This window comes from Mastigoproctus giganteus, chromosome 5 (assembly GCF_048544385.1).
Source record: "Mastigoproctus giganteus isolate SK-2022 chromosome 5, ASM4854438v1, whole genome shotgun sequence".
In the NCBI taxonomy this organism is placed as follows: domain Eukaryota; kingdom Metazoa; phylum Arthropoda; class Arachnida; order Uropygi; family Thelyphonidae; genus Mastigoproctus; species Mastigoproctus giganteus.
In genome coordinates this window covers 227,262,948-227,407,126 of record NC_143579.1, presented here as the reverse complement: position 1 = coordinate 227,407,126, position 144,179 = coordinate 227,262,948, and the positions used below count along the sequence as shown (strand labels likewise).

The 144,179-nt window shown below is 35.4% G+C and overlaps 3 protein-coding genes across 3 annotated transcripts in view; all 3 read right to left on the bottom strand.

Moving 5' to 3' along the window:
- The window catches only part of LOC150086189 (uncharacterized), a 12,171-nt gene extending 1,122 nt beyond the window's left edge, over positions 1-11,049 (bottom strand). The window contains exons 1-9 of the mRNA XM_090374824.1: positions 10,992-11,049; positions 10,619-10,775; positions 10,092-10,355; positions 7,048-9,878; positions 6,557-6,737; positions 4,164-4,321; positions 2,532-2,700; positions 2,216-2,391; positions 1,740-1,963 (exon numbers count right to left, since the gene is read on the bottom strand). Coding sequence (XP_090230950.1) covers positions 1,740-1,963; positions 2,216-2,391; positions 2,532-2,700; positions 4,164-4,321; positions 6,557-6,737; positions 7,048-9,878; positions 10,092-10,355; positions 10,619-10,775; positions 10,992-11,033 — 4,202 coding nt within the window. The 5' untranslated portion in view covers positions 11,034-11,049. The remainder of the gene's footprint in view (positions 1-1,739; positions 1,964-2,215; positions 2,392-2,531; positions 2,701-4,163; positions 4,322-6,556; positions 6,738-7,047; positions 9,879-10,091; positions 10,356-10,618; positions 10,776-10,991) is intronic.
- Positions 11,050-13,933: 2,884 nt separating this feature from the next.
- LOC150086188 (vitellogenin-like) lies at positions 13,934-33,909 on the bottom strand. Its single transcript, XM_090374823.1, has 15 exons — positions 33,858-33,909; positions 31,855-31,914; positions 31,291-31,448; positions 28,735-28,959; positions 28,398-28,550; positions 28,071-28,266; positions 23,573-23,819; positions 21,608-21,773; positions 21,299-21,478; positions 17,722-17,868; positions 17,293-17,440; positions 16,911-17,191; positions 14,585-14,713; positions 14,326-14,463; positions 13,934-14,176 (listed from the first exon to the last, which is right to left on the bottom strand). The coding sequence occupies exons 1-15, from the start codon at positions 33,907-33,909 to the stop codon at positions 13,934-13,936; spliced, it is 2,523 nt and encodes an 840-aa protein (XP_090230949.1).
- A 48,680-nt stretch (positions 33,910-82,589) lies between these two features.
- On the bottom strand, positions 82,590-143,740 carry LOC150086187 (histone H2A deubiquitinase MYSM1-like). Its single transcript, XM_090373770.1, has 11 exons — positions 143,688-143,740; positions 133,388-133,463; positions 127,563-127,633; positions 113,582-113,681; positions 111,286-111,384; positions 105,163-105,998; positions 97,789-97,955; positions 90,231-90,382; positions 89,932-90,118; positions 89,349-89,794; positions 82,590-83,865 (listed from the first exon to the last, which is right to left on the bottom strand). Exons 1-11 carry the CDS (start codon positions 143,738-143,740, stop codon positions 83,707-83,709), a joined length of 2,346 nt encoding a protein of 781 aa, XP_090229896.1. The 3' UTR covers positions 82,590-83,706.
- Positions 143,741-144,179: the final 439 nt, after the last annotated feature.

Genomic DNA, 144,179 nt, shown 5'->3' with positions numbered 1-144,179 from the left:
GAGTCGAGAGACTCTGTTAGAGATGAGTCATTAATTGACCTAAGTGCCCTCTTTTGAATGAAATCTAGAAGCCTGAGAGAGAGGTTTTGGAGGCACCGCCCCGGATGTGGGAACAATATTCCATGGAGGGCGGATTTGCGATTTGTACAGAGTGAACAGCTGATTGGAAGAAAAGTGATGCCAAGAGCGAAAGAGAAAACCCAGTTTTTTAGGTGGAGAGGATGCAATAGCGAGAGCGCAGTGGCACGCGCTCTTTGAGTGTACCGGGGTTCAAGCCCGTGACTACTAAATACGATAAACATTTGCATTGACGTTGGATGAAGGAAACGCCAACATTAAACCAAGAACGTCAGGCCTGGTCAGCCAGCTTGTAAAAATTTGGCTGAGCATATCAATATGGAAGAAAACGACAAGCGTTCCATCCATGTCGCTGACCCCTAACCGGTACAAACAGCGCGGATAAATTTATTTTTTTTAGAAAGCAATATTTGTAATGTGCTTATGACAAGAGAGAGAGAAAGAGATTAGAAGTTAGAGTAATTCCCTTCTCTTCTTCTTAGGATTTATTCCGTTATTACAACGGTTCTCCTCAACCTAACGTCGAAAAGTCATTCCTTTATTCTTTTTTTCCATTTTCTTCCCTATCTCCCTCCACCAGTCCTCTTCTATTCATAGCTGCTCTCACACCCTCTATTCTATCCACGTCCTTGGTCTTCCTCTCTTTGAGTAATTTCCAATAGAGATATATGATCTCGCCTAGACATCAGTGTAATCGAAGTAGAAGGATAGGAGTAGCATCGTAGCATAGGAGTAGAAGAATTCTGTTTGCGAGATATAAGACAGGACTGAGTTTTAGAAGGAATGAAACCAACTAAGTTATCATTGAAGAATTACCTGGAGATATATATATATATATATATATATATATATATATATATATATCGCTAAGAAACCAAGAATACCACAAACATTAAAAGCAAAAAATCCAAAAACAGTGTGACATAACACAAAAGTCGGAAAATAAGCAAGGTACAAACTCTAAAATCCTGATTTTTGAATAGCAAAGATGCTCAAAAATGCACTCCGTGAACCAAGATACATTACCCCAAATCAAATCATTTATCAGTTTATTTCTGGTTACTTGAGTCCTTTGTTGTCTTATAATTATTGTTACTTAGAAATTCGAGGCTAATTTTTAGCCGCGTAAAGCGCCCATTTTTCCTTCACCATGACCCATCCGTGTTTAATGACTCGATTCAGTGGATAGTTTTTTCTCCCTGAAACTCGCATGAAAGCATGGCGGTTTGTTTTCCCGGAAACTCAGGTTTTTCATCCAGCAAACAGAAAATCGACCTCAGAACACTCACAATTTACAGACAGTATACACGGGCAATATGTACCTGGTAGCTGATGCTCCTAAAACTACTACAACAAAAATGTCCGTTCGCATGTAATAACTCGACTCCCAGTGGATTGATTTTCATTAAATTTTTTATCTTCTAGAATAATTTTCTGAGCTTTCCCAAATTTGGTTATAATAGGACCAATAGAAATCCGGCGATTATTATTTATTTTATTTTTTTAAATAAAAACAGTCTTTGCTTTTTGCTGAAGAAAAAAAAAAAGGCAAATTTATGACACTCAAACAATCGAAAAAATAAAGAAAAATTTTTTTTTTTTTTGCCAGTAATAATTGATATCATCATAAAACTAATCGAGGAACATAGATATATACTTACGGTAAATCCCTCACACGGGACTGCACGAACTTCTTTATTCTGGCGATTTGTATTTTTACTTCACGATAGTACCATTGATACTCCCCAGAAATTTTACGAATAAATGGAGTCAAGTAATCTTTAATTTTGTAGTAAGCATCCTTGATAAACTCGGAAATTTTCTCATAAGGTATCACAATTGTTATGAATTCTTTAAATTTTTCGGGCAAACTAGCCAAATATTCCTATAAAAATTAAAAGAAAAAATCATAATTAATAAAATGAGGAAATTATGGTTTATTGAGAAATTCATTTTATAAACTGGACATAAAGCAAAGCACTTTGATCATAATATAATTATTAATTAAGTATACTTTTTTCGAAACTTTTTTGTGGTAACTTCCAAAGTTTGTGGTAATTTCCGAAGTTACCACAAACCTTTACGAAACATTTCGTCATTTTAAATGCCCTCCATTTTTCTCTAATGGAAGAATTACCTGTGCTTCTTCCAGAGCATCTGGTTCCCACTTCACATCAAAAGCAAACTGGGCACCCGATTGGTCAAGTACAGCAGACAGATCCCTGGTTTGGCCACCTTTTTCGTAACTATAAGCATTGGCAGACAGAATATGTGGACCAGTGGTAGTAATTTCAAATTTCTTGTATGGTTCGTCTGAAAGACACAAAACAGAATTAATATCCATTAAAGCAGTACAGTTGATTTTGGTGTATCAGTGTACACCTAAATTCAATTTCATTAATTCCTCATTTCGACTTAATTGATATTAAATCCATTGTCATTTTGGGTCTTACCTCTCTTGTCATGGATGGTAAGCTCTGCTGATGGTTTGCTAACGTCCAAGTAGAATTTTCCTGCCCACTTTTCACTGTTTAACATGAACGCCGAGTCTACTTCAATATCTCCGCTGGATGCGATTTCGTAGCTGTTCAGAAAGGTCACTGCAGTTTGTGGATTGCGGTACTAATTGAACAAAGAACAAAATATACTGGTTATACATGCATTTTCAGCCAAATAATGCACAGAAAAATTATTGCAGTGAAATTTTAATTATTATATCTATGCAAACAAAAACGTCAAAATACTACATACATTATCCAACCATTACCCTTAATATCCAGACACCTTGTATATATATCAATAAATGTCCTCAATATTTTCCATCATTCCGCCTTCAAAGCGGTGACCAGTTCAGCTCTGTTTTTCAAGCAGTCTCTCCTCACACGTATCTGAAATTCCGTTCGTCCCAAAGGGTCTCTATAGGATTGAGCTAAACTTCTAGGCTGGCTAGTCCAGCTTGTCGACGCTTATGACCAGTATGTTATGAGCGTCGACAAGCTGCGATAAGTATGACATGGAGCATTGTCCTATTGATACAGGTACGGGTCTTCCCAACGTGCTGCTATAACGCATTGTTGTCCAGAATGTTTAGACAGATCTCAGCTTTCATGGTTTTGTTCAAAACAACCAATGGTCCCAGGCTAAACCATAGAAAACAACCCCCAGACCATCACGATGCCTCCGCCAAACTTCATTGTCAGGACAGTACAATCCTGCAGGGCTTTCTCCGAGTATCCTCCGCATCTAGACACGACCGTCAGACTGGTAGACCATGACTTGTCACCCCCAAAAGGCAGCTTTCCATTGGTCTATTGTCCAAGCACAATTGACCTTACACCAAACTAGGCGAAGTCTGGCATTATTTGGGGATGATTAGTGGCTTGTGGACGACTGTACGATCGTGGTAACCCATATCATGCAGCGTCCTGAGAACTGTACTGTTACTAACATCACCAATCTTCTCACCAAGGGCCTGTAGGTCCTGGGACAACGTTGATCTGCGTTCCAAGTAGATAATTCTTTACGGTGCTCTCCTGTCACTTTTTGGCAGCTTTGGAAGGTGGAAGTTTTCAGGTCGTTTTGAGGGATTTGAACATTAGTCCGCTTCCATTTACAGATCATATCACCAATCGTCGATTTAAGGTCTTCAGTGTTGGTGAAATGTCACATATAAATCGATTGCTTGTGTGGCACCCGATTATCATTTCGCGCTGAAAGTCTGGCAACTGTCGATAGTGGTCGATATCATCCACAGTTCTACTGCTCCTCAAAGTCCTACGAGCATATTTATAGTTGTGTCTGACATGTGATGCTTGAGCAAGACGAGACCAACTATAACAAAGGCTTGACGTAGCTGAGTGGCCAGGAGCGAGAGTGCAGTAGTACGCGCTCTTTGAGTGTACCGGGATTCAAGCTCGTGACTGCTAAATACGATTAACGTTTGTATTGATGATTTATTATACACTCCACTGACCTGGTGCTCGTGCCGGAGTATAAACAAGAACATTAAAGGGGTGTCTGAATATTAATGGTAGGGCAGTGTACATCCGTATGCTTATATATTTTTGTTTAACGTTTCATCTTACCCAGATATTGATGTCTTTGTCAGCAGTTGACAGCTCAGCCAAAAAGAAACTGTCCCTTTGGTAAGATCGCGTCTGATAACGGAGAATATGGCCAACTGTAATGTGATCTTCGTGCAATCCTACATGAGCGCTCAGCATTACCTCCAAGTCTCTGCGATCTATATCATGAAACAGAGGGATGTTATATTTATATCGGGAAACAAAGAGGTGCATACAGGGTGTTTCAAAAATGATGGTCACTAATTTAAAGGTGAACGGTACAATACAAAATAGGCAAAAAAGTCCCAGTGTTCGGGCCGCAAATGAACCGTTTTCGAGATAATGCAGATTTTCTGTTAAGATCCGCCACTGACTATGGGAGCACTAATTTAGCAAAAAACTGTGAATCCTCTGCTAAGGGTGGTTTTATTAAACATAAGGTAATACATTTTTAATTTTTGGTTTCAACACCACAGGATTTTACAGATGTTACATGTTACAGGATGTTACAACAGGTGTTCAAAATGCTGTCCTTACATCCGTTCGCAGCTTTGTAGTCTTCTCTGCATTGAGTTGCGAATCCTTTCAGGCATTCCTGGGTCATTTCTGATTTTCTGAAAGGCTCCTTCAACCCGACACTGCAATTCCTCAACTTTGTTAATGTCAGAAGTGTACACCAAGTTTTTTACATGACCTCAGATACAAAAATCCATAGAATTTAGGTCTGGTGATCTGGGAGGACACATTACAGGCCCACGTCTACCTATTCACTGTTGACCATACCTTCTAGTTAGATACCGAGTCATAACTCGAGCAAAATGTGCCGGTACACCATCATGCATAAACCACATGTTCTGGCGTTGCTGAAGTGAAACACTATCATCATCAAGGAGGTCTGGAAGAACATTCTGCAGGAACTGAAGGTACAGCTCTTCTGTTTGGCAGAAAGTGTGGTCCAATTAGACTGTCTCCTAGTAGTCCTGCCCAGACATTCAACGACAAACGTTGCTTATATCGTGACTCGTGAATTGCATTAGGATTTTCGTCGGACCAAACGTGACAGTTATGAAAATTAAAAATACCATCACGAGTAAAACCAGCTTCGTCAGTGAACACAATGTTGTTTAAAAATTGGGGGTTCAAGACACACTGTTGTTGCATCCACTGGTAGAAGTTAACTTTGGGAGGGTAGTCTGTATTACTGAGACTTTGTACACTCTGGATATCGTAGGGGCGATGTAAAATTCGCAACACACTGCTATGACTCAGTACACGCTCTTGCAGAGCAACCCTCCTTGTCGAAATTCCTGGATTTTCTATTCTTTCTAACAGTCTGCGCGGGAAGCACAGTGGTATCATCACCATCCTCCCCACATCGGGTAAAAAAGGCCCGAGTTCGAATCCCATCGATGGCGCGAGGAACTTTAATGGGCTTTTTTCACTCCGTGGCTGAGTTAGTCTGGCTCAGGCGTAGATAGCAAGTTTTTTTGTCCAGCAAAACAGACAAATCGACCATAGAACACACGCAATTAACAGACATATGACACATAGCACGGCAGATGATTTAATTAATCGGGTGGCCTAAAAATAATATTTTTTTTTTTTTTTAGTATTCTTTCTAACACCCTCTCTCAACATCCGGTGTTATGCTTCTGGGCCTACCTGCTCGTACTCCATGTGCGAAGCGCCCATGTTTCCCAAGGCATTGATGTACCCTGATGAATGTGCGCTTGTTGGGCTGCCTTCGACGGGGAAATGCTTCTTGATACAAACGTGCAGCCTCGAATGCACTGCCGTTGGCCTTACCATGCATGAAGTGCATATCCGCATACTCCTCGTTGCTGTAACCCCTTTCCATGTTGACTATTCGTTGACAAGTACTAGTATGCCTGCTACGTCTCAGAGCATTGAGAGAGGGGAAAGGGAGAGAATGAGCATAACCTGACCTAAACAAATAAGTCAGTTGTGGATCCCAACTCTGTACAGTTCACCTTGTCAGTGGTGGATTCCAACTAGAAATGTGCAATATCGCGAAAACGATTCACTTAAAGACCCATGTTTACTAGGCTTTTTGTGCATATTGTAGTCTGTACAGTTCACCTTTAAATTATTGATCATCACTTTTGAAACACCCTGTATAGATAGTAATTAAAAGAAAGAAGACGTGGATTGTGTGTCACCCATGAATTATAAAATTGCAAGGTTGGGTTAATTATAATCAAGAAAAAAAAAAAAAATTCGCTTCAATCTTCATATAAACAATCTTTCAGGAAGATAGTTTTCATCAGCATAATGTCCATTTTATAATTTTTGGTGGCACGGCATTCAAGTCTTGTTTTCCTTCGCGATTTGTACAAGAACATTTTCTTATATAAATAATAAGCAGTAAGCAAAGTGAAATTCATAACACTCACCTTCCTTATAAAGATTGAACACCAATGATTTGTTTCTGGGATCCATATTCGAAGCTTCTACGTACCACTCGGCAGTTATCTTGTCCTCGGGATTCTTGGAGTAATCCAATTCCACCTTGGCTACAACTGGTCGAGCAACGTGACCTTGTTTCGTTTCAAGAAGAATGTTCAGCGTCATAGGCTAAAATAGAATAACAGCATAATAATGTCAGTTATTATATTACTTAATTTTTTTTATTTTGTCATCCAGTGTTTAAATATATTACTGTGTTTGCTTATTCTGGTTATTATTTTTATTATTTTTTAATAATGAAGACCCCCATGGCCTCTTTAAAATTTAGACAGCCATAGCTCCGTAGCCTTTTAGAATCGGACCCACGTTGATTACATCCTGAACTCATGCACATTACGAATGATTCGATTTATGTAACCAAATTATAGCTTTAACACTAAGATTTGTTATACAAAAAAAAAAATTTAAAGAACCTTACCCTTTTAAGATCCTTATGGGACAATGCCACTTCAGCTTCTACCTTGCGAGCAGTTCTGGTATCATGGTCCTTGTATGTGAGATCCACTTGATACCGTCTGTGTGGCTCTTTCTTTGCATCAGGAAGCACTTCTAGGTGAGCAGCAGCTATCTCTCCAGATTGGCTAAAAGCTCCTTTGGCTTCGATGTCTCGAGATGGCAAGTATACGCTAGCATCAATATTACCTTCTTTGTCCCTCTTGTCAACGGCTAATTCATAGCCAACCTTCTTGCCACTTGATTCCACCAGAAGTTTATGTTGAATAATTCCCTTCTCTTTCTTAGCGAAACATACAAAAGCAGCGTCGACATCTGGATGTTTTCTAACAGCAATTTTGAATTGTTTATGCCATTTTGCAGAATAAAAGCTACCATCATTCTTGTAGTAACCTTCCAGAAGTACGCAACTCTCCGGATGTTTTTCTTTGCAGAGACTCAGTATTGAACGAATTTCTCGCCTGTCGGTATACCATTGAAGCGTTGCCCCAATAGGCTCAAAAGGGCCGCGCGCCAGTGCAGTGTATAGCTCTTCACCTGATGACTGTGTATCTTTTTCTAACTGTATGAAAAATACTTCAGATCCTCGATATTGTATTTCAGCATTATGGGAGAAACCTTTATCCCTTTTCAAAAGATTAGCTCTCAAGTGGACGATATCAGCCGAACTTTTCTGTGCCCCAGCTTCGTATTTCGTGCTGTAAGTGTCCCTCGTTGCTTTTGCATATGCAGCAATTACTGGAGTTAGAGAAGTATCGATGATAACCTTGGCATCAAACTTCCTTGGGTCTTCGTAAATCACCTTACCACTCAAATCAAGCTTCTTTTCATTATTAACTTCCACTTCTGATCGAACAATGTACTTTCCGGGTTGAAGGTCGTACAGTCCTTCCATCTTTACAATTCTCATCTTTTGCAACGGTGTTCTCATCTGGTATTTGAGACTGTAGCCGTAACGCCCACTTTCTAATAGCGTCGAAATTTCTGCCTTCTTACCTGATGCTGTGGCTGCATCTGCTTCTAGTTTCAGACTGCCTGAACCGTACTGACAGAAGATGGAAGCTTGTTGCGATTTCCAGTCAGGATGTGGTGTTGTAAGGGAAGCTTTACCTTTTATAGTTCCCGAAGACCAAGCAGAATGATGCGAATAATCAGAATTGAAGCTGTATGTTTTGATAGGTGAGAGATGCAGGCGTGCTTCTGTAACGTAGGAACTCATTGAGCTCGAAGTGTCGTAAATGTAGTTGATATAGACTTCCTTACCATCCAAGTCACGACGTTCTGAAGTCAAACTTACACCTCCCCCTATTTCCAAACCAGAGGACTTCCTCTGGTATTTCCCGTTAGCTTCAGCACGTAAGACCTCCTTGTTGCTAACTTTATATTTGAGATTTGATTTCAGTTTTCCATTCTCAATTTCATGGTAAATCTGGATAGTAATGGGATCCATCCTCTTGCGGGATACTTTAATTTGAATATCATGTGGGCCTGATTTTAGTTTGTCTTGAAGGTTGCATTTAACATCAACATCATAAGCATCAGTATATTGCATTCTTGCCTCCACGCTGTGTTTTTTATCGGTCCAAGAAGATGTAGTTTCCAGGAGAGCATACACTGCTGCCTTACGAGTTGGATCTCTGTTAGCATCCCAGGCCAATTCTCCCTCTATAATTTTCCTTGGTTTCTTTGATAAACTCAAAGATCCAATAATGCGTTTATCGGAATTTTCTTTACATCGTATATCTACTTTAGCACCTTTTGTATAATCACTGTTGTCAAGTTCTACTTTCCCTTCGAAAGACGGCAGATCAACATTGATTTCGCTTCTTCCACTAGCAGCTAACTTCGCACTAACAATATAACTAGGACGGTCTCCATATTTGGTACTGCTAAATACATCAACCGCACTTCTGGTAGCCTTTAGAACTGCTTTCTGTTGTACTGGATATTTTATTAAAGAGGATTTTAAGGTTGTCTGGAATTCGTGATGTCTCTGTTGGTCCTTATCTTTAATATTATAACTGTAGTCCATTGAAGCATATTTGTCCTTTTGCCATTGAACACTGCTTTTTCCGACATACTGGTTTGGCATATGCTCTTCTATTTGATCGCTATATTTTATCATTCTTCCAGGATACTCCATCTGGGCGTGTAAATCCATCTTCAAAGGTTGTCTTGAAATAACATTGTACTTGCCACTAGCCGCCATTAGTTTCCCTCTGAGGCTGCTTACTTCACCTTCAAACTCAATCACAGGACAACTAGTAAATCGCCAGCCAGTTTTCAACTGAAATTCCCATTCCACTTGATGAGAGGGTGCAACAATTTTCACTTTGCTTTCCCCTGTTGATATAGACTCTTTGTCCGTTTTGAATTGGTATGTTGTAAATTGGTGGACTTGAATGTAGTGTTTGCGATCGTCAAGGTTTTCTCCATACTTGAACATCATGCTGTTTTCTAACATTTCTTCAGGTTTCATCTGTATATTCCATACAAGTTGGTAATTGGCCCAAGGATACCACGACGTTTTGAATTCTGTTAACGTTGCAATTTTTCTTACCCTATCGTTGCTCAGATCTTGGTATTTTGAGGTAAACTGAATGGTATGTCTGTCACCTTTACCGCTTTCTTTTTGATACTGAGATGTAAAATCAGTTGTCAGCATTCTTCCTTGTTTTTCAACCATCAAGTGGAAGCGAGACGTCAGTATTGGCATTTTTATTGCCATATCTCCACTAACTCTCCACGATGAGTCTCTAGACAAGTTTCCTGCAGGACCATCTTTTATTACACTCCCTATTGAAAAAGAAATCGAAAATGTAATAAAGTATTGATCATGGTATATGATTAATACATATCAATACCTTAAGCAAAATGCCACTAAGAACAAGAAACTTTTTTTTTTTCTGTGTCCTATAAAAATGTCCATAAAAATTGCTAAGTGCACAGCTCTATGAAGCGGTAATTCTACTGACTAAATCTAAAAATATATTCGAACCTCTTTATTACCTTTGATATAGGCTGGACTATCTGCTGGTTTATTGGACTGGAGATCTATAGTGATCACTTCCTTTTTCTCTTTGGTCTGAGTGATAATTCCGGTGAAACGCAGAGGATCCATGTCTGGTAACTGAAGTTCGATAGAAGGTGCATAACTCTTCTTTGGACCACGCTCTCTTGCTTCTAAACTAGCGGTTACTGCGTAATGGGCAGATTTGTCCACGGTTGCTTCCAGTTTGCCTCTAGTAAGCTGCTCTCGAGAGAAATATAAAGCTACATAGAAATAAATAAATTTTAGTATGTAACTCATGCATTCATCTCAATTCTATAGCCTCTACTTTAAGTTTACTAAAATCTGTTATATATAATCTTGTTACGTTTACTGTAATATATAATCTTTAATTTTAATTCTATCGAATTATTTCTTATATACAGTATTAAATTAATTTTAACTTAATTATTAACTTATTTATTATTATAACTTGGTTATAATTTTAATAAGTACAAATCCAGAATTTTGCAAATGTAAAACATACCACTTGCTTGTACTTCTTTGAAGGGCGATTGAAAATCGATGCTTAGCGTTTTGTCTTTATCAGTTGCTAGAGTTGACCGAACAAACAATGAATATTTGCGAGTTACTTGTGAGTTAGGAGTGTCCAGATAAAATCGATACACCTTTTCGGACTGGGACTGAAAATAAAACAATGAATTGATTAACATTTTAGAAAATTGGTTTGTGTTATGTGCAGATGGGAATCGTTTCAGGCTAGTACGTTTTACATTAATTTTGTATATTTTAATGAAAATTAAATATTATATATGAAAAAAAATTTAGCTATGAAGTTAATTATATATTTTTTTACGAGAAAAACGGTAAATGACTAATAATGTGGTAAAATTACTTACCTGGGATTCTGGAAGTTCCAAAGAAACTTCATATCCTTTCATTGGCCGATCAGTTTTTTTCAAGATATATTCGAATTCGAATGGCCCATTGAATGGGAAGTATGGCCTACTATATTCAATAATAGGAGTTGGGACTCTGAGTTTTCCACAAAATTCTATACCCAAAGGTTTATTGAAGGATTTGGTGCAATATTCGTGTTCTTCGCTAGATGAAGCTTTAATTTCTTTCTCCCTACCATCACGATAAACTTCATAGAGATCGTATCTAAAAATGAATAAATATATAACATTTAAAGGGCCTAAAACATTGCAAAGAAATAAAAAACTAAAACTTAATAAAATAAAAATGAATCTGTAAAACCTGATTCATATATATGACTGCTTCCTACATATAAGGATTAAAATAAAACGGATTTTTAGATATAGCTTGTTATATTTAGGTAGGAAATAAGTGCCATTTAAACTGAGGTAGGTGAGACAAACAAGTCCCGCCATCGATTCTATAAAGAAGTGCCCATGTTTACCGATAGATGTCAGGAGTGTTCTCGTAATGTGTTAGCACCTAGTTTTTTTCGAACGCGAGACAATTTATGTGATTTTTTTTTTTTTTTTTTGTAGTTGTTGGCGCATCAGCTTCTGTGGCCATAATGCACCTCTCAAGGTTTTTGCAGTACTTTGATCCAAGCCCGAGGCGGGATTCGAACCCGCGACCTTTCGGTTGCCAGGCAGGCACTTTACCCACCCGGCTAGCCCGGTCGGCTTATGAAATGGGAATCGTTTTAGGCTAGTACGCTTCTGGTTACTATTCGTGGTAAAAGGTAAGTACATGTATAATGTTTGTATATATTATTACATAGCTTATTTATTTCTTTACCATATGCTATAAACAGATTTTTATGAATATTACTTAACAGTGTAGCTAGAAGGAAAATTTAAAGAAAACCAGGAGGCTGCAAATATGACCTGGGCGTGCTTTATTAGTCTTCTTTTAAAAAGGAAATTTATTCTTAGAAAGGTATTTTCTCTATTTTTTTTTTTTTTTCACAATTCATAAATTCGATGCTTTCATTAGAGACTTACTTTACGCTAAATACTTCGATCCTCTCTTCTGGTAGATCAAGTCGAGCATGGTACAAGCGGCCATTCTTAATTTCTGCTTTAAGCCTGACATCCGTGGAGGTGTACAGAGTTCCAACAATTTTGAGGGCTGGTTTATCATCGGACGTAATACCAACAACAGCACTGATTTCTACATTAGCACTGAAAATGGATTGATCATAGAATTAGTACAAGTACCTAAATTATCAAGAAACATAATTATAATAAAACGATACCATAAAAACAAGATACAAACTCAAGTTGTTTACTAAATTTAATTAGTATTTTCCTAATTATGTTTCCAGACTGCGTATTTGTGTAGTCATGCAGGTTCAATCTCAACATTCCCGCCAACAGTTATAATTTCAGTTCCTACGGTGAATAAACAGAAAAACCGACCACCAACAAAAGACCCTATTTATCTGTAAGAACAAGATTAATAGGGGCTAGATGTAGTCATTCTCAATGTACCACTCACTCTCTGAAGGAAAGACTAATAATGATTCATTTATTCCAGCATATTATGTGAGCATTCATTCATAATCTGCCGATTTCATTTTCCGAATTAATTGTAATCATGCGGGAAAAAAAATAGTTATCGCCCGCACACTTGTTTCTTTTTGGGCACGCACACACGCATATCAGCGAAAAAGTATCTTAAATGATAAATTTTGAAGGTAAATTATGTACACTGTTCTCTAAAAATACTAGAATATCAGCAGTATTGAAGAAAATGAATTTTTATTAAAGGAAGTTATAACGTATGGGTCCATTTTTGACCTGAATGACATTAAAATTCCTAGCATCATTGACGGGATTTGAACGAAGATCTACATGGTCGGAGGACGGTGATTATATCACTTTGCTACCCGCTAGAAGGAACTGAATAAATCAGCAACTATTCATGGAAGATATTCGCCTAGCTTACAATAGCCACCTATTTGAATCTGGTGCCATTTCTCTTTCAGTATAGTCGCCATTGCTTCAGTCAGTGCATAAGACGTACTGGCCTCGTCCTAATCCAGCGTTCCTGCTTACTCCATAGGCGTTCTTGTGCGATTGAGTTGAGGATTGTCAGGCCAATTGTGAAACTTCGTTTTCCTCAAATCAAGCGTGTGTGTGTGCAAACTTGGCTTCATGGGATGGAGTAATATCTTTCTGGTACACAAAAGGCCCGGTGCCATAGAAGTGGCAGAGTGTAAGTGTAGGTAGTACAGGGCTGGCCAAATGTTAATATATGGCTTAGCATTGACGGTTTTTATCGCTCCAACTAACGGTAGTTGTCCAAAACACGAGAAGCAGACCATGATGTTCCTTGTGTCTAAATTTCGCTGTTTGGACTTGTTCCTTTATATAAAAAATATTTCTTTTCGTTGTTCCTCAATCCATGAACGTTGGACAAACCAAGCCCTGAAACTTAACTACCCTCTTATAGGTTGTTTAGTCGTTCAGATTTCCTTGCCCTACCGGATCTTGGTTTAACTCTTATATCATCCTTGGCCTTCCATCTTTCCATCTTCAAAAGTATGAAACAGTCTGCTGGAGCACATACTGACAAATTACAAGGGCTTGTCAACAGCAATTATATCTTTTTGGAACACTGTAAGCTCCTTGCCTCTGCTCATACTGGTTGCAAGTGATGTTTCTAGAGTTTTCTGTATAGTGATACTTATTTCTTATTTGCATACACTCTTACTACTTTCAAAGAGGTGTCCAAAAAGTGCTTAGAGGTTACTGTATTTAAAATTAGTCTACCATTTCAGTACTTCATAAATCGTAATACAGTGTATATCAGATTAATTTGATACAATGTACACATCAAATTGATTTCATTCTTAATTTAGCTAAATCAGCTGTAGTTTGTTTTTCATGGTAAAGTACCTGGGTTGAAGTTGTCCATCAATATCGCAGTTTCTTGGAGAAGACATTAATTTCCTGAGATCCATCTTTCCTTCCATTTTCAAGCCAACTGTAGCACTTCCATTGATGTTAACTGTGTATGCTCTCCCAGTTACACTAGGCACGACCAGAGTGCTGTCCACGAACATGAAGCTATGAGATAAATCCATCTTATGCGGGCGGGCCATCTGTATGAATAAAGAGAAGAGGGATTACCAGAAAATTAATTATTCTTTTAAACAATAAAAATAAATTATTAGTAATATTAATAATGAATTTAAATGCTTTGTTACAAATAAAGATAAAAGCATTAATCCAATGTAGAGTTGCATCTTACCTCTGAAAGTATAGAAACTAAATCGATTGCCTTTTCTAAGCTCAAATCCTCTATTTTAGGAAGGTTAAACCACGCGATTTCTTCGCCAAGGAATCGGAAGTTGACGGATCCATTAGACTCAGTGGAACTTCTGCTTTTCTAGAAATGAAAAATATATTAAAATTGAAATGTGTAGTTTATTTTGTTTCTCTGTACTTTCAGCAAATCTGGACATTAACAAAATTTGCACATTTTTAACGTATGAAATAAATGTACCAACCTTTCGCTTATATATGTTGTCTCCTATTAGAGATTCCCACAACTCTCCAGCTGGAGTGTCACCAAAGTATCCATCTCGTCCAAATAATTTTTCCATGATTTCTTCCATGCCTTCCAGTCTAGCCCCAGCCTATAATGCCAATTCGTTTTATTAGCATGTCTATTAGTTATTGTATTTTACAAATTCCAGTGAATTTTTTCGTTAAGCTAAATTTTAATGAATCTCAATAAAAACATTAATTAATTATTATTAAATTCGTTTAATTTAACATAATACTTTAATATATTAGTTGATAAGAACTGTGGTTTTGAGCACAAATTACGGCTTCACCCTGCGTTGATACTTTGATATTTTCTCATTTTTGTTTCAGCCGCTTCAAGGGAAGGGTCAAGGAAATTTAAGTAATTATTGAATCTTTACGGTGGCTTCACAGTAAAAGTTTACAGCTTTTTGTGTTTTCTTGAATGATTAAATTACTTAAATGAGAATATAAGGATATCTTATTGTAATATTTGTATCATTGCAGTATTTGTTTACGAGGTACATTATTGGGCAGAAAATCAGAAACCATTATTCGATATCTATTTGGGCTCCTTTTGTCAGAATTACACTCAGATTCCACTAGGTGTTTGAGGGAGTCCAGCCCCAGATTTCACCATTTTGCTATCAAGACACTACTGTATTGTGTTCGGTAGAGAGCTGAGAAGCGAAAGTGCCCTTTCCAATGTATCCTAGACATTCTCGATTTGATTCAGATCTGGAGAATTAGGCGGCCAGAGTAGATGTTGGAAATCTTGGGAATGTTCCTCGAACCATTAAGGTACAGTTTGGCATGGTAGATAGTTGCTTTGTCTTCTTGAAAGAATCCATCTCAATCCGAATAAAAATGAAGCATTGCAGGGTGAAGTTGGCCCGATACGATAGAAAAATATTAATCGGAGGCAACACCCTTCTAATGGTATTAGTGGACCCAGTCCGTACCAACAGAACATACTGCATATAACAGAACTCCAGCCGCCTGAACGTTGGACAGGGGACAGTCTGATGCTTGGCTTTATGAGGTTCACGCCACACTTTCACCCTACTATTAGTGCAAAAAATAAAAAAATAAATTATAAATCTTTCAATTTTTTACAGAAAGAAGTGGCATGTTTATAGGCACACGGCTGCAAAATCATAGATTCTACAACTCCCTCCGCATGGTTGGGTTAAAAATATATTTTTTTGCCAAAATTTAATTTTTCAGTTATTTGCTGCACACTGGATCTTCTATTCTGAAGCACAATTTTGATTTAAATTCCTGTGGTCCCTTCCTTAGAGTACCGACTTTTTGTCGCATTTCTTCCTTTTAGATTTGCGTTCTCCTTTTTTATGTATTATGTTCATAAAATACATATTGCATTATATGAACATATTATGTTTAAATAATATATATTGTATTATGTATTATTTTATGTTCTCCTTGATTAAATATTTGCTGATGTAGTTGATGCTGACGCCATTGAAAAAAAGTGTCTAATTTTTTTGGCCAGTGAATGTAGTGAACATCTTTAAAATATAAATAAATTATTATATATTATTAGTATTGGTATTAGTGCAGGCTAATTGATGCATGGAAGCAAGATTATACAGCATCAGTCATAAAAAATTACCCATTTACCAATTAATAAAAAATTACCCATGTACTGTTTAACGTACTGTTAAATAATTAAAAATTAAACACTTAAAATACTGTTTTAAGTATTTTATTACAAAATTAAATAAAATTTAATATATTAATATTATTACTATAATAAATACAACTCATATACCACATGAAATAAATAATATAGTTTATTAAGCTAATCGCCTAAACCACTATACAATTTAAGGTGACGTTTCAGGCATCTTACCGATACCCATCATCAGACCATGCTGTTGGGGGACAGAAAAACATAAAGGGTTACAATTGACTATATTTCAATAACAATTACATAATTCCAATAAGTTAACTGATTGTGAATTGCTGGTCTATATAATCAAAAATCGGTATAATCGGTATAATCAATTAACTTATTGGAATTATGTAATTGTAATTGCAAATATTGGTAATTGTTATTGTAATATATAGTCAATTTCAGCCCTTTATATTTTTCTGTTCACCTAACAGCATGGTCTGATGATGGGTATCGGTAAGATGCCTGAAACCTCACTCACCTTAAATTGTATAGCGGTTGGCGATTAACTTAATAAACTGTAATATTTATTTCACGTGGCATATGAGTGGTATAACTATTGCCGTGATACTTGTATATACGGTATAATAAAATATTTGGAGAGTACAAACCTCAAATAAGTTAACACTGTAACCAAACTGATGTGAACTGATATTCATGTACAGGGATCTTGGAATAGGAGATTCAGCACTACGAATGATATTGCTCTCAAATTCAGCACCCATATTGATACGCTCTGAAAAGATGGACCAATCAATGTTCCTTGAACCGAAAATATCGACGCCAAATTTTTTCTCTAGCTCATCATCAGAAAGGATTTCTCGTAATGCTTGCTTCATAGGGGAGGATGATTCTTGAAGATTGGTCAAGTAAGTCCATACAAAGTGGCCAACTGGAAAACAGTTGAGTCAAAATTTAATACGATGGTAAAACGTGCAAAATATCTTTTTAATATTTTATATATATTTTTGATTAGAAATTATTTCAACCAACCTTGTTCATCTTGTTCTTCTGTAAGGCGTCTTTTCACTTTTTGGATAATGTCACTGTCAGCACAATCCATGAGTCTAGTGAAAGCTTCAATCCTAAGTTCTGTGTCTTCATCAGCTTTGGCATATACATCCCATGAGTGTGGCTTTGTCTGCAATCATATGAAATAACCATAACAATATTTTTATTGGTTATTTTGGTATATAAAATTGTAAACAAAGGGAAAAAAATAAATTTCCAGTAAATTTATTGTTATTATTATTTCTAAATTTCTTTATTCAAGTTAATATAACTAATTTAATAATTCAGCAATTAATTACTACGTAGAAACGAGCTTGAAATTTTAATTTAAAGATAAACAATTCAAGTTCAATGAAAATTAAAGTTATAAATGGGTTCTTGTAGAACACAGAAGCAATTCTGATTTCTTACCACAGAACAATCCATACGACGTAATGACTGAATTGCAGCTACACGGACATCAGTTGGATTATTTGGTAGTGTCGCGCATTTCTTTATGGTACTTATTGCGCTTCCTGCCTGCCCCATGTTTCCAAATGCTTTAAGAACTGAAATGATCTGAAATGTAATATTCTTAATTAATTATGCTATTTAATACATGATATTTCAAAAGTAAAGTGATTTTATTTGCATATAATACATACGTAGGGAAAGAATGTAGCTATTTTAACAGAAATTACCACATCTAAAGATTAGCTACAGTATTTATACTGACGTGTACTTTACATAACGCCCTCGTGGGTAGCACGGTTGGAAGGATCGCCTTCCTCCCCACACCAGGTGGAAAATACCTGAGATCAAGGCCCGTCGATGACATGAGGAATTTTTATGGATGTTTTTCACAACGTGGCTGATTTAGCTAGTCTCGGGCAAGGGTAGCATGGTTTTTTCTCCCGTAATCTCGGGTTTTTCGTCCAGCAAAACAGAAAATCGACCACAGAACACACACAAATTACAAACAATATACACGGAGCAATATGGCCTTAGTCGCTGATGCTCCTAAAACCCAACTACAAAATAAACAACAACTTTACATAAATTGTTGTGTTGTTTCTTTACTATTTTATTTTTTCTGCCCATCATTGCATTAATAGAAATTAAAGATTAGTAGCTAGGATTCCATTCGTAGAGCTTCTGTCCAAGGATCGTTCAAATGAAATGACTTTTAGAATAAGCAGTTCGGAGATGTATCTGGTTAAAAGTAAGCGCCTGTGACCGATCCAATGGAATCACAGAGAGACATACTCTAGAACTCCGTTGGATGCTGGTAAAATTCTTAAATTGATATTGAGGATAAACATTCACACAGTAAACTGTTTGGCCCGTTTGTCTTTATGACCTCCGTAACTGCTCTGTTGTTTTGCTCTGGTGATGGACATTGACTATGATACCATGAGGAATTCACTGCTTCGATATTGTTGGACACATTTGGACGTTTCGATGTACACAGCATGTAAACTAAAACCAGTTTACACTTGGCTTTGAGTATCCTCAGTTGTATTTAAACATCCATTCCAGAGGGCGTTGTTATCTGTGTGTGAGTACAACCATTTCGTTTCGTGCACCTCCCAAATTTTTGTTCCAAAAGATTGTTTTATTTTTACGGTTAAGAAGAGTTATAATTGAGAACGCTACCCCGCACTCCAAGTAAAATTATAGATTTCAACTTACTAAAAGCCTCAGGGTTAATTTCATGATTTACGGGGGAAAAAAGTTTAAAAAAGATGTTCTGTTTATAATCCAGTACGTCCACCAGCTCAAAGGAGCTTTCAACTAATAATTTTTACAGTGAATACAATAATTAACCGTATTTAGCAAGAGAGTGGTTATTAATAGGCACTGCTCTACTTGGACTAATGTCATAAGTCGAGTTATCCAGGATTCAGTGCTGGGCCCATTGTAGTTTTTCTACATTTATTAATGATATTGATGAAGGTATATCAGGCTTAATGTCTACGTTTTCAGATGATGCAAAGGTTGGCAGGATTAATGACGGTAATGAAGGTAAGCTACTGCAGAATATTCTAGAAAATTTAGGCCGATGGGTTGAGAAATGGCCGTTGAAGTTTAATATTGACAAATACAAGGCACTGCATATGGGCAGCAGTAAACCCAGAGTATCGTATCAACTGTGTTGATACATTACTCTGGGATCAAGCGGAAAATGAAAAGGATCTGGAGTAATTGTGCAGTCTGACACGAGGCTCTCTGAACAGTGTAGACAGGCTGCTGGGACAGCTTATGGAGTTTTGTCAATGATATACTGGAACGTTGCTAGCAGGGATAGGGCGGTGATTGTCCCTTTGTACAAGACCATGGTTAGTCTGAATCTTGAATACTGCATACAGATCTGTAGGCCTCGTTTCAGGAAGGATGTAAATCTGCTGGAACAGATGCAAATAAAGGCAGCGAAATTGGTGAATGGCCTCAGTTCCGCAAATTGCAACGTCTGGAAACTAGGCACCTCCTAGGTATTGGTGTTGGTATGGGTGTTTAAGGGCACAAGGGCAGCTGAGGCCAAAATGTGCCAGTTCCTATATCATCATTCTATAATTATATAATAATTTAGTACAGTTTTGCATCAGAGGAATTCATAAAAGTGTATTTGTTTAAGGAAGGTATACAGTTAAACTAGATTAGCATTGTTTGCAATGCTGTGGATAAGCGATAGAGGTTCTTGCAATCGTGACTGACAGTGGAAAGTATTTTTTCTGAATTGGGAAAAGTGCGTACATTCTAAAAAAGTATATGTTTGACTGTTAGCGGTGATATACAATGCATACATCGAGGCGGGATGTCCCTGGTGAGAAGAAACATATGGGTTAGGTGAGTATGTCCTATCCTTAGTCTTGACAGTACAACTTCCTGTCTGTTTTGTCTGGAGCTGGAATTCCATAATGCTGGTTCCTCTTTGATTTGGAGCAATTTGTTATTCCTTTGCGACTTCCATATTTCTGACCACTGTAATGTACAGACTTTTTTTTATATGTTTCAAATAATCCACGTATGGTACTTGGTAATGTGATGGTATTGTACTGTTTGGATGTTTGGCTGCCTGGTCTGCTCTTTCATTACTCGTGATACCAGAATGCCCTGGGAACCTCGGAGGTGATCTAATGGATCTAAGGCTTTAATGGATTGAGCAAGCTCAATGCTGATGTCATTCTTCCTCTTGCTCAGACTACACACATGAGGGAAGATAAATTCAAGTTGAAGAAGGATAATTGCAGGATAGATGTGCGGAAGTTTGCATTCAGCCAGGAGGCTGTTGTTTGTTGTAACAAACTTCCATCTGTTGTGGAAAGTTCTTGAATAAATTCAAGGAAGTCAATATTTTGTCTAGTTCTTCAATAGTTTGGCTAGTTCTAGGAAGAACTAGACAAACTATTGAAGGGAATAAACAGTTGCTGTGGGATTTTTTTTCTTATGACTGATTCTTTATAAGCTTGCTTTCTTTCATCATTTGCCACCACCATTGCTAATACTAGCCGCAGGGCGTGAACCACGGTTAGCACAAACGCGTTTGCTGCTACACTCTTGCGCGAACCATTTGGCTTCTTAAAGTATTCTTTAATCCAGAAATCTTTTATTCCTAATGTACCGAAATTTGCTCTTCTCACTAAAATCGAAGCACAGAATTTCGTAACTTTTAGTAAAACATTATGTTCAGTCATTTGTACAAAGCCACTTTATCGAAGTGGTCAAACGCCAGATTATGGTAATACACCTATTTGAGTTGACAGTGATTTAAGTCCACTTGACTGCTAAATGCAGTAATGTTTTCACAAACCCCTGTGGCCCTACTTGTTTGCTGAGGATTATAAACAGGAAATTTGTAATTTTATGATGCAGTTTTAAGAAAAAGTACTTGATAGGAGAGACTTTATAATCTTATAAAATAAAAATATGGAAAATATAGTTCGTACATGGAACAGGGAAAATGGTAAACTATATATATATATAATATGCAAAGTTATTCGTTACTTACCTTTTCTTTTTCCCGAGAATTTGATGGGCTGCATCCTTTTAGACACTTCTCCAATTCAACAATAGCGGTTTGAACAGCGGATGCCTTTTCGCAGTTGGGACGGATGCTACAGAATTTGTGCACCATGGAAGAAATTCCTAGTAAACCTTGACGACCGATAACTTCATCCTTTAACAACGGCTGCAAGTAATTAAAAGGTAAATTAATACAATTATTTCCCTATATTTATTATCTTCGCTTATAAGTGTCTGAAGGAATGCAAAAATAATAAGATTTTTCTATTAAATTAACTGTTCTCACAATACTTACAACAACTGCTTCAACAGCTTCTTCTGATGGATGAGGTATGAAAGCTAACATGGTAAGCCATGTGTATACCCTGAGTTTCGAAACTTCGTCTGATTTGATGAGTTTCACCATTAATTCCATGCTACCTTTGGTGCCAGCTGCCGCCGCCGCATCCATGTACATGTCTCTGGAAATAGAAATAAAAAAATAAAATAAAATAAAAAGATTTTTAGAATGTTATTTTGTGTTAACAGAAGAAGAAAGTAGATAGGCCTTGAGATATATATATTATTGTTATTGGATTTTAGGAGCATTGGTGACTAAGACCATATTGCTTGTATATACTGTCTGTAAATTGCGTGTGTTGTATGGTCGATTTTCCGTTTTGCTTGACGAAAAACTCGAGTTTCCGGGAGTAAAAACCATGCTACCCTCGCCTGACTACCTTAGCCACGTTGTGAAAAAGGCCCATAGAAATTCCTCTCGTCATCGACGGGACTGGAACCCAGGACTTTTACACCCGGTGTGGGGAGGAAGGCGTTTCTACCAACTATACTACCCACGAGGACAATGAAAGTAGAAAATACGTGATTATTTCAGATTATCCGTAAACTGGTTAGACTGCTAATATTATTTTTCATGTTTACGAAGGTAAAAAAATGCATTATAATCCATGACGTTCCAAAGAAATTCTGGTCCTATGTTTCCATTTGTGACTGAAACCAGAAGAAATTGCAAGTAATGTTCCTGAATTGCAATATTTTGAATTTTTTCAAATGGGAATTTTCTTATGTTAAGAAAAATTCAGCTGATCTGTCCAAACTGTTGATGCCAGGAAATATTTTTCATAAATGAAAAGTTCCGTCTATTAATAAATACTGACAACAGAAACAAGCTCTTTTGTGACTGAAGACCGCGAAATGTTAACAGAAATTTATCGATTATAACCAATAAGTTAGAATCAAGGACGTTGTTGTTGTTCGGTTTTAGGAGCATTGGCGACTAAGGCCACGTAGCTCTGTGTATATTATCTGTAAATTGCGTGTGTTGTGCCTGAGATCGATTTTCTGTTTGCTGGACGGAAGAACAGGGTGAAAAAATCATGCTACCCTGAGACCGACGAATTCAGCCACATTGTTAAAAAGACCCATAAAAATTCCTCCTGTCATCGACGGGATTCGAACTCGGGTCTTTTCCACCCGGTGTGGGGAAGACGGTGATCCTACCAACTGTGCTATCCACGAAAGCCAGAATCAAGGAAGCCATTAAAATTCGGTGCAGTATTTATAAATTTAAATTTTATGTTTATACTCCGGGATGACCAAATGATCAGAGGAGTTCACAAGATAGAGAGAATTAAGGTTTTAATATGTTTTGAAAATAAAAGCTTAATGTAATTACCAAATATAATTCTTATAAACATCCAAAAGTGGTTTTTCATTTTCATTAAAAATTTGATTTTACCATCCTTGCAGAACTTTCATTCTACTCTGCATTTAAAAAATTCTGATCATTGACAGAGTACAAAATGAAATTCGGACATTCGCTGAGATCCTTAGATACCCGTTGTTAACTTAAACCTAAGGTTACTAAGGGTTAGCGTTAGTTTTAAATGTCAATCACCCAAAGAAGCGAACTTATTTCGCATTTGCCAAAAACAAAAACAAAAAAAAAAAAAAAAACAACCTCTCTCATATTGTTCTCCATAATCAAAAAGCGTCTCTATCCAATTATAATGTGAATTTTTCCAAACTTTCTGTCTCGGCCACCCTTACAGACAACTTATTCCAGTATTCCACAACACGCTGTTCAATGGTAAACTTCTTAAGCTCAAGTCTGCTATTATTTAATTTAATAAAAGATGGAAAGTTTTAATTCAATTAAAGATGTTCCATTCACATTCACTAAATATTTGGTTTAAAATCTTAAAACTATCAATTCATTTCATTTAAAATCCCTATACTTCCGTTGTTAGAGTAAACTTACAGGGCTTTAGGAGAAGCACAGTATTTTCCATCTTTTAAGTTCGTATAGACTCGAGCTACTTCTGCTCCAGGAAGACCTTGGATGATGTAAACCAATCTATGAAAATATCTTGCAGTGTCTTGCTTAACTCTATCTTGAATCTTTGGGCATAATTCTTGGAGTAAACTAGCCACATCGGATTCTTTGCTTTCGACCGGAGACTTTGGTGCATGAGCATACAAGAGTGTAGTGTGCTGGCCCATTGGATCTAAATAAAAAGCAAAAATAATAATATCCGAAGGTTGTTTAATAAGTTTTGTATAAGCCTATTTACAGTTACCAAATTTTTATCTGACACACTCAGTGGTAGAAAAATTGTCAAAAAGGTGGAACAAAGACGTTGCGTGGTTTACCATATTAAAAATTAAAATAATAATAAAACAGCTTATAGTACATGAGACATAAGATGAAGAATTTTTATTGTGAAAATCCCCATACTACATATTAATAACTAGGCTACCAAAACAGTAATATGGCTTCAGGCTTTCCTCAATGTAAGATGTAGATCTTACAAATATAATAGAAATAATTGTTTTGCTAAAATAAAATCCAGTAAGGGCGATGGAACGGGAGTATTAGGTTTAAGGATAGTAAGTATTAAAGTTGAATATTTAGTTTTAATGTAAATAAGGTTTGAAGAAAACACTGGATTTGGGGGATGGGAAAGTATGACGTTTATGTTAAATAGTGGCTAAATGGAAACAAGTAATTTTGAGTAATATAGAGAGCAAACAGAGACAGCGGTCAGCACTAGAGAAGGGGTGTCATTTGAGAAAAGGCATGAAAGGGTTACTGAGGGCAAGAACAATAGGACATTGAAATGGGATTGCGAAGAGTCTCTTTTGATCTAAGCCACCGTTAGAAAGTAAACAGGAAGTTAGTGGACGTCCAGTGTTCGCGTCAAAAGAAAACGGCGTCAGGCTGGCTGATATTTTGGCAAGTTGGTCATATTTAGCAGGGAAGGTGTGAACACGAAACAGAGTGTTTTGGAGGTGACCGGCAAACATGAAAAGGTCATACTGCCGTGTGAAAAAAAAAATAAATAAGAAAATTCTAGAGAATGGATGGTTTGTGCGCTAGGGAGACTGCTGTGGTGAGATGTTTTAGCAAACAGGAAGGAATGAAAAATTAAACAGAATGGGGATTGGTTACGAGTCCTTGGAGGAGGCGTTCCAAACTTGAGGGAAAAAGAAAAGTTCAGGAGGAGTAATTGAGCAAGTGTCCACTCTGTATCTGACTTCTCTGTGGTCTAAGAGGAGAAGGTAGGGAGTTTCTTTGTTGAAGTGGAAGAAGTAGATTTTTTGGTGGTCACAGTTCACATCTCGTGGTAGCAAGGTGAAGAAGAAAAAGAAGAAAAAAACGTGCAAGAAAGAAAGCCTTGTACGGCATCGGATTGCAGTGATAGGCCTTCACGGCCTATCACTGCAATCCTTGCATGTTTACCTTAATCTTAGGTTTAAGATTAAGGTAAACATGCAAGAAAGAAAGCCTGGTCCGGCATCGGAGGGCAGTGATAGGGTGATAGGCATCCTTAGCAACGAAATCGCAAGATGTACCTCCAAAGTTTTGTCGTGTAAGAGACTACACTTGTGTTTAGGGCTCGGCCCGTTGAGAAGTGGCCAATTGTGCAGATATGTGAGCCAAGAAGAGAAAGAAAGCCTTGTCCGGAAGAAAGCCTGTCTACCGCGAAGGAAAGCCTGAACGCAAGGAAATTGGAAGTAGCGGCTATTTTGGAACGTAAGTCTGTTCCTGTTTTTTTATTGAACCCCGAACTCATGGACTCATAATCTGAATTCTGTAAGAAATTGATTGATAGTTCTTTCTAACGAAATTTAAATTTGGAATAGCAAGTTAGTTACTAAGGTTGAGATAATTTGTTATGATGATTATGAAATAATGTAAGGGTGGTACAGTGGTAATAAAAAGAAAGTAATAGTATAAAGGAATTAGTAAAGAAATTATATTTATAGGGGTAGCACTGTAAGGATATGTTACCTATATCATTAAATTAGGCCAGGTGCCAACACAAGATAACATACCAGATGAGATGTAAAGAAAGAAATTTTATTAATAGAGAAACCTCATGAGTAAAGAGGGATGACTAAGATGATAACTAGAGAGTAATTAAGGTAGAACGAGGGATTTATAGTGAACATTACTGAGGTAAGAGGATACCAGTTGTAATACATAAGGAGAAATAAGGGTTGAAATGAGTTTTAAAAAATAAATAAATTTTCTGTTTATACTCCGGGACGACCAAACGGTCAGAGGAGTTCACAAGATAGACCGAATACAAGAAGCAGCACCGTATTTAGCTGTCACGGGCTTGAAGTCCGGTCACTCAAGGCACGTGTATTTTTACTGATGTAAGTGATAAAAGTTGGTAATGTAAGAGAATAATTGAGTAATCATCGAGGATTCATATTAAGTAAGATACAACTGATGTTAATAATTTGTAAATTGAGAATAGTTGATGAGAGAGAGGTAGTGTATTGTACTGTAGTATGGTTCAAATATATGGAAATTGGTATGCATGTATATATGTAATTTGTTTTTTTTTATGTTAATGCTGTATATAATGTTCATTAAAGTTTTGTAAATTTATTGAAAAAAAAAATAAACAAAGACAAGTAGTAACTTACTAATCCCCCCCCCCCACAGTATGTCTTGAAGATGAAATGTAATATTGTCTTAAAACGTGGCCTAGTCATTAAGGGTATCTATTGAGATTTTCTTAATAAAAATTCTTAATCCTATTTTTCACATGGTATAAGAGCGTTTACTTTATTATTTTAATCTTTATCCGAACTTTGTTACAAAGATAGGTAGCAAGAAGTTATCAGAAAATCAGAACAAACGGTCTTTATTTAATGCGGAATATCAGCATGCACTAGTACGAATAACGCTGATAGTAGTGAAAGACAACTTTTTGGAACTTGACACATCTGTGTCATGGCGTTATTTGTGATTCAAAAAGGTAGCTGATATATCCTCTTGAGGAACATCTCTTCATGTCTGGGTTAACTGTTCGTAGTATTGTTCGGGATCATTAAAGGCATGGATGTGTTTTGTCAGAAGGAGACAAATCAGGGTCAATGCAAACCAAGGAACCTACTTGCAAAGAAACTTCAGTCAAGATTATTGGCTTGAACAGATCACTGTACAGTATTAGTGTTATAATAAAGAGCTGAATGTTGGAGAAATACCTGAAGGATAGGCCTAAGTAAACATTCAATGTATCATCAATTTATAAGATTAATTTGAACAAAACAAAATACCAGTGGTGAATAGACATAATAAAAGACATCATTATGGAACTAGACCACACTTTATCTTAGCTAAAAGGCCGAAAAGCGATTATGGAACTAGACTGCAATTCCAAGAGATTCGTGATGGATAAAAAATATCGTGATACCTTCGATTCTTCGGTCTGCTCCGACTTCAAACCAGAAAATCTAGCGCCGGATTGACCCTGAAACTGCTAGCAGTGAAATAGCTAGTGTCCTCACCACTTAAATTATTGTTCAAAAGTGTTGGAGACCCAGTAAAATTTGAATACAATCCTATCTCTTCTGATAGCCTATTAACAGAGCTTCTTGATACTGGATGTCCCTAAGATGAACATAATCTTTAATCCAGCTCAGAGAACCAAATGTCGTGTCAGCTGTGAGTATCTACTGACAAGTGGTACCACCATCGACCAACTATCCTATGATTCTGATATGCAGATTTTCAGACAGTTCCGCTAGCACTTTTATTAGGCTATGGAACAATTTTTTTGACATTGAATGTATTTTAAATGAATTACATTATTGACATTTCAAAAATCCAATTTAATCAATATCATTTTAAGTTAGTGCAAAAGTGTACTTACTCTCAGCGGATACCACCACCCAGACAGCATCGTTTAAAAGCTTGTTGGCTTCTCCTCGGTGGGTGGGCAGGTACGCTGGTGTTACAATAGTAACAACCCAGTTATGAAGTATAACTTCACAATATGAGAGATGCCTGATGGTGTGGAGTGATATAGACTATAAAATATTTAAGGGCAAAGGCCTCATGCTACAGGGTACCTACCCACCCACCGAGGAGAAGCCACCAAGCTTTGAAACGGTGCCGTCTGGGTGGTGGTATCCGCTGAGAATAAGTAACAGTAATCTACTCCACTGGTGAAGTGTTACTCATTAGAGGTAGTACAATACCATGGCAACTCGTTGTGAAGGTATTCACAATATGAGATATAACCAAAACGATGCCAATTTAATTAATTAATTTAACTACTTTAGTAGATGGCTACGTTAAAATTATCCTTTTTGCACTAACCTATGTGTAAAAATAAAATATATAAGGCCTTTGCCCTTAGATATTTTATAGTCTATAATTTTAAGTTAATTAAACATGTTTCCTGAACTGTAGTATTTCGATATAATGATGCTCGGGATATAATTCAAAGACTTACATGAGAATCTATCTCTATTGGGGCCTCCCTTTTGGAATGTTAATATAATTTCACCCTGAGAGTTAGCTTGCATTTCTCCTCTACTCATAAGCGTTAAACTGCCCCTATCTTTACACCATAACTTCTGTGGAATTCCTGTTCGGAGAGTCTGTTCGCACGTGTACTCCTCAGATAAAATGGTCGGTGTTTGAATAGGCTAAAAGCAAAGAAAAAAATGAACTTTTTAAGATTTTGGTTCATAATATGCCTGTAAAATCTAACCAACTTAATGACGATCATACTCAAATTAGCAGTACCATAGAGCCAAGATGAACAGGTATAACTTACTGAGTACGGCGAGGTATAGAGAGCACCAGGTATGGCTGTAGTACCCCCATGTCGGTGGCTGCAGGATTGCAGATTTTTGCTCTTGCTGTAAATCAGATACTGGCCCTGTCTCCCTAACGAGTATTCGGTGTCACAGATACCCATTATATCAGTCTAGTAAAGAAAAACCATAAATGATTTCAATTGTTTATTTAATAAATTTAATAAAATTTTAATAAATATTATTAAAATTTTAATAAATACAGTAATAAAATACAAAAATTTAATAAATACAGTATTATGTATTAGCTTAAAGTTATAATTTAAAAGTTTTGAATGTATGAAACATAACTCTTACCTCTCTTACTTGGGAAGAATACTCAACATTTTCAGGAACAGCAATTTGAAGAGTTGAGAGAATAGCTCGCTTAATATTTACTGCTTCATGGGAATCCTTAGGGTGTGGACACACCTCCGAAATCTTTCCGTCGTCCATTGAAAATGGAAGTTCATACCTCTCTAGGTTATGTATAATTCGAGATGGATAACCTGCTTCTGCGGTGTCGTAAGAGACGTCTCGCACCTGAGTGATAAAGGAGAGTAAATGCCATTTATTCTAATTACTCATGAAAAGTTGTATATTATTATTATATAACATACCAGGTATATTCAAAGAGTTTCCGGAATTTTACAATTAGGCCAGTTGGGCGTTCTAATCTAATCACCTTCAAAGTATCTTCCTTCTACACCCATCAACACTCGTGCCCTATCGGTCTACCCAAGCTGTCATGGTGCAGGATCCAGCCATTCTTCCATTTTTTAGGGTCGTCTTCGCCTCGAATTCTCAAACGTGTCAAAACCCTCAGCGTAGGTAGTAAGTAGCAGTAATACTTCACCCCCTAGTCCCAAATTTGATGCGCTATGCCCTTATCGTCGAAAAAAACGATCAGCATGACGTTGGATTTTGTTGCATGAGACTTCTTGGGGCGTGGGGACATTTTTGTGTGCCATTGGGATGATTCCACCTTGGAATCATCCCAATGGGATCGTAGATGAGCATCCAACTCTTATCCCAAGTGACCACTCTTCTTAGGAAGTTCGGATACTTTAGATCTTTCGAACTAATCACCTGCGATGGCTTTTCTGTAGTCCATTTGATCGCCCAACAGCAAACATTTCTTTCTTTATGACGTCGAAGGGCATTACGAAACACTGGAAGATGAACCACTGCGAGGTTCATCTTCCAGTGTTTCCTGTCCGTTTTAAACCGATTAAACCACTCGTAAACTGCTGTTTTCTCCAAAGCATCATCTCCATAAACTTTATGTAGTACTTTTCTCAAATTTAAAAAAGAACTTGATGTTAGCACGTTGTTGAAATTGCGACATTCCTCAATCAGTCAGCTGTGACGTGCGAGTGAAGTGGTTGAGCCAGTTCCCACTTGGCATGTGTGCACACCAAGTTCAACGCCAACACCCTTCAAAACCTTACGGCCGTAGCACAAACCATTTAAATACCAGCGTGAGATTCCGGGAACTTTTTGAATGTACTACCTATGTACTTTATAGAAAAACATGCAATTTTTTGTACCACCATTTTTTATAAGCATCACTCTAAAAGTAATGCCTGTTGGGTCACAACTTGAAAAATTTATTTTATATGCAAAAATTAGTTCATATCACTACACTTAACTAAAACTTTCTGTATTTTCCAGACTTCTAAGTGCTCCTTCAGCCAGACAAACAGATGAAAGTCGCTGGTTGAGAAATCAGGACTACGTAGTTTAGTCAGTGTATTAACGTTCACATTACCCATGGGTGGACGGGCATATTGTCGTGGAGGAAACAAATGCCTTTGAGCAGAAGACAATTGCTTCTTAGAGAGTTTTTAGACTATTTTAACCAGCATCAATTGTAGGCCTTATTACACGCTCTTAAAAAACTCAAAAGGTGCGTCAAGAATTTGTCTCCTTTCTGTATAGGAACGTTTGCTCTTGATACCTGATCCCATCAATGGTTACGATGCGATTCAAAGCGTTATCCCTTTCCTTCTAAAATGGTTCATCAGAAACAAAGAAAGGTGAACCAGTGTTGCCTTTTGTTCTGGCAGCAGTTGTTTGAACACGCACGTACATGAACTTTATAGGCTGTTATACAGCTTTAACAAGTTTTATGGATTATGGTATCGCACTACCAACATTAATTCACTTTCTGTTATTCTTCTGTTGCACTGTATGAGTTCATCAGCACGAGCAGTTTTCACGTTAATCGTCGTTGTTGGCAAAGATTTGTATGTTTCAATCTCCACGCGTTCGTGACCTCCCTTTTGATGATTTGCACCACTGAAAACGTCGACAAGGGAGGTTCATTATACGTTGAATTTCAAACCCTGTCACACCTTGGAAAGAAAGTGTGAAAGGATTTGAAATTCAATGTATAATGAACCTTTCTTGTCGACATTTTTAGTGGTGCAAATCATTAAAAGGGAAGTCACGAACGCGTGGAGAATGAAGCATATAAATTTAATTTGTATGCTTCATAAAATTTAATGTTTTGTGTGTTCTATCCGTGTGTGTGTGTCCGTTCGCATGTAATAATCGATTGTTAGTGGATAGATTTTCGTAAAATTTTATATTTGTTCCTTTTAGAAAGATTTGCGTGCCTTTTCAAAATTTCATTAAAATGGGACCAATTATTATTTCTTTTGTTTTTTATATTACATCAGCTATTCATATACCGTGTATTTTAGTTGAAGCACTAGATGTTTGTTGCCAAGCGCCGGTTAGAGGAATAACATTTACTAATTTGTTATGATACAATAGACATTTTCTTTTTAATCGAATCTTATATAATAGGTTTCCAACTACCGATTTAGATAGAACAGAGTAATATTTTCAAAATAACTGATTTCATACCTCAAGCGCCAACTCGCAATCATCCAAAACTTTGAAAATTGCTGTGCCGGACATGCGTATTGCTTCATTGTAATATCCATGTCTTGCTGAGATAGAATTTGAAAGTTCAAATCTATATTCGTAAGCCATTCCTTTCCTGAAGCCATACTTACCGGGACCTAAAATAATAACAAAATTAAGGAAATTAAAAATTTATAGTGATGTGTAGATAGCTTTAAGTCTACTAATTTGGAATGTTTGCCCACATTGAAAGATATGTTGGTATTCTACTACAAAAAAAAAAAAAAAAAAAAAAAAATATATATATATATACAGGTGACAGCATGACGTCACAAATTTGTCCTTATATTCCCACAGCGCATCGGGACCCTGTCTTTTCAATTAAAAGGAAAAAAATTGCAACCATAGCTGACAGTGATGTTATACTGTCTCCTGTTAAGCCTAATATGCTACTTTTGGCCCAAGGACATTTCTAAAATAGAATTAAAGTGGAATTTAATTTCTCGTTTTAAACATTCCTTTATATGTCTTCATTAAAATATATATATTTTGAATTCTACTCACCGACGGCGCAATGCTGGGAACATTTGGAATCATCCCAGTCTACCCCTCCTCGCACTGGGCCTAAAACAAAATAAATATTGTTACAAATTTAAATCAAAAATAATTTATTACAAATGTTATAATGTCATTTGTGATGTAATTTAGGATAGCTTTATTAGATTTTTTAAGATCAATTTCTTCATGAACAATTCTTAGAACGTACTTGAATATTTAACTAGATTTAACCTTTTAAAATCCGATACTCTAAATATTTGTACAATTTTTGTGGAGTTAAAAAGAAAGCTGATATTTTTATATAAACTTACTGATAGAATGTTTATTCAAAACAACTGATCTTAAACTGCCTAACAAGATGAATGATAGTAGATGCCTTTAACTACACTTAGGAAAAGAGATAAATTGTGATACTACTTATCATTATATTGGCAGAATATGTTATTATCTTACAAGTTCTCTGAAAGTGGTGTTGATGAAGGCAACGAAGCTGTCGTATTGGTGATGGGCTTCAAATGGAGAGGCTAAAGATAAAAAAAAAGGTTTCCTGGTGTATTCAACTGGGGCTTGAAAGGTATCAGTTATTCCTGTAGTTTCTTCGGTGATGAGGAAAATAAATTACTCTCTCTCCTACACACGTTTCAAAGTGTCCCACAAATCCTCAGTTGGGTTCCAATCTACTGTCAGGAGGATCGGAGGTGACTGAATGGTGAATTCAGTATAATAAAGTATGGATAGTTTCATTTTCATTTTTCAAGATGATACGGATTGAATTTGGCGTAGGTTTAAAGTATCCCATAATTACTGGATAAGAGATTGGTGATTCGACCTGACAGTTCTACATAAAGCTCTACTGTTCCTCCCCTGTACTGTTCTCTTTTTGTCACAGGTATACCTGGAAACGGATACACCGACTCCTGTGTGCACGGGTAGTCAATGACGAGAGGAACTTTTGTGGGCTTATTGCACTTCACTGAGTTAGTCGGTCTCGGGCATAGATGGCAAGATTCTTAGCATTACCCCCGGAAACGCAGGTTTTCGTCCAGAAAAACTGGCAAATCGACCAGAGAATACATGCAATTTATAGATATAATACACATGGACAGATAAGACAGCTTTTGGGGGGGCCCTAATATGGTAGTTTTTTTGTTTTTTGGCCCTGACCGCTTCTTATAATTCTAGACATTATAGCCATGGTCAATCTTGTGATTTCCATAGTTTTTTCTGTTGTGGCCCCAGCTTCTGGCGCACCCAATAATAAATCCTTTTTGAAAGTATTTTAGATTGTTCTTAACATCTAGTTGGTCATTAAAAAAACATTACCACTTCTCTACTGGATACTCAATTTCAAGCAATCATGGAAAATTGATATTTTCAGAAAGCTTTATCTTTTCAGTGGCTCCTAATACGAAACCTTTTTTTTTTTTTTTTTTTTTTTTACTGCGTTGAAATATCTCTCTGCAGTCCTTTAATATTATAATGGTCTATTACGCAATCTCCCGTTCTGAGATCATCAGATTTTTGCAGTTGGGTTACTTAAGCACGTACTAACTCCTTGCAAATCACAAAGCTGTCCTCCGGTCGAATATTTTTCATATATGGCAGTGTGGCAGATGTGTCCCCCACAACCACTCAGACTTAAAATTGGCCAAATAGAAACTGCTATTTTATACGGAAACTTGGTTAAGCATTGCTGAATTTAACTGATTTTCATAAAATTTCTCAACACATCTATTTATAATGTTACAACATAAAAATAATTAAAAGTAATTACAAAAACGCCCTTGAAATAACAAATTTGTAAACTGTTTAAATAAATGAATCTCCAATCCTTCTAACCATTAAATATTGGATAGCAGTTACCGTTATAATTTCTTTACTCCATATTTGAGATCAGTTATATCTAGTTAAATGTTTCGAAGTATCTCAAACTTCGCTGTTCTCTTGATAATATCTGATTTTGTTTTCGATTATTCTATAGCTTTTGGCAATACAGAAATTGCACATACCTGCTGATGCAGCTCCCAGAAGACACACTAACACTAATATTCCCAGCTCCATGGCGATGCTGAGCTCGTAAGTGCTTCTTGTGTTTCTACAGCTTATATAGCTGCCCAAGCAGACAAAGGACCAAGTCCATATTTACGAAGTTCAGTCCTGTTCAGTCTTCCTGACCACAGCATTAAGCGATTTGCTGAATTGGCGGTAGATTTTTTTTTTTTTACCCGTCTCAATTGCAGCTGAAAAATGACGTCAGGCATTTATTATCGTCTTAATAAACTGGGAGAAATATCACTTTGCTGAATCAGCTTGATATATCGCCCGCTTCATCCTTTCTCGCTTAAGAGCAACACAAGGAAAAGATTGCATTCAGTAAAAAGAATGCTGAATGAGAGAGAGAGAGAGAGAGAGAGAGAGAGAGAGAGAGAGAGAGAGAGATAATTAGCGTACATGTCAAAATATTCTTTGTTTCGTGCCCTTGCAGTTTGCGCAGTGGATATAACCACCGTTTCCACACACCAGGTGGTAAAGAAATGGGTTTGAATCCCTTGAATGATGCTAGGAATTTTTAAGGGCCTTTTTCACAATGTGGCTGAGTTAGTCATGCTCAGGAGAGGAGAGCATGGCTTTTTCTAGCAGAAACTCTTGTTTTTCATCCAGCAAACAGCATATTGACCACAGAACAGACGCAATATATTATATACGGCGCATTATGGTTGGTCTAAGTGGCTGATGCGCCTATAGCCCTACAACAACCAATCCGATTAAAACACTTAAAAATTACATATGCATTAAGGGACACCAAGGGCTATCATATCTATCCATGTGTATTATGTCCATATACATATTGTGTGTTTTCTCTGGTCAGCTTGCCGTGATTGGACGTTCCTACTTATGGCTACGATAAAAGATTATTTCATTACCGGCTATTTCATGGTATACTCCTTCAAAGCCGTAATGTACTTTTGTTCTGCGATTCTACCATCGGTAGAAGCACTTCTGGAATCCTTGTTTTTAATTTCTTGCAGTGCGTCTTTTGATATTTGTCGAAAACCCAGAACGTCAATAAAACTCTTCGTTTTGAGTTAAAATTTTAGTATTGGAAACCAGAAGAAATCGCAAGGAATCTGAAGTACTGAGAGTGAGAAACGAAGACCATGTTGGTTTTGGCCAGCAATTGTACAGATAGTAGTGTGAATGGTGCATTTGGTGATTAGGTTTATCATAAGGTAGCAGCCAAACCTCAGCGCGTCATTTTCCTGAACGTTCGAGTTTGACAGCTTGAGAGCCTTCTGCGAATGCGGTGCAATCCCTTTGTAAAAGTGCTAATTGATATTTTGACAGCTGTGAATCGCATTCTTTTAAATCCGTCATCTTAGTAAAGCACAGCTAAGTCATAAAAGATACTCAACACGACCTTATCTTACACGGAAGAGCGTAAAATAACATCGAAGAATTGTATATGAGAGAGAAGTTGGCGTCAAACTGCTTATGCTGAATGGCAGAACTTTTGCCATAATTTAATACGTTGAACAATTTCTCTGTAGCAAGAGAGAAATCGTTCAACGTATAATTTTTAAACCACCTTGAAACCTAATATTGAATACTAAATGTGGGTTCTGTTACTGTCTCCCAAGTGCGCCACCGACCTGTGGGAAAATTCTGTTGAAAAATGAACTAAAATCAAGCAATAAATTCATCCGAGACTGAGTTCTGAAAAGTTTATGTTATCTTTCAGGTCATGAAGACTTGCTTATTTTGTTTAGTTTTATTTTTACTTTTTCAACTGGTTATTTTGTATATATTTATTTTGGAGGATTGTAGCTAACTCGGCCAGGTGTTAAAAGGAAAACCCATAAAAATAATTTTATACCATTTTGTATCTGACATAATATTTTATAAAAAATTTTAATGTCATAAGACGAAGATGAGAGGAATTCTCTCTTATGTGGGGGCTGGCACTACCCACTATACTCCCTCTCCCTTTCTGAAAATTGGGTCTGTGGAAAGCGCTGCCTTTTACAGCCGGAGCATTTGATCCAGATTCTTCTATTCTCTGGAACAACCTTCTTCCGCATGCATTTCCTGAATAGTACAACCAGCAGAAGTTTAGGTGGATTGATCACGTTTGAACAAATTTGAAGGAAAGGAAAAAATGAAAGTTTTTTTATTTTTTATTATTATTATTTTTTTGTTTTGCTGGTGCTGTGTGATTTTGACCACCTAGAATTATGTTGCCAATACTGCATGATTAAAAGCATTGTAGATTTACAACAGCCTTTCTTTTTTGGGTGGGGTAGGAACACCAAATAAACAAGTGGAATATTGTGACTATATGTAGTTTCATCACATAACGAAGAAAGAAACCAGCAGGAACTTTGGACTCTACTTGGCGATAAAGGGTTAACGATCAGATATAGTTTGTGTATGACTATCTGAAATACAAAGTTACGTCACTTAGATGAGTTCGAATGCGTGATCCTTTTTATATGACCAGCAATAAAGCAATTTAACCTGGTGAAACGCTTTTCATTCGCTAAGTTTGTTGTTGTTGTTGTTGTTGTAGTAACGTTTTAGGAGCATCAGCGACTTAAGGCCATATTGCTCTGTATATACCCTGTAAATTGCGTGTGTTCTGTGGTCAATTTTTTGTTTTCTGGACAAAAAATGCGAGTTTCCGGAGAAAAAACCATGCTTCCCTCATCTGAGACCGACTACCTTAGCCACGTTGTGAAAGAACCCCATAAAAATTCCTCACGTCATCGATGGGACTCGCACTGGGGTCTTTTTGCACCGTGTATGCTACTCACGAGGTCTCGTTGAGTAAGAATCATCATATAGAAGATTCAGGATAAATTAAAAACGTTATTAATAAAAAGTATCTCATAAAAAATGAAATCCCATTTTTTGTAGAATATGTGCATACAATGCGGGTTCTAAATCATGATCAGCAACCCCATCATGATTAGGAAAGCAGTAGATTTGCATAAGATTCTATTTTTAGACTTATACTAAAGGGTGCACAGCTCTGAAAATTTCTTAAAAAGAGGAGATTTTGGCTATATCATCATGATGAAACGTTCATAACAAACGTGCACTATCGTATTAAGTCACTGGGCACTTGATGTTATTAATTGCGAAATCTTAATGCATTTATTATTATTTAACGTATTACGTGCATTTATTAATAACCCGTGGTAGTTAATAACATATTAATTAACTAATTTTTATGCATTTTAGTTCTATCCCATTTTTGGATATAATTACCTTTATTCAGATGAAAGAATAGAGCTCCCAGTCCGCCTCTGTGAACTGTAACACCCATTCTAACCGTCTTTCTCAGAGGAGAAACTATACAATGGGATTAGTCTTCGCGGTTAACACAGTAACTCACCAACTTCCGTACACAACGGGTGGAAAGGGGGCCGAGTTCGAATTCCATCAGTGACGCTAAGAACTTTTATGGGTTTTTTTCACTCTGTGGCTGAATTAGTTTGTCAGGTGAGGATAACAAGGTGTTTTCTCCCGGAAACTCCGGTTTTTCATCCAGTTAAACCGGAAACCGAGCAGCAAACACACTCAGATTGCAAGCATAACACACAATTACATGACATTTTTCTTCGGTGACCCTGATGTATATGACAGATGTTAGAATGGGGGTAGAGCAGTAATTATAATAACCATAGACAGACATAATCGCTACACCTAGCGGAAAAGACCTGAGTTGGAATTTCGTCAGTACCGCGAGGAATTTTTGTTTTTTTTGTTTTTTTTTTCTATAACCTGGCAGAGACTCGGTCTCACAAGATGATTGCAGTTATCTTTCCTTCCCAGAAATTCGGTTTTTTCCCCCGATAAACTGAAAACTGATCGAATAACACGCCCAATTACATAGTATATTGATCCCTCATAACTTTAGTTGCTTTGGTGCTTCATACACCAAACATAACGTGATCCAACTATCATGAATCTGATAATTAGCATTAGTAGAGGCCCATGATGAAAGCAAGCTTATACAGTATCAGCCAAAAAAAAAAAAAAAAAAAAAAACCCTTCCCATTTCACTGATCCATTCATTCCAAATGTTTGTCTAGTTCTGCCTTGAATCTGTTTAAGCTATCGACTTCTACGACACCATTAGCATTAGCATTAGCATTAGCATTAGTAGAGGCATTTGATGCAAGAAAGCAAGCTTATGCAGCATCAGCCAGAAAAAAAAAAAAAAAAGTAACATAAATAAATAAAGAATAACCACTTCCACTTCACCCCTCTGTTCGTTCGAAATACCTGTCCAGCTGAGCCTTAAACTTATTTAGGCTATCAACTTCCACGACAAGGGATGGAAGTATGTTCCACCTACCAACCACCCGCTGGCTAAAGGCAAATTTCCGCACATCTATCCTACATCTGTCTTTCCTCAATTTGAATTTATGCCCTCTCAGGTGATTATTCTGAGCAAGAGGAAGAATCCCATCAGCATTGAGCATGCTCAAACCATTCAAGGCTTTGTCTATCAGATCACACCTCTATCAGATCACCTCGCTGGTGCCTAGTTTCCAGACACTGCAATTCGCAAAACTTAAGCCTTTCTTCGTAAGAGCACCCCTTTGTCCCATTCACCAATCTTGTTGCCCTTCTCTGTACTCGTTCCAGCAGCTCTACATCCTTCTTGAAATGAGGCCTCCAGGCCTGTATACAGTACTCTAGGTGTGGCCTGACCATTGCCTTATACAAGGGAATAATCACCTCCTTATCCCTGCTAGAAAAATTCCTATATATCATTGACAATACACCATGAGCTACTCTTGCAGCCCGTCTGCACTGCTCAGAGAACTTCATATCTGCCTGCACAACCACCCCCAGGTCCTTTTCATTCTCTACCACTGTCAGTGTAGTACCACAGAGTTGATACGTTGCTCTGGGGTTGCTGTTTCCCATATGTAGTACTTTACATTTGTCAATGTTAAACTTCATTTGCCACCTCTCAGCCCATCTGCTCAACCTTTCCAAATCCTGTTGCAGCAGCATAGTGTCAGTAGTGTCCTTGACAACCCTGCCAACCTTCGTATCGTCTGCAAACTTGGACATTAAGCCTGATATACCATCATCAATATCATTTATAAATACAGAAAACAATAAAGGACCCAATACTGAACCCTGAGGGACTCCACTAATAACATTAGTCCACGATGAGCAGTGTCCATTGATTACCACTCTCTGTCTTCTCCCCCTCAACCACCCCTTTATCCATAGCAGCAATTTGCCTCCAATGCCACACTGCTCCAATTTGTGCAGCAGTCTTCCATGTGCAACAGTATCAAAAGCCTTTCTAAGATCCAAGTATATAATATCAAAGTTATTCCCTGCATCCAGTTCCTTTGTGACTGCATCATAATATCCAATCAAATTGGTCAGGAAAGACTTCCCCTTAACAAAACCATGCTGTGTCCTAGCTATAACTGAAGTCTTGTCTAGATGATCCTGCAGTGCTTCTTTAACCAGTGCCTCCATTAATTTTCCGGGAACAGATGTTAAACTCACAGGTCTATAATTACTTGTGTCAGCCTTTGATCCTCCTTTGTGAATTGGGGTCACATTTGCACATCTCCAGTCCATGGGTACCTCCCCTGAGTCCAAGGAAGCTCTCATAATTATGGCTAAGGGTTTGCTTACTTCCTTTGCTGCCTCCTTTAATATAACTGGATAGATCCCATCCACCCCAGGTGCCTTTCTTGTGTTTATCTTCAACAATTTCTCCTCCACTTTGCTCTCAGTTATTACAAGATTCTCTAGCTTACTGCTAGAGTTTAATACACCTCTGGCATTCCCCTCGCTGAATAACTCCTCATGTGTGAATGTCGATGCAAAATATTCATTTAGTTTGTTAGCTACCTGAGCAGGGTCATCAACAGTTGACCCATCGATATCAAGTGGACCAATCTGATTCATCCCCTTCCTTCTAGAGTTTACATAAGTAAAGAACTCTTTGCTGTTTTTCTTCGCATCCCTTGCCAAGGATCTCTCGTAATCTGCCTTCGCCTGCCTAACCTCCTTTGTAACTTGGTTACGGATCAACTTCTATCTATCATAGGCGTCTGTGTCACGTGTTAATTTGTATGTATCCCATGCATTTTTCTTCTCTGCCATATGCCTCATTAGTTCATCTGACATCCATTTAGGCCTAAACCTTGAACAATATTTCTTAGTTGGTATGTAAAGCCTAGTAGCTTCCAAGATAAGTTCTTTGAATGCTTCCCATTTTGAATTTGCTGTTGGCAATATCATCAGTTGATCCCACTGTATAGAATTTAAATACTGTCTCAGTCCATTGTAGTCGCCTTTACGAAAGCAATACTCCTTCCCTTTACCCCTAATGGTAGTTACCTCTTTGAGTAACTCCCACTTCAGAACACTGTGATCACTGCCACCTAGTGGTTCATTTATCTGCAGATTCTTAATGCATGAAGAATCACTACTGATAATCAAATCAAGAGTATTACTCCCTCTAGTTGCCTCCCGAACATGCTGATGTAGAAAACAATCATCCAATAAATCCACAAAAGCCTTGCTACTGTGTGAGTGACCAGCCCCCAAATTCCAGTCAATATCTGGGAAATTAAAATCCCCCATTATAAGACAGATGGAAGTTTGTTCCAGCAATCAACTAACTGCTGGCTAAAGGCAAACTTCCGCACATCTATTCTACAACTGTCTATTCTCAGTTTGAATCTATGCCCCTTCAGGTTTGCAATCTGAGCAAGAGGAAGAATCCCATCAACATTGAGCCTGCTCAATCCATTCAAGGCCTTATACACCTCAGTCAGATCGCCTCGCAGGTGCCTAGTCTCCAGAAGCTGCAATTTGCAGAACTTAAGCCTTTCTTCATAAGAGCACCCCCCTTGTTCCCTTCACCAGTCTTGTTGCCCTTCTCTGTACTCGTTCTAGCAACTCTACATCCTTCCTAAAATGAGGCTTGCAGATCCGTACACAGTACTCAAGATGTGGCCTGATCATTGCTTTATACAAAGGGATAATCACCTCCTTATCCCTGCTCGAAAATTCCTGTATATCATTGACAAGACCCCATGACCTACTCTGGCAGTCAGTCTGCACTGTTCAGAAAACTTCATATCTGACTGCACAAATTACTCCCAGGTCTCTTTCATTCTCCACTACCCTGAGTGTAAACACCACCCAGTTGGTACATTTCTTTGGGGTTACTGCTACCCATATGCAGTACTTTGCATTTGTCAATGTTAAACTTCAGTTGCTACTTCTCAGCCCATCTAACCAACTTGTTGCAGCAGCATACTGTCATTACTGTTATTAACAACCCTACCAACCTTTGTGTCATCTGCAAACTTTGACATTAAACTTGACATACCTTCATCAATATCTTTGATAAATATACAAAACAACAACGGGCCCAACACAGAACCCTGAGGGACACCCCTAATAACATTAGTCCACGTAGAGCAGTACCCATTGATTACCACTCTCTGTCTTCTTCCACTCAGCCATCCTTTTATCTGTTGTAGGAACTTGCCCTCAATGCCATACTGCTGCTATTTGTACAGTACTCTTCCATGGGCAACAGTATCAAAAGCTTTCCTGAAATCCAAGTATATGATATCAAAATTATTTTTTGCATCCAGTTCCATTGTGGCGACATCATAGTATCCAATCAAATAGGTCAGACAAGACTTCCCCTTGACAAACCCATGCTGTGTCTGAATTATTACTGCTGTCTTGTCTAGGATGGATTATTTGGAATTTTGGGGTTTTACGATTTGTACTTGAATCGTTAAACTGAGGTAACGATTCATTAAGCGTGGTTTTCTGTGTAGTTAATTATTTGGAAGGCGGATTTTTTTATGATTGTTCACTCCAGTCGAAGCTCTATATAACTATCCCCCAGGGGAATGAAAAAACGGTAGTTATATCAAAGCGATTGTTCATGAAATAGCATTAGGTTAAAGAGAAATTGGTCGGAACCAACCACATAGAACGTTAAAAAGAGAGTCTCTATAAAGAGCTTGAACTGTATTATGTTAATGAATCGATAGACACTACAATATTATGTCATCTGGTCGATTAAGTAATATATTCGTAACCAGGTGGGCAGGAGCGGCAGTGCATAGCACACGCTTCTTGATTAGACCGGGGTTCGAGCCCGTGACCACCAAATACGATGGATGCGGAAAGGTCAGGGAATGACCACCGCATATCCCCGGAGCAATATGGCCTTAGTTGATAATGCTCCTAAAAACCAAATAACAACAACAACAAGTAATATATTGAAATGGTGCAATTTAAAGAAGTTGAACTACCTCAATGCCAAATACTTAAACAATATATGGCTACGTTTCGGGAACTCACTCTTTCCGGTCTTCAGGCCTGTAAACGTGATATTGAAGTGAAGTTTCAACAATATAGACCATTGATGGCGAACCTTTTTGAAGAGTGGGTCAATTATTTTTATTTCTTTTTTAAATACTAGCCCGTGAGTCATGAGTTAGTGGCCTCAATTAGAAAGGGGGAGGGGGCAAAAAGGGTGCCAATTATTTGGAAACATCAAACATTTTGTTAAGAGATAAAGTTGACAGTTGAATCTTTTTGGTTCTCACTTTTGAAATAATCCGAAAAAGGTTTGTTTCCTTTTTGATTTATAACTTTAACTTTTGCAAGGGAAGAGCTAAAAAAAAAAAAAAAGTAAATATTGAAGCTTGATTTGATACCTTGTACCGTGCCAGGTGACATCATGACCAGTATTGCTTCTGCACAAAGTATTTGGATGAGCAAGGAATAAAAGAAAATGCTTTTATTTTGGAATATTCTTCATTAATAATTAACATAGTTATAGATACGGTATGTGTAATAAAGTTGATTAAAAGTATATTTAATGCGAAATTTGTTGTTGCTTACTTTCAGACAGTTTCTTAATATTAGGTACATACTTCGTGTTCATTACTTTAATACATTTTGCAGGCAATTCATTTCCAAGTTTATTCCTGTTGGAAGATTTAACAAAATTCATTGAGGAAAACAATTTTTCACATGAATATGTGGACCCGAACATTGTGAGAAGAGCGTTAGCCAGTTTCCTCATACATGTAAAATTGTTCAGTAAAGAATACCATGCGTTTAATATAATATTTTCAACTTTTAGTGTGGGATCTTCATTAGGCCTATCTGTATTACTTTCTGAAATTTTTCCTTCTACTTCGAAAATAAAGTTTTCAAATTTATTTTTCCACACTATGCTGCTTTGGATTCAATTAATTCCATTTCTAAGTTAGTGATACCTAGCCACATAAAATCGTTTAGCTGCATTGTATTGTACTCTGCTTTATGTGGGCATAAAATAAAGCGAAATGTATTTTCCAAACTTTTAAATTGATTATATCTCTCATGGAAAGCTTGTTTTATTTCTTGCAAAATGGTTAAATATTTTTTAATTGCATTTTCTTGAATGTCAAAAATATTTTCAAAATCTTTAGTATTTTAAAAATGTTTTTGTAATTGAGGAAAATATTTCATGGTGCTCATTTCCAAATCTTTAGTAAAGATGTCAAGTTTTTTCATAAATATTTTGATATTTTCAAACATCATTAATGCAATTTGTGCACGTCCCTGAAGTTTTTTATTCAGTTCGTTGAAATGCTGAGTGATATCACATAAGAACATTGGCTAAATGATTTAATCTATATTTGAAAATTCGCCATAAATATTGTTTTTTTTTTCATTCAAAAAGAGCTTTATTTCGTCTAATAAAATGACAAACCGATTAAGAACTTGGCTGCAACTGAGCCATCGAACATTGTTGTATGTCAAAATCCCGGAATATTGGCACTCAATTTCCTCTAATAATTGTGCAAATTCTCGCTTATTAAGACCTCTTGCGTTTATAAAGTTAATAACTTTAATTACAACTGGCATTACATTAGAAAATGTTTTTAAACCTTGCTTCGCACATAGAACTTGCTGGTGTATTATACAATGAAATTCTATCAGAGAATGTCTAATATTTTGCTTAAGCTGCTGAATAAAACCAATGTTTTTTTCCCACCATATTGGGAGCACCATCTGTTGTTACAGAAACAATTTTTTGTAGGTCAATTTGCATTTTTTTAAATGCATTATCAAATTCTTTAAAAATATCAAGGCCAGTACACCTTCCTTTCAATGTTATTAGTTTTATTAACTCTTCTTTCATTATATTGCCTGCATTATATCGAGCAAAAACTGCTAGTTGTGCATAACCATTTACATCAGTACTCTCATCTAAAGCAATAGAATACATTTCTACAGACTTTAAGTCATTATGTATTTGAGAAGAATATTTCTTTCTAATTCTATTACTCGATCTTTAATAGTATTGCAACTTATTGGTAACTCATTTATACGCTTTATAATCAAGTCTTTTTATTTAAAATCTGAAAACAGAGTAGCACTACATTCTAAAAATGCTTGTTTTACAAATTCTCCTTCTGAAAGAGGTTTCCTATGGCGAGCAATGCAATGGGCTACTTGAAAACTAGCAGCTGTAATGTTATTTTTCGGAGTCAAAAAAGTTTTTAAAACACTTGTTTGTGAATCATTCTGTTTTTTCTTTTGTAAAAAATATTCTCTCCTTTCTTTGTCTGTTGAGAAGCCGAGATTTGAATGCAACTTTTCAAAATGTCTGTTTTTCGTTACAAATAACACAGAGTTGTTTTATTCTTTTCAATCACACCATATTTACCAAACCATTCTGTTTGATATGGTCTGGAGCTTGTAATGTTAGTTTTCATTTTTTTAACCACTGACATAGTTCAGGGCTATGCCTGCAAAAAATATGTATAATATATATATATTTTTATAACCTACATGTATATTATATATGTAGGATGCAATAATTTTAGATGAACTTTTATAAACAGGCTCACTTAATATACTTACATCGGTTATGTAGATGAGAAAATTTGACAACAGAAAAATTAAGTTTAATCAATTTATTATTAACATTTCTAGACGTGTACGTCAAGTCTGCCTCTTAGTCCAATACTGCAAGAGTGCGAGCTGGTAACTTTGTACTAGCACGATACATCTCCGTTCTTCAATGCAACGACAAATCGTGCCAAGTTTATGTCACAATGTAATGATTCACCCACACGTGTAGTTTAATACAATAGAACACTGTTTGCCGACGCGCGATGTCCACATTCCACTTGGATTTTTGTTATTTTTTATTTATATATATTTTTATAAATCTGACATTACATATTTATATTTTATAACTGTTTAATATTTTCGATTATATTTTCTCTCTGTTATAATTAAAAAAAAGTAGGCCAATATTACAATAAACGTGTGGGTTACTTACAAAGCCTTCGTGGGTCAGATACTGACCCATGTGTCATAGGTTCGCCACCACGGATATAGACGATTATAAACCCCACATAAGTAGGCTTAATAATATCGTAACACCGAACGAAATCACAAGCACAAAATTACATCAAATTAAACCAAAAGAATCACCTTTAACGAAAAAATTAAATCTTTTATGCAAACCCACCGCCAACGAACCACACATCTCTCTCTCTCTCAAACACCACATGTAAACCTTCACTTATTAATTTAAGCAACAGAACCCTTTCAACCTCCGAACAAAACCTTTTGAAAAAAAGGCCTCAATTTTTTACCTGCCTCACCTCAATTCCAACCTTAAACTTTTTAGCAATCCTTCATCACAGCCTCAAAAAAATACCTGTTCAGGAAGTCAGAGACCGCATCAGCATAAAATCCACTCCAACAAGTCTGAAGACAGAAAACAGTGAGGTTCCGAAACGTAGGTCATAAATTAAGTGTTTGGCCTTTAAAATGTATCATTTCAATAATGAATTTCTTAATCTACCACGTGATATAATAGTGTAGTGTCTATCTATTCATTAACATAATAATGTTTACTTAATGTTTTAGAACTTTTAGACTGTCCTTTTTAAATATTGACAGAGCAATTTTCATTCATCATGTGCCACTCAAAAGAAAAGTAAGCGGTCCAGAAGTCGGTGGTCGTTCAAAATGCTTACACAGATCAGTGCCACTGCTGCTGTTGTTGGGTTTTGGGGGCATCAGCGATTTAGACCTTATAGCATGTGTTCTGTGTTGGATTTGCCTGTTTGATGAACGAAAAACCCAACTTTCCGAAGGATGGGGGGGGGGGGAAGAAAATGTCACCTTCGCCTTAGAGTGACTAACACAGCAACTTTTGTGAAAAAGGAAAAAGGATGGAAAAGACATCGATTCGATGTCTTTTCCCTCTAGTGTGGAGAGGACGATGCTAGCATCAACTGCTCTACCAGAAAGGGTACATCTGCGAGGGGAGGAGGGTCACACTGTGGCTGAGTTAGTCGGTCTCAGGCGAGGGTAGCATGGTTTTACCCCCGGAAACTCGGGTTTTTCGTCCAGCAAACAGAAAATCGACTCAGAACATAAGCAATTTACAGAAAATATATACGGAGCAATATGGCCTTAGTTGCCGATGTTCCTAAAACCCTACAACAACAACCGGGGGGTTGAAAAGTTATGGCCTGAGTATGAAAGGATAGTGGTACAGTGTTAAAAATTTTTGTACTTAATATATAACATTTCAAATAGTAAACCACTAGGTTTCATATAGTTTCAGTAATGTCTTTTTTTAATTATAGGTCCTGAAGTCAACAAAGATGTGTGAATGAGGAAAGATGGACAAAATCAGGCACCGTGCATTCATCCAGTATTCGAGGAAAAAGGGAATAACGCCAAAGGCAATTCATAAGGATGTTCTACCTATTCGCTGGTTAAGAAGCAGGCAGCAGAATTTAAACGAGGAAGGGAGAATCTAGAATATGAACCACGCTGTGGAAGATCTGTAATATCCATCACTCCAGAAATTGTTGGCAGCGTGCATGACCTGATGATGAGTGATCGATGGTGACAGTTCAGTACTTTGCAAGCATCTTGGGCATCTCAGTGTACCACACAATAACAGAGGTTTTCGCTATGAAAGTGTATCAGCACGATGGATTCCAATGCTGTTTTCATCAGATCAAAAACGCACAAGAGTTTCCAAGTCAAGTGAATATTTGTATCGTTTTCCAGCAGATCTACCAAATTCCCTTGCTGGGTTGTGACCGTAGATGAGATATAGGTCCATCACTTTCAGCCAGACACATAGGTGCAGTCTGAACAGGAAAACACAGCTCTTCTCCCCTTCCAAAGAAAGCCAAGTCGATTCTTTTGTTGCAAAGTGACGGCTTCGGTTTTTTGGGATGCTGATCGAGTGTCGCTAGTGGATTACCTTCAAAAAAGGGTGCCAGTAACATGGGGCATATTACACAGATTTCGTGAGGCTTTTGGTGAAAACATCAAAGACAAACGCCTAGGAAAACTCAGCAAAGGAGTCTTGTACCTCTGGACAGCGCCCCTGCACACGAATATATCACTGCAATGGCTGCATTGTATTAGTGCGGCTTTGAAATCTTGGACCGTCCCCCCATATTCATCAGATTTAGCACTATTGACTGTCACCTATTTCTTAATTTGAAAAAATACCTTGCTGGCATCCATTTTCCCACCGACAGTAACGTCATTGCTGTAGTGGATGCATCCTTGGATGCCCAAGAGAAAATATTCTTCGCAGCTGGAATCAACACATTGCAGCATCGATGGCAAACACTTATTGGCTCCAGAGGGACCTACGTCGAAAAGTAACGTTACTAGCTGCTTAAACAAACCAATTCATACTCAGGCCACGAACTTTTCAAACACTCCTCGAACAGGTTGCGTTTTCAAAGACACTCGATATTGGAACTTAAGTGAAGCGATTGTGTTTCGCTTTTCCCATGTACACCCCTAATGGTTAGCCATAGTTGCCAAAAATCCTAGTTGTGTATAGAAAAAGGGACAGTTATTGCTCATTCCAAAAGGGGAGGGGTAATTACTGTGGCTTTATCTAATAAGGAAGAAAGGAATGGGTTATAATTTTTTTTACTCTACTATACAATATGTACGGTATATTTACTGAACTTTTCCATGTACTACTATATATTGTACGAGTATTTACCAAGAATTGACTCATGATTATAATATAACCACCCGAAATCCGGGGAATTCCAATAACTAGCAAGGATTAGATCTTGAGGATGCGCAATTTAGAAGGTTCCACTGTAAACGTTGTTGGCTGAAAGATGCGAAGTAAAAGAACAGAAAAATGGACTCGAGGAAACTGAATTTGAGACTTAAATTTACATAGGCCTGCTTTGAACCGTCCTCCCCACTAGGTGGAAAAGGCCGGGTTCGAATCTCGTCACTGACGCGAGGAATTTTTATGGGTTTTCACAATGGCTGAGTTAGTCTCCTGGAAACTCAGATTTTCCGTCCAGAAAACATCTAAATCGACCACAGAACACACGCAATTTATAGACATAATATATATACAGTGAAATAGTGTCATATTACAAGTCCCTGATGTGCATAAAACCCTACAACAACAAAACAACAGCCTGTTTCGATTAAAATATACTTCTCTAAACATAGAATAACACCGTTAGAGTATCCGCCGAAGGCAGTGGCGTATCTTTCTGTCATGCAGATGGAGCAGTTGCACTCGGGCCCCTAGATCGGAGGTGAGGGAGCTCAAGAAGAAAAGAAAAAAATGACCTTGAGGGTCAACAGCGAAACGTTGCACTAGGGTCCATGCTCGTAATGATACGCCCACTGGCTGAAAGATTGCCGTTTTAAAGATGCTGACTAAGGGCAAACTGCATGAAAAAGCAGTAAAGATGGTACAATGACCTCCTGAATTGTTTCTAAAGAGTTTCAACCACTACAAAAAAAAAAAGTCCTGAAGTACGACTTTCAAAAAAGTTATTTAAAAGTTATATTCATTCACTGTGAGCAAAATTATTAGAAGAGTGGGGGAATAAATTGTGATGCATTTTCAATTTATTCATTTTCCAGAGGACGGGAATGTTCGTGTTTGGTAATCTTTCTAGATGTACACCTGTACAATACTTACCAAACTTTTTCCTTTCTCTTTCACATTTTTTTTTGTCCGATTTGTCCGTAGCTCTTTGTTTTCCCTTACTTCAAAAAAATTATTTCTTTATGGGAGTGCCTGATAAAACTGATTTATTTTTAAATCTTCTTGAAAGGAATTAAGGAGTAACTTAACACGTGAAATATAAACAAGGCGTTACATTTCAGGCGCATTAGCAAATATTAATAATTCATGATTTATAACAAATAAGGAGCGAAAAAACTATTTTTATGCGCGAACCGAGAATATTTCGTTTCTGCACATCCGCCATATATTTCCCATTTAGTCCTCCAACCAGCACATGGCAACAAACTTATCCAGTGCTTCAGCTAAAATATACGGTATATTAAAAATATAAATAATATTTGCCGAATTTCTATTGGTCCGATTTTGAAGAAATTTGGAAACGCCCGAGAAATCATTCTACAAGGCCGAAATTTAAAATTTCATGAAAGGCCTTCCATTGAGAGTTGGATTATTACATGCGGGCGGACGGACGGACGGACACAGAAATAATAAGCGCCAGATTTCTATTGGCCCGATATTAATCAAATATAGATTGATTCCATAAATCTTCTAAAAGGCTCAAATATAAAATTTCATGAAAATACATCCACTGGGAATCGAGTTATCACATGTGTGCGGGGGAAAAAAAATAATAATTGTCATATTTCTATTGGTCCAATTTTAATGAAATTTGGAATGGATCGCAAATCTTTTTAAATGGCCCAAATATAAAATTTCCTGAAAATCCGGCCATTAGGAGCCGAGTTATTACATGCGGACGGATAGACGGACGGAAAGCGTGAAGATAATAGGAATATTATACATATATAGCTAACACGCCTAAAAATTAGATTATACAAGGTGTGGCAATAAATTTCCCGGATTGGTGTAATAAAAAAACAAAGTGAAGGAGCTCAAAAATGGTTTAATTTTTATTGAAAGTAATCACCGCCTGTTTGAATGCACTTATTACACCATTCTAAACGAAAAGTCAACGAAGGCGTCCAAAGAGATATTCTTTAATTCTGCGGTTACGTTTTTCTTTATGGCCTCAACATCCTGAAATGTTTGAGTATAGTTTTCATCTTGGGAAAGAGGACGAAGTCCGCTGGTGATAGATCTGAAGAGCAGGGTGGATGGTTGATTTGTACAATACCATGTTTCGTCAGAAATGTCTTCACAACAAGTGCGGAATGGGCAGGGGCATTGTCCTGCAACAAGAACCAGCTGCCTTTCTCTCGAATCTCGAAATTGCGGTCTCACCCGGGAGATGCGTTTCAATAGCCTTTGAAGCACCTCTGCTTAGAACGCAGCATTGACTCTCCACTTGAGGTACAAATCCCTTGCGAATCCCTGTTTGCCACAAAACATCCTGGACTTCTGTAAACGAAACCTTTGGTCCTTGATGATGATATTTAGGTTCACTTACATGTCCTGAGGCTTCTTATCTGGAACGTACTGAAACAACTAATCAGAGACGAACGAGGCTCTTGCCTCAGATTAAAAGCTGAAAGGGGCGCCAAAAGAAAGATTAAATAATTGCCAACGTTGCCATGATTAACAGTAGGGCGCAATTTTTCATTTTTGCCTCAGGTACTAAAATGGCTCGGCACGGCCCTGCAATAATGCTCATCTCCAATAACAATACACTAGAGGAATTAAGATTGTCTTCACAAATCTGGATAAGTCCTCACATGATGACATTCTTCTTTGCTTGTGCTCATCAGTCAGCACAAATTTTGCACAGACCTTCCTTTTCCCTAAATCTTCATGCAGAATTTGACGAGTCGTCTCCTAATTCATATCCAACTCAATCAGCCATCATTCTGAGAGTCAAACGAAGGTTTCTTACCTCAATTTCCCTAACACTTCTGTTTATTTTCACTCATCGAACATGACTGCAACAGCACCAGTCCGGGAACTTTATTGCCATCCTCGTAAAACTTTTAATTTTAACTTCTGCTTATAAACGTGCAATTAAATATCTTTATCTTTGTTAAAGTAAATGGGCAAGTCTTCTCATGATATATGTCTGAAGCTCAGACAAATGCTTAAGTAATTTCAGTTTTTTCATAGTTCCACCTATCGGAAACTTCCTGCATACTTCATGACGTGTTGCCTTGCTGTTATATCTGGAGATTTCATTTGCTGTGATACTGTTGGGTCACTCAACCTTTCGTTTAATTTATGTACGTGTCACTATTTCTCTGATTCTTCCCAAGTCACACGCAATAGAGCGATTATTACCTATTATGTGGGGTACCGCTAGTAGATTATGCACTTATTTTTATTGAAGACATGAGGAATGTTAATGGTTTACCTTTAACGATTTAACAAAAGTTCACTGAACTGTTGGGTCTTCTTCCAGGAGGGATCAAAGCAAATACAGAAGGCGCCAAGAAAACATTAAAAGAAATTAAAGTTCGTGCAACCGGCGAGGTGAATGGCTTTATTACTGAGAATTACACTACGATATTACAATCTAAAAATTGGAGGTCGAGGTTGAGAAACATTATTATAAGCGAAAGTCCTATTCGCCTCATGGGCCTGATCGTTTATAAGCAAATACCAGATAAACAAACATAAAATACAGAATTTTTAGTCTGAAGTATTACAGCATATTTTTAAGACAGATTCCATTTTTCAGCATTACAATTTTCACAATTTACAATGCATTTCCCCTACCCTTCCCTGTTTTTTTATTGAATTTGATTGATATCTTTCTGGAGTCTGACAAAATTCCTATTAATGGCATGCTGCATCTTCAATACTTCATACAGGTTTGGAGACCTCATTTTAGGAAGGATGGAGGTCTCTTAGAATGGGTTGAGATAACAGCAACAACAGTAATCAGAGACAAACGGATACACAAAAAAGTTAATTGATTGCTGGAATAAACTTCCACCTGATGATGTGGAAGTGGAAAGTTAGAATAAATTTGAAGGATTGAATAAATTATTAGAAGGAATGCAATTTCATTTTGAAGTGAGCAATATTTTCAATAGCTGATGCTATATGAGCTTTCTTTCTTCCATCATGTAGTCACTAAAATCCTTTCAGGCAAGGTCTCGATGTCATTAGCGTTGTGGCAACGGACCGGTTCATTACAAAGTTTTAAAGATTTTAGTTTCCCACAGACGTGTTCAAAAAAAAATTTTTTTTTTCGCTTTGCTTTTGCTTTCGTTTGACATCGATATTATTTCTTTCTTTCCTTTGTAAGGGTTGTTTATCCAAAATTTACCATTTACGAAAGACGGATGTCAGTGGGAAATTAACATATTAAAACTTAAGCTGCTAGTGCAATGAACCCATTGTCAGAGCAACGCCAATCACGTCTACTGTTTTCTCCTGAGAGGAGGAATATACACTGTGTGGACAGAAATCATGGGATATCTACCTAGTAACGGGTAGGCCCACCTTCCGCCCGGATAAGGGCAGTCACACAGCGAGGCACTGAGTCCACTAGTTCACGAAAGCGTTCCAAAGGCATTTCCATCCATGTTTGCTGCACCGCTGTCCATAATTCCGTTGCATTGTTGGGTGGAGGATCCAAAGCTGTAACAGACCTTTCCACAGCATCCCAAAGATGCTCCACAGGGTTCATGTCCGTTGAACGAGGAGGCCATTCCATGATGGTAAAATCTGCGGAATGCTCTTCGTACCATGTTCTAGTCACCACGGCTCTGTGGGGAGGCGCATTGTCCTGATGGAAAAGTCCATTGCCCTGCGAGTACACGACCATGAATGGATGCAGATGGTCTGCAAGGATGGACACGCAAGCTGGCCGTTCAGAGATGCGTTTAGACGTACCAGTTGTCCCAACGTGTGCCAGTTGAACACGCCCCAGACCATTACAGACCGTCTACTTATCTGAACAGTTCCTTGTTAATATGACGGGTGAATAGCTTCGTGCGAGTTCCGCCAGATACGCACCCTCCTGTCCGCTCGAAATAACTAACGGGACTCATCGAACCAGGAGACCGTGTCCAAGGTCCAGTGCCGATGTTCTTTCGCCCAGTTGAGGCGTGGAGTGTTGTGTCGTGGTGTTAGCAATGGGACTGTGATGGGTCGGCGGCTCCCATAACTCATCGTGACTAATGATAGCCTGATGGTCTTGGCAGAGACGTTTTTGGCACCTCCCTCGTTGAAGTCGGCGGTGATTTGCGGCACTATCGCTCTCTGGTTGGCTGAAACAATGCGAGGCAGACAATGACAGCCACGTTCATCCACTACCTTTCTCCGCTCACAGCGCTGTCCACGATGAGATGTAATTCCGAAAATAGCATACTCCCGATACACTCTTGATATTGTCGAACGGGGATAGTGCAATTTCTGTACCATCTCTGCGATAGAGTGACCCATGCGTCGGGTGCCCACTATCATCCCTCTTTCAAAGTCGGTTAACTCACGACGTTTATCCATACTGATATCGAATTACCGTCTACCTGAATGCAGTGTACCTATATACCTGCCAAGCAGTGGGTTCGTCCACCAGCGAGAGGGGTGACAGCGTCGCGTCGCCTAGGGACCAGGTATCCCATGAATTCTGTCCTTTCAGTGTGCTAATAATAATGGTGTTTGGAGTTGGGTTTTCTTTTTGCAGTATATCCCTTTTGAACTTAGCTCAGTAAAAATATGTGATTTCTTGGTCAAAGTGATGGACCAGTGTTCATCCACTGAAAAACATAAAGTGCAGTGATTTTTTTTTTTTTTTTGTTGTTTTTCTGAAAATGTCAAACGTTCTTCACCACTGCAGTACATAGTTTTGCAATCATTTAAGAAGGATCGTCCTACAAAAGTGGAGTAACGACTGGTACTAATAGACAAGCACGTGCAGCAGTAGTCATCATATGCGTTGCTAGGTTGCTTGAGACGTGATATCTGTTGCCAGGAAATCTAGCGCATGATAGGGTGGATCATTCATCAATTTTGTCTTTTTTCTGATCATGCAAAATGTAAATACAGAAAAATTATTTAAATTGGTGTGATACCAAAAAAAAAAAAAAAAAAAAAAAAATGAAAAGTTATAACCGGGACATTTCAAGAAAATGAAGGAATTAAATTGCAAATGAGATGAACGTTTCAAGCTGAATTTATTAAATAAACATTTATTTTGAAACATGAGTACAACTTTTCATATTGTTATTACAAATGGCGAAATAAACGAAATGTGAACAATTAGGGTGAGGAAGCTGCGGTTTTGGTGGATTATTTTATGGTGGTTAATTTTAGTAAATTAGTGATCCATTTTCCACGTATTTATAAAATTTAAATTTGTTGCAGTGAACTTTGCTTTCTGTACCCGTTGAAACAGCTGCCAGCTCAAGGAGGCACTTAATAGATGAGGAAAGACCTTGAGTCCTGACAAAACGATCGATCGCAATGCTACTACCTCCAATTCGCGCGATGAGAAATTCGGTTCCAGTGTGACCATAGTATTAGTCGTGGAAGGGGGCCTGGTTCGAATTCCGTCGATGACGCAAGGAACTTTTATGGCCTTTTTTCACTCCATGGCTGAGTTACTCGGTCTCAGGCATAGATAGCAAGCTTCCCCCCCCCCCCGGAAAAACTAGGGTTTCTCGTCCAGCGAAGCAAGCAATTCGACCAGAGAACACACGCAATTTAGATACAATATGCATGGTTAGTTGAAGTAACTTTCTAGGTGACCTTAATATAATAGTTTCTTTTTCGATGCAGTTGGTCTTCCTTCACAGTACCACCTGCATAAAAAAAAAAAAAAAAAATCACCACTGCCTGTTTATAAATACGTTATACAGCCGTTACAAAAACTACTGCTTTCATATTAGTTGTTTCCATTGTTTTATCCTTCCCCTGTACATGTTATATCAGTGACAAGCTCCGGAGCTGTTAAATATGATAATTTCAATTTGAAATTGCCCCAGAAACATGTAAGTGTACTGGCTCCCCAACTTGGGTCCTAACAACAGTCATATGATGTCATACAGGCTGCCCATCATGTCATAGTTGAGGAAGTGCCCCAACTCGGCGCATAAAAACCCAATAATAAATGTCCACGTGGCTGAGTCCCCAAACAATGCACTTAGAAATTAGTTCCCCCCAACTTGGAAGAAGTAATTCGCAAGTGTGTTGTATCGTCCTTTGAAGGACGTCATTGTAGTTGGGTTTTAGGCGCATCAGCAACTTATTGTCATATTGAGACGTATATAGTAAATTGCGTGTGTTCTATGGTCGATTTACTGTTTTCTGGGTGAAAAATCCGATTTTCCGGGAGAAAAAACGATGCTATCCTCGCCTGAGACTGACTAACTCAGCCACGTTGTCAAAAAAGAGCCATGAAATTCCTTGTGTCATTGATCTGACTCGAACTCATGTCTTTTCCACCCGGTGTGTAGGCGGGGCTGCGATTCTACTAACTGTGCTACCCATGAGGGCTTGTAAGGAAAATACAGCATGCAAAAGCGTAAATATTGCTCTTTGCAAAGATTATGACACTAGCTTTCGTAGAGTTTGCTAGATACAAGGCGACAGTCACATGATTAATTTGTGTGGGCTCGGGTTCTCAGACATAGCCTACTAGACTACTCTAGTAGGCTATGTTTCAGGCACCCAATGCGTCACAGATTCCTTAGCAACACATTTTACGTTATACACAACCTAGTACAGTAATTCATAGCGTCATTATGTGCTTGTTTTGACGTCATGATCTTCATAACAACAGGCATACATTCTGCCATAAGCCTTTAGATCTCATCTTATTTATTTTATAAGAATAGAAAATGAAAATCACACAGAGGCAGTCCTTGGATTTTCTAAAGTGGATAGCCAAAACCAATGTTCCCGGGAATGATTAAACTTTAATCACCACATAATAGTTTAAAAAAAACATTATTTTGATCATAAAGGGGTATTAATCCCTTTAGCCTCTAACTGGAACCGTCTCTGACATCATACGATACTTTCTGAATTTGCAGTGAGATATCTTTTATAGCTTTAGCTTTTAGATCCCATACTGAATTCAACTTAAATAGTGGAACGACCTTTCAAGGACAGCATAAAAGTCCCCCTCCTTAAAACTGCAATCCGTGTGTTAAAGTCAGAGATGGAGTTTGCAATAAGAATTCGACATTTGTAGAAAGTGTAGTAAATTCTAATCGTTATAATTTTCCTATAACTTATCCACCTGTCGACTAAAAATTTCTCTCAAATTCAGATCTTTAAAAGTCCAAAATTAGAACTGATGACGTAAGTCTTGCTGCAGATCAATGTGGTATTGATTACTCGGCATCAAGAAAGTAGAGGTTAAGGTCAACCACTGGGAATGCAACCGAGTAGGAAAATAAACGCTTGCTGGCGCTTTTCATTCCCCCTCTCGCCCGTGAGAATCTTAGTGCGCGCGTACCACGGCATATAAAATAATCAGCTATAAGTTTCTGAATTAAGATTTGATTTCATAGTGCTGTGTGACATCTATATAATCTGAATCAGATCTGCTAATTAACGTCTTATTTTTTTACACAATTATGATCACAGACGATAATTTTTTGTTATATTTTTGCTGTTCATAGATGACGCTAATGTATACATGTTACTGTTAATATGTCGTGTGGTTGTAACGTTTGGCTTTTAGTTTCACACTTATCGTGCATTATATTTAACATTTTTCAGTTAATGAAGTTTGCGTAATACAAGAAATCTTTATTTGTTATTATATTTATATCTTCGTTTCAAGAGAATTTTTCGCCACGAAGAATAATTAGAATCTTTTTGTAATTATGCGTTGTGAAAGGTGGGGGGGGACGCATTACTCAAGACGAGTACTGTATACAGTAAATTCGTGGATTCAGCAAAAAGGTATGGAATAATTTAAAAATTAAATACTGTAATTACAATGTTTTTGCTTGCAGTTTTTTTCTTGCATTAACGCTAGGAACCTTAACTATTAATGCAGTTCAAGTGATTATGAAACCTTTGCTGATAATAATAATTATTATACTGTGTAATATAATTGGGAAGGAACGTTACGTGGTTTCTATCCATAGGATAAAATTTATACTGTATATATATAATAAAATGACACTATTATACCACGTGAAAATTCTTAACAAATAGGTTTTATTAAAGCCATATATAATACAAGCTCAATACTGACTACACTAATTTGTTAGCAGGTGACGTTTCAGGAGTTTTGCCGAACCCCATCTTCAGAATAAATGATACACTTTGAAGGAACCGGACTTCTTACTTCCCGAACTATACAGGAAGTACAGTTTGGGAAGTAAGAAGTCATAGTTTTTAAAAGTAATCTTAATAATGTATACAACTGTTTTTTGTTTTGTTTTTTTACTATATTAAAATGTAATAGCTGTCATGCTATTTGGATATTTGCAGAATGCATGTATTTTTTTTAATACGCAGGTGTATATATTGCACTATTTAGTATAGAGAAAAATTGTTTTTCTTATTATTTTCAATTTTTTTTAAAATGAATTTTTAAAAGATAAATTCCTTTGAACAGCCTTTTTTTTTTTAACTTACTGTTTTAAATCTTTAAACCATATGTGATCACCCTAACTATTAATAATGTAGCAGTTTATTGTAATTATACATCGCTACTTTAATCAAAATATTTGGCTAAAATCCAACCCTGATATTTTTTTCGCGAAAATTCCATTTTTTTTAAAAATTATTATTACTTTTGTGACGAAAAAAATTATTTATTAAATGTTGTGGTACATGATACAAGTATTTAATAGTCGTGTATATTATATAACCTCAAAAAAAAAAACATTTTTTTTTTTATAATGAAAGCCCTAAGCATGAGAGGTATTAGAATCTCTAGTAATTAATATCATGAATGGGTTGAAGGTTGAGATGTAAGACGATAATGTTGACTTGAATTTCTGTAGAATGTAATTTTCAGGAAATGCGTATGAAGGAAGGTTGTTCTACAAAACGGAAGTTGAAAGAATAAATGAAGAAGAAAAGTTGGTTCTGTGAGTTTGAAGTTGGACAATAAAAGAATGTTGCCTGGTTGCAGGGGCGTTCCTAGGGTATGTGGCAATAGCAATTTGGCGCCCCCCTTTAAAATTTTTTTCATGTGTGTGTGTAATTTTCAAGTTTGCAGGCTCCTCTGTGTATGCGGCCCGCCCCTGACTGGTTGCGTCACGTGTTCGAACTGGTTTGGAAGAGAGAGCGGGAATAATAGAAGCCAACTTAAAACAGTGCCCATGGAAATATCTAGAAAAGGCATGCAGCAGAAACAGATCTACGTTTACGAGATAGAGAGTGGAGAAAGTTTGTTCGAGATTGGTTATTAATTAACATAAGTCCCCCCCCCCCCTTTAAAGAAATCTGGAAGTCTGAGGTTTTGGGAACACCGCCCCAGATGTGGGATATTCTATGGTAGGGCGGATTTGCGATTTGTACACAGTGAACAGCTGTTTGGAAGAAAAGTAACGAGAGGAAAGGAAAAAAAACCCTTTTAACTCGTTTTTTAGATGCAGAGGAAGCAACATTTGTGGTGTGCTTATGCCAAAAGATATTAGAAAAACCTGAGTATCATCAAAGATAAGCATAAGAGCAGAGGAATCCTTTTTTTGCGAGATATAAACAGGACTGAATTTTAGGAGGAAATAAGTGCAACTGGAGATAAAAGAGGCGTAACCACAGATTATGATTCCCCCCCCCCCCCCAAAAAAAAGAATTCCAACCTGGTCCCGTTTCTCTTTAACAACCAAACCAAATCATGAAATAAATAAATGCCTTTATGAAAAGATCCCAATAATAGTCACACTTCCCTTCCCCGAAAGCCGGCACCTGGATTCGGTTGCTTTTGAGCTTCCATGTTGACACGTCCCTTTGGCAGGATGTAAGTTAGATGCCCAGTTTGAAATCCTGTTGTAGGCCCAATTCGAAAATTGAGCACAGTATAAGTGGTTATTAAAAAATCCTCTTTATGATTTATTTACAATAAAAGCTGGATGCTAGTAAACTGGTGCTGAGAAGGGTCATAAACTCATAAATAAAAGGCTAGTACACTGACTTCTGCAAAATTTCGAAAAAAGGAAAATCGACACCATAGAAAAATTCTTGAGCCTGCGTCACCAATAACAGCGGTTTCTAAATGCTACAGAAAGAAGATGGAAAATCTACAAACACCAGTGCTTTCACAGGGGAGCAAGAGTCAAGGACACATCAAGCAAATACCCCTGGGATGACCTTTAAAATGCTGACGAGAAATTGATTCACCAACTGATAATCGAAATGACAATCACAACCATAGTCGAAGGATACTTTGTAACGTAAATACCAGTGCCGGGACGAGGGTGTAGCGACCGAAGCACTAGCCTCGGGAAAAAGCTCAAGAGTTATGGATTCCTGAACAAGCCACCTCTAAATCTTCGAGTCACGATATATATTGAAGAAATCTGGAAAAATCCTGGTTTTATTCATTATAATTTCAAGCTCTCTCAAAAAGGAATAGAATCATATCCATTAGTTGAAGATAAATTTCATTATGTATTTCCTTCCCATATAGGAAAAGATTATCTTCATAACCATAAAGATATCCAGTGGTCAGCCACCCGAAACCGCAAGTGCTCTAAATTGAAATGGTCAGTGATATTTGAAAGCATTGTGAGCGGCATATCTTTTGTTATCTGTTGAAGAGATGTACATTTAAGAATTTCAGTTTACATAGAGTTCAGAGTGAAACTTTTTTTGGGACAGTACATTACAATTTTTGGAGCTCTGATATATACTGTATATTTATATTCTTCATTTCACAGTATTAATCCCAATTTCATTTAATTCAAGTTTGCATATTTTAAATTTCGTATTAGATGTATCTGTTATTAATTAAGGCCTTTTCATTTAAGTTACACTTGGCTTTTGCGAAGTCTCACTCATGAAATACAAAGGTAAATCACACCAAATACTGGAACACATTAAAACCAAATAAGCACAATTAGAGATTTGAAACTGCATTTTCTTGGATTTTTTGCATTTTCCATACATTTTTATCATAATTAAAAAAAAGTTTGAGATCTCAGTGCGAGGGCGCCACGTTTCCAAAGAATTGCAAACGTTTCAGTAATAAAATATTTGAAAACGGTACCCTAAATAAAATGCTAACTGGATATTATTCAATAGCCGATTCTTTGACTTCTCACCGTATGTTAAATCTTTTTTAGTCATAATAGTCTTTTGTTTTATTTAAATATTAAACAATATCGCAGATTTGCTAAATAAATTGATTTAAAACTCTTCTCATTTACATGCTAACATAACAAATATAGACCTAACGAAATGAAATATTTACTTACTGACGTCACGTTTGCTGTTCGATAATGATGCCCTCTACTGAGTATAATTAGCAATTTTAATAATTCATAATTAATATTTAATTAAGTGTCTTGATATTTATCGATACATATTTTTTATCAAAATGATTGACACCTCTGAGCGATCGTGCCAGAACAGTTTTTTTTTTTTTCCGACTTTTGTTTTCCTGCATATGTATTCGTTAAAAACGTATTGATATTTATATCAATATCAGATAATTCGATTTTATTTTCATCGTAACGATGTTTAGCTTCATTTTTTTTTTAAACTTCTCATAAATGATCGGTATATGAGCATGAAGTATTTTTTTAACCCCAGGGGCTCACATCTGGTGAGTATGGGCTTGGCACACCCAGGGTCCTGAGCTGGATATCATCATTCTTCTCGTTCTTGGTAATTCCCTTCTACTTCTCTCTCTCAGGGTGATTCAGAATTTTTTTTTTTTTTTTTTTTTGTTTTGGCTGGTGCCTCATAAGCCTCAGACTTCCTTGCACCATATTGCTCATAATAATAATAATAATAATGCTTTTTATAATTAAAAGTTCCAGACAAGTTCTGTACTGTACTGCTAATCACTGATGCGTGCATTAATTTGCTAAACTGGGTTTACTTAAGACTTTCAAAAATCCCATCACGTGAAATGTCTGCGTGCTGACAACAGCAGCAACACTACAGTACACCGTATCTTGCTTGGATTTAGTTTTGATGCAGAATCAGTTTACGTAGACCGAAGAGGGGGGGGGGGGGGTTCTATAATTTCAAGGGCATCAGCGGTTTTGCCAACGTTGTTTTCCCTTCCTACCAGCAACTGGTAGTAGATTAGAGAATGTGAGAAAGGTGAAGGCATCTAGATAGGAAATCTCTATAATTACCTCATGCTGGTTATCAATCAACAAGCATTTTTAGAAAGCAAATATCAGCAATTTACAATTGCTTGCTACCGCTGTGTTTCAATGTATTTTGAAAACATTACAGCAACTTTTCACACCAACGAATTACTGTGATAACTTTAAAAATTTCCATCATTCCCATGTTTCATTTACAGTAAACATATATATTATTCATTTATTATTTTAATCTTTTATCTGGAGCCCCAAGAATTTGATGTTGGAGCTAGCCTATGTGTCCTACACGTAAATCCGGGCCTGCATAATTTTTTTTTTTATTATTTATTTATTATTATTATTAATTAATTAAAGGAATTTATAGCACTGCCATTAAAAGGGCAAAAAATAGTCCTATTATTAGGACCATATTTTCCTGACAATAGGACTATTATCAGGAAAATATAGGCAAAATTGGACAAAAAAAAAAAAAAAATAGCGCCATCTGCTCATCAAAACAACACGTAAGACAGAGTAAAAGTTCGGTAATGCATAAATTGCAGGCAAATTTCAGTGTTTCTTTAGCTGAACATTTTTTAAAAAGTTTTAAATTTAAACTGGGATGCCACCTCATGCTTGGGTTCTGCATTTAACCCCACAAACTGGCTCCGGTTCTGGCTGAGTACATATTAAATTTAAGTTTCAAAAAATATAATAATAAATAATAATAGTGCAAAGGATATAAAATGTATACTGTAACTTTTGATAGCAAAATGCTATCTTTATCACTATTAAAACTCATGTTTGGTAATGTCCTCTTATACAAGGCTCGAAATAGAGAATTCTACGAAACGGACTGCTAATCAGAATATCCATAGCCAAGTGTGTCAGGAGCGGGAGTGCAATAGCACACACTCTTTGAGTAGACCGGGGTTCAAGCCCCTGACTACTAAATACGGTCGATCTGCCAACCCGCACTGGACCAGAGTGGCAGATTAGGTCCATTTCCCTCAATATGAACCGTTGAGGAGGCTTCCATCCTGCAGTGGATTGATAATGACTGCAGTAATGACGAACCAGAATGGCATTCGGCGTTGGTTGCGTGTAGTAGAGTTTTAGGCGTATCAGCAACTTAGGCATTAGCGCCGTATCTAATGTCTGTAAATTGCGTGCTTTCTGTGGTCGATTTGCCGTTTGCTGGACGAAAAACTAGAGTTTCCGGGAATAAAACTATGCTCCATCGTCTGAGACTGACTAACTTAGCCACGATGTGAAAATTTCCTCGCGTCATTGACGGGATTAGAATTCGGTTCTTTTTACGCCTGATGTGGGTAGGACGGTGATTATACAGACTATGCTACCCAAGAGGGTGGCATCCGCATCAATTCCCTCTTAATAAAGATAAATATACCGCTAGGTAGGCCGGAATTATGGATATGGCCTGCAGTCAACGCATGAAGAATAATTTTTATTTATTTTATTATATTAGGGTCACCTGGAATGTTAATTCAACTACCCATGTGTATTGTGTCTGTAAATTGCGGTTTTCTCTGGTCGAATTGCCTGCTTTGCTGGACGAAAAACCGTTTTTCAGGGAGAAACCTTGCTATCTATGCCCAAAACTGACTAACTCAGCCACAGAGTGAAAATGCCGATACAAGTTCCTTACGTCATCGACGGGATTCGAACCTGGGCCTTTTCCACCCAGTGTGAGGAGCCCAGTGACAAAACCACTGTGCAGGCACATGAAGAATAATTGGAAATGTAAAGTAGGTCAGGCAAATGGTAGTGGGCTATTTGCGTGTACATACCTTTCTAACGGCACCACTTCCTGTTTCCGCCAAGAATGAATATCGCTTTGAGGTCCTAGTCGTACAAAAACTAGGACTTTAAAGATTATGTGAATTACTGCTTATGTAAAAGGCCTCGAGTGAGCAGCAGTCCCTTTGACTCAGGCCTTAAGGCAGGATGAAAAAGACAATTGCCTTGGGTTCTGTACTCCATCTGACAAAAGAAAAAAAAAATGCACACAAACAATAGCAAGAGAAAATTGAAGAGAATTAGGGAGAACTGAATTTCTTTCCTCGACCCGCTTACAGTATACCTAATGGTATAATATGTCGTGAAGGAAATTATTGTTACTATGCATGGTCCATAAATTGTTTATATTTACGTTGCTGTTATAGGAGGGGTGATCATTTAATTCGCAGACTACTGCAAGATTTTGTTTACCGCGAGAACTTTCCATAACTGCCGCTAGAGGTTCTCTCCCATCGCTACTGAGCAGCCTCTGTGTGCACATGCTTGTCGAGCCAGCGTTGCGTACAGATAATTTTTTTTTGCTGCATGTCACTGACGATCGTTTTGAAGGAAGTATCATGTCAGATATATAGATTGAACATCGATATGTGATTCGTTATTGTGTCAGATGGGGCTTAATTGCGTCAGACACAGTTAAGAGACAAATGAAGCACATGGTTATGAGTGTTTTGGTAGGATGGCCATATTCCGGAACGTTCGAACTTTCCGGTGTGAAGTGGTTTCTGCATTAAGACAATGCCAGGCCCCATATGACTAATATTGTGCAGGCAGTGATCACTACCATAGGTGGTGTGGTTCTGCTACATCCCCCTTATTCATTGGACTTAGCCCCGTGTGGTTTCTTTCTGTTTCCATGTCTGGAGAAAGCTCTGAAAGCCAAGGATTTTGCATCCAACACGATGCTTGCAGAGCCACAATGGAAGCACTTTCGAGTACGATGGTGACAAAAGTTCAAGGGAGAGTATTTCGAGGACAACTCCACAGAAGGTTCAGATGATGACAATTAAAATAAAATCTTGAACCAGTCCGTGAACTTTGACTAAGATCCCAGAAAAATTCCTACTACCTATGGCAATCTAATTGCACCTAGTGATATAATGTCATAAAGGAAATATAGTTACTATGTATGGTTCATAAATTGTTTGATATTTACATTCGGCCTCCACAGCCGATTGGTCAGGAGCAGGAGTGCAATATCACACGCTCTTTGAGTAGACCGGGGTTCAAGCCCCTGACTGCTAAATATGGTCGATTTGCCAACCCGCACTGGACCAGTGTGGCAGATTATGGTCCATTTTCCTCAACATGAATTGTTGAGGAGGCTTCCATCCTGCAGATAATGGCTGCAGTCTACTTTTTTATACACTGAGTGGACAGACATCCTGGGATAACTACCTAGTAATGGGTGGCTCATTTTTTGTGCGGATAAAGGCAGTCACACATCAAGGCATTGAGTCTAGTTCGGGAAAGCATTTCCACCCATGCTTGCTGCACTGCTGTCCATAATTCTGTTGCATTCCTGGGTGGAGGATCCAAAGCTCAAACGGACCTTTCCACAGCATCCCAAAGATGCTCCACAGGGTTCATGTGTGATGAATGGGGAGGCCATTCCATGGTGCTAAAATCTGCAGAATGCTCTTTGAACCATGTTCTATTCACCATGGCTCTGTGGGGAGGCTCATTGTCCTCGTGGAAGAGTCCATTGAACTGTTGGTGCATGATGACCGTGAAGGGATGCAGATGGCCTGCAAAGATGACACGTAACCTGGACCGTTCAGAGATGAATCTAGACATACCAGAGGTCCAGTTGAACATGCCCCAGACTGTCCATCTGCCTGAACAGTTCCTTGTTGACATGATGGGTGCATAGCTTTATGTTTCTGCCAGATGCACATCCTCACATCCACTGTAAATGGGACTCATCAGACCAGGAGACCCATCTCCAATCATCCAAGGTCCAGTGCCAATGTTCTTTTGCCCAGTTGAGGTGGAGTTCTGTGTTGTGTTAGCAATGGGACTCTGGTGGGACAGCGGCTCCCATAACCTATTGCGGCTAATGGTCTTGGTGGAGACATTTCTGGCACCTCCCTCATTGAAGTTGGTGGTGATTTGTGCCACTGTCACTCTTCGGCTGGCTGAAACAATCCAAGACAGATGTTGATGGCCACATTGATCCATCCATGGCACTGTCCACGATAAGATGTTATTCCGAAAATGTATTCCTGATACACTCTTGATACTGTCAAACAGGGACAGTGCAATTTCTGTACCACTTCCACAATAGAGCGACCCATGTGTCGGGCACCGACTATCATCCATCTTTCAAAGTTGGTTAACTCATGTTTATCCATACTATTACTGTCAATGTTAATGCAGGGTACCTATAAACCTGGTGGGTTCGTCCACTAGCGAGAGGGATTACAGGTGTTGCGTTGCCCAGGAACCAGGTAGCCCACAGATTGTCCTTTCAGTGTACGTGGGGTGATCATTTAATTCACATAGTGTTGCAAGATTTTACCACGCCAACTTTCCATAACTGCTGCTAGAGGTGCTCGCCCTGATTGCTACTGAACGCTCTTTGTGTGCGTGCCAGTACTTGTTAAGCTAGTGTTGCATGAAGTTTTTTTAGCTGCATGTCACTGACGATTGTTTTGAAGGAAGTATTATGCTCTTCAGATTGCATTCAGGTATCATGCTCTTCAGAATATACAGATTGAATAGCGATATGTGATTTGTTATCGTCAGACAAGAATTAAATGCATCAGAAACAGTTAAAAAGATGAATGAAGCATATGGTATGTGTCTTGATAGAATGGCCATATTCTGGTGCAACAAAACTTTCCAGTGTGGTTTCTTAAAGTCAATGCCAGGCCCCATATGGTTACTATTGTGCAGGCAGTTATCACTGCCATAGGTGCCGAGGTTCTGCCACATACCCGTTATTCACTAGACTTAGCCTCGTGATTTCTTCCTGTTTCCGCATCTGAAGAAAGCTCTGAAAGGCAAGTGTTTCACGTCCGACATGATGCTCACAGAGCCACAACAGAAGCACTTCACAGTACAATGGTACACAACACAGAAATCTACACTTCAACTGGGCAAAAGAACATTGGAAGTGGCAAAAGTGTGTAAAGTTCAAGGGAAAGTATTTTGAGGACAAATCCACAGAAGATTCAGATGATGACAATTAAGATAAGATCTTGCACTAGTCCGTGAATTGAATGATCAACTCCTCGTAACTTTGACCCAAGAAAAACTCCAACTACTGATGGCAATCTAATTACACCAGTTCAGCAACTGATAGTCATACACCAAAATTAGTGGTTGAATCATTCCAGTTAAACTGAGCTGGTTCAGTTGCTGCCAGGATCATGGTATGTGCATTGATATGCAAATAGGGAAGGGAGTGGAAATAATGGAATATTTAATATGTAGATTAGGATTAAATATTTATTATTATACTTCAAACTTGACAGAATTGGCTTGAATCAGTTTGCCATTTACAGGTTGTTCTATGTGCTTTAGTTAATCAAACTTCTAGCAAAAACATTTTGTGCAGCAGTCACTGTCACGCAAGCTATAAAATTTGAAATGGAGGAAGAAATATGTCTGCTCAGTAACACATGAACATTAGGAATCAAACATTAAAATTGAAATACTACATGGAAAAAGCATTCAGAAAACTAGTGCCTTGAAAAAAATGTGTGGCAATGATATGGTTGACCAAAGCAGAGTGGATCATTGAGCACTGATATGTGACGACTGCACTAACAGTGCATATGATCAAAGGTCTGATAGACAACACCTGAAAAATACATCTGTGACTATTGTGAAGACCATTTTGGAAGAAGACACTGATACGTTTGAAGAAATTTTTAAGGATACTAGTATACGAAGATGCTTATATCACAGGATTGATTTGCATCCTTCAGAAAATGATATGTCATTCTTGTGAAATGGGTATCTTGAGATACTAGCTTCCTTGCAAAATTGATCCTTGACCACATCTTTCACACATCCAGTGATGGCATGGAAAAGCTGCCATTATGAAGTTTGAGGGCATGATTTTTGTGAAGAGGATTGTTGCTGTAATAAAGCTTGCATTCAAATTTTGAATTAGAATTTAAAGCAGTGATTTTTTTTTTGGATGACATAATGCCCTCTGTTATATCATTCACAAAAAGTAAATGAGAAATTAAGATCATGTTCACTATTAGAATGACCAATTTTTGAGCAGCTTACTGCAGCTTTTCTACAAACGTTGGCTCACAAATTCAAAAGAAGTAATAAAAACTTCTGATGGCCTCTTTTCCAACAATAATGCAAATTATCATAAGGGAACAGCTGTGACTGAATTGCTACAAAAATACAAATGGATGGTGCTGCCACATCCACTCTGCATTCCTGGTATCACTCTGACAGACTGATCTAAGTACAGATTTGAAGGAACTGCTCTGTGGAAGACATTTTAAGAGTGCTAACAAAAGAAAGCTAAGGCATTTAATATCTTAAGCAGAGGAGTCAGGCTAAATTAAATGGACCTATCAAGATGTTAGGAGACAATTTAGATGGATGGAGATTTTAATGAACAAATATGATTCACTTTTTTTACAAAGTTAATATCTGAATGGCATTGTGCCATGAGTAACTTTCGAGATTACCCTCATAGATGCAGCAGATTGATGTACAAATGAACAGTATTGTAGAAAGGTAATAAATACTTGCAATGCTAAATGCTGTTTTTAAGGAAATTTATTAGGTAGGAATAAGATGAAGATATGATTATTTGTAGCAGTTCCAGTCATTGTTTGTGCAATTAAATCTTGTCTGTTGTGTATTGCATTTTTCTCATTCTCATAAATACCAAGCCAAATTTCATGGAAATGAATACCACAGACAAAAATTATATTTACTCCTTCAAGGAAACCACTTAATTCAACTAAGAGGAAAATGCAAGCATTTATGATTCTGTATTACTGTTACAGAATCTGTGTTCATAGACAGGTTTGTATAGTATGTGCACAGGCTGAAAATCCTGAAATACCTCACAGAAAAAAATCCTGCACCTCTGCCTGAGGCTGCCTAATTACAACCCCAAGTGAAATCTTTCCAGTCATTAGTGATGAATAGAAAACCATTATACTGTTACATAGGTAGAGTATAAGCAGTAAACTCTTTAAAATCCAGCACCCTTGGGAAATGAGAGGTGCCAGATTTTAAAATTTTCTGAATTTTAGAGAGGTATACCTAGTGGTCAAGCAGTTTTGGAGGAGCACATTTCAGTGAATATTAAGCACAAACAACTGAACTTATTTACATCCATAAACATTTCTAATAAGTATCTTGTCCATTCATCTGTTGTTGTGCACAGCAGGATTTAATTAAATCTTAAATAAGTTTAAATCTTCAGCAGGATTTAAGCTGAAGTTAAAATTCTGCTTAAGATTTAAACTGAATTTTAAACTGTTTTCAGTCAAAATCTTGATTGTGACTGAAGAATAAACTTGCCTTTGTAACAAGCTGCCTTGGTATTGCACTATTTTCAATTGTCATTTTCAAGACAGCTTTTACTATATTACAACTTTTAAAACTGATTTTGTAATTTGTATGGTAGCTCACATTGAACAACTTCTTTATAACTGTTTTTTCTGCATATCACAGGAGACTACCTGCTATCTAATGGGGGACCAGTTAGACCTGAAACAGGCTGTCACAACCTTCATCTTTTAAACAAATGACTGATTAACATTTTGGATAGGCAATCTGTTTGAAAGTAGCACAATACTAAGGCAACACATTGCAAAGGTAAACTTTTTCTGCTGTGAGAATTAAGACTGTTGCATTATCTATGCAGTTTAAATCCTGTCAGCCACAAAAACAGATTAAAAGACAAGATAGTCCAGCCAGCATATTATAAAGAGAGAAATCTCAGACTCAAAAACAAATGAAATTGTTGATACAAGATTGCTTTCTTAATATTTCCTGATTTTTTTTTTTATAAAATGTGCTGGATTTTAGAGTTTACTGTGTTAAAATCTATTTATTATACAGTATAGTATAATTTGACTGTATCAGAATCCTATGACATTTTCTGAAAGGAGGTCAACATGTGCTTTGGAAACAAAGCTTCAGTCCTTGGCAAATTACTTTTACATTATCTTATCAAGTGGTTCTATTTTGCTCTAGCTGGCTTACCACAACTTGTCCTGGTAAGCCAGATAACATTAGAAAGCTCAAGAATGAAATTGGTCAATTGTAAGCTCAGAATGGTGGTATATGTGACAATCCACCCGAAATAGTGGCTGAATTGAATAGGTATTTTGCAACTATCTTTATTATTGGAATGACATTTGTGTCAAGGGAGAATAGCGAGGCCATGTTGAACCATTATAAAATAAGCCATAGCAATATTAGAGAAGCACCTATCTGAAAGCTGAGAGAGTGCAAAGCCCTAGGGGCAGATGGTATGCATACCATTATATTGAAAAAGGTGGTAAGTGCATCCTGTCATTAGCAGTGTTAATGAAATCATCAGATTCAGGGATTATTCTCTTGGGTATGAGAAGTGCTAGTGTCTCACCAATCCATGAGAGGAGCCAAAAAAAAAAAAAAAAAAAAATCAGTGAGCTGGACTTCTTCAGTTAGTAAAATTATGAATGAGTCTCAGTATGGCTTCATGAAAGTTGCTTTTTAAATGTGGTAAATTATTGTAACAAGGTTGTAAAGTAGATGGATGTGAAGAGGAACAACTTAAACATTATATCTCTGGATTTTTGTAGAGCTTTTGATACAGTTCCTCATGAAAAGTTATTGTATAAATTAGAGCAGAGCAGGATAACAGGAGAGATCCATCAGTGGGTTAGCAAGTTGGTTGAAGGACAGGACACAAGTATTCTCCAGAGTAGACTGGAGTAGCAAATGGGGTGCCTCTAGGATCAGCACTTGGACTTGTTTCATTTTCCTAAATGACACTGATGAGGGAATACAGGGAAAGCTATCATGCCAGCTTACAAAATTGCAATGACTAATGACTTAAAGGTCTGGAAGTTAATGATAAAAATCAGGTTATGCTGCTTCACAAAAGGATTTAGTATTAGTATTAGCAAATAATGCAAGAAAACAAGCTTATACAGCTTCAGCCAAAAAAAAAAAAAAAAAAACCTTCCCCACATCACCTGTTCATCCCCTCCAATAGTTTGTCTAGTTCTTCCTTGAATTTGTTCAAACCACTCAATTCCACAAAAACAGATGAAAGTTTGTTCCAATGATCAATCATCCACGGGCTAAGGCAAACTTCCACACATCTCTCCTACAATCATCCTTCCTCAATTTGAATTTATGCTCCCCCATGTGTGTAGTATGGGCATGAGGGAGAATGCCAACAGCACTGGGCTTGCTTAATCCATTTAAAGCCATAAACACCTCAAACAGTTTGCCTCACATATGCTTAGTCTCCAGATGCTGCAGTTTGCAGAACTGAAGCCTTTCTTGGTAAGAGCATTGTTTTGTTTTCATCACCAGTCTTGTTGCTCTTCTCTGCACCCATTCCAGCAGAATTCCTGTATATCATTGACAAAATCCCATGAACTTTCCTGGCCTGTCTGCACTTCTCAGAGAAGTTCATATCTGACTGCACAATTATCCCAGGTTGTTTTCATTCTCCACTACCCTGAGTGTAGTACCATACAATTGGTATGTTATTCTGGTATTACTGCTACCCATATGTAGTACCTTGCATTTGTTAACGTTAAAATTGAATTGTCATTTCTCAGCCAATCTGCCTGATTTTTCTAGATATTGTTGCAGAGGCATACCCTGATTACTGTCATTAACCACCCTGCCAACCTTCATATCATCTGCAAATTTAAACATCAAGTCCGATATGCTTTCATCAGTATAATTAATAAATATATAAAACAACCATGGTCCCAGCACTGAACCTTGGGGAACTCCATTAATAACAGCAGTCCAAGAAGAGGTTTGCCATTGAAAACAGTTTTCTCCCACTCAACCATCCCTTTATCCATAACAGTAACTTGCTCCTAATGCCACACTGCCCCAATTTTTACAGCAGCCTTATGTAGGACAGTATCAAAAGCTTTTCTGAATGCTAAGTATATGCTTCCAAAATTATTTTTTGCATCCAGTTCCTTTGTTACTGTATTATAGTATTCAGTCAGATTTGTCAGACAAGATAGCCCCATCACAAATCCATGGTGTATCTGCATTCTTGTCTAGATAGTTCTGCATTACTTCTTCAACTAGTGACTTCTGACTCCTAGAACAGAGATCAAGGTAAGAGGTCTGTAATTACTTGTCACCTCTTGGTTCCCCTTTGCAAATTGAGAATACATTCACAGATTTCTGGTCCATAAGCATCTCCCCTGAATCCAAGGATGCTCTCATAATTATGGCTAAAGGTTTGCTTACTTCCTTACTGCCTCCCTTAATATAATTGGATAGATCACATCCACCCCAGGTGGCTTTCTTATGTTTAACTCAACAATTTCTCTTCTACTTTCCTCTGTTATCACAAAATCATTTAGCTCCCTGTTAAGAGTTTGATAACCTTCTCACATCCTCTTCCCTAAAGAATTCCTCATGTATAAATGTAGATGCCAAAATACCTGTTCAGTTTGTCAGCAATCTGAGCAGGATCATCAACCACTATTTTACCTTTACAAAAGTTAAACTATTAATAACCAGTGGACCAATGTAATTCATTTCCTTCCTTCTAGTGAATACATGTCTTTGCATCCTTTGACAAAGATATATTCTGTCTTAGCTTGCCTAAACACCTTTATGACTTTATTTCAAGCTATCTACCATAGGCTTCTGTATCCATTTTTTTTTTAGTTGTTGGTGCATCAGCTTCTGTGGCCATATTGCACCTCCCAAGGTTTTTGCATTTTTCTACTCTGATCCAAGCCTGAGGCGGGTTTCAAACCCGTGACCTGTGGGTTGCCAGGCAGGCACTTTACCCGCCTGGCACTTCTGTATCACCTGATAATTTATATGCACCCTCATGCATTTTTCTTCTCTGCCATGAGTCTCATTAGTTCATTTGATGCGGAAAGGTCAGGGAATGGCCACCGCATGTCCCCGGAGCAATATGGCCTTAGTTGCTAATGCTCCTAAAAACCAAATAACAACAGCAAGTTCGTTTGATACCCATTTAGGTCTTGAACAGTATTTCTTAGTTATGAAAAGCCTAGTAGCTTCTATGATTTCTTCCCTGAATGTTTTCCATTTAGAATTTGCTGTTGGTAATATTGTCAGTTGGTGCCACTGTATAGAATTTAAGAACTCGGAGACCACTATTTTTACTTTTAAAAAAGCCCTTCCCTTTACCCTTGAAAACAGTCACATCTTAAGTAAATCTGAAATCAGTATACTATGATTCACTGCCACCCAGTGGGTCTTTGATTTGGTGTGAATGAAAGTATGGCCCAAAAAATGGCAGCTAAAATTTAATGCTACAAAATGCAAAGAATTGCACTTGGGGAACAGAGACTCAAGAGTAGTTTATAGATTGGAAGGGATGGGGGAGCAGAAGTACAGAGTGTTCAGGATGAGTAAGGATAAACAATATGAAGTTCAACATACAGTGTAAGCAGGTGGAAAGAAGGGTATATATGGTATTCTGTTATCCATGATTTATCAGAATTTTGCAAGTAGAGAGAAGGAAGTTATCACCCTCTATAAAGATGATAGTGTAACCACACTTGGAATATTGCATCCAGTTCTGAAGGCTACATCTAAAAAAAGATGTAGAACTGTTAGAGGATGTACAAAGAAGGGTGATTAGATTGATGAAGGGTGCTAAGCATTATCCCTGTGAGGGATTTGATTGATATATTTTAAGGCCCTGAGGGGAATTAGTAAAATGAGTGAAATAGGAATATTCTCACTCATGAGTGTGATAAGAAACAGAGGGTACAGTTTCAGGGAACTCTAGACTAGACCTTAGGGAAGCACGTGAAACGTTGGAATAAGTTGCCTACAAGTGTGGCTGAGGTGGAGAGTTTAGCAAGATTGAAAAGAATTGAATAGGCACTTTTTAGTGATGGGAATGAGTCTCCTGCCCCTAAAGGTGCTGAATAAGTTTGATTCCTTGTGTCATCGTGGTATTTTAATACTAATTACTAAAATTTTCTCCTTTGAGAAGTTTAAACTCACCTTCACATTGCACTGCCTAGAAAAGTTGTGATAGAAATTACCATGCGAAATGTTTTTTATGATTATGTGAGAAAGCAACTAAACATTTCAGAAAAACAAAGTTATGTCTGCCTTTTGTTTGGAAAACAAGCACAGGGTTCTCATCCAGTCAGTTTTCCAGTCTCATCCAGTCAGTCATTGTCACAAAGCCTGAAATATTTTTTTGAGTTATCTATTGTCTTATATCTTAAAATCTACTCATGTATAAGTTAGTGCCACTGCATCATTTTAATATGCAGCAACCTACTAGTGTAGTACATAATTGGCATCATTTAGGTATATCTCATATTTTGAATACCTTCGCAATGAGTTGCCATGATATTGCACTACCTTGAATAAGTAATGCTTCACCAATGGAGAAGCCTATTGTTACTTATTCTCAGCAGATACCACCACCCAGACGGCAAAGCTTGGATTCGCCTCGGTGAGTGGGCAGGTACCCTGTATTGTAATGATGACAACCCAGTTGTGAAGTATAACTCCACAATATGAGAGATGCCTGATGGCGTGCAATTGGTCATCAGACTGAAAACCTTTTAGGGCTAAAGCCTTATACGTCAGTAAACTTGCTTGCAACATGAGGCTTTAGCCCTAAAAGGTTTCCAATCTACTCATGTCCAACAACATGTGTGCACGAGTAAGTAAATTTATAATCTCCAAAAGAATCAAAGTATCACACATGCCAGCTTTCAGTATTGATGGAACTGCAGTTTTAAAAAGGACTTTATTCTATTTGTATTTGCTTGTATTAAAGATTTTTTTATATAAATTCTTAGAGGTACAGTTAACTGTAAATTGCTTAATCTCTTTTGTGACTTGATTGCAGACTAGTTTATATCTAACATAGGCAACATAAAAAATATAACTGTAACCTGAAAATGTGTGCAGCAGAATTTAAACTGCAAAAATAATGCAATGGTCTTAATTCTCCCAGCAGAACAAACTTGCTTTTGCAATGAGCTGCTCTGTTATTGCATTACTTTCAAAGAGATGGCCTCTATAAAAAGTTAACTGGTCCCTCATCAGTAAAGAGAGCAGGTGGTCCCTAGTGAAACATGCAGACAAAACAGGTGTAAAGAACCATTCCACATTTCATCTTTATACAAAATCAATTTTCTTAGTTGTAATATAGCTGAAGCTATCAGCTGAAAGTGGTGCAATACCAAGGTAACTTGTTATAAAGGCAAGTTTGTTCTGCTTTGGGAATTAAAACCACTGCATTATCCATAGTCTGAATCTTGTTTCCTGCAAAAACAAATGAAAGGACAAGATAGTCATTATAAATGTTCACAAATGTAAATAAATCAGTTCAGTTGTTTGTGCTTAATATTTATTGAAATGTGCTCAAACACTAACCATACCTCTCTAAAATCTGGAAAATTTTAAACTTCAGCACCTCTCAATCCCCAAGGGTGCTGGATTTTAGAGTTTATTGTATTTTTTAAAAGCCAAATTCAGAAAAATCAAAACAGAATTTTAGTTAATGGTAACCAATGTTTTTAAAATGTCATGCAAAAATTTAATACCATTTTGCAGATTTGGTAATGACTAAATAGCAGAGCCTTCTGTAGTCTTTTTTAATACATTAACTGCATCATGATATGAATGTGTGTCATGGGATTTTTAATCTACTAGGAGGGGAACCCACCTAACTTTAGAATGATTTTCTTTTGATTTCACAGAAGAAAATGGTATATTTTTGCCAAGTAACCATTGTCAGCAGCTGAATAATTCTGCCATAGTGACAAGAAAGCCAAAAAATGTCTCTGCCCTCCTCAATCTGTAGTTTCAATCTCGGGACAAAGGGGTCATCAGAAAACATAGTAAAAGCATTAAATGAAATAATGTGGAAAATATAAAACTGTAATAGCAAATAACAAAAAATATAACTGTAACCTGAAAATTTTATTATATAAAAATATTTACATCTATACAAGATAGTCACTCATTCAACAGAATATTCTGAAACAATTATAGTAATTTATAGGAATTTTCTTTTCTTTTCTTTTTTTTTTTTTTTTCTTTTTACAGTCAGTGTTTGACAAATCATATGAAAATATGACCACAATATTTCAAAAATATATAGTATTTTTATAAAATTTACAATAGTAGTGATGCTGAATATCATTAAACATGATGTGTACCTGTAAAGCATGTGTCATAGTTAATAATGCCTTAAAGTGGTGTAGAAATAGTACATAAAACTGTTTAAAACAGTGAATTATTTTAAAAGTGATTGGTGAAATTTTTTTGTATTTATATAAATTAATGATCTGTGTACCTAAGCTACTGAGAGATGATTTTTACATTTGTTTATGAGTACTTTATATTAGGGATTTCTAAAGTGTAGCTTATAGGCCAAGTGAAAGTCATGATTCTGCACAATTCCCAATAGCAACGAATCTACAAGGGTGTTTTAGTAAGATAACAATCGTGAAAAGAAAATCAAATTTATGGATAGAATAAGCTTCTGTGTACATAATAAGGAATTTTTTACTTTGAATAAATAATTTACATTTAAATTATAAATTTAGTGTAAATTCATTATTTAAATTAAAATATTCCTTGTTTTGATAAGGAATGTTTTTTAATTCCTTTTCAATAAGGAATGTTTTTAATTCCTTTTCGATAAAAAAGTAAACTTCAGCCATTATCAATCCACTGCAGGATGGAAGCCTCCCCAACAATTCATATTGAGGGAAATAGACCATAATCTACCACGCTGATCCAGTGCGGGTTGGCAGATTGACTGTATTTAGCAGTCAGGGACTTGAACCCCAGTCTACTCAAGGAGCGTGTGCTACTGCACTCCCGCTCCTGACCACTCGGCTATGGAGGCCTCTTTTCGATAAGCCTGTGTGTAAATTGTTCGCCACCTGCATGATAAAGAATACCTTTCTCCTCCTACATTATAAATGCATGTTTATTCCAGTAAGAATATAAAAATTAACATTAATATTCATTTATTTATGAACGTTACCATTTTTTCAGAGTCGTCAAACTAATTCAAGTGTGCATTCCACCCTGGTACCAGTCTGTTGAGCCCTGCAATGAAGTAACTTGTAACAAGCTGTGATAGCCATAAAATAGCTGGCTATCCAGTGTGTCATCATTTTGCAAAACATTTGCTTCTCAGATTTTTCTTCCTGAGGAATAAGAGATGGAAATCTCTGGGTCCAGGTAATGAGCAGAGTGATTTGCAATTTCAAATCTGTAGCTCCATAACAGCATACGTGGATAGAAATATTCATTAATACATTTATTTCACTGATCTTTACTATAATAAATATGCATTTCTTTCATGATGGCAATTGTTATCATATTACTGAAACAGTCTTGTAGTGAAGCATATTTATATATTCTTAAATATGCTTCATCATGATATTGAATTTTATTGTAGTTGGCTGCTCTACTGAGCGAGTGACCCTCCTGAATAAAAACTTGAGAAACCCCTGCTTTTCATAATAAAAATTATGAATGGAAATATGACTAAGCATGAGGAAATAGTAAATATATAATTCTAATGATATCAAAACAGATTACGGACAATCATATATAAATTAAAAGGAAACACACATGCAGCAAAACTGAAAAGTTAAAATACCTATGCAACTTTCATGAGAAGAAATAAATCAATATGTGATAATTACAAACAATGCTGCATCAGATGCAGAGTTATTCTTAGATGATATTGGTTATCAAACCAAACAGATTTTTATATAACATTAATGGTGCTGGTATTTTTTATAGGGATGGTCATCATCCCATACATTTATACAAAAGACATACTGGGCTGAAATCCTTTCTCTGGATATCCTTTACATAACCACAATCTTTGATTAAGAACCATCAATTCATTCATTCAAATATGCACAGCCATAATGGACTGTATTTAAACCATCCAAATATTTACTCTTGCATGAATTTTTTTTAGTTTAACATCAAATATGATTAAAGATACTATCCTAAAATAAAACTAACTATACAAATGTACTCTGAATAAAATGGAAAATAATAATTACAACAATTGCATTACAACACTACCATACAGAATCAATAACAATAAAAATTACTCAATTAAAACAAGCTTCTCAAAGCAATACAATTAATAACATTGAAAGATTCACAAAAATCTATTCTAATAATATTAATTATACAAACATACATATTAAATACAGATAATCTAGCCTAGTATGCAACAACCTGAATTTATAGATGCTTTGCAATATTGCAAGTAGCTATAATTCATTAGCTATAATTAAAGACAAGTTCCAGTTTCTGAGTTTAAATTTTTCCTACCTAACAATCCATGTTATTAATATTAATTAATATTCTTGTGACATACTGAATTCATATAACAATTTTTTTCTTATTTCACTGGAAGACTAAAAATATATATTTATAATATTTTAAATAGATAATAACATTAAAGATAGTCAGGAGCAGAGTATCAAATAATACTGATATTTTAAACCCTCTCTCTCAAACCCACTCATGTCAGCGCATACAAAATGCCAAAGAGTTACTTAACACTTTATGGACATTTGTGGCGATGGGATGGTTGATACTCTGCGTTTTCATAACATGTTAACTGTGTGTTGATGCATATATACGTGAAAGAGTTTTTTATCCACTTGGATGAAAAGCCATCTAAGTTTAAGAACCATTTTCTTCTGATTTGAAAGGAAAATCTGATTTTTTTTTTCAAGTAACCTTTGCCAGTTCTGATTAATTCAGCCATAGCGAGAAGAAAGACAAAAAATGTCTCTGCCCTCCGCAATCCAGACTGACTCAATCCCGTAATTTTTGAATTCAATTCATAAATCACAGGTCAATCTGGCAACGAAGGTTATAGCTCAGCTATTAAATTAAAAATTAAACTGAATGTAAGAAATATTGCTATCTTGGCTATACTGCCCCAACAGTATTAAAGAAAAAGCATGAAAATATTTTTATGCTTTTCAAAAGCTACTTTGTAATGGTTTGACTAAAGTTTTAGTGATAAACATCTTATTAACTTCAGAATTCAAAATTAATATAAGTTTAAAATTTTAATAAAATTTATCTGAGATAAACACTTGCCAGTTAATCGAAAAATATTTCTTGACAATGTCTAAGAGTATGAAAGAGGTTGTTTATACATGGGTATGGCACTTCCATCATTTCTACTACCCAGGTAGTATGAATGCATCATTTATTCATATCTCATATTGTGAAAGCCTTCATAACTAGTTGCCTAGGTATTGCACTACTTCGAATAAGTAACACTTCTCTGGTAGAGAAGAATACTGTTACTTATTCTCAGATGAGCACCACCAGCCAGATGGCACCGTTTCGGAGCTAGTTTGAATTTAATGTTAAAAGAAAAACCCATTGGACCAGATCTATTAAACCAAACAAATGAATTATAAAATCCAAACCTAAATCATGAAAAATCTTAATTCAGACGATTGTTTCAAAGCTATTTGTGAATTTAATAACCCAATTGAACCAGATCTATTAAACCAAACAAATGAGTTATAAAATTCAAACCTATATCATGGAACTGTTTTGATGAGAGCCTAAGAGATCTAGATTTTTATCAAGAAAATTGAATTTTGTAATGAAAAAAAAAAAAAAAAAAAAAAACCAGCTGCTTTTTTTTTTTTTTTTTTTTTTTTTTTTTTTTCAAATAACTAAAACCAGTACTTTAGATGAACCTCATCTCCAACCAAACTGCACAGAAGAGGTGGCTCTCCCCACCTTTTCAGAAACTCATCAGACCCTAAACGCCATTTTTCCAACTGTAAAAACCTTTGCATGGAAGCAGACATTGTTTGTTTCAAGTCCCAAAGAGATCCCCTAAAGGAACCAAACCTTTTCCGTTTTTGAAGCTTCCACACATGATATTTTGCCTCTGTAATTAAAGATGTCGTGAACATTTTTTTTCTTGCCCAAGGGATGATCGAATTGCAAGTAAATTACCTCCTCCAGTGTGGACTGTCTTATCCCCAAAAATCTACAAATTCTCTTCCAAACTTCTTGCGCGAATCGACAGTAATAAAATAAATGGCGCACTGTTTCAATTTCAGTACAAAATTGGCATAATCTGTTGCCTGTCTGACTAAATCTATATGTGATATCGTTCACTGGTATGTTTCCGTAACCAACCTTCCACGAAAAGAATACGCGGTGGTAAGTTTCCGCCAATTTTTAGATTTTTGAAAAACAACTGAGCCATTTCAGAGCTAGTTGGCTTCACTGTCAGTGGGCGGGCAGGTACCCTGTTGCAATAGTGACAATCCAGTTACGAAGTACAACTCCACAATATGAGAGATACTTGATGGTGTGCATGGTTTAATTGAAAAATATTTCATTTCATACCCAGGTAGTATCATACTACCTGGGTAGTAGAAATGATGGAAGTGCCATACCCATGAATAACCAACCTCTTTCGTACTCTTAACATTCAGTCAAGAAATATTTTTCGATTAAACCATGCACACCATCAAGTATCTCTCATATTGTGGAGTTGTACTTCGTAACTGGATTGTCACTATTGCAACAGGGTACCTGCCCACCCACCGATGATGAAGCCAACTAGCTCCGAAATGGTGCCGTCTGGATGGTGGTGCCCATCTGAGAATAAGTAACAGTAGTCTTCTCTACCAGAGAAGTGTTACATATTCGAAGTAGTGCAATACCTAGGCAACTCGTTGTGAAGGCGTTCACAATATGAGATATGAATAAACGATGCATTCATACTACATGGGTAGTAGAAATGATGGAAGTGCCATACCCATGCATAAACATCCTCTTTCGTACTCACCAGTTAAATTAAAACCTTTAATATATGACAGTAAAAAAAGGGATCAAGTCAGCTTATTTCATTTAAGTTAATAAATAGAGATTATAATGAATTATAAAATCTGAATAGAACTTTTGGTCAATCTAATTCAAAGGCCATTTTTAAGAGAAAACCATGACTAATTAGCATCAATATGGGATGTAGTCATACTCAGAAATTGGAGCTTTCAATACTATAATTTTTACTATAATTATGTTCCTGCCAACTATTTATTTGAATGTATAGTATTTAACATTTGGTAAAGATATTAGGAAGAAATGCAATTTCATTTTCACCATTTCCAAATAATTATTTAAAAATTATGAAAATGAAATATTAAAACTTTATACTTCCATGGCCCAAGTAACATATATAGCTGATATTAAAAAAAAAGCAGTGTATATCTAATATGCTACTAAAAATTACAATATATATATGTGTATATGCATGTATGTGCGGCTATAATTACATGATTCAGTACACTGAGAAACATTTAAATGGTAATTAACAAAATGTAGCCAACTACATATGTTTTAAGTATTAAATTAATTCTCAGTGTCCCTAAATATTAAAATTTAATTATTCTTGTGTATATATTGTATTTTAAAATAATGAATCAAAAATCAACTCTTAATGAAGTATGATGGTAAATGCTCACTATAGTCAAAAAATTAGAGTGGTTCAAACAAATACCCTTTCAGATTAAGAACTTACCAAACCTTTAAGAAGAAACAGGCATCCACCAGCTTCACAAACTATAATACCATGACCTATTTTACATCAACGCATATAAATATAATAACAAATCTTCAAATTACACATTTAAAATGCAGTTATGGTTACATATATGCATTTCAGAAGCATTGATTAGTGAAATTATAACGATAAGTATTATAGTATGACCATCAATAAATAGCTTATGAGAATTATTACAAATCCTCCAATTACTACCATATATTAAATCAGAGCTATAAATTGCCAAACATTGCATTTATTTTATTTTGAATCAATAAAAATCAGGGGAAATTTGTTAATGGATCAGCAGGATTACAAGAATACAATGTTAGGATGAGTGGTGAAATGTGAAACATAAGGGAATTAACTTAATTACCTCCATACATATAACTGCACATATTAGTTAGTGACAATAAAATATGAATATCTAGGTAAAATGTACAAGAAGTTGAATAACCTATAGATGATTAATGTAAAATATAAAATAACACAGGCAAGTATTACATTCCAAGTAACAAATTATTTGGATGTATCATATTTATTTTAAAAAGTTGACTGCACTTCCAAACTTCTATTTTATGTTAAAAAAAAAAAAAAAAAGAAATAAGATTAGCTGGTTGGCTAATAATGTTCTTCAAGAACTTTATTTTCCAGTCACAAAAATTTATTTTCTGTCTCAAGAGACAGAACCACTTTACTATTAAAAATTTAGATTCTAGTTCAACCTAAACAAAGCATAAAATTATAATTTAATTCTTGGAATAAGACACATTCCAAATATTTTGTTATTCATCTGAATACTATAAAACAATGCTTTCTATTATATGTGCAAAGTAAGTTAAATAATTTCATTTTTATAAACGATAAGTATACGATTCTAATAATTTCAATAATGTATATATATACACATACAATGTATACACACTCTGATGTTAAATAATGAATATAACCATTACAGTATAAAACATATTTCTATGTTCAAGTCCTTGTATAAAGTGTGTAAGTAAAAACTGGTCCAATCTCATTCAAATATTTTTTTTTTAATGAAAGATGCCACTTCAATATGTAATTTAAAACATCAAAACCATCAGTGCATCATAAAACAAAATAATGGAATGACCACACTATATATAACTATTATTACAATATTTTGGGCTAAAACCATGTGACCTCCACATGCTGGGTGACAGCTGCCACAAACCACACATTATCTACATGACTGGAGTATACATTCTCCTATATTTACAGGGTTTTTTTTTTTTCCCCAGTTGACTTAATTATAGCCACTTCTGTGAACTGTACTAATTTTCTTCTTGCAGCAAAATCAACAGGAAAAGGAAAGAGGGAGAGAGAGAGAATGTAAAGGTCTTGCATAACATCATTCAAGTGAAAAGCACCTAATTTTTCAGTGCTTTTCCATACATTATTTTTATAACTACATAAATTATTACAAAGTACTTTAAATTTTTGAAGGATATGATGCCGTTTTTATGAGTAAATTTCCAAGTATACCCCTACTTGTGATATGGTAGATATTAATTTGAAATTCAAAACATCAAATTTTGTATATTCTTAAATTACTTTGGGGACTCTAAGCCATTTACAACTGCATAAGTGGCATAGAGTCAACTGTCTAATTTTAACAAATTCTGTGTGTTCATCTCAAGTAATGCCTTTCACAAAGTATATTTGTAACAGAATATAAAGTTCTCTATGATTATGTTTACAACTATACATGTTCAAATTGCAACCTACTAAGGAAAGGAAATCTAATGAAAAAGAGAAAAAAATACAAGTGAAAAACTTACTTGTGCATTATTATATTTACACTGAAAAATTTGAGGGACATTAATGATGAAGCAACCCTCCATAACAAATTTTTTATATATTTATTTTATTATTTATTTTATATATACATACACATACGATGTTCACTGAATTATGACAACTGCATCCATAATGGACTATGCCACAGAGCTCACAGTATAAAAAGCCAAACAGCTTTGTACACTAGGGCAGTGATAATTTTTTTGCATCTGGTCATGCAAGTTAGGCATAAAGTTGCAGTTATGGGACAGTAAAGATATCAGAGTTTCAAAAGGACATGATTGTGGGAGCTCTCATGTGTCGGGTGCTTCCATATTGCAAATGGCGTGGCTTTCAGTTGCTCATAGCCCACTGTAGTTAAGGTATACAAAGAATGTTGTTCAACGGATCAAACCACTTCCTGCCGATAGTTGACAATGCAATACAATATGGGGAATTCAAGAACAATATCCAAAATGACAATGTGCCACACACTCTTTGAGGAACACAATGAAGATATCATCTATCTTGATTGGTCTTCAAATTTGCCTGATCTCAATCCAATTGAACACCTAAGGATGTTTTGTAATGAGAAGGGAGGTGTAAGAACATGCAACTATCATCTATTCCAACACTGTGAAAGCCTTGCAGGCAGCATTGCTGCAGATCCCTATAGCCATCTTCAGACACCTAGTGGAGTCATTGCCTAGGCGAATAGCAGCTGTTATCTGTGTGAATGGTGGCCAAACATGGTATTAGGCAGATAGTCATAATTCAGTGATCACTCAGTATGTGTATATGCTTTTTTTTCTTTTTTTTTTTGGCCAGTGCTGCAAAAGCCTGTGGCTTCTCTGCACCATATGGCTAATACTAATTTAATTTCTTTTGGAAATTTACCAGAGGCTGACTTTTGTGAGGGAGTGGACAATATGGACAACACAGACATTGCAACAGTGGATTATTACAGCAATAAGGATTGTGAACCTGAGCTTTTGGATTTGTACAGACAGAGACTGTCAGGTAAATGTTCGACATAACACAAGTGGCACACAAACATTGTGTGCCTCATTTTAAAATTTAAAGAACTTTGATATCTATGTAGTTATGAACATAAAGCTTTCTGCAATCCTAGATGAATTTTGTGAAAAGCCTTATTGGAAATTACATGTAGTATTCCATTATTATAATATTATGATGTAGTTTATGAGAACTGTTATCAAGAGGATGCCGTGTAATTAAACGTCTTGGGCCTTTTCTTCATTATCACTACCCTGTTCATCACCATTAAAATCCAGAATGGAGAATAAAATATTTTTAATGTGGGCAATAGCCAATTTCATTTTCTCTGAAGACAATCCAGCTGAATTCATATGATGTTTAAAACTCCACAGTAACTGAAACAAAAAATAAATTATTTTCAGAAATAATTTCTACTTTTTTTTTTTTTTTAACTACTACAACCAAATTAAATATAGTGAAAGAATAATACAGCAATTCCCAGTCTGTAAACTGCAGAAAGCACTGTGGATGTTTAATTTTCTCTGCATATAAGCTTGTTTAAAAAGACTGTTTACGTCTGATTTTGTGAAAAATATAAATTGGAGAAGATCTCATCTTCTCCAAGCTTAATATCTGAAAATACAGTGAATTCTCAATTTTATGGAACTCAATTTAACGGATAAAAAAAATTTCACTGGCACCAGTGTATCCTGAGTGTATTCATGAGAGATAGGGAAGCCGCAAACTCTCTGTTATATCATTAAGGCTTATCTGTGCCCTGTTTCTTTATTATAATCTAGCTTATAATGTGTCATCATGGCCCCTATGAAAACTGGTCAAAAGAGAAAGTGTAAGTATATGAAGCTGAGTATTCCTCAGAAATTAAAGCTATTAGAGAAGTTAAACAATGGTAGGTCTGTTTCCACATCTGTGAAGAATATGATACAAAAAAAATAAATAAATAAAATAATAATAAAAAAATGCCAGATGTTGTAAAAAGCAAGACTACATTTAGAGGGATTTTAAAAAGTCTTGAGTCTGAAAATCCACAAGTATGTAAACTTTGGCTTCTTAGTTCCAACTATGAATAAAGTTTTTCCAGGAACTGCTATATGGTCATACACCATGTATTAACCAATAAAGTCAAGGTAAATAAAAGCTTGTTTTTTTATTGTTTAATTTACTAATAACTGTTTAAATTTTCAATTTAAACAGTTATTGCAAATGATCTTGAAAAGAAACTTTTGATTTAGGGCATATGGCAATAACAGCTATCCCTTCCCCCTATTAATTTATAACATTAAGGGTTTAATGTATTGGTACAAAAAATAATTGTTATAGTAACAGCCTCATCTTAAAAAATAAATGGATCCAAACTGTCATTTCAATGCTCTTTTATTCATTTTTGACTAATATCAGTGCTATCAACATTGTTCTGATCACAAGTTTTTCTATTATAATTCTGTTTAAAAGAATTATATTCTGTTTAGCATATAGCACCTATTGTCTTCACCATGTCTGTCCATCTCTCTTTATCTGCATGCAAGAACTCAGCTCTCCCAGTAGATTGATTTTCATGAAATTTTATATTTTGCACTTTTAGAATGATTTCCAAATTTCATTCAAATCAGACACACAGAAATCCAACAATTATTTTTTTTTTTTCTCATATATATATATATATATATATATATATATATATATATATATATATATATTTTTTTTTTTTTCCCATATATATATATATAGGCCATCCATATACTATATATTATAGCTGTAGCACTGGATATTATGTTTATTGCCATGTGCTGATTGGAGGAATGAACGGGGAATTGACAGATGCACGGAAATGGCTTATTCTGTATTGTTGGTTTGTGCATAAATCACTGCTTTTTGTTATCAGTTTACTAAATACAGAAATCACAAATTATTTGCTTATTACATTAATCACTACAGAAATGTTAAATGTGTTATATTTCAATTGTTATTAAAATCCAAGAAGAAATAAGTAAAATTGCAACAAAAGCACTGATAGTATACTGTGACTGTTTATTTATTAAATCACAGAGCTTGAAGTAAGTGTTGAATAAGTATTACATGAGGAGATATGTACAGTGAAGTGAAAACAATTACTTTTATATATTCTTAGTTAATCAGTTAGTAATTAATTGGTAAACAAGACAATCAGTTATTTACTTTTTGCTTCTATTCATCACAAAAAAATAAAAAAATTCAATTAATATAAGAAATAAAAATCTGGTTTCTACAAAAAGTATTCAGATATGTTTTCTTCTACCTCTGACTCAAACTAAGCAGGGATTACAGAGATGTATATGTCACTGGTTGCCACTTCTATTTGGTAGCATAAGAACTTCACTCAAAATTTTTTTAGTTCTCTCCTCCATGTGTTCACTGAACTGCAATTATTATTATAAAATAAAATAGCAGAGTTGCCAGTCACTCTTATGTTATAAGTCTCAACTGTCTGGAAGATTAGATTATATATTTGTAGTATTCTTCACAAAATCACATCAAATAATCTTTTTAAACTGGCAATCAAAATTGTATTTTTGCAGGTATATCAAGAACTAGAAATTGGTGAAATAATAAGCACTTAAACCTGTGTGGAGTGTAATCTGCCTTTAATTTCTTAAAAATTTATAGATTATTCTCAGAGATTTCATGGTACAGGAGGTACCATGAAACATCTGAGAATAATCTATATTTCTTTAAGAAATTAAAGGCATATTACACTCCACTCAGGTTTAAGTGCTCATTATTTCACTAATTTTGACCTTTTGTAAGTTTAGAACATGGTTCCCAACCGGTGTGCCTCGGCACATTGGTGTGCTGCGGCCATTTTCTAATGTGTGCCACAAGATTAGGAAAAATTCCATTGAGTTCGATGCCAATCACTATTTTGGTGTGCTGTTAATATTTGTCTTTTAACTTAAAGTGTGACTTGGGTGACAAACGATTGGGAACCACTGGTCTAGAATACCACATGAAAACTGCATAATGAAGGAAAATGGGAAATTATTTTCTACCCATAAAAATGAAGTTTCAGATTTTGTTTAAATTATTAAAATTAGGACATCTTGTTCTTCTAAGTGCTTAGAAGGACAAGATAAGCAGATGAGTAGAAGGACAAGTGGTAAGCAGGCTTTCAAATGCAATGAGTAAATAGTAACAGACTAGCCATTACTAAGTTATCAGACTATATAGCTTTTGCTATATTAAAATAATTCGAGTTTTGAGATAACTTTTTTGCTTTGCATATTTTATTAAACCAGAAACTAAGAAGCTGTTTTAATTTTGTACAGTATTAAAATACCCACTGCTTGCTCTTAAAATTTGGTGTATGTACTCAAAAGGCATTTAAATTATATTTCAAAAGTTAGGTTATTAGTAAATTTTACTAAAAGTTTAAAATGCATTTTAATAAAATGTAATAAAAATAAAAATTCTCATCAGTATGTGACAGAGTCGTTGTGTCTAGTCAGAATAATCGGTTTTGTTAGATTTTAGATTCAGAACTCCCCAAATTTTCCTGACATCCATAAATGAAAATTTCACATGACTTGACCACAATACAGTATGTTTAATCTGCTCAATTATTGTGAAGCATTACCTTGTTAAAAACACCTGCATGAAGGATTCCAATTCCTGATCTGTATGTTATAAGACTATAATGGTTATCCAAAAAAAAGTGATGCCTAACATTTTATAACAAAAACATAATAATAATAATAAATTCCCAAAGGGGAGAAAAAGGTGCAAAACTTTTTAATACCTCCACTTCTAATTGTACAGTTTGAAATACTTCAATAGTGAAAAGGCAATTATTTGTCAAAATGGTTCTCAAATAATGAATGATGTGTGTCATATATAAGGAGTTGCTATTGAATTTAGAACATTCACAAAAAAGGTTGCAGCATCTACAAAGACAATAATACTGTGCATAGAAGTGTCATTGGGTGAAGCTGGAAAAAATGTAAGAAAGAAATGCTGAATTTAATGATGTGCTATGCACTAGTTACCCTCTCGTGTCTTCAAATAGGTCTTTGGGGTTGGGAATATTCATGTTCAGAATAACTGCATGTTCCTACACCAACTGTTATAAATTTTTACTAAATAAAATAAATTAGATGTGCTGTATTAATATAATAATAATACTAATAACGAAATAAAATAAATAAAATGAATAGTACAATTACACCGGATAAAACAGATAAAAAATAAAACAATGTAGATAAAACACCGGATAAAAGCAATAAAATACCAATAAAATTTGTTAAATTATTGGTATTTTATCGCTTTTATCCGGTGTTTTATCTACAATATTTTATTTTATTTTAGTGTAGGATCGTGCAGTTATTGTGAACATGAATATTCCCAACCCCAGAGGCTTATTTGAAGATCTGGTTAAGGTTTATGGCCATCCTGTGTTAGGGTACATCCGAGAATTTCAGTTCAGTGTTGGTGAAGCCAAGCAGAGACAGCATTTGAGGTTTGTTCATCGTTGTAAAGCATATGGTCTTATGATGAATGGCATTTTATTGCTTTTATCTAATGTTTTATCTACATTGTTTTATTTTATTTTATTGTATTTTATATTTTTATTGTACAGACAGGTATCTTATTTTATCAGTTTTATCCAGTGTAATTGTATTATTAATTTTATTTCATTATTATTATTAGCTTAATACAACACAACTCTTAATTTATTTTATTTAATAAAAATTTATAATGGTTGGTGTAGGATCGTGCAGTTATTGTGAATACCCTCTCATAGTTATCACAGTTGATATTGTACAAGTGCATTTGGATGAATGTTTAAAGCAAATCTGACCGGACATGAGAGAAATCCTGCTTCATTGCAACATGTGCATCTTCATACAAGCCTAAAGGCCAAAGCAAGCAAAATTTACCAGACTACTAATGTGCTACTGCAATTTGCTTGGATTTTGCTCCATCAGTTTTTTGAAGTCATGAAAGATGCTATCCAAATTTTTAAATATGATGACAAGGTTAGTGGTGAGATAAAAAGTGGCTCTAGGAGATAAGACAGAACTTTTATTAGTAGACGGTACCTACAGTACTGGCCCAAGGTTTGCTGATACGTACTGATAAAAGAGATGCTGGAGGGCGCTCCTGGAGTTGAATTATTTATATCTTTTTATTTGTGAAAGAAAACTTGCAGTTAGCAGGATATTGCTTCCAAAACAGTTCGAATAATTTAACAAATTTTGCTTAATATTTTTATACTTATGTTTTAATTAGACACAAAAAATTTAGGATTAAAAAAATTACTTGTATCAAAAAAAGCTTAAACCCAGAAATCAGAACTGTGTCATGTATGTGAAATTTCCCTTCTAAGGACAGTACTCCCCCCACCCCCAAGATGATTGTGTAGCCTGGGCCAAGTCTGGATACATGTCACTGTTTCCTCATGACTATTTGTGTAGCCTGGGCCAAGTCGGGATACATGTCACTGTTTCCTGATAACTAAAGCTGTTGAGGTAGATAGAGACAAAGGTTATATACACATAACCAGTACATCTAATGTTCTGTGTAGATTTCATTTTTTCTTTTTTAAATTCATTTTTATTCAGGAAAAAAAAAAAGGTGGAGTGTTATTTTTTGTATGACTGTTGTAATTTATCATTTTGTAAAACTGAATAACAGTGATGTGGAGTACTTTAGGTTCAGGATTGCTTTTATTTCAGATTAAATGGCAGTTTATCCAAGATATCCATGAAGTAAAGCTATACTCCAATTTAAATAGTTAAAAGCTAGATGATATCATCACATAAAACTGAAAGGTTACAAAAATTTAATTTTTTTCATTAATTCAGTATTAAAGAAAAATACCTACCTTCTCTAGTGAAGTTATTGTATGATTATTCCTAGATTTTTCTAAAAGATTAATTTTATCACTGTGTGCATTGATTTTTTTAAAGAGATGGCTTATTCTATCCCAGAATTTATCGCTCATACTATCATTGCAGTTTATATACTCCAGAGGAAGGCTGTATGGAATTCTGTGAGTCCCTTCCCTACTGATGCTGTCGCTAACAATAAAAGAATTTAATATGGAGGCTGTTCCTGGAGCACCGATCTGTGAACAGGTTTCTTGATAATAAGGACTAACGATGATAGCAATAAATGGTTGACCTTGGTCCTCAAATAAGTCTTGATGTTTTAACTGAGTTTCCAGGTCCTGGATGGAAGGAAATGGTGGAAAGGTAGGATGAGAATGATACCATCCCAGAAACTGATACCCTTTCTGATGTAAATCATTAATGGCTTCACTCTGAGACACTAACAAAAAAAAAAAAAAAAAAAAACTGTTAACAATACAATGTACACAAAATAAAGTTAAAAACTTTAATTAAAAATCTGAATGTGCATGTCAAGCAATGAAGGTGAAAACTATGTAGTTCCATTCCAATATTTACCTGAATCCACTTCACAACATACTCCAGTACTTTGACTATCACATGGCTCTGCTACACATATTTGCAACAGATCCAGATCCTTTTTATACCATCCTCCTAATAAGCCAATAACTTCTGTATATATGCAGTGAGCATGAACATCCATAGCCAATATTGCATCAATATTAATTTCTACTTTGAATGGAAGCTGAAAAATAAATGATCACCATTAAAAAAAAAAAAAAAAAAAGCACAAAAAAAAAGACAATTTTATTTTTATGAAACTGTTTATATAAATGTTATTTAAATGCATAACTTACAGCTTCATTTGGAAATTTCTCACAAGGAATCAACTTATACTGATCCATTTCAGATAAATGTTGTGAAAGAAATGCCTTATTTGCAGTGGTGCCATCAGCATTATGTTCCATTGTACATCCACCTCTTTTAATTATCCTGTTAAGTTCTGTACCTGTAATTTAAATAAATAACTATAGAGGAATTGAAATCACCTGATTTACATTTAGAGATTATTATAATAATACGCTATACTAAATATATATTTACAGCAGAAGTTTGTTTTCTCTAATTTCTTTTGAGTAAAATAAATCTGATCTTGGCTGTTAGTTATAGCTCTTGGAGTCTTTTTGTCTACGGTATTGTATTTAAAAATTTCCAAACATTTCCATGTGAAATAAATTGTAGTATGCTGTTTTTAAAAAGATCCTCCCTATTTTTTGTTGATTACTAATCCTGAATAGCACTTGATAAAGAAAGCTTCTTTGAAGATCCTGTAGTATGAATGTCAGTTGAGAGGATGGTTTGTTGGAGAAATCCTACAAGCCTCTGCAGCTTGACTGGACTGCAGTTTCAGACTTGTTGATTCTCCCATATTGGCTATCCTTCCTATGTTACTCCATTCTTTTTTCTAATAATCTGTAGGATTGCAGGTAATAAAAATTGGCTGTAGTATCAGAGTGGGATGAAGAGAGTATCCTGGTGTGTTTGGTTTTTAGGAGCATTAGCAACTAAGGCCATATTGCTCCGGGGATATGCGGTGGTCATTCCCTGACCTTTCCGCATCCTCCGTATTTTGTGGTCACGGGCTCGAACCCCGGTCTAATCAAGAAGCGTGTGCTACGCACTGCTGCTCCTACCCACCTGCCTACGTAGGCGGCAGTCTGTGATGTCTGGTGAAGAACTGATTCTTGACATCAGCTCTGTTGTAATGGTAAGCTACTTCATAATTACTGTGGTGAGTAGTGCCAGAACTTTAAATTCTACACCCATGCTGGAATGACTGACCCCAACGTTTCTGCTGCATAGATAAACTGTAGTCTGAATACACTTTCTTGTATATTTTACATCTTTCACATGGAAAATATTATTTTGCTTGCCATTCTATATGAGGTAGCTTATCATATTGATCTGTGCTTTAATTTCTTCTGTGAACTAACGATTCTCCCAAGAGAACATTACTTATTTATAAAGAGGTGCCACCCCCAATTTTTTTTGGAGAATTTTAAAATAATTTTCTCCAGTTTTGTACCTTTATCAGTTATGTAAAACTGCAGAATTTCAAATTGGTTTTTGATATCAGAAACACGTGCCACACTGATGTTGAAACCTAGTTCCTTGCCACACTGACCTTGAAGCCTTGAATTGTAGTTCCAGGGTCAATATGGTGCATGTTATCATTGTACAAATTTCATTTATTGTGTAAACAAGTTTTAGTGTGGTCAGATCAGTCAGTGCATGGAGCCTGTGACAATAGATGCTATCATTTTCAAAAGGTTAGGGTTTTTTTTTTTTTTTTAATTTGAAACTAAAGGTAAAAATGTCTAGTTTGCATACAAATATTTATCTCATCAGGACAATGAAAAAATAAATCTTAGGCAGTAAGTTGCCCTCTAAAAAATATGCATTGTGCTATAGTCTCATGATTGACGAAGTGCTAGTTTTTTGGAAAAAAGCCTGGATCCAAACTCAAAACCATTCAAATTGTATTACAAAACTAAAAAAGTTATATGGCGATTTATGGAACTTGAAAAAGTCAAAAGACAGAAGCAGTTCATTCCACCAGCAAAAACAAAATAAGTTCAAGGAATGTTTAAATGATCTATTTGATATTGTTACCTCAAATGCATTAAGCATAATTAAAGTTGCTGACGACAGAGAATTTTTGCTTTTGCAAAGGCAGAAGGGTAAGCCAGTCTGTATGCTAGGAGTGGATTTAAAATTACTGAAAATTGAGAAGTGTAAATAAGAATGGCTTCTTATTTATTCAAAATTATCCATCTACTGCAAGACAGACAGCTCTGAAGAAATGAATAATGACAACATCAAGGAAATATCATTTCCAATAGCTGGCCCATCAAATCTAAAAGAGCAATAAAAGATATTATGACTCCATGCCTTGCAGCAGCTCTGGATAGATATAAAATTAGTGACAGAGATGCTGTTCATATTTTAGCAGTTTGCATGGATGCCATCTCATTGAATCCCAATGCATATGTAATTAATCGATCATCTATTGATCAAAAGAAGCAGAGAAACATTACAAGCAGAAAGGTATTTATCAATAAAATCAGTGGAAATGAACACCAATTTTATAGTTTGTCATTGGGATTCAGAGATATTACTGGATATTGTGGGGAGAATATTAAAAGAATATAGATCGGCTAACTTGATTGCCAGTAGTTTAGATTTGGAACAATTATTATGAGTACCTGCTATTGCATCATCTCAAGAAATAGAAGTATTCACCACCATATTTGACACTTTAGAAGAGTGTGGTTTGATTGATACAGTTCATTCGTTTCAGTACCACAGCATCAAATACTGGATGTGTCAATGTATCAGCATTTTTGTTGCAATAAAAGTTGGAACGAGACATCTTGTGGCTACCATGCTGTCACCACATGTTTGAGATAGTGCTAGCTGGGGTTTTTCCCATTGACAAAGGTGACTGTAGCAACCAGTCTGGACATCCCTTTATTCAAATGGTTCAAGAACCAATGGGAAACTATAGACAAGACAAAATATTCAGCTTTCAAGACAGATGCTTCCATTTACAAAGTTTTAAAAAAATGTCACTGCAGAGGTCAAATCATTTGCTAAGCAGAAGCTAGAACAGCAATACAATGATTATAGAGAGTTTCTCCAGTTGGCTCTAGTTTTTTTAGGAGAAAAAGCAAATGTAAAATTTCAATCACTGGGATCTCATCATTTGGCAAGGTCGATGGCAAAGTGCATGTACTGCTTGAAATTTTTTTTATTCTGCGATCAATTTGAACTGAAGAAAAATTAAATTAAAGCAATCATGGAGATATGGGTGTTTGTAATACATTGCTATATAAAATTTTGGTTTCTGCACTTACCTTGGAAGTTATGTTGAATTATTTAGATTTTCTGAAAAATGTAAACTTTGTGCTGCATTTTCATTATTTGACAACCAAATTGGAATGGATGAAAAACAATGAATGGCTAACAAAATATTAGACAATGAGAACAAGAAAATTGAGAAGAAAATTATTTTAAATCAAAAAGATATAATGAAGTTCATTTCTAGGAATGTGCCCATGGATTTATTATGTCCAAATTCACTTAATTTATTTAAAAGGTTTAGAATATTCACTGAATTTTTACATATGGACCCATCATGGGAACTTTGAGAAGACTATCAGAGAGACAAGAAAATCATTTCTTCTTTGAAGAGTGTGAATGACACTGCTGAAAGGTGTCAAATTGATGTAGGAATAAAATAACAAAATAAAAGGAATGAATATCAAAAACAATTTTTGTTATAGGTATTTTTAATTATTTACATTAATTACTACTTATTTTTTAATAAGGATACATTTTGTGGAAAAAATTTGCATTACCGATTTTTTAAACCCTTAGGTGGTTCGGGATTATCGCAGAAAATATCCAACAGCAAAGGATGCAACGAATAAAGAGTGCTAATGATAAATATTGTTATAAACTGTAAGTGGATCATCTTATTTTAATAAACACCATAAAAAAGTTCTTAATGTCTGTCCACTTTTTTGATTAAATATACATCTCCACAATTAAAATATGATTATATTCTTAAGTCACTGAAATTCAGTTTAATTGCAGCATGTGTTAATATCCTACTGACCTGCAATTTTGCATGTTACTATTTTACATGTGAAAGAACAAGACTAGAAAAAATTATTCTAAAATAATGATTTCAAAATATAAGGACCACCCTAACCCCATAATGGTTATTTCTATGCTTATTGGTACCTCATCAACTGGACGCTAGACAACAACCAATGCAACTGACAACCATATTATGATTGGCATTAGTAGAGGCATACAATGCAAGAAAGCAAGCTTATGCACCATCAGCCAAAAAAAAAAACAAAAAAAAAAAAAAACACTCCCATTTCACCCCTCCATTCATTCCAAATGCCTGTCCAGCTCAGCCTTAAATTTATTTAAGCTATCAACTAACTCAACTATGAGAGATGTTAACAAAACAAACATTATGATACACTACATAAAAGCAATATTATTTTCATTAATATTTTTATGAATTTATTATAAGTTAACATATCTCTTATCTTTCTAGCTCAGTGGTTTTCACCCGGGGTGTAGCAGGGTGCCGCAACAACATTCCTGGAGTGCCACATAATTTGGTTTTAAGTTACTTAAACTTATTTTTTTTTTAAATTTATATACAGTCAATTCCAGTTAATTGGGACACATCGGGACTAGTGCATTTTGGCCCGATTAAGCGGCTGCCCCAATTATCCGAAGTTTCACGTAAATAGTTAAAAATACAATGTACCCCCCACCCCCCCACCTTTACAATTGGTTCACTGTTCAATCAAATCACGCTACGATGGAGTCACCATTGTAAAGTACCGTTCACTATACGATGTGTAATAAGCGCCGGGTCATTGTGATCGTGTTTCTGAATTGAATTTTAATTCTATTAAACAGCGATTCTAATTAGCGAAAATAGGAGGAATATTATCCATAGGCTATAAAAGTAAAGATATATTAAGTACAAATTTACCCTTTATACCTTACCAATTAAAAAATTAAATGATAAGTGAAATTCGGAAGAATATATGTGATAATCGGAATAATTAATACGTACTGTAATATTTACATACTAATTAAACTAGTTGACATTTCTGTTCAATGTCATTTGTAGGTGGGGGTTAATATTTAAAACAGTAAAAAGATAAGCAATCAATAACAAAGAACACCGCACGCACACAAATTGCAAGTAACACGATATGCACAAGTGAGAACAGAGTAACAAATTACTAAGCTTTAAAAATAGGAATGAAGAGAAGAGCCTGAAAATTTTTTTTTTTTTATATGATTGAAGATTCCATAGAAGTGTAAACACATTTCACCATAATAACCCACAGAATTCCAGCTGTCGGTATTATTGCAAATTCAATAAGATCGAGTTTACTATCAGTTTATGACAGATTTCACTAACACAAAAGCCCAATAAACAGGTGACTGCTAATTGTTTTTATTGTTTTATGGTTGCGACCTCCAGAAATTTGACCGAACTACGTGGTACGGTTGGAGACAATCGTAGGGTAATCTTCAGTGTTGCAGTCTTCTGCCCCGATTAAACGGCATTTGTCCCAATTAAGCGAAGTAAATCCTGGCTATTTTCTCAATTGGGTTCTGTTTTTTGAAGATTTGCCCCAAATAAACGGCTGCCTCGATTAACCGGTGGCCCAAATAACCGGAATCCACTGTATTTATATCATTATAAAAAGGTGTACGGTATCTTTTTAATTTTGTGGTGATCTGTAATTCTTTATTTATTTATTTCCTCTATATAAAGAATAGAATCGGATCTAACAGGAAGAAAATTGAGTAGGGGTGCCACAAAATAAAATAAATTACTTAGGGGTGCAGTTATTAAAAAAGGTTGAAAACCACTGCTCTACCTTTTAACACATTTCAGTATCTTTTAAGGCATAACATGGTCCTTACTCATGATAAAGTTGCAAGTGCCTTTCACAAGTACAGGGAAGAGCAATCAAAAGTCTGTTCAATTAAGACCAGTCTTAGTGCAGAGTATTGATCTTTCACACTGTGAAGCTATCAAAATGAGTTCCCACAACACTATACTACAAATAAGTAATGCTTCCCTAAAGAGAAGTATGTAATGTGGTACCACTCAGACAGCCTTTTTAGCACCATACAGTATAACCTGAGACAATTCTGTGTAGGTAAATTATTTATCTCCTAGTTATACCAGAGATGTACCATGTTATAACTGGGAGATAAATAATTTCGCAACACTCATAACTGAGAAATGGAAGAGAAATTGCTGAAGCTAAAAGTAAAAAGGCATCTGGGGCTGATGGGATCTATCCAATTATATTAAAAGTAGCAGCAAAAAAAAAAAAAAAAAAAGGCAAGCAAACCTTTGGCCATAATTATGACAGCATCCTTGGATTTAGGGGGATGCGCAAATGTCTCTCCTATTCACAAAAGGAGATTGACAAGCAAAGTGGTTAGCTACAGATCTGTAAATTTCACTTCTGTTCCAGAGAAAATTATGGAGTTGATGGTTAAAGAAATATTGTAAGATCATCTGTACCCATACAGGAATGCCTGACCCTAATATTTCTGCTGTATAGTGTGGGTGGTTAAATTATAGTCTGAATATATTGTCTTGTACATTTTACAAAAAAAGGAATGCAGTTCTATGGAAATCACAGCATGGATTTATTACAGAGATATCTTGTATGACCAATCTGATTGGCTACTATGACTCAGTAGCAAAGCAACTGGATGCAAAAAATAAATTCTAACATCATATGTCAGAATTATTTTTTCAGAATAAGTACATTTCACTAAAGCTTTTGATACTACTACACATGGAAGATTGCTGTACAAACTGGAACAGTGTGGCAATGGGAAAAAGTTACTGTGATGGATAAAGGGATGGTTGAGTGGAAGGAGACAAAGGGTGGTTAGTAATGGGCATTGCTTTTCTTGGTCTAATATTATTAGTGGAGTTCCTTGGACTTCAGTGCTTGGCTCCTTATGGTTTTCAACATTTATTAACAATACTGATGGTGGCATAGCATCCTTAATGTCTACATTTGTAGATGATACAAAGGTTGGCAGGTTGGTTAAAGACAGGAATCACAAAGAGTACTACTGGAACAAGACCTAGAAAAATTAGGCAGAGGGGCTGAAAAGTAGCAATTGAGGTTTAACATTGATAAATACTGCATATGGGCAGCAAGAATCCCAGAATAACATACCAATTGGGACATACTACACTCAAGGTGGTGGAGAATGAGAAAGACCTAGGGGAATAGTACAGTCTGACACAAAGTTCTCTGAGCATTGCAGACAGGCTGCTAAGACAGCTCATGGAGTTTTGTCAACGGTATACAGGAATTTGCCAGTAGTGGCAAGAAGAGGAGATGATCATCCCTTTGTATAAGGCAATGGTTAGGCCACATCGTGAGTATTTCATACAGGTCTGGAAAGCCTCATTTTAGGAAGGATGTAGAATTGGAACAGGTGTAGAGAATGGCAACAAGGTTAGTCTATTTCCCAAAGCAATCATGAATAGTTCCATGGAGATTTGTTTTGGAAACAATAATGCAACATGTGCAGAACAACAAGTTGCTGTATTATGATAATGTGAATCATCAAGTCCCACTTTGATCCCCAGAGAAACAGGAGGTAGTCAAACCGAATAACTGAAGATTCCAAGATGCTTTTGTAGGATGACTGCTATAAGGATAACTAGCAAATTTTCATAAATTCTAGTCTTGTATATCATTTTACTGTTAAACCCTTTAATAAAATAAGTTCGAGAAAGAGGGAGAGATTTACTGTACTTACCACAACCAAAATTAATAGCTCCAATCTGTTCTAAGTAGGAGTGCACACGAGTAATGCAGCTTCCATCTCCAAAATTGTTTAATCCACTGCGGCAGGTTGTTTTAGTAAGATAGTGAGGTTTACATTGTTCCCATAAATTTAAGATGTGATTTCTGATCCTTACATACCTGGAGAAGAATGCAGTTTAATAATATATAGACATTACATATTAAATACAAATTTTAGATAAAGTAGCCCATGACGCAACAAAGAGATTTCTAAAGTGAACAAAATTAGGGTGGTAGCAGGGTATTTAAAAAATTAAGTTATTCCTTGAATGGATTCTATGTCTGTTAGATCCAGCAAAGTATGTAATTTAATTTACTCAATATTACAAATAATTAAACTTTATTCTGCACAATTTATGACAAGAATAACTTATATTACAGGATCTATACTAATCCACTGATTACATGCAACTGCACCCACAACTTGTACAAAAGGAGAAATAATTGCTGAATTCTATTAATACATGCCCTACATTCAACAAATGTGCATATACTTCATAAAAGATTAGCTCTCAACTTCATGTAGAGTATCCACTCTAGTGCATATATTCAAGATTACCTTAGAATTATATATTTTTAATTAAAATAAAAATTAAATTATTTTATGGAACAGCTTTACCTAAATGTCATTGACATTTCTACTAAAGATCACATTACTCGTATATTTTGGAATGCAAATAGCCGATTTATCTTATGTTTACTGATATCCCTATCTTTACCAATTATTTTAAAAGTTTTTACTATTGTAAGATTTTTGTTTCTTTGCATATGTATATATTCTGCATACATATTCAAAAATTTTTGTCTTTCAAAAAAATTTGTTTATGATTTTTAGCCTTTTTTAGTCTTCATGATGTTGTTAAAACATCAAAGTTAGCAACTAGAATATCAGACATTTCAAAGGCATCAAGATTAGAGGATAAAATATATATGCAGAAATAAAGTTGTAGTGAAAACTGTAAAATAATTCATAATGACAATATTGCTGTTGGGTTTTAGGTACGTTAGTAAATTAAGTCACATTGTGTCATTGTTCATCATGTCTGTACAACTGCGCATTTTTATGGGCCAATTTGCATTTTGTGTGGGCTAAAAAACTCAGAATAACTCACAGGAAAAAACCCTACTTCCTCTGCCAGTTGAACAATGTGGATCTAGACTGTAGTCTAGATTCACATTGTTCAACTCCATTGCCATTTGCCACATGTGGCAAATTTGCATTACAATTTTTATTTTTTTGAAACACGCAAAAAAAAAAAAAAAAACTTTTCATGTGGCGAAAATGTTGTTTGTTAATCTTTATTGGCAATTATAAAAAAAAAAAAAAAGTTGGACATTGCTGGCCTAGACTGAACCTAGATTGAAGAGGACTTAGAAATTCCTCCAGTCATAGATGGGATTAAACTTAGACCCACTATACTGTCACAAAGGATCTATAACAACAAGGATATCTACATTCATACTCTTTTTTTTCCCCTACTGCACTAATTCCTCTACTTCTTAAACAGACTGTGTATGACAGTAACCTTGAATTCATTGTCATGGCAGTATGACTGTACATTGCAAAAAAAAAAAATATATATATATATATATATATTGGTAAAAATATTGATAACTGAGTAGAACTGTTTCACAAGAGCATTTAATTTTAATTTTAATTTTTTTTAAATGTAACTTTATTCAGAATTAATTTAACACTAGTGTACTAAAGTTCAGGATGACCTGGACACGACTAAGAGTTAATAATTGCACATTTGTGAGAAGAATGATGTCACAAATATGAGATACACCAGTTCATTAAGCATTCACTTTCCCTTTTATAGAAACTGTGAGCAGTTTCTATAAAAATACCTTTCAGTTGTCATACAGTGAAAACTTTCAGTTTTCACTGTATGACAACTGAAATGTCTTTTTAGAGATGAATGGAAGTCTTAGAAATTCAACAAAAAGAACACTTTTAATGACTAGAGAATTCACTTAAATTTAGAAATAGCCTTATATTCTGGCTCAGCTCTACAAATCTTTTTCAAACGTAATCTTTTTATTCTACACAGTAACAGGAACTAAAATATCTTAAATATTAAATTAAAAATGTCTATACATGGCACAGTCTAGATGACATCTTACAAGTGTTAGTTAAGTTTCAAGTTTCTGCTACTAATAATTAATCAATTATTATTGATTAATTATCTCCGAAGAAGGGTCAAAGCTGAGCTAGAATGTGAGGATATTATCGAATTTAATTTTAATTAATTCTATGGTTATTAAATCTAAATTTAAAGTCAATGTCTTGTGTCATCACTTGAACTTTATCCATAATGCAAGTGAGGCATTCTTTACATTAAATACATGAGAAAACTTTACATAACTAAACTCTATAATAAGAGTAAAGTTTAGTTATTCATAACAGCACAGCATAATATATAAACTGACCGTATGCTTGAAAGTTAAATTAATTCAGTCTGTTATTAGCCATGTATTTCATTCTGTTAACTTTTTGATGGCTGCACTAATTTCATAGTTGCAAACAAGCACCAATAAGCACCTAAACATAGGCAAGAAATAATTCAAAACTGTCAACTTTTTGATGCGATCCTTTATTTTGACAGTATAGTGGACTCAGCTATGAACAATGCATTTTTATATTCAAAAACATTTATTTTTATATAATTTTTTAAACAGCATACTTTATAAACTGGTATGCCTGCTTATGTGACAGGGTAATGGAATTTACTGAATTTCGTTATCCCGTCATAGGAATTGAGGGGGAGGACTACTAAGAGTATGCTACCTTCCCTCACTTCATTTACCAATTTTGCTCAAGTATTTTTTCCAATTCATTCTCTTAAATCAGATAAATGCCCAACCTTTACATAGGGTAGATGGGAGTTTATTCCAAGAGTGGGTCATGTTTTGATTATCAGTAATTAATTTTAAGTCCAATTCTACAGCCCAGAATTCCCCCAAAAATATTCTATAAGTATAGAACAGCAGATCAGATCCATTCAAAAATTTCAGAACATTGTTATTATATTCTTAGGGACATTTGTATAACATGTAAGTTAAACAGATTATCCACAAAATTTTCCGTGTTTGCCCATTCCTCCTTAAGAAACACTGCTACATAAACCCATCTCAGTGCTACACATCATAAGAACGTCAAAACCTTGGTAAATATTTCTTGAGTATAGTTTTAAGTTTTCATTCCCTATATGTACCTAAGAAGCATTTTACAAAAACTTCACCATGTGATGTTCACACAATTCATATCTCCATAGAACTGCAATACAAGTTAAGCTTGTATTGCAGTTCTATGGAGATATGAATTGCCATGTACAGAAGAAGATCATAAAAAAAACCCTTAAAGATAAAAATAAGATAAAAAAGAAAAAATGTTCCATTTTAGAAGATAGTTGTCATTTATTCTTGCTCCATTATGACTGGAGATTTGAATCTCCTCCTCCTAATTTTATATTATGTTGCCAATAGTATATGTATCTATTTTCATGTTTATAAATGATTCTAGAACTAGGGGCAATAATTTCAAGTTACAGGGGAAGATGTTTAGAATTGATTTCAGTAAGTTTTATTTTAGCCTGCGAGTTATAAATTACTGGAAAAGTTATCCACATGGGTAGTAGAGGCTGACATAATACCCATGCTTGGGGAAATTCAAAGGTCAGCCGGATAATTACCTGTGGGAGGAGGGAAACAGGTTGTCTATTTTCTTTTCTCTTATTTATTATTATTTTTTTAATTTTCTTCTTATTTTTTTAATTTATTTATTTATTTTTATTTTTTTTTTTTTGGCTGGTGCAGCATAAGCCATAGGCTTCCTTGCACCTTGTAGCCACTGCTAATACTAATATTAATACTCTAATTTCAGCTAATTAGCATGGATTTGTTAGATATACTTAGTCACTCCTCTGCATGGTTCTACCAGCTGTTTATCAGATTTTTAGTATATGTTTATATTAATATCTTATTTTCATCTTTAGGTTCTCTGATTTGTGCTCAGCTTGGTTTAAAAATAAATCCTCTTTGGCACTGTTATTCTGCTCCTCAGATTTGTGTTTCTTTTTGTTTTTTGTTTGGCTATAGCAAAATGCCATACTTTTAAGATTCAACATCTAATACTTGCTATAATTATCAAACTGTTCACCATGTATTTTCATGTTTTCTTAATGTTATCAGAATGCCATTGGAGTATTATTCAAGTTAATAGCAAGATTATATATAGAACTTGATGGATAATCCCAAGATCAATTATTTGTCAGTGGAACTTTGAATTTTTTGTGGTTAATTTTGTTTCTTCATTCAGTTTTATTCTTTGTTTTTACTGAATTAATTACCTAATTGTATGGTTTCAGCAAACTGTTTTAATGGATGGCCTCCGTAGCCGAGTGGGCAGGAGCGGGAGTGCAGTAGCACGCGCTCTTTGAGTAGACCGGGGTTCAAGCCCCTGACTGCTGAATACGGTCGATCTGCCAACCCACACTGGACCAGCGTGGCAGATTATGGTCCATTTTTCCCTCAGCATAAATTGTTGAGGAGGCTTCCATCCTGCAGTGGTTTGATAATGGCTGCACTTTACTTTTTTTTTTACTTATGGCACAAAGTTTGTGATATGTCTAAGTACCATTGTCAGAAACTGTATCTCTTGCCTTTAAGCTTTTTGCTATCTAATTTTAATACCCATGATTTATTAGAGTACTTGTGTGGAACTTCTCCTATTTTATGAATAGAAGGCAATGGTCAGGCCACACCTTGAGTACTGCATACAGGTCTGGAGGCCTCATTTTAGGATAGATGTAGAGCTGGTGGAACAAGTACGAGAAGGGCAACAAGGTTGATGAGGGGAACAAAGGGCTGCTCTCCCCAAGAAAGGCTAAAGTACTGCAAATTGCAGAATCTGGAGACTAGGCACCTCCAAGGTGATCTGATTGAGGTGTATAAGGCCTTTGGTTTGAGTAAGCTCAATGCTGATGGGCTCTTGCTCGTATTTACGCAACTGAGGGGGCATAAATTCAAGTTAAGGAAAGACAGTTGCAGAAGAGATGTGCGGAAATTTGCCTTTAGCCAGCGGGTCGTTGACTGCTGGGATAAGCTTCCATCTGTTGCTGTGGAGGTCAATAGCTTTAATAAATTCAAGGAAGAACTGGACTAAAATTTGGAGTGAATGGATGGGTGAAATGGGAAGGTGTGTTTTTTTTTTTTTTTTTTTTCCTGATGCTGTATAAGCTTTCTTTCTTGCATCATATGCCTCTACTAATGCTAATATGGTTGGCTCTGATTTGTATATACTTGTATGGTCATATCTGTTGAGCTCATGTTATTCTACCAGTAAGCTGCTAAACTGTATAACATAATCCTAATCCCAGCTAGACATGCAGTCAATCTTCAGGCCTAGCCTTAACTAGCAGATAACAATCAGAAACAGATAGTTGCTGCTAATTATGGCTTAGATGTACTGAATGGTGCTAGGGAACTTTAATAACTGGCCTTTTGTGTATATATTTTATTTTACTTTTATTTTTTTCTTATGCAAGCTCTTCACAGTTTGGCTCATGGCACACATGCTGGGATACTTACAAACTACCTTAGCTCAATACATATTTTACTTATAATTTAGCTTCATGCATATATTCCTATTTTACAGATGGACATAATACTCAGTCATTAGTAAAGTTGTTGTTTGTTTGTTATTTGGTTTTTAGGAGCATTAGCAACTAAGGCCATATTGCTCCAGGGATATGCGGTGGTCATTCCCTGACCTTTCCGCATCCTCCATATCGTATTTGGTGGTCACGGGCTCAAATCCCGGTCTAATCAAGAAGCGTGTGCTCGCACTGCTGCTCCTGGCTACGGAGGCACCCATTAGTTAGCATTAGTAGAGGCATTTGATGCAAGAAAGCAAGCTTATGCAGCATCAGCCAAAAAAAAAAAAATAAATAAATAAATAAAAAATAACCACTTCCACTTCACCCCTCGATCGTTCAAAATACCTGTCCAGCTGAGCCTTAAACTTATTTAGGCTATCAACTTCATTAGTTAAGTGGCATTAGTCTTATCTGTCACACTACTTTACCTTACATTATGTTTCTTGTGTCAGTTATAACTGGTTTAACTTCTATATACCAATTATTGTGTATTTCTTGTAAAATGTAAAGTCCAGATGAACTTAAAACCACTCTTGTATATATGCTTAATCACATTAACATTCTTTGATGGCCCTGAAAAAGTAATTACACTAGAAAAATCAAGAGGGACAACAGAAATAATCTCCTATTTTTTTTTGGGTATAATACTAAACCTATTCTTTAACATAATATTCTTAATACATGTAATAGTCTGTCAGATTTGAGGCACATTACTGTGTTAGATACCCAATCACAGGGAACTTTCTGCTCCTTCAAAAGATCGATGCCAAGACCTGGGCACTAGAATTTGGTTTTATGTCCAACTTAAAGATAAATATCATTATCCATGGTTGAGACTAACTTTTTAAAATCTTTTTAAATTGAAAAATATAACATATATGTTACTGCAAATGCATCATTTTAACATAGCTATCTACCAAAGTAGTGGAATTAATTAATTTAATTAATTAATTAAATTGGCATCATTTTGGTTATATCTCATATTGTGACTGCCTTCACAACGAGTTGCCATGGTATTGTACTACCTCAAATAAATAACACTTCACCAGTGGAGAAGACTATTGTTATTTATTCTCGGCGGATGCCACCACCCAGACGGCACCGTTTCAAAGCTTGCTGGCTTCTCTTCTGCCGAGAATAAATAGTCTTCTCCACTGGTGAAGTGTTATTTATTCGAGGTAGTACAATACCATGGCAACTCATTGTGAAGGCAGTCACAATATGAGATATAACCAAAACGGTGCCAATTTAATTAATTAATTCAACTACTTTGGTAGATAGCTATGTTAAAATGATGCATTTGCACTAACCTACATGTTAGTCATTCTACCTCGTAGCATGAGGCCTTTGCCCCTAAATACTTTATAATTTAAAAATATATTAACAAGTAAGGTGGAACTATGAATAATGGCATTTATTTTTGAGTTGAACATACCAAGCTCTAGTACCTAGTTCTAGGAATTGATCTTTCGAGGGAGCAGAAAAATCCCTGTGACCGTTTATCTAATGAAGTAATGTATCTCAAACATGTCACATTTTATTTTCTGAATTAACCTAATCCCCTGCAATTCTGTATCATTGACATGTGATAGTTTTTCAGATCCAGCACTACTAAAAATGAAAAATTATTAAAAAAATTTCTAAACCAACTAATTATTACAACATACCTTTCAGGTGTTTTCTGAGACCTTCCTTCAAAAAATTCACAAAATGCCTCTCTTTCCTCCTTTGACACATTACTTTTGTCAACCACTAGTTCTTGTGGAATCATTGTACGTACATCTAAATCCTTTCCAAACTCTTTAAGATTACATTCAGTTTTTTCAGCACTTTTAAGTAAACCATCTTGAGAATTCTTTAATTCATTCAGAATTTTGCCTCCAGAATCATCACTAGCTAAACTTCCTAACAACAAATTTTTATCTTCTTTTATTGTGTCACTAGAAACTTTTAACCCATGTACAAAATGTGACTGCTTATCTTGTCTGCTTTCATGTTCCACTTTATAATTTTGAGTATTCAAATCCATATCGGACCATAATAAATCATTCTTTGGATTTGAATTAGACACTTCTTTACCTTCTGCCTTATTACAAATTTGCTGCCGATTATTCTGTGATGTTTGCTTACCAGAAATATCATCACCAGATGTATCTCCATTTGACTCAGAATTACAATCTGCATTTTCTATATCTACATCTTCTTCCAAGTCTTCCTGAATATGAGATTTAATTCTAACAACATCTGATGGAGTATTTTCAAAATTTAAAGGTTTCTTTTTAAGATGCAATGTATATATTGCATGTTTCTTTCTGTCAGAAATTCTCAACTTTTTCTTTTTCTTGGCCAGTGTGTTGGTGCATTTATTTCTAACACATTTTGCTGCAGATACCTTGATTACTGTAGGTTGTGCAGTGACAAAAGGCTGTGAGGTATCCATATTACAAGTTGAACTTGCCACATAATCATCTGTTTGTTTCTTTGGTAATTTACTAACAGATTCCTAGGAAAGATACAAAAATATTGAATGTAAACAAAAATAATATTAAATAAAATTAAATTAAAAATAACATTAATAAAATAACATATATTACAGATAAAAAATCATGAAAAAGATATCACATAGTAATACAAAAATAGCAATAATTAATTGGATTTTCTTTTGGGACATCTTAAGAAAATGGTACTTTGTGAGAGTGGCAAAGAACAAACTAGTGCAAGCTAACATTACTGTCTGATGTCCTTCTTGTTGTAATTACAATAAATCAAAATAAAATAATAATAATAATAATAATAATAATAAATAAATCAAGATCTGGCTGTCAACTGTGACTGTAGTGATCAACTCAATCGCACTTCTCCATCTCTCTTGTCCCTAGTCTTCTCCTTCAATCTACAACAACCATCAACCTCTGTCAAATATCCATTATTTTAATTCTTCTTCTTTCACTTGGTCTCTTATCCATCACATTTCCTTAAATTACCTTCTTTAACAAACTATCTCTCCCTCAGTACATGTCTAATGCAGTATCTCTTTCTTTTCTTTATAGCCTTTATCATACTTCTATTTTCCCTCTATCTTCTTCAGTACTTCCTCATTTATAACCTTCCTCTACATCTAAAAAACTTAAATTTTTTTAATATCCTTCCTTAGTTTTCATGTCTCAGCCCCATAAAAAACATTTAATAAACATCTTCCTTAACTCAATATCTATTGTAAATAGTTGCTTCCTCTTCTCAAATGCTGTCTTACCAATTGCAGTTTTAATTTCTTGATTACTTCTCCCATCATTTGCTAGCAGAAGACTAACATATCTATTTATCCACTTGTTGTTGTTGTTATTTTGGTTTTTAGGAGCATTAGCAACTAAGGCCATATTGCTCCAGGGATATGCGGTGGTCATTCCCTGACCTTTCTGCATCCTCCGTATTTGGTGGTCACGGGCTCAAACCCCGGTCTAATCAACAAGTGTGTGCTAGCACTGCTGCTCCTGCCCACGGAGGCACCTTATACACTTGTATGATTAGTATTACCAAATGCAAAATAATGACAGATTAAAGGACAGGGTTAAAAACATCAGCCTTAAAAATAAAAAAAATAAAAAACCTATCATCTGATTTTATCCAGGTATTCGTCCAACCCTTCCTTAAAATTTACATCTGCTCTCTCTCTTTCTCTCTCAATACTTTATGCCAGTAAATAACCTGAAATAGGATCTCCACACCTGCATACAATACTCAAGGTATAGTCTAACCAATGCTTTACATAATGAACTAATTCCCTCTTTTTCTTCCTACTAGCAAAATTCCTGTACATCATAGATAAAACAAAATGTGTTGTCCAAATGTAGAAACTCATATTTACCAATACTCTATGACAAAGAAACCTTCCTTCCTATGATCTAGTCTAAACCTCTTCCCCCCTGCTTTTACCTGCAATAAAATTATTAATCTGTGTGTTCTCTCTTTCAACCTAGCCAGCAGTTTCCTGAAAAAAATTGTACTGCCACTATAGTATCAGTTAGACATCCTTCTGTTGCAAGAATTCTAAAGGTTAGTTAGTTAGTTATTTGGTTTTTAGGAGCATTAGCAACTAAGGCCATATTGCTCTGGGGATATGCAGTGGTCATTCCCTAACCTTTCCGCATCCTCTGTATTTGGTGGTCATGGACTTGAACCCCGGTCTAATCAAGAAGCGTGTGCTACACACTGCTGCTCTTGCCCACCTGGCTATGGAGGTGCCTGAATTCTAAAGGGAAAAAATATTTTGTCACTACAATGTTGTCACTGTAGTGAGGAAGCTCAGAAAGATCTCAGCAGATCATAGTATGGTATGCATTTCATGGAGATTTTCTTTTAAGTTCCTACTTTTATGAAGGAGAATGCTATGAGTAATAGCTATCCTGCAATATTAGAAGAGGTCCTGGTTCCTTTCCTCCTTTCACATTTTACAACTAATGATGTACAACACTAGTTAAATGAAACATTTCCTTTGATATGGACAGGATCTTTGATATGGACAAGAAGGGGCATGTGAGCTTATGTCAGAAGCCAATAAATTATTTTCCTTAGGGAGCACCTGAAATCTATGGTTTTCAGTACAAGGCCACATATCAAGGAGATGAACAACAGGAACTGTACCAAAATCAGTGTCTGTACTCAAGAGAAGCTTGAAAAAAAATTCCCATAAATTGTCCACAAAATTTTATTTTATTCATTGGTTACCAAGAGGATCCATTGGATTCATAAGCAGAAGTTTTATAAATGTAAGTATAATTTTTAGAATGTTTCTTATTTATTCAGATTTTTTTGTATTATAACCATTGCATATGCTTAGAAGCAAATCAACTATTACCTATAACCATATTACATCACTAATCTGTATTTATTGCATCATCATATTGTGCCACCATTTGTAATTATTTCATCATCCAGTGTGTCTTATTATTAAAAAGTTTTAGTATTGTCCCACTGTGTCATTTATTATATTTCAGGTAGCAATAGAAGGAAAAAATAACACAAATTTATAATACTTTAACATTCTTACCTTCTGCATATATCTCAATATTTTTGTATTTTTGACCTATAATGTCAAAGCATAGACTGCTGACTAAAGGCATTACTAGAATCACAGATAGCAGCAGTCTTCAGTCAGATAATGATGGGGAAATAGACCATGTAAATGAAATCTCTGATTCAAATACATCATATGAAGATACCAAAGCTGGATCATCTTCTACACAAGTGCTTCGGTTCCCACAATATATATATCTAAAGATAAGAATGAAAAGAATGAAACATGACTCTCTCTCTCATACCTTCAGCCAACCAAGAGGAAGAACTTCTGCATATAATATTGTGCAAAAAGTACCTGGACCCACACGTTTCACAGAAAGACAATGTAACAGTATTTTTTCCTCTTTTATGCTGTTTATACATCAAAAATTACTTGATATAATCCTTCAGTGGACAAATGCTGAGGGCAAATGTGTATACAAAAATGATTGGAAAGAAAGAAATAAATGATGAAGAAATGAAAAAGTTCATTGGATTGATAATTCTTATAGGTGTTTATAAATCAAAAAATTAAAATATCAGCCAACTCTGAAACAAAAACAATGGAGGTCTTGTTTTTAACAAAATTATGAGTCATCAAAGATTTCAAAAAATTCTTCAGGTATTATGTTTTGACAATGCAAGTGCCAGGAGAAGATATTTTTAAAACCTGGAATAGCTATTTACAAGCTTATATTCCATGATCATGTATGACTGTTGATGAGCAGTTGGTTACATTCAGAGGACGTTACTATATCAGCAAAAATATACCATCAAAACCAAGAAAATATGGAATAAAATTTTAAGCAATTTGTGAGAATGAAACAGTGTATGTTTGTAAAATGCAAATCTATACAAGAAAAGATCCAGCAGGAGGATGGGAAGTTAACCAAGGGAAGAGAGTTACAATGGATATGATAAAAGAGCTTGAAAATTCAGGTGGAAATATAACTTGTGACAATTTCTTTACTATCTTAGCATTGGCCTGAGAAGTTCTGTCCAAAAAAATTACGTTAGTTGGCACAATTAAAAAAAACAAACTTGAACTGTCTGTTGAATTTACAAGTGGAAAAGGAAGAGTGATAAATAACACTTTGTTTGGATTTCAAAGAAATTCAATGATTCTTTCCTATTGCCCGAAGAAAAATTAATGTTGTCACTCTACTGAGTAGTCTGCATTCCCAGCCATCAATAAACTCAGTATGCCCAAACAGGAAACCAGAAGCAATTTTGTATTATAATTGCACACTTGACCATATGGTGGGAAACTATAGTTGTAGCAGAATATCTCAAAGATGGCCTATGACTTTATTCTACAATATGATTTATGTTAGTGCAGTAAATGCTTTTATTGTATGGAATGAATTTTATTCAGAAAGTTAAGAAAACAAGGGCAATAAAGAGAGAAGATGATTTCTCATAAACTAAAAGAACTTGCTGGGGTGAATTGGAAACTGATAAGATAATTCATTATCTCAATATTTGAAGAACCTTCTGTCTCAAAAGAATCATTGGATGGAAAAAAAATGTGTGTTTTGCGGATACAAAATGGATAGAAAAATGTGAACAGTTTGTGTCCATTGCAATAAGCTTGTTTGTACTGAACATTCTCAGGTGCTTTGCAATTCTTGCATTGAAAAAATGTAATATACTTTGCAAATAAAGTTTTTTTTTTTTTTTTTTTTGTAAGGAGTTATATATAAATTATATAATATATAAAAGAAGTAATATATGTTTGCAATTAAATTTTTTTTGGTTGATAATAATTAATATTTGTATTCTTGTGCAGTATGTATTATGAACTAAATAATTAGTTTCCATATACTGAGCTTGCTATGATATATTTTTGCATTCAAAAGTTATTTTATTTTATTATAAGGTTTTATACATATATGGGAAAAAATGTTTGAAAATTTTTTGTTACTATTTTACCATATACCTTAAAATCTTATGAGCAAAAGTTTCAAGTAAAAAATAAAAGTTCTAGAATATTCCATGTGTTCTTTAAAATGGGCCCAATGGACCCAGCTAGTATTTGGTGACAGCTTTTTTATGACAAACTAAGGGTTAATTGTTTTCGTGGTTGTAATTTTGTTATATATTTACTGTTTTGAACCAACACTCAGCCTGGTGATAGTCCACAATTACATAGTTATTTGGAAAAAATAACCTAATTTACAGTTATTGTGATATTCGGTCTCCTGATTCTTTTGTGCTAAAGTTCACCAGCTCAACCAATGATAGATTAAACACATGTAAATTTACAGCACAGTTTGTTTTATTTATTTTTTGCTATTTCACTTTAAAAAAGTTCTGCCTATTAAAAACACAGACACAAAGATCACAATTTGAGAAGACAATGAGTAAGTCAGCCAATGATAAATATGTATTCAGTGACAATAATGTAATTGTACAGCATAATGATGAAGGCAAATTTTACTGATTTTCTGAATTTCTGTGAGAATATTTGGAAGTGTAGTAAGAAAATAAGAGCTAAAGACAAGAAAGCATATGAAGCTTGTCTTTGGTTCAAGTATTTGTATTAATTTTTTTTTTTTTTGGTAGATAACAACTACAAAATTTAGGGTTAGCTTTATAACAGCACTGAAATTCTTTTGATGGATAATTATAAAAAAAGAAAATACCATTATCAGCTTTCCATATACATGTCTGCACATCTTAAAAAGCATAACAACTGTAAATACTCAAAGCACTGTTGAAAATTATGTACATACCTGATTTTTTAGAATCTGATAGGCAAAATTTTTTACTTGTAGTGTTGTTCTTGATCCAATAAATTTGGAGATTTTGTTCCATTTATTTCCAAATGACTCCTAGATAAAATAAAATAACAGTCAAATGTAATAAACATCCTAAATATACACATTAGAAAGATGTAAATGAAGAATAGAATAGAGTAATCTAAAGTGTTATTTAACTGCAGAATGTTTCGATTAGTGCATTTCTTTTAGGCAATGTTATACATATAGAAACAAAAACCTTCAAGGAATTGTATGAAGTAAATAAAATAAAGTTTGTTTTTCCTTCTATGTTGTAAGTGGAAGCATTCAAAGATAAAAATTTCAGAGGAAAATATGCAATGTACATCCAGGATGTCAATATCAAAATAAATATATATAATAAAAGGAACTATCAAGGAAAATTAAAGAAGAAAGCAACAAATTGCAATCAGTTCATAAAATAGTTTAAATAAGATAAAAAAGTGTCAAGGTGCGTGAGAGAGGGAGAGACCTATTTTGCAGTTGCTTGACTTCACTCGCTTTGACTTCTTTCTATGAAATTATGTCAATAGATGCCTGTCAGTAGATGTAGTGAAGTTTTGGCATGTGGTGAGAAGGCTACAATTTTCACAGATGTTCTACGACTGACAATGAACATCTATAGCCTTCTTACCACATATCAAAATTGGCACCACCATCCACTCATCTTTAAATTGAATTTGCAGTAGCACCAAAAACATCTTATCCAAATTACTGCCATAACTAAAATTACATTTCAATAATTTGCTACATGCATTCCCCCAAAACATATATAAATTTAAAACTAGTAAATTAATAAGAGGAGTTTACCTCAATATAGTACGTAGAACACTACGTACGGGTGATAGCTACATTATAATAGCTATCACCCGTTCACCTACAAAAAATCGATTATCTTTAATCAATTTCTAAATGCCTATAAATGTTCAACGACGGATTCTGCTTTGGACTCAGAAATACAAATATTAACTAGCAGATTCTTAAACAGGGGTTATCCCATTAACACAATAAATCGAATTAGGGTACAAGCTAAGGATAGGATACAAAATACTACAATCAACAATAGTAATATCAAAAAATACTTTATTTCTGTCCCATATGTTGAACAGTGGCACAAACAGCTTAACAGATTCTTTAAAGATACCGAATTTAAAATTATAGCTAGGCCTATACGGAAGTTACACACTATACTGAACAATCGCTCGGTTCTTTCCGCGTTCGCAACTCAAATTAATGATCTGGTATACAACATTTCTTGCGGTGATTGCGACTCGTCTTACCAAGGTTCGACGCGGTTTTCTCTTAATATTCGTGTAAATCAACACGAAGCCTCAGTTCGTGCTTCTCGTTCAGCAGCGTCAGAATTAGCCTCTCATGCCATTAACGAAAAACATACTTTTTTATTTAACGAGGCCAAAATACTTAATGTTCAACGTAATTATACGCGACTATTAATTGCAGAAACCGTTGAAATTAAATTACACGAGAATTCTGTTAATGTTCGGCGGCCATATTTGATCTCCGATGCGTGGACCTTTACGCGCATGCGCGAAGACATATAATCACTATTTAAGTTGCAGGTTTAGCCTGATTCGGTAATTTTCATTCCTGTGATCACGACAGTCGGTCGAAAAGCATTGTCAGCTTCAGGAAGGAAAATCGTTTTGAATATTTTCGGTTTTTTTTTTTTTTTTTTTTTTTTTGATTTGGTAGTTGTTGGCGCATCGGCTTCTGTGGCCATATTGCACCTCCCAAGGTTTTTGCAGTACTTTGATCCAAGCCCGAGGCGGGAATCGAACCCGCGACCTTTGGGTTGCCGGGCAGGTACTTTACCCACTCGGCCGAATATTTTCGTTAGATTCTTTTAATTGCGTTAATTTGATTTTGAATTGTGTTAAATTGATTATTTAATTATTTATATTTTACTTTAATGTACCGGTAAGTCGTCGATTTTTTCGTTTTTTTCCGTTTTAATTTCTGGAGGGTATCATACGGAAGTGTTCTACGTACTATATTGAGGTAAACTCCTCTTATTAATTTACTAATATTATTATCAACGTAGAACATATTGAGTATTACAGCTCTGATTCATACTATCTAATAAATTTAAAACAAAATAAAACAAATAGATATTATAAGCAAATTTGTTTGCTTTCACTATATTCAACTGCAACGAAATAATTGTATAGGACTTTAGCATGCATCATGTGACTACAGGTGACTTGCAAAAGGTAATATGAACACTATTTACCATTCCTTTTAGAAATAAAACTTTCTCTTCTTCTGTCCAAGACATCCTTTGATTACTTTTCTTCTGAATGGTGGTACCTTTTTCCATATATAATGATTTTCTGAAAATTAATAATTGATTTTAAAATAGCTTCAAATTACTAATTATTAATACTAATATAAAGTAAATTATTTTTATTTGGACTGGTTGAGTGAAAATCTGCACTAAAATAGTTTTTTCAGTGCAGGTTTTCAAAAAGTTCCAGGTCCCAAAAAATGGTTTTTATGCACTACGTTGTGAGATTAGCTTTGATCCCAATGTTAATTTTGGTTCAGAAATTTCAATGACCATCTTTGGAATCAAGCAGCAACTTTTCACTGTGGCTGGTTCATTGGTTGAGGGTGTTTGGTGTATTTGCTATTATTAGTGTACCAGTTTATGGTATATTAGTTCATGTGGTCTATTATATATTATTATGTCCTTATAGGTGTGTGTTTGAGGAAATGATATGCATCATTTGCATATCATTTCCTCAAAAACCTGGAATAACTTATGGGAGAAGCTACTCCATTTGTTTGAGATCAGCTAATTGCAGCCTTGACTGAAGAGATCTCAACAAATTCCTCCAGTCTCCACTGGGATCTAAACAGAAATAAATAACTAGTGAACTCATTATATTATCATGGAGGACTTCCTATTATGGAAATTCCTGTCATAATTCATAATAGGAATGCTATTGCCATCCTTAAAACTGTACTTATTAGCTATCAGCCCACCAGAATGGTGATTATATCCACACCTAGGAAAATTAAAGTGCACTTCAGAGGAATAAAATGTTAGACTGACAGATTATATTTATAAAATAAAAGTTATAAATTTCAAAAAAATTAACTGTTTTTAACTGGTATTCAGAGTGTGTACTAATTAATATGTAGGTCGTCCATACAGAACACTTCTCTTCGTTAAAAATATTTAGTTAATTTTGATTAATTCAAAATTTTAAGTTTTGATATCTCTCTGTGTATACTCCCTGGTAATTTAAATAAAAAAATGGAAGTAAATTAACTAATATTGCAGCTGGAGTCCTTGATTATATAAAATCAAGTAATGACAAACAAAGAAACATTACAGTCCTGTTTGCATCTGTCTTATGCTTAGCTAAATAACTTGTGAGGAGTTTAATTCCTTTTTATGTAAGCAATAATTGTAGTTGCAATATAAGTTAATTTAATTATTTCAACTTTTTTTGTTTTTAATTCAAGTTTTTTGCTTTTAATTTAAATTACTGAGAAAAGCATATGGAAAGGAATCAACACACATGATAATAGCTAATTTTATTAAAATTTACAGTTAATCAAAATTAAACAAGTATATTTAATGCAAAGATGTGTTCTATATTCTTTATTCATTATCTGAATTCAACATTACGACACGCAATTATTTAGATGGCTATGCAATGCAAAACATACATAAATAAACACTATTCGTTTACATTAAATCTAACCATTAAGTATCTAGGGTTGAGGAATTATGCAATGAAAAATTGCATTTCTTTCTCTTACAAGTTAGTAACAGCTAAATTTATTTATTTTTTATCCTCTTCAGCAATGTATGTAGAAATGGCTACCATAGCAGAGTAGTCAAGCACTAGGGTACAGAAGCATTGACCATTATATATGGCAATGACCTTGTATTCTCTCTATCTCATAAACTCCTCTGATCTTATGTAGTTATCCAAAGGTATAAAAAAAATTAATTTATTTTGAAGAATGCTTCAAACAATATGTTCCTCTAACACATAAACTGTTGAATTTTTTTTAGTACATGCTGCCATCTGCCAAGTTTTTGTTTTTAATCTAAATCACTGAGAAAAGCATACAGAGAGGAATCAAAACATATGATAAATTAATTTTATTAAAATTTACAGTTAATCAAATTAAACAAGTATATTTAATTCAAAGAAGTGTTCTATATTCTTTGGTTAATTATCTGTATTCAATATTACAACGTGCATTTATTAGATGAACTGCATGTGTTTTAGCTATGCATGCAAAACATGCATAAATAAACTATTCTTTTAGATTAATAACCATTTAGCATCTAGACAACGAGGAATTATGTAATGAAAAATTAAACTTCTTCCTCTCTTCTAAGCTGGCAACAATTAAATTTAATCCTTTTTATCCTCTTCAAAAATATTTCAAGGTCTTACACATTTGGGGAAGAGCAACCCCAAAATAAATTATACACTTGGTGGATTTTAATTAAAAACAATACAGGAAGAAAGGGATATGGGAGTTACAATACAGACATATGAAGTTTTCTGAACAGTGTAAACAGGCAGCCAGGAAAAGCCATGATGTTCTATTGATGATTTATTGAACATTATCCTGTAGAGGTAGAAAGGCCATAATCCCACTGTATAAGGCAATTGTAAGACCACATTTGGAATAATGTGTTCAAGTATGAAGACCTCATCTGAAAAAAGACATTGAGCTTCTTGAAAGCATCCAAAGATGAGCAACTCGAATAGCAGAGATTGGCAAAAGGACAACCATACAAAGAAAGACTCCAATTACGAGGGCTACAGAATTTTGCAACCAGGCACCTCAGAGGTGACCTAATTGAGATCTATAAGGCACTGAGAGGGATTAGTAAAATGAACAAGGGTGGAATTTTCACAGTTATAAAGAATTCTAAAAATAAGGGCCACACATTCAAATTACAGGGGTTGAGATTCAGATTAGATTGTAGGAAATTTTTCATTTAGCCAGTGACTTGTTTGCTAGGACCAGTTGCCCTCACAGGTAGTTGAGGCTGCCAATGTAACAAATTCAAAGGTCAACTAGATAGTTACCTGTATGAGGAGGGAAGCATATAATTTGTATTTTCTTATCTACTTGGTGTTTTTTTTTCCCCAGTGCAGCAAAAGTCTGTGGCTTCCTTGCACTATATGGTGAATACTATTACTAATGTACAAAAGGCTGCCATAGCTAAGAAGTCAAGCACAAGGATACAATATGTGTTTGAGTGATCATGATTCAAGCCTGCATGACAACTAAATATCATAATGGTCTTGTACTCTCTCTCAGCTCTAAGGGTAAAATGTCATTCAAATATTATGATTCTCAAAAGCCAACAAAGTGGACCTTTCTGTATTTATTTATTTATTTTGGGTAACTAGAAGCAGATTATGTGTCAGCTATTATACCATATTTTGAAAAGTCTACTACTCACTAAATAAAACCAGACTTGACTTTCACCTCAAGGATCATGCTTCACCTAATCCAAAAACTGCTTCACAGTAATGAAGGTTTTTTGAAGCAGTTTTTGGATGAGGGTGAAAGAAATTGTTTTTCTCGCATTTAGAAGTCTCAAATGTGAAAAGTTTCACCTCGATGAAGGTGGCAGATCCAACTGAAAAGAATCTTTCTCACAAGCAGTTTGAAAGAAATTGCTTGTTCAGCTAGCAAGAGATATCCATTCTTTCTAGAAAAATGCTAATGAATTCAGATGCCAAAGACAAATTGAATCTGTCCTCATTTTGTGATGTTAGATGAGAATTCAAATAAGGAGACTGTGCAGTATGTAGTGACAGAAACATTAGAAGTGAGAGGAAAAAAAAAACAGTTTGGTACTATGAGAAATGCTCCCAAAAACCTAGATTGCAGGATTTTGAGAGTTCCAAATACCACACACATTAAAACCATATAAATAATTAACATTTAAGATGTCTAAAGAGTTTACAAAATGTTTTACTAGAGTGCTTTATATGTTGGTTCATACAAACCCAACAATAAATAATTCTTAAACATTATATTTATTCCAAATAATGGGGTTTTTTTTTTTTTTTTTGTTATTGTTTTTAATTTTAAAGCTGGACTGTGTGAGGAAGACAACAAAAATAATTCTAGGCTGCAAAAACCTAAAACTTGTGAATATAACTTACTGACTGCTAGAATAAAACAACTGTTACTTAATCAAAAAAATGAAGCTGTCCTTTTTTTCAACAATCAGTCATCAACCAGTCTAAAATTTCTCTTTTACTTTTTTCCCCACAAAGTCCCAAAACTACTTCAGGAGAGGTATAAAAATAAATACATAAATGAAAAAAAAATATCAGAAATTGTCTGACTTTCTTGAGTAAAATATAACACAATATAATTTTCCCTAATGATTTATAAACTGAATATTAATTGAAACCATCAGGGAGAAGCATGGTGGAATGATAGATTCTATAAATTATGTACTTTTTTTAATCCATCATGCAGGGAATTATAATTAGAGAAATGTACACTTGTACTGTGTTATGAAAATCAGTTTTTAAATTAAACTGGAAAGCAATCTTACTTGCAATTTACATATAATTAATGCTGCTGAACAGCATGTTCAGTCCTATTGTTTGAGATCTTTATTTTTTAAATTCAATTCCTCAATGTGTATTAAGCAGCCTTTCCCTGCTTAGTGCTCTTAATTGTTCCTTAAAATCAGAGCACTGAATAAGTTTCTACTAAACAAGAGATCTTTTCCAAATAAGAAATAAATAACTATACTTATATTTCCTGGCTATCACTTTTGGTAAATTTTAAGACAGTCTTCCAATAAAAATGCTAAAATACAACAGAAACATTTAAATATCTAAAGGTAACAAATGCATGAGGGTCTAACATCAGCTTATGACACTAGCATTTATGAATATTTGCCATTGAATTTTCCCTTTAATAGGTATCTAACCTCTAAAAATATTCATAATATTTGCTGCCTTTTATATTTGTGAGAGTCATTTATGTGTACATTGGGTTACTTCTCTTGGGGCACTGAATAAGTAGGAAGTATTTTTTAGTAAATGGATTTCATCTGAGAAGAATCATCACTCCAAGTAACACTGGCATCTGTTGTTTGTAGAGTTCTAACATCAACGATGCATTTGACCAAGATTCAGAATCCACAATTTTAGTATCAGATGGCTTATTATAAAGAGCTGATTCAATGTCATCAGCTTCAACATACTGTCCCTCCCTGTTCCTTTTCAGTTCTGATGTCCCAAGCTGTGGATCAATCATAACAACACTTTAGGGTAACATTTTATAGAAAAATAGTTTTCACACAAAATTTTATCAGTAGATACACACTAAGGATGATGTTTTGTTTTTCAAAAAACAATTAAAATTCAGAAAGCATAATCTCTAAAATAGTTTACCATTACTTCTTTCAAAAAACACTAAACTAGATAAAATAAGCAAAGAACATATGAAACTATGTGCCAAGTATACAACTCTCTAGACAGTGTGACTGACACTAAGAAAAATCCCAGCCATAATGCAATAGCCCATGGTTCAATCAGTGTGCTGATCTCGCTAAGTTGTTCATTTCATGTGCCTTTCCTTTTACAGTGCTCATTTATTGACCACAATTGAATGGATGCATGTGTGCAGTGAGGCATAAAAATTTGAGGCACAAGAATTGCTGTATGTTTGGACACAAGTTTGCATTCGGGCAGCAGATGTGTTAAATCCATGGCATAGAGAATTCTGCTTGAAATTTTGTTATGTGATTAGATGCACAATGAAGAAATATACTGTAATGGTATTATTGTCAACAATTTCTCTTCAGGTTAGATTTAATTAATTCAGGTAAGGTTCCATTAATTCATTTTGCCAAGTTATTGTTAACATGAAGATCTGACAGATCCCCAAAACTGGAAGCGTATAGTGTGACCGCCAATAGAAATATCTGTTTAATTTTTTTTTTTACTTAGTCAAACATATTGCAGAGAAAGAAATGCTATTAGAATACTGTATTCAAAAATTTATTAGGTATAAAAAAAAAAAACAATTTAATTTAGCATTTTATGCTCTAATGTTTCTGCCTGTTGCAGTGAATGTCTGTTACAATGTATTTTATTTGTATAAGTTACACAGTAGTAGTAGTGGCATGTGATGCAAGAAAGCAAGTGTATGAGCTTATGCAGCATCAGCCAAAAAAAAAAAAAAAAAATCACACCATTCCCTCCAAATGCTTGTCCAGTTCCTCCTTAAATTTATTTAACATATCAACTTCCACGACAGATGGAAGTTTGTTCCAGCAATTAACCACCCGCTGGCTAAAGGCAAATTTCCACACATCTATTCTACATCTGTCTTTTCTTAATTTGAATTTATGCCCCCTTAAGTTCGTAATCTGGACAAGTGGAAGGATTCCATCAGAATTCAGCGTGCTCAAGCCATTCAAGGCCTTATACACCTCAATCAGATCACAGTCCACGTGCCTAGTCTCCAGCCACTGCAATTTGCAGATGTTGATGTTGATGTTATTTGGTTTTTAGGAGCATTAACAACTAAGGCCATATTGCTCCGGGATATGCGGTGGTCATTCCGACCTTTCCGCATCCTCCGTACTTGGTGGTGACGGGCTCGAACCCCGGTCTAATCAAGAAGCGTGTGCTACGCGCTGCTGCTCCTTCCCACCTGGCTACGGAGGCGCCAACAATTTGCAGAACTTAAGCCTCTCTTGGTAAGAGGATCCCTTCATTCCCCTCACCAATCTTGTTGCCCTTCTCTGTACATGCTCAAGCAAATCTACATCCTTCCTAAAATGAGGCCTCCAGACCTGTACACAGTACTCAAGGCATGGCCTGACCATTGCCTTATACAGAGGGACAATTACCTCCTTTTCCCTGCTAGCAAAATTCCCATATATCATTGACAAAACTTCATGACCTGCCCTGGCAGCCTGTCTGCATTGCTCAGAAAACTTCATATCTGACTGCACAATTACTCCCAGGTCTTTTTCATTTTATACCACCTTAAGTGTAGTACCACACAATTGGTACGTTTCTCTGGGGTTACTTCTAGCCATATGCAGTACTTTGCATTTGTCAAGGTTGAACTTCAGTTGCCACTTCTTAGCCCATCTGCCCAAATTATCTAGATCCTTTTGCAGTAGCCCACTGTCATTAACAACCCTGCCAACCTTTGTATCATCTGCAAACTTCAACACTAAGCCTGATATACCTTCAACAATATCACTGATAAATATACAAAACAACAGAGGACCCAACACCAAACCCTGTGGGACTCCACTAATAACATTAGTCCACAAAGAGCAGCACCCATTGATTAACACCTTCTGTCTTCTCCCACTCAACCATCCTTTTATCCATTGTAGCAACTTACCCTTAATACCATTCTGCTCCAATTTGTACTATAGTCTTCCATGTGCGACAGTGTCAAAAGCTTTCCTGAAATCCAAATATATGATATCAAAATTATTTTTTGCATCCAGTTCCTTTGTAACCACATCATAATATCCTATCAAATTTGTCAGACAAGACTTTCCCTTAACAAACCCATGCTGTGTCTGAATTATTGCTGCAGTCTTGTGTAGATGATCCTGCAATGCATCTTTAACCAATGACTCCATTATTTTACCCGGAACAGAAGTTAAACTAACTGGTCTGTAATTACTTGTGTGACCCTTCGATCCCCCTTTGTGAATTGGGGATACATTTGCACATCTCCAGTCTGTGGGGACCTCCCCTGAGTCCAAGGATGCGCTCATAATTATGGCTAAGGGTTTGCTTAGTTGCTTTGCCACCTCCTTTAATATAACTGGATAGATCCCATCCACCCCAGGTGCCTTTCTTATGTTTAACTTCAACAATTTCTCCTCCAATTTGCTCTCAGTTATTACAAAATCATTAAGCATCCTCCTACAATTTGATAACCTTCTGCCATTTTCAAACCTTAATAACTCCTCATGTGTGAATGTAGATTCAAAATACTCATTCAGTTCATTTGCTATCTGAGCAGGATCATCAACAGTCGAACCATTGATATCAAGTGGACCAATCAGATTCATTCCCTTCCTTTTAGAGTTTATATAAGTAAAGAAATCCTTGCTGTTTTTCTTAGCATCTTTTGCCAAAGATTTCTCGTAATCTGCCTTCGCCTGCCTAACCTCCTTTGTGACCTGATTACAGACTAGCTTATATCTGCCATAGGCTTCTGAGTGTCTTGATAATTTATATGTATCCCATGCATTTTTCTTCTGTGTCACGAGTCTCATTAGCTCATTTGATAACCATTTAGGCCTAAACCTTGAACAATATTTCTTAATAGGTATGAAACTTTTAGTAGCATCCACGATTAATTCCTTGAATGCTTCCCACTTAGAATTTACTGTTGGTAACATCGTCAGTTGATCCCACTGTACAGAATTTAAAAACTGTCTGAGACCACTGTACTCACCTTTACAAAAGCAAAAACCCTTTCCTTTACCCCTGATGGTAATTATATCTTTAAGTAAATCCCACATCAGTACACTGTGTTCACTGCAGTCCAGTGGTTACTTTATCTGCAAATTCTTAATACACGAATGATCATTGCTGATAACCAGATCAAGAGTATTACCCTCTCTGGTTGCCTCTTGAACATGCTGCTGCAGAAAACAATCATCCAATAAATCCACAAAAGTCTTACTAGTGTGTGAGTGACCAACCCACAAGGAAGCCACCAGATTTCGCTGCACTGGCCAAAAAAATAAAACAAAATAATAATAATAAAATAAATAAATAAATACAAATAAAAAATATATAAAAATAAAAAATAGATCTATAAAAAAACCAAAAAGACACCCTACAAGTTTCCCTCCTCATATAGATAACTGTATCTGACCATTCAATTTCCCCAAGCTGTCAGCTTCAACTAGCAATGGAGGTAACTTATTTTAAATATTTAACAACAAGCTAGCTAAAATAAAACTTCCTATATGTACATTAAATTGATTTCCTTGTAGTTTTAATTTATGGCCACCAGTTCTGGAATCATTTTTAATTGTGAAAATCATTTTTCTATAAGCTTGCCTTCTTGCATCAAATGCCTCTACTAATGCTAATGCTAAAGTTATTTTATGGTTGCTATTCCCTACAAGACCTTGCATTTTGCTACAATAAAACATAGATGTGACTTTTCTGGCCATTCTTGAAGCCTGTTCAAGTCATCATGAAGGAGAGCTACATGTTACTGATCATTAACCACTCTCCAGATCGTTGCATCATTTGTGAATTTGACACCACACCCACTATCCCCTCACTGATGTCACTTATGAAAATCAGAAACAGCAGTGATCCCAGAATCGATCCATGGGGGACCCTACTTCTAATCCTAGACCAATCTGAAAACTAGCCATTAATCACAACCCTCTGCCTCCTACCCTGCAGCCACTCTGAGATAAATCTTAGAACCTTATCTGTGATTCCAGCTTATATAGTAAGCTCTCATGAGGAGCTGAATCAAACACTTTGCTAAAACTCAGATAAATGGTGTTGAAATTATTTCCTGCATCCAGCTCATGAATAACTGTGTCAAACTAGATTAGTTAAACATGAATTACCCTTAACAAAACCATGTTGTGTGACCTTCAAAATTCCATTTCTATATAAGTGTCCTTGTATGCTTTTCCTTACAACCGAAGTTACCTATTTCACTCTTAGAAGTATATTTAAGTATTGGTATATGTACCGATCAGTATATGATGCAGTGGCACTTCTGCAATCCAAAGTATTCTCTCCTGAATCCAATGATGCCACCATAATTAACCTTAATGGCTCAATACACTCTCACTGCTTCTCAAAATTAATGAGTATGTACCATCAACTGCAAAAGCCTTACTTGTCTTTCAGATCAAAAATTTTTTCTAATAACCAATTGTCTCTAATTTTAATATCACTAATTTCATACTGCTCAGCTTCACTAGCACAGCCTCTCCTCATTATAAAGGGTCTTTCATCTGTAAAGATCAATGCAAGTATCTGTTCATTTCCTTAGCAACATCAACTGGCTTATCTTTGCCACACCAATTACACAAGGCTTTGATCTGATTTGTTTTCTTCTTTGTATTTTTATATAAGAAAAACTCTTTTCCCTGTTCATAGACAGCAGTTTTTCATACTCAGCCTTTGCCAACCTCACCCTTTCTGTGTCACTATTATAGATAACTTGTAACTGTCATAGGCCTCAGTAATTTTCACTGCTCTGTAACTGTCCCATGACACCATTTTCTGATCTATTAGACTGGCCAACTCTGTATTCATCTCTATCTCAGCACCCTCCTCTTGCTATATTTTTTTAATGATATATATATATATATATATATATGCATCCGTAGCTTCTGGTAGCAGAAAAGGAAGACTAGTCACTTGGCATGCTGCAGCAGCAACCACAGGCATAATGGCAAATGACTAAAACTATTGGGAGAGTTTACACACCCAGCATGGCTGTAAATAATATTAACACAGTGATGTAAAGGGCTCTTTGTTGACAAAAAATGACTTTGAGCACTACAACATATTGTTTCCAAACAGCTGTCCATGCCACAAATTTAATTTATAACTATTTCTAAATAGTTAGCAAAGCAACATTTTGACTTTGTACTGAAATTGAGCTGTTTAATTGCTAATTATCATTTGTATGTTGAAATTCTAAGAGAAGTGAAACAAAACTTTTTCTTGGAAGGTATCACAAATTGCAGATAATTTGGGTGAAGTACAGCACAGTTTCTTTTCATGGGAATGTAAGGGACCTCTCAAACTCCAAAAGCACTAAGAATGAACAGTGCTATTTTGGAGAAGCAGAGTGCAACTCTAGTGAAAAAATTATCAAAAGTTAGAGAGCACTACACTGAACCAATGCTGACTGAACCGTATAGCAGTAGGGAACAACTGTAGTTATTTTGATGCTCCAGGCTGATAAGAAAATCCAGTGGAAACATTACATTATACTGTAATTAAGATTATTTTCCAGTTAAATTTTATAGCAGCATTTGTGTCTCTTTTATAATAAAGATGGATTCAATTATTTGACAAAAAATTCAGAAATATTTGTGGCACACTAGAGTGCAAAACACTAAGTTTCATGACACACTGTTACGAAACACTTGGGTAAGCTAATGAAGGTCAATATAAACTAAGTCAAAAGTGCTTTAATCACCAAATTTTGGGTGCCATTCAGTGTTATATAAAGAATAACACTACTCTGCATGGTTTTTGATGTTTGTAAACCAATAGCAGTTTTTAACAGAGTTTTTAATGCCAATTTCAGAAATGTTATTTTTTTCCCTATCACATACCATTTTTTCACAATCACTTAAACAGATTTTTTTTTGCTGAAAAGTAAGTAAAATGTCTTCATGCAGCTGTTTCAACAATCCAAACTTATTTTTTGTGGAAGTTATGTAGTCCGCAAGCAAAGACAAGATGTTACAGAATTTGTAAAAGATGTATATTGTGCTTATTTTGAAGTGAAACTTGGTGACCAAGATAAACAATGGTCTCCACATAAAGTTTGCCAAACATGTGTTGAAGCACTGACATCGTGGAAAAATGGTAAAAAGAAGGCTATGCCATTTGCAATCCCATGATTTGGTGAGAGCCTACAAACCACCGTGATGATTGTTACTTTTGCTTAGTTAATGTAGAGGGATACAATGCAAAGAGTAAGAAGGGAATTGTGCTTCCTAATATTTCATCTGCTACTAGACCAGTCCCATGTGGAGATAATGTGCCAATTTCATGCCCTCCACTTATATTGGAGAATGCAGCAGAGTGCTGAAAGTGTAACTTCTGAAAATGGAATTAAAGTCTACACACCTGGCGACATTGAATACAGCCCTCAACTATTTTCATAGCATGAACTCCATGATCTGGTAAGAGATTTAAATTTATCAAAGGAATCTGCAGAACTTCTTAGTTCTAGGCTTAAGTCAAAAAACCTTCTAGCACATGGGATGTTTTTCTCACAGTACAGATACAGAACAAGAACTAGTCCCCTACATTTCTGAGGACAATTCTGTGGTTTTTTGCAGTAATATAAATGACTTAATGAACTATTTAGAAATTAGTTTATAATCCTACACAGTGGAGACTTTTTACTGACTCATCAAAGAGAAGTCTCAAAGGTGTGTTGCTCCACAATGGAAATAAATATGAGTCAATTCCAGTAGTTCACTCTGTGCATTTGGAAAAAACATATGAGAACTTGAAGTTGTTGACAAATATTAAGTATAAAGAACATGGCTGTGCTGACTTTCAAGTGATAAGCATGTTACTTGGACAGCAATCTAGCTACACAAAAATGCCTTGTTTTTGGTGTGAGCGGGACATGGACAGTTTTGTGTGAGTTGGGCAAGGAGTAAGCACTGGGATATCAAAGTCTGGCCAAAAAGGGGCAGTTTGTTGCCTGGATCAGAGAACATAGTTCACAAACTACTGATAAATCCCAAAACTGTCTTCCTTCCACCCTTGCACATCAAACTGGGTTTGATGAAACAGTTTGTGAAAGCTCGGGAAGATTCCTGCTTCAACTATCTGTTTACTAAATTCCTATTGATTACCCAAGAGAAGCTAAAACAAGGTATTTTTGTTGGACCTCAAATTTGCAAACTGAATGAATGATATTCAGAGATTTTGAGGGACATCTTGCACATCAAACTGGGTTTGATGAAACAGTTTGTGAAAGCTCGGGAAGATTCCTGCTTCAACTATCTGTTTACTAAATTCCTATTGATTACCCAAGAGAAGCTAAAACAAGGTATTTTTGTTGGACCTCAAATTTGCAAACTGAATGAATGATATTCAGAGATTTTGAGGGACAAAATAAAATGAATAAAAGAGAAAAGTGGGTATGGATTAGCTTCAGTTCTATTGTTGAGAACTTTGTATGGAACAACAAGGATCCAGACTACAAGAATATAGTTGAAAATATTTTGGCAAATTTCAAGAAGGCTGCAACATGAGTGTCAAGTAACATTTTTTGTTGTTTGTTTGTTTGCTATTCGGTTTTTAGGAGCATTAGCAATTAAGGCCATATTGCTCCAGGATATGTGGTGGTCATTCCCTGACCTTTCTGCATCCTCCGTATTTGGTGGTGATGGGCTCGAACCTGGGTCTAATCAAGAAGTGTGTGCTGCGCACTGCTGCTCCTTCCCACCTGGCTACGGAGGCGCCCGAACATTTTTTACCCTCCCACATCGACTACTCCCAGTAGTGAAGAACAGAGCAAGAGATTTCACCAGGACATTAAAGACATGGAGATAAGGTACCAGGGGTGGTAGAATGTCAACATGATGGCTGACTATTACTAGATGCTGAAGGGAGACAGTAAAGTAGAAGGATTTGCAGAAAAATCAAACAAACAAAAATTTTACCCATTGTAGATCAGTTTTTAAAATGAAAAGTAAGTGTTTAGTACTTTTTACGACATAAATATTTTAATAGTGTTTATAGCAAGTATTTAAATATAAAAGTCTGGTAAAAGTAGCATTTTGTTATAATTTCAGTGCACATATTCTGCCAAAATTAAAAAATTTGTGAAAAATGAAATTTTCTTTTGTGATTTTTGAAGAAACCTGACATGATAGAAACTAATGGAAGTCATTTTTGAAATCAGCATTAGAATATGATTCAGAAACACCCTTTTCTGAGAAAATATCAGTGAATTTTTTTTAAAATGCAGAGTAGTGTAATTATAGATCTAGAATATGAATATTTTTACACAAAGTGCTGATGGAATTAAGCAGCAGTGTACATTCTTGGCCTGAATGAAATTCAGACTGATATTATATTTACTGATATTGCAGAACAGCTTTGTGTTCCTTCAAATGTAAACCAATAAAATTTAGTTTAAAACTAACATGCTTGAATAGTTCATGTCGCAATACTTTTTTTCTCGTATTAGCCAATCAAGAAGGGATACAAAGCTGTTCCATAATGTATGGCACTTTTATAGTAAATTTAATATCAATCTAAATTTCCAATAAATAAAAAAATCAGCCCAAGAATACATTAAATGAAGTATCACTTAATTCCAATATCAGATCTGCATTAGCAACATTTTCAATCTCTTACATTTGTATATACACTGTTTTTTATGCAGAGATTTTTACTTTTAATACCAAATATAAAATTTCAAAGATACTATACATTTAAAGATAACAAACTACCAACCTGTCTTCATCCAGTAACTTCTGAATTAACACTCTACTTCCTTCATCCATACTTTTATCTGTGCGTTGATCCTAAAAAAAATAAGAACATAAATTTTCTTCAGTTATAAATCCAACAAAACAAATTTTTGTGTGTGTGTGTGTGCGTGTGTGTGTGCGCATATATTATTAAACATACAGTAGTACGCATACTACTTGTGCTGTACAAGTCAGAAAATCATTGTGCCATACAATGCAGAAAAAGCAATGTAGCAATATGTACTGAGCTATTACAATCAAACTCATGCACATTTCATAGTGTGAAATATTGACAAATTAACAAGAGGATAAGTTTATTCTAATCACAGTTTGCCATTTAATAGATGCAAAAAAGATTCTGAACTACATATACTAATTAAACTATCAGTGCATGCCAGACAGTTTTCCAAATTAGTGTGTACCACTCTGGTTCTGATGGACCTGCTATGAGAATTGTCTATATCTCTATTGTATGAAAAGGTTGCAGACAAGGCTGCCAACTGATAATCTGCCATGGTGAACCTTTGCACAATAACTGTTTTGTTATTCTTCCCATAGCCTTGGGTTTCTTTACCTGTTAACAGAACTAGGGTTCACATATGATGGATATTTCAAAGGAGATGGAGTCCTGAACTTGCATAACCTTCATACCTGGCTACAAGAAAAACCTACATACAAAATATGCCACAAGAAAAACCTGCTCCATTTCAACATTGATATGCGCAGCTGGCTTCTGAGATAATCACCAAATTAGTTCCTCTAATTACCCATATGTTTGTTGTTTGTGGAATTTTCTTGGTGCATCAACTACTAATATTTTTTATTGTTTATTATGTATGTACTATGCTCATGGGACAATTTGCAAGTTGTAAAGAGTAATAAACCTGGAATAACTTACAAGAAAACTCCACCCCTTAAACCTGGGATCACCTAACTATAGCCATGACTAAACAGGCTTTATGGTTCCTCCAGTTCCTGAAGGGATTTGAATCAAGACCTCTCCAAATAAGTGATGTGGCAAACTCACTATATTGTCATGGGGGGGGGGGGAGAGACTCATCTACATGCTGTTTGTCCATCACAAAAGTGATATCGATTTACACTTATTGCACATAACACTAGCTAAGCTATCTTTATAATTTTGGGTATTCAGGGCTTATTATTATTTGGGATCCTACTATATATCTTTCAAAACCCCACACTCTCTCTCTCTCTCTCTCTCTCTCTCTCTCTCTATCTCTCTCTCTCTCTCTCTCTCTCAAACAAAAGCTGTTCAACAGTAGACAAAGGTATAAGAGCACCTTATATAATATTTTCTGTTTGCCCATCCATCATGCTTCCATATTAATTTGTGATAGTTTTTGTTTGTCTATTCCATTTCTACTGTCAATCCAAAAAAATGTTTCTGATAGCAAAGTATTCACTGTTTGTAATAATGGATTGATTGTTTACTTACAAGAATAATGCAATTCATGGTGAGCATGAGGTCTAAACATACAGAAACTATTGGTGTTAATGGCCTCTGAGGTTGATAGTAAAAGATCCAAAGTAAAAATTAATTTTACTAAATAATTATCCATATTCAATATCCATTATTTAAACAATCTTTACTCATTCTGATCTTTTAAATATTTTTAATCAGCTTCAGTTTTAAGAATCAACATTCATCTGTATGAAAGTTTTAAGCAATTTGGGAAGTGAATTAATTATTTTAATTTGCTTACAAAAAATGAATGATTTTTTTTTTTTATGGTAACAGTTGAGATATTTTTGAGAAATAGTGCATTCTGCTGCTGATCATATGTATTAAGGAGAGTATTGGGATTTCCTCTCTTCAAAGGTCATTGACTTCTTTGACATAGTCTACCTCATTCCAAATTTTATGCCCAATGAAAAATTCTCATTTTACTGGAAAGACAACATTGTTTGCAGACTGTTAAATGGATTATACCAAAATATGATTTCTATATTGCCTAATCATTTAAAACTGATTTAAAATTAAGTTTTCTGGTCGAAGCATAAAGGTATAAGCCATAAATTCAAATTGAGGAAAGACAATTGTACAATCATCATCATCATCAGCCATTTTCAATCCACTGCAGGATGAAGGCCTCTCCAGCAACTTTCCAGTTCCTTCTGTTTTGAGCACTGGCCATCGATTTACTACTCAAAAACTCATGAATTTCATCTATCCATCTCCGCCTTTGTCTTCCAGGTTTTCTTCTAGCTCCTCTTGGGTACCATTCCATTATTTTCTTAGTCCATCTGTCATCATGTCTTCGAGCTATGTGTCCTGCCCAAGACCATTTTAGTTCTTTAGTTTTGATAAGAATGTCCTTTACTTGAGTTTGCTGCCTAATCCATGTGTTTCTCTTCTTATCTAACAGTCTGATTCCCAATATAATTCGTTCCATTCTTCGCTGTGTAGTTCTTAGCTTCTCTTCCATTCTTTTGGTGAGTGCCCAAGTTTCACTTCCATGTCATGGTGGGGAGTATACATTGATTCATTATTTTACGTTTCAGACAAACTGGGATATTGCTCCAGTATGTGATTATATTTCCTGAATGCTATCCATCCAAAATTTATTCTTCTCTTGACTTCCAGCCATTTATCATTATTACAGCTAATAACTTGTCCCAGATAAGTATGACTCCACCTTTTCAATTACTGCTCCTTCAATCATTATTTCCCTTTCTGTGACATACTTGTTCATCATTACTTTTGTTTTAGCCATATTCATCTTTAGTCCAAAATCCTTACTAACTGTGCATAACTGATTAAGATTTTCCTCTAATTCTTTGGGATCGTGGCTTATGACCACAATGTCATCTGCAAATCGTAAATGGTTTAGGTACTCTCCTTTCACATTGACTCCTTTCTGCGACCAGTCTAATCTTCTGAAAGCTTCCTCAAGGGCAGCAGTAAACAGCTTCGGAGATATTGTGTCTCCTTGTCGAACTCCTTTCTCGATTTTAAATTTGCTACTGTCTTTGTCTAGTCTAATAAAGGATGTAGCACTCTCATATATTTTCTTCAAAATCATAATATATGGAGTATCTATGCCTTGTCTTTCCAGTGCCCGAAACATTGCCTTATGCTGTATGGAGTCAAATGCCTTTTCATAATCCACAAATGCCAGGCATAATGGTGTTTTATATTCATTTGCTTTCTCCATTAGCTGTGATATTACGTGAAGGTGATCCATAGTTGAGAATCCTGTCCTAAAGCCAGCTTGCTCTTTCGGTTGATTCTCATCAAGTATTCTTTCTAATCGGTTAGTAATGACCCTTGTGAACAACTTGTAGATATGGGATAACAAGCTAATTGGTCTATAATTTCCAATTTCTGATTTATCTCCTTTCTTATGCAGCAAAACTATGATTGCATTATTCCACTGCTTAAGCATCACACCTTTTCTAATGCACTTTGTGAAGAGCCTTGCCAGTTTTTGTGTTATGTCTCTACCTCCCAATTTTAACAACTCTACAGTAACTTCATCTTCCCCCGGGGCTTTCCGATTCTTCATTTTCTTCAATGCATGTTCTACCTCATCAGGAAGAATATCGGGTATGTCGTATATGTTGCTACTTTGCAATCCATCTTCCCCACTGCTGGTATCATTTCCTCGCTCCTTGTATAATTCTCTATAGTAGTCTTCTGCTATTTGAATTATGCCTTCTCTGCTGTTTATAAGTACACCATCGCTATTCTTCAGTTTCAGTATCATTTGTCTTTCTGTATTACTGCTCATGGCTGCTGATTTAAATCCTTTGTTTTCCCTTAATGCTTGTTCTACTTTTCTTGTGTTAAATCTTCTTATGTCCTCTCTGAATCTCTTTCTAATGGCTTTGCATAACTCAGTATACTCAATTTTCTCCCTGTCAGTGTTTTTCTCGCTCTTCATTTGTCGTCTTTGGTTCATCATGACAAGTGTTTCTTGACTAATTTTTTCTTCTTTGGATTTCTGTTTCCCTATAGGTTTCTTGGGCTTTATCACTTTCAGAAAGTTGTAATATTCCTCGTCGATATTTTGGTCCTGAGCAGTCTGCAGAAGCTCAAACTTGTTCTTAAGTTCCAGTACATACTGCTTTTTCTCCTCCTCTGTTATTTCAAAGACCTTTGTATTATTTACTCAAGTCAGTTTTTTCCTTTCCTTTCCTACATCTATATCAAGTGTACATCTTACCATTCTGTGATCACTTCCAACATTTACCTTATTCAGGACGGTAACATCATTCACAATATATCTTCTGTTAGTGAGGATGAAGTCGATTTCATTAGTTGTTAATCCATTTGGACTCTTCCATGTCCACTTCTATTGTAGAATAGATGTGTGGAAATTTGCCTTTAGCCAGCGGGTGGTTGATAGTTGGAACAAACTTCCATCTGTTGTAGTGGAGCTCAACAACTTAAATAAGTTCAAGGCAGAACTAGACAAACATTTGGAGTGAATGGACGAGTGAAATGCGAAGGGTTTTTATTTGGCTGATGCTATATAAACTTGCTTTCTTGCATCATATGCCTCTACTAATGCTAAGCAGGAGCCTCTTAAAGTACCTATGCTTAAAGACAACAATGAGTGTGCACACACACACACAGCTGAACCAACATTTTTTCTGTATTGATATGTACTGGATGTAGAAGAATACATGCAAAGTTTCATCAAAAAGTGGTGAATAATCTTATAATTCTTGAATGCATACTAGTAGCAAAAGAGAATGTGATGACATCTTGTGAGTATTCTTTGAGCACACCAAACTAACTTGTTACGTGGCAGACTAGTGGAAAGTTACTTTGAGTGAGCACTTGTTTTTCACATTTCTCACATGTACTGAAAATAATTAAATAATAATTAAATTTCAACAATGTTCAAACACTCATTGTCTGGCAATTCTTGACTAACAAAAACATTTCTGTTTTGCCACATTCACATTAGTGACCTGATTTGGCATCACATGGCTTTTAGCTGCTCCCCAAATTAAAACAATTTGAATAAATTCAAGAAATCTAACCAAACATGAAGGACTTGATAAAAGCATTCACAAAAGAGCTCCATAAATGTTTTGATCGGTGGCAGGCATGACAGTATAAGTGTATGATTTCAGGAGGAGAATATATGGAAGAGTACTAACAATCTACACTTTTATTAATGAATAAAACTGAATTTTTGCAACATTCACCAAACTCACTGATCAAATCTTGTAAAAGTGGTATATTCACCAAAACTAAAACAAGTGGGTGTAACTGCAAGAACACTATGTGTCACAGAAATACACACTGAGATGAACCTGTGGCAATGAGTACAAGAGATGCAGCATCACAGTTTTGTTATATTCAAGTTCAGAGATAATACATTAGATATATAAATAATTATAACTGGTATATTATATCCTTCTCTCTTTTACAATTAATGTGTGTGTGTGTGTGTGTGTGTGTGTGTGTGTGTGTGTGTGTGTGTGTGTGTGTGTGTGTGTGTGTGTGTGTGTGTGTGTGTGTGTGTGTGTGAACTCTGATGCTGAAAATGTATATCTTTTATTACCAACAAATATTACTACCTACAAACCTGTTTGTTTGTAAAAGAAGAGATTAGGTTACCTAAAATCTGCAAGAGTAACTGTTTTTTTTTTTTTTTTTTAAACTAGAATCAAAACTTTGTCTCTTGCTAATATGTAATTACTTATCATATATGTGCTTTTTATGTAACAATCTTAAAATAATGTTTTGTTTATGTTTTGTAATGCACCTATGACTAGGTGCTAAAAGATCAAAAATAAATTTATGTGCTAAAGCATAATAAACTGACTCACCATATCATCCTGAAACAAAAGGAGAGCATGGTCATTCAAATATGATGAGGCTTGAGAACCATCGATATGCCAGTTCCTAAGAAAAAAAAATATATGTGCCAAATAAATCTGAAAATCAAAACAGAATCCAATCATAATTCAACAGCAGCATTAACATAATACAACAACAGTCTAGCTGGCAAACTTTGTGTATTTTATACACAAAAAGTTAATTTGGTGTTTTGATGTTTTTTTTTTGTGACAGTGTACCAGCAAACTTTAATCACTGAAGAAGCAGAGAAAACGTCTGCAAAATGTGTTATTTTTACATTCTATTAGTAATAAATTGATTCTAAACTTTATAAAGGTTAAGTGCTTTAATTTTAGGTATTTTTAATGTCATAATAAACTCACTTCCTTGTATAAATTTTTTTTGATAATTATCAGTATTTTGAAATATTATTATTAAAATAAATGACCATGGATTTGTGGTTGAAAAAAGGAACTTTAAAATGAGAAGCAAGTACTTCTAATATTGCGACTGTGATCAATGAAAACGAACACAAAATTGTCACACTTCAAAGTGAGGATGAACAATCGCGGCCTTTTGTTCCCCAAAAATCCGAAGTAAAAAAACAGGAACCAATTAATAAAAGACCAAAACGAAAGTATGATGACAGTTATTTGAATTTTGGCTTTACATGCATTGGAAATAAATATGCTCCTGATGCACAGTGTGTAGTATGTAATAAAATATCAGCAAACAGTTCTTTGGCTCCCGCTAAACTTGTTTCATAAGTGTTCCATAAATATATTGTGCGATGAAAAGTGTTCCATGACTAAAAAAGCTGGGGAATTGCGGCTCTGTGGAGTGCATTTATTTGTGGAATTTTTGAAAAGTTTTGTAAAAATGAACATTTTGCCCACAAAACTTATTAAATATTAATCTGTTCACATTTTGGCTTGATTGCCTAACATTAGAATGAAACTACAGCCAACCCCCCCCCCCCCCGTATAACACAGTACTTCTACAACACGGTTTCGCTCTAACACGATTGATAAATTGTGGCAATCCTCGCATAACACAATACTTATGGTTTCACTCTAACATAGTTTGAGAATTGCGAGAAATTTCACATAACACGGTATTTTTGAGCTTTTGTGCTGGAAAAACCCTGCTATTTTTTATGCTAATGTAATTTTCAACATTTTCATTCCTTTTTGTGAATCCCTGCTGTTGACTCACTAGTTATTATTGTCTTCATGATATTTTTCTAAATCACATTTCTGAACGTCACTACCATAAAACAATAAAAACAATTTGCACTTTCCATTTTATTCGGCTTTTCTGTTCGTGCAATCTAATTATAAATGAGTAGTAAACTCGATCTTCTTGCATTTGCTATAGTACCGATAGCTGAAATTCTGTGGGGTTGCATGTTATTATGGTGAAATGTGTTTCCCCTTGCATAAAATATTCAATCATATAAAAAACATAAATAAATTTTCAGAAACTCATTACTCCATATCTCACTTGTGCATATCTTGTTTGTTGCAACTTGTGTGCACCATGTTCTTTGTTATTAATTGCTTATCATTTTTACTGTTTTAAAGCGGAAAAAAATCTATATTTCCAAGTTTTATTACTACTGGATAATGCACCAGGCCATCCAAAAGATTTAAGTCATCCAAATGTTGAACTAATGTTCCTACCACCTAATACAACTTCTTTAATGCAGCCATTAGATCAAAGCATTATATCTACCTTTAAAACTCATTCCATCAGAAAATCGTTACAATGGATTTTGTAAAAAATTGATTCCAAATCTACTGAAGTGATGGAGGCATGGAAACATTTCTCAATTGTGAACTGTATCGGAATCGCAGCTTTATCCCTCAAAGAAGTAAGTAAAACCAGCAACATTAAATGCATGTTGGAAAAATGTATGGCCAGAGCCAGTTCATTCAGGAAATATGGTCGAACCGGCAGAAAATGGAATCAGTGCGATAGTAGAACTTGCTAAGTCGATAGGAGGGGAAGGTTTTGACTACTGAAGACATTCAAGGATTACTGGTAGAAAAGAGGCTGGTGAAGCGGATTTGGTGGAAATGGCATTGGAGGTAAACCAAATCAATTCAGAGGATGATAGCACAGATGAAAATTCTGAAGTTCTAAATTTTACGCTAAAAAGCATAAACTTAGCCAAGCAATTAGAATCTTATTTTTTGAATGCAGAATCTTACTTTTTGAATTTCTTGAATCCATATCAAGAAATTTACAAAGCTCTATCAAGCAAAAGCAAACAAACCCCAATTACTGATTTTTTAAAGAGAGCAGAAGGTACACGAAAGATAGATGCTGCACAAGAAAGTTCAGAAGGTGAAGATATATAACACGATTATATTCAAGCATCTTGTTTGATTGTGCTTAGCAGCGAGGAAGAAAATTAAATGAACGTACATTATCTGACATATACGTATCACAGTTTGTAAGTTAGATGTTTGTTCAGTTATTAATATTTAAGTTACTACTATTATAAAAATAAAGTTAAAATATTAAGTTATTACTACTATAAAAATTAAGTTTCCAATAGTTAGAAAAAAAATGGTGTACTTTGTTAGCTTTTGGAATGTAATCCCCCTTTTTTGTACTGGTTCTTAGTTCCGTATAACATGGTATAGCAATACACAAGATTTTGTAGGAACCAAACTACCGTGTTATATGAGGGTTACCTGTATTGTTAAATATCAAATTAGAATAATAATAATGATAAAAAAAAACTGACATGAAAATATTATTAAAAAATAACCTTGTTTTACTTTTTTCTAATGTGATAATATCCTCTACATCTTATATATCCTAATCTATAAGTCAATTTCAGTTTCATCAACTTATAGTTCACATTTATGAATTATTCAATTTTGTCTTCTGTATGCCTAAATCAGAACACTGACACTAATGGGTACAAGCTTCTATTCTGATTTTAAAAGCTATTATCTTACCACCATTATAAATTGTATCTATAATTACTTGGAAATACAGTTAAGATATGGTAACACTTATTTGAATTTCTAGACAATTTATGCATAAATGAGCAAATTATCTGAAATGGCCTTGAAACATATATATGTACTCCAGAACTGAATGAATATAACAAAATGTACATGATAATGTTAAAATGAAGATTGATGCAATAAAGCATCATATGTTTAAGAGTGTAAATATTCTATATAATATTGGTGTAAATACACCATAGAAAACTCTTAAACAAAACTACGTTTGTAGTGGCATCATTTTATCTGTATCTCATATTGTGCTCCTCCTTCACAATGAGTTGCCATGTATTGCACTACCTCGAATAAGTAACGCTTCACCAAAAGAGAAGACTATTGTTACTTATTCTCGGTGGGCACCACCACCCAGACGGCACGGCACCGTTTCAAGGTTTGTTGGCCCTTCATCGGTGGATGGGCAGGCATCCTGGCATTGCAGACATGACAATCCAGTTGTGAAGATAATCACACAATATGAGTGATGCCAGAAGGTGTACATGATAATGTTAAAATGAAGATTGATGCAATAAAACATCATATGTTTAAGTGTGTAAATATTCTATATAATATTGGTGTAAATACACCATAGAAAACTCTTAAACGAAAAAACTATGTTTGTAGTTTGAAGGGGCATCATTTTATCTGTATATCATATTGTGCTCTGTATCTCATATTGTGAAGGAGGAGCACAATATGAGATACAGATAAAATGATGCCCCTTCAAACTATAAACGTAGTTTTTTTGTTTAAGAGTTTTTCTATGGCGTATTTACACCAATATTATATAGAATATTTACACTCTTAAACATATGATGCTTTATTGCATCAATCTTCATTTTAACATTATCATGTACACCTTCTGGTATCACTCACATTGTGTGATTATCTTCACAACTGGATTGTCATGTCTGCAATGCCAGGATGCCTGCCCGCCCACTGATGAAGGGCCAACAAGCCTTGAAACAGTACCGAGAATAAGTAACAATAGTCCTCTCTTTTGGTGAAGCATTACTTATTCGAGGTAGTGCAATACATGGCAATTCGTGAAGGAGGAGCACAATATGAGATACAGATAAAATGATGCCCCTTCAAGCTACAAACGTAGTTTTTTCGTTTAAGTTTTCTTGGTGTATTTATCAAAAATTTACACAGAGTACATACATCAAAAATTTACACACATGTATGTACTCCTCAAAGCCCACACATCAAAAACATATATATGTATATACATACTCATTAAGGGTTAAGCACAGCCTCCATGCATTCCTAATGAGTGACAAATACTTGAAGCAAGTGGCAACAAGTTATGTGGCTGAGCAAACTATATCCATATGATGCTGCCTGCTGCATTACAGACATGTACAATTCGTACAGTAGAGGCTGTTTTGTAAAATCAGTATTGTTACTACAATATTCTTATAATTTTTTCGTTGATTTAGCATCGAACTTTTGTAAAGTAAGGGCATGAAAATTTACAAGGTCACAAATAATAAGTATTTATTCAGTATTGCTTAACAATGTACGTATATTTTAATATATATATATATATATTAAAATATACGTGCATTTATTTATTTAAAGTATATTTTAATGCAAGGCAGGGATCAAAGGATCCATCTGTTGCATCATTTTTTTAATAAAGCACAAGTACTGCATTAAAAATAAAATAACATGTAATATAAATAGATAACTTTTGGTAAGTTATATATTTAATTTAGTTATGGAAACTGAAATAAAATAATGTATTAATGGATAAGTACTTTTTTGTTAATTACATTTATATCTTAGAAATGAAAAACTGAGACAAGCCAATATGATAAATTCAGTCTAAATGCAACTTCTAAATGCAAAGGTTTTTTTTTTTAACAGTTTAGGGAAGTTATTCAGAAGCACTGATATAGAAAACACTTTCTAATATTTATTGTGCAGTATAGTACAGTATTAGTAGTGGAAAATAATGCAAGAAAGCAAGCTTACAAAGCATCAACCAAAAAAAAATACATCATAAATTTCAAAATGTGAGCTAAGGAATTAGCTCACATTTTGAGCCCTAAATACCCTAAGTATTTGCCCTAAATACTTAGGGCATTAATTAGCTCACATTTTGAAAATCTAAGCTAATAAGGTTACATCCTATCGTGTTTACTTTCTTTTCATTAAAGAGGCAAAAAAAAAAGAAAGGACAAATGGAAGATACTGTTCTCTCAAACTGTGTGGTTACCATGAGTTAGTTGCCCCATGTTGCACTGCTAATAAGTAACACTTCTCTAAAGGGAGAAGTATGTTACTTTTAGTAATATGGTGCCATTCTCCCCGATGACCATTTCAATGCTTATTAGCGCCTCATCATTGAAAGACTACGCACCTAATCATCACAGTATCTGACAACCCAGCGATGATTTAACTAACAAGATAATAGAGATGGCAAAAGATGTGAAAACAAATTTCAAAATGTGAGCTGATTAATGTTCTATGTCTATATAATGTTCTACCCTACGTTAGACCTTATCTATTTTTGTTCTATAAAAAAAATGGACATAAATCCTATTATAGATATACTGTACTACAAACTTATTGACAGGCTTGGAGCATTAATTAGCTCACATTTTGAAAGAGACAATTTTATACTGTTTGGCATTTCTCACTATGTGAGTTAAATCATCATTGGTTGTCAGATGTTCTACTGATAGGTTGCCAGTAAGTACTGACAGCCATGCGAAGAATAGCACTATATTACAAATAAGTTGTTGTTGTTGGGATTTAGATGCATCAGAAACTTAGACCATATTGTTTGGTCTAAGTTTCTGATGGATTTTATTGGTGCATTAGCAACTAAGGCTATAATGCGCCAAGACTAGGTAATATATAAAAATTTAAGCTTTCAGAGACCTAATTAGTTAGGTCACCATGTCGAGATATAAAATAACAAAGGTGTAAAATGTAGAAAAGATAATCAATAAAGAGATAATAATAACATATAAATTTTAAATACAAGTAAGACCGTGTTGCGGCGTATATATCTTGTCTATAAATTGTGTGCTGTGATCAATTTGCTATTTTTCTGGACAGAAAACCCCTGAGTTTCTGGGAGATAAAACCATGCTATCCTCACCTGAGACTGACTAACTCAGACAAAAAAAAAAAAAAAATAAAAAATAACCCATAAAATTCCTTGCATCATTGACAAGATTCAAACTCAAGCCTTTTTCACCTAGTTTGGGGAGGACAGTGATTATACCAATGATGCTACCCATGAGGGAATTACTAATAAGTAACATCACATGTCTCTTTAAAGAAATACTACAGTACTTAATAGTGCAACACAGGGTAACTTTGGTGACAATAAGTATATTGACGAGGTGGGTGAATTAAACCTCTGAAATTGTGTGGAAAACAATTTACCCACTCTTGGAAGCATTTCTGGAACTCTGATTTTGAAACTGCCAAAAGCTGAGTGTTACATTATTCTTTATACAGCACAACGTCAAAAATCTGAATGTCAATAATTCGAAACACAATCACAACAACGCCAGTTATTGTGATCACATTTGTGAATTAAATTTTGATTCTATTAAACGGCAATTCTAATAAGCGAAAATCAGAGAAATATTATCCACAGGCCATAAAAATGAAGATATAAAGCACCAATTTACATTTTTATTACCTTATCAATTAACAAAATTAAATGATACATGAAAATCAACAAGCAAACCGAATGGTGAATCGACAAACGATCAACAAACCGAATGATGAATCGACAAACGATCAACAAACTGAATGCTGTCCAACTCAACTACTCTTGCTGAAAAGAGTGAGAGGTCTGGCAATAAAGAAACAAAGTTCAAAAATGGCACAGAGAAAAATAAGTAATTATTTTCGATAAAGGCCTATACATATGTGTTATTATGGCTGAAAATTCCATTTATTTTGTTACCTATGAATAAAAATACATAAGTACAACATAGTGTTTTTATTTCTAAACTTACTAAACCTTTTTATTTAAGTCTCCAGTACAGTATTTTTGATAAGTTCGAAAATCCGAACAAATCGGAAGTCCAAACTATTCCGGGTCCCAATTAGTTAGCATTAGTAGAGGCATATATGCAAGAAAGCAAGCTCATGCAGCATCAGCCAAAAAAAAAACCAAAAAAAAAAAACCACTTCCATTTCACCCCTCCGTTCGTTCGAAATACCTGTCCAGCTGAGCCTTAAACTTATTTAGGCTATCAACTTCCACAAGGGATGGAAGTCTGTTCCACCAACCAACCACCCGCTGGCTAAAGGCAAATTTCCGCACGTCTATCCTACATCTGTCTTTCCTCAATTTGAATTTATGCCCTCTCAGGTGATTATTCTGAGCAAGAGAAAGAATCCCATCAGCATTGAGCATGCTCAAACCATTCAAGGCTTTATACACCTCTATCAGATCCCCTCGCCGGTGCCTAGTCTCCAGACACTGTAATTTGCAAAACTTAAGCCTTTCTTCGTAAGAGTAACCCTTTATTCAATTCATTAATCTTGTTGCCCTTCTCTGTACTCGTTCCAGCAGCTCTACATCCTTCTTGAAACGAGGCCTCCAGACCTGTATACAGTACTCAAGGTGTGGCCTGACCATTGCCTTATACAAGGGAATAATCACCTCCTTATCCCTGCTAGAAAAATTCCTGTATATCATTCACAAGACACCATGAGCTACTCTTGCAGCCCATCTGCACTGCTCAGAGAACTTCATATCTGCCTACACAATTACCCCCAGGTCCTTTTCATTCTCTACCACTGTAGTACCACCGAGTTGATGTTGCTCTGGGGTTGCTGTTTCCCATATGTAGTACTTTATATTTGTCAATGTTAAACTTCATTTTCCACCTCTCAGCCCATCTGCTCAACCTTTCCAGATCCTGTTGCAGCAGCATAGCGTCAGTAGTGTCCTTAACAACCCTGCCAACCTTTGTATCGTCTGCAAACTTGGACATTAAGTTTGATATACCATCATCAATACCATTTATAAATACAGAAAACAATAATGGACCAACACTGAACCCTGAGGGACTCCACTAATAACATTAGTCCACGATGAGCAGTGTCCATTGATTACCTTTATTTGGATTATCGATGCTCTACTGTATTTGTATGTCATCAAATCAACATCCATTAAGGGTTTTATCAGTCTAGGAAACAAAAAAATGTCATGTGGAGACATATGGGGTCAATCAGGGATTGCTGGACTTGAGTGATTCTGAGTTTGGCTAAAAGAACTCCATACAGGTAACAATGAATGCAATGGCACATTATTGTGGTGAATCAACCAGTCTGAGGTTCAAATTTTGTGCTCTATTTCTTCAAACCACATCACAAATGCATCTCAAAACTTCAATGCAGAACTTTGGAGCATATTCATGGTGGACAACACCAACAGAGTCAAAAAATACTGGCAACATCACCTCTGTTCTGCTGCACACTTTTTCTGAAACAGCAGTGCCAGTCAAAAACTTGTGCATGAGCCTTTTCAAAGTCCTTGTATGCTGTTTTAAGTTAAAATGTTTCACTCGCAGTTTTTCTGATTTTAATGCAAAAATTAACGCCCATTATAGTAACAACACTAACTTCACAAAACAAAACTGCACCATATTGTTTTTTTTTTTTTTTTTTTTGATTTGGTAGTTGTTGGCGCATCGGCTTCTGTGGCCATATTGCACCTCCCAAGGTTTTTGCAGTACTTTGATCCAAGCCCGAGGCGGGAATCGAACCCGCGACCTTTGGGTTGCCGGGCAGGTACTTTACCCACTCGGCTAGCCCGGTCGGCCCAACACCATATTGTACATGCATATACAATTAGGGTTACGAAGTGTCTGGTTTTGACGCGAACAGTCTGGTATTACACTTCCTATCTGGTTAACAAACTGAAATAATACAGGACATGTAAATGACTGGAATTTTCTGTCATCTTCATTAAACATTTTATCAAAAGCTGTTTATTAGTTTGATTTTATTTACAGTCAGTTTTTTAACATATTTAGATAGAACAATATTCTTTAATCTTTATTATTCTCAATGAAAAATAGTTTTCAATCGAAACTTTATTTAACAAAATTTAAATTTCTGTGGACAGATGAATGTAAACTGTGCATCCAATCAGTGAAATAACTGCTTATTTTTAATATACCTTTCAATTTACTGGACGTGAAATATGTTTTCTATAAAAATAAAAATTTTGATTAAAGTGTAAATTTAGTTCATCTTTTTTATATTTCTTACTATAATCAATCTCTTTCCAGTGCATTTCCTGCCTCCCCTTCATTTGCACCCAAATTTCCTTGTGCATCTGGTACTTTTATTGGGAACCAAGTGGCAATAATGGGCTAAATACATGAATGCCAAAGGTATATCATTTCATTTTACTTTTAAAAAGGTAACAACGTACTGTGCTATTGGTGAAGCTGAAGATTAAACAATGCATTCATAAACCTCTGAAAAAAATTCTTATAAAATCCTTCGTCATAAGATGTTTGTATGCGTATGTATGCTTTGCTTTGTTTGTAAATTTCGCTTAGTGTTACTATACCAAGCAATCATAATTTTAAATAAATTTTGATTAACACAGCTAGCTACTTGTTATTCAGAGCTATACAAACACCCCACTGAAAGAATGCAAAATGCCAATCATATTGCTTGTTTTACATCGCTTTTCCTAGCATAGAAGAGCGCAACAAGCCTCTCAGGACAACTACCACCGCAACAGGTCAATGCTCTTTCTAACAAAACACCATAAGCAGGGCATTCATGCAATTAGCAATTCAATGATACAGTAGAGCACGTATATAATGCAAACAACCTGCATGTTATGTGCAAACCTTTATGTTTGATTCAAAGTAACGATTTTACAATTTTATGAAGTGCAATTCAATACAGAGGGTGTGATCGAAATAATCGGTATTCCGAAGTGCTTTCAAAACACGTTAAAATTCGAATGCCACTATTCCCACCCTACATCTATGCAGTACAAACAGGGGCCGAAACACTAAAAACCTTGGGCTTATTTCATGAAGGAAGAAAAAAAAAAAAAAAAATTCCCAGTCACTATCATTGGAAGGATATGGCTTCAAGGCCTGAAAATAATCTCGTGTCTTACGAGTTAAAGAAAATGATCCATAACCGAGATTTTATAAGCATCGTCCCAAATTTAAAACCTGCGCAAACTAAAATTACATATCGAACAAGCTATCACTGCGCGACAAGTATTCTTTTAATTAAAAAAAAATAAAAATACCTCTCTCCCTCAGATTGTCCTACGACGTCGACTTCGTCATTATCGTCAGCCATTTCTATAGTTCTTGTGTTACTCTATTTTTAAATATATCGCAACATGCTAATTATTTTTTTATAAATTTTTATCAACATGAATAATAATATTTAATGAGTATTGAATTATGATAACAAAAAACACCAAACATTTCGATAAATTTTTCACAGAAAATGTCAACACAAAGCATACGAAAAACACCCATATTTAAAAACCAATAGAACACTATAAACGGATAAAGCATTTACCGCCATCTAGGGGAGTAAAACCTATGCAGTGAACAATGGCTTATGAGTTCTTCGGTTGATCAGGTGTAGAGTTTTAGACGCATCAGCAACTTTGACCATATTGAGCCATATATTATGTCTGTAAATTTCGAATCTTATATTGTTCCCATGTTGTTTGCTGGAAGAAAAACTCGAGACTCCAGGCAAAATATCCATTCAACCGCTCCTGAGA

Coding starts and splice junctions, on each gene's coding strand:
- LOC150086188 (XM_090374823.1), bottom strand. CDS start 33,909: ATGGAGCTGGGAATATTAGTGTTAGTGTGTCTTCTGGGAGCTGCATCA. Junction 31,449..31,854: donor TTCCCAGCATTGCGCCGTCG/GTGAGTAGAATT, acceptor TTATTATTTTAG/GTCCCGGTAAGTATGGCTTC. Junction 17,441..17,721: donor GTCGTATGGATTGTTCTGTG/GTAAGAAATCAG, acceptor ATATGATTGCAG/ACAAAGCCACACTCATGGGA.
- LOC150086187 (XM_090373770.1), bottom strand. CDS start 143,740: ATGGCTGACGATAATGACGAAGTCGACGTCGTAGGACAATCTGAGGGA. Junction 97,956..105,162: donor TCTCAGAAAACACCTGAAAG/GTATGTTGTAAT, acceptor ATTCTTCTCCAG/GTATGTAAGGATCAGAAATC. Junction 90,119..90,230: donor AGAAATTTCCAAATGAAGCT/GTAAGTTATGCA, acceptor TTTATTTTTCAG/CTTCCATTCAAAGTAGAAAT.